Source organism: Pleurodeles waltl, chromosome 7 (genome assembly GCF_031143425.1).
Source record: "Pleurodeles waltl isolate 20211129_DDA chromosome 7, aPleWal1.hap1.20221129, whole genome shotgun sequence".
In the NCBI taxonomy this organism is placed as follows: domain Eukaryota; kingdom Metazoa; phylum Chordata; class Amphibia; order Caudata; family Salamandridae; genus Pleurodeles; species Pleurodeles waltl.
This window is the reverse complement of record NC_090446.1, coordinates 530,616,193-530,760,371: the sequence shown is the minus strand read 5'-3', so window position 1 is coordinate 530,760,371 and position 144,179 is coordinate 530,616,193. Positions and strand designations below refer to the sequence as shown.

General features: G+C 43.3%; 1 protein-coding gene across 2 annotated transcripts; it reads right to left on the bottom strand.

Moving 5' to 3' along the window:
• Positions 1-24,326: 24,326 nt before the first annotated feature.
• On the bottom strand, positions 24,327-139,723 carry LOC138304295 (zinc-binding protein A33-like). 2 transcript variants are annotated; one of them, XM_069244241.1, is made up of 7 exons: positions 139,517-139,723; positions 121,387-121,821; positions 74,779-74,874; positions 64,783-65,013; positions 40,456-40,478; positions 40,255-40,376; positions 24,327-25,242 (listed from the first exon to the last, which is right to left on the bottom strand). In XM_069244241.1, the coding sequence occupies exons 2-7, from the start codon at positions 121,810-121,812 to the stop codon at positions 24,725-24,727; spliced, it is 1,416 nt and encodes a 471-aa protein (XP_069100342.1). In that variant the 5' UTR covers positions 121,813-121,821; positions 139,517-139,723; the 3' UTR covers positions 24,327-24,724. The 2 variants fall into 2 exon arrangements, with proteins under 2 accessions (XP_069100342.1, XP_069100341.1); XM_069244240.1 differs by having other exon boundaries at positions 64,783-65,016; positions 139,517-139,722.
• Between the last annotated feature and the right edge of the window lie 4,456 nt (positions 139,724-144,179).

Below are 144,179 nucleotides of genomic sequence, written 5' to 3'. Positions count from 1 at the left end.
GGGCCATCCTTTTTTCATATCTTAAAGAACTGGAGAAGGGCTTTCTAGAAAAAAAACCTCATTGAGCAATTCAAAACACGCTGGATAGTTCAGGTCTGCTTTGAAAATAACACACTGGGATTTGGCCACAGTCCTAAGATGCTACATCAAAACAAAGCTGTTCCCTGCTGTCTGAGTACATCCTTATCAACCAAAGCCCTTGGTGAGAAAGAACACAAAATCAAGAACAGTTTACAATGTGCAAAAATATGGGCACGTTTAACATGACAGTGTAACGCTACAATGAAGTCAATGGGCAGCTAAACTGAATACAAAATGTAGTCTGCAATTGGTGAACACTAGATAGCTAATACAGGTGAAAAGTGGTGCAACCAAAAGTCAGTGGTCACAAACACATATTTTACTACAGTAGCCAAGTTGATTTACCATTTTTAGTCTGCACAAACCCCGAATTCTGAACTTAATATTCATTTGTTCCCCTATTGGGATTCAGACGACACTCACACTTCCAATGCCCCAACTTGTTACAATGGTGACAAGGATTAGATCTCAAAAGTTGCAATATCAATCCCAGTCTTTGCGTCAATCGGATCACGATAACCTCTACCCCGTAGAACACTATTTCCACCTTGCATCATAAGTCTTCCCTGTGGGTGCACAAGCCCTTGCATTCCACCCATATTGCCTACATACAGCTGATGCTCACCTCCCCTATGTGTTACCTTCATCTGGACCAGCATAAACGTTTCCTTCAGTTGCTTCTGCTTGATGTCCAATTCTTCAATGCAATATCTAGCCTACCTCAATATTTCAACAATAGACGTTTTCTGCCAACAAATCAAAAGTTGCTGGAGCATCATTCAAATCTCAGGCCGTAGTCCCATCACAAACCTAGACACATACCCTTCCATGCCTTTCCCTTCTGGGTTGTACATCGTGCAGTGTTGTGTAAACTCTTGCAACAAACTCTTATAGTAAGCATGCACGGTCTTCTTTTGGTTCCTGTGTGGCTCTGTTGATCTTTACCCAATAAATATCCTTCGCAGACACTTCCTCTTTCAGATATGTAATCACCTGTTTCAAATGGACATAGGAATTTTTAAGGTATCAGGGCAGGCTACTCTATAGGCATGAGTCCCGATGACCTTAATGTTGAAGAAGCACGGAAATGATAGGGCACAGCTATCTTAGTCGGGCCTAAGGAAGTACTTCCAGTCACTTCCCAGGTCAGGGACACTAGCAATTTGTTTGGAGTATTCACTCCAGTAGGTACTGTCAAAGAATGTGTCATTCCTCTGGGTGACTCTGGATTATACACAGGAACCACTGGGCCAATAGTAACAGGAACAGTTATGCATCGGGAACATTTGGAACCAGGGCATGAATCTCTGAAAGTTCTCCTGCTGGGATCTGATTTAGATCCATAGGTGTTGTGGCACCTTCAGGGCTTCCACCCATAACAGCACCTTTCAAACTGTCAGAAGGAGCAACATTATAATGTGGTGGATGAGACAATAACAAGAATCATCACAAGAATGACTATCATCTCCAGAATCCTCTGTTGCATCTATATTTTTCCTTCATTTCATCCTTTTCTTCTTCTGAGGTTCCTTGTCTGTCAATACAGGGTACAGGCTAATTCCGTCAATTATTTCTGTTCACCACTTTTGCATCCAACTTAGCGCCAGCATAACTGAACTGCTCTCTTAGCTCTATCCTGATATTTCTCACTGTCCTTAGCATGGGGATCATGCTCCCAAACATTAATTCCTTCATATTGGTGGGTCTAGGACGTGACTACTTCTCCTACAAAATCTTCTCAAATTCTTACAAATTCTCCAATTAAATGCGCCATATCGAAGCAATCTCAATGCTCCATGATCTCTGACCTTATGTTACTGGCTCAAATTAATGCACATGTAAAGCGCCACATTTAAGGTCATGTAAAGACCTATTGTGCCTTCAGGAAGGCACCTCTTCACCTTCACAAACAGGAACCTTCACATGCCCTCAGATCATATCTTTATTTGCTTTGAAACACTTCATGTTTACAATAATTTGAACAGTCAAAGAACAAGAAACATATTTCAACAAGCTGCAATCCTTAACCAACCACAGTGAACTATTATCTGGTGCTAGTAACCAAACTCAGCACAACACCTTCTGCTCTGTCCTATCACAGTGTGACTGACATAATAACCAGTAACAGCACGTCACCTATACCAACACTCAATCTCAGCATGGCACACTATGACAATTCTTGCACTTTGCAGTGGTCCACCCTCGTTTACAATTTTCTCACAAATGCAACCTCTCATGAAACTAAGCAAGCACAATAAATTACACTTTTGTCTGCTCCTCTAAGGAATTCAAAGTATACAGTCACCCAAGAAATAGTCAGGAATAACACTTTCCAACTCACTCGCATGCATAGATGAAGACTCGGCCAGCGGGAAATCTTTTTGACTAATACAGTTTCTCCTCTGCGCAACTCAGTCCACAACCACCAATCGCTGTTAGTACTCTCACAACAAAGCTATAATTCCCTATCTCAATTGTGCAGGCAATGGTACGTCACAACCAACATCACAAAACATAGCAGATAAATTACATTATAATATTCTTATCTATCTTAGACAATCCCGATAACCGCTGAGCTTTAAGAGCATCTACGCAGCAACTCAAGCATTATCACATCATAACCCACCTCATACACAGTTGCAACACATTACATTATTAATACTGACTCTCCCCCAGATGCTACCAATCCTTCTGAACCACTGGAACACCCATCACTCTTCAAAACTGGGTCATGAACTTTTAATGACTTGGACTGGTCTTGGGCAGCGCTGTATTTTATTCAAAGGTATTCTAGCTCCCTCCCCTTCAGTGACTAACCATCCGTCTGCTACCATCTGATTGAGCATGGATATATGAACCTCAGTCTCTTAGTGAAATCATCAAACAAATTTCCCCATTGTCTTATGGACTTTCAATACTAGACTTGAAGTATCGTAAGGGAGCTAACTTCTGAAATACATTTCTATTTCTGTGAAGCCAAAATGACTCCACAGTGAAGACCATGAATCAATTAATTCAACCATAAAGGTTTATTTTAGATCATGAATCCAGCCAGTATATATGCAAAGCAAGATCAGATTTACAAGATATAACATGGGCTGGGGACTAAAATGTGGCAGTAAATTAAGTCCTAATCAAATTATATACAAGATAGTTACAACCACGATACAGATTGACACAATCAGGTGTTCCAGAAAGAAACCTCCCTTTTCTAATCTAATTATAAGCTAAGGCAGAAAACTCTAAAGGAGAAGCATAGAAAGTGTCACCATGAGCTTCCGTAGAAGGCAAAATGAAATGGGAAGTGTGCTCAGCATAAAGCTTTACACTCCGAAGCCCAGCAGCTATAGATCTGTTCCCTCTCAAAGTCAGGATGAAGTCTGCCTACCTAGCTATGAAACACCAATTAAAAGTACAACTAACAGTTGCCAGAACATCCATATCTTATTCCCACCACTGAGAGCCAATCCCATAACTGCATTTGATGGAAGTCTACATACTCCCTAAATTCCCATTACCGCAGAGCCAGGTACACATCTTGGATGTTGCATCCTCCTGGTACAGCATGAACAGGAGGCTTTCACTCACTATCATTGCTCCACATTTGTTACCAACTTTATTCTCCACTGCATCACTGTCGGCAGTCTAATACATAACTATGAGCCTTTCTCTAGGTAATGAGAAACAGTATCACACCTGCAGAGGAGAGAAAACAGAATACTGGCAGTCTTAAAACATACATTTTTAAGGCAAAGGCCTTACGTCAATCTAAGTTAACTCGAGAATCAAAATGGATGCATGTTACAGTATCATATCAGTAGGAAGCAAACAATCATTATTAAATGAGTTTATATGATAAATATATTACATCAATCTATTGATCACCCTTGTACACATATGTAAATTCTTAGTGACTGCAAGGGTTACATACTATTAATTTATTTAAACGTACCACGCGTTAATGATATGTGTGTGTGTGTGTAAATATACATAGATGATGTATGAAGGGCCGTGCCTAAATTATGCTGCTCGATTGTCTATAGGGGGAAAAGGGTGGAGGCCTCAGTCTTATTATGAACATTGTCTCAGTGCAAACAGTTCACCAGCATCGCGCATTTTTGTGAGGAATAGCAAGCATGCGCTTGCTAGCTCGACACAAGCAGCAAAACCATCCGAATAAAAAAGTGCATGTTGTACATGTACAGGAGCACTATATTAACATTAAAGTTAAAAAAAAATACAGGAGGTTCACTCCAAACCTATTTACTTAAAAAGAGTACAATCTAAATTTGAAGACACCAAAATGACAGAAATGGGGCAGTCAATAAGTAATTGCATCCACAGAAAACAATGAGAGTCTGAGAGGTCACTGTAATTCTTTGAGACGCAAGGTGGGGAACTGTGGAACTACAGGAGTGTTCGACTGCACAAGTGTGAATACCTTGATTCCGTGGTACCACAAAGCTCAGAGTAGGACAAACCCAGAACTTTTTGTCACCAATACTACATAGTTGTACTTTTCTTTTTTTATTGCTTTTGAGTTGAAACCCGTCTGTGGGCCAGTGCCGGAGGCTGTGACAGGGCATGGCTCCAAGAGGCCAGATAACATCTATGTGAGATACTCCTGAAGCCTTCTTTCTTGTGGCCAAAAAAGTCCTCCTTCAGAATAAATCTAAAGTCTAGCAGAGGTCGGCCCTTTCTCGTGGCGCTTTAGTTCCTTGTCCTGGCCCAAGTCACAATTTATAAAACTTTCAGAAAACGTTTATGGTCTGTAATTCTGATGCTCCAAGTGTTTACAGACCTTAAGGGACTGTGTTTGAACATTAGGTCACAAGTCAAGTGGGGAAAAACACTCCCAATCACAGCCATATGTCCAGTTCGAGCTGGTGCTACTGGTTCTTTTTGAAAAAATGCCCTGTGCACTTTGGGTCTTCAGAAAGCCAGCTTTTCTGAAGCTGAGAATAATCTTCATATTCAGATATTCAAGGAGAAGCAGTACTTTGAGTGATTGGTTCTGTTCCCTACATACATTTTAGTAAAATACCCTCAGACTCTCTACTTGACTTTCCCAGCAATGTGGTTGTATTTCTTTGGTTTACAGTAAAACTATTCAACAAGGCCATTCTATGGGCTTGTCACAGGGGAACCTGGACTAAAAATGGTTCTCCCTGTTTCCTAGGTTCACCCCATTATGATCAAAGTGAAACACAGCCTTACTAGGCATGGTTGTTCTATCTCTCCCATGGACCGAGACTCCTGGATGTCTGTGCGATTCTACAGCTTCCAATGAATCTCAGTGGATGTTCAGGTTGTAAACAGAAGGCAGAATGCTGTGTGCCGGGCCATGCCTTTGGAAGGTTGCACACGTTCCCTGTTGGTTTGCCGAAAGAGAAAGCAGTAACAACTTGTTTGTCTGTACAGACCTTTCATCAGTGACCGTCTGCTTTCCACACTTGGCTGTCAAAGAGGAGTGGGCTATAGCTCAGGAAGTCTACAGTACTGAGAGACCCTGAGATCTACGCCTCATTCAGACCTTCTCCGGAAGTGGAGGGAGAAGCAAATGAAACTAATTACTTGCGCCCTGTGGAAAAAAACAAAGAATGAAGCAGATACAGGTGTCATGGTGAAACTTGCTTACTTAAAAGCTGGAAAGTAGCAACTATATCAAAATTATTTTTGCAACATATTTAATAAAAATCCGTGCTGACTAGTGAGTTTTTTCTTGCTAATTTGGTCTCAACTGCCTTGATTATTTTAACCAGCACATTTAGAAGAATTGGAGCTTTGAGACTGCACAATTTTGTAAAAGTGTGAATTACTCCAGCCTCATTAGGAAGAGGGCCCTGTAATCCATGTTACCACTCTAAAAATGCAAATGTATTCAGATGGCATTGTAATTTTGAAAGATATGCAGAGTTGCCCTATTTTTAAAAGACACATTGACATCTGCATTACTTAATACCAGATGTAATACCTGAATCCAAAAACATTTTTCAGACTAACTTAACTTTCAGGCCTGGTTTGTGTCACAAGACTGCTTTTTAGTGCACGTGTTAGGTGGTTAACACACAAACAGGTGTCAAAAGCCTCACTCTGGCCCTTTTTGGCCATAAACACATTTCTTCACTTTATTGAATTTCAATGCAAGTGTCAGTCTTCTTGCTATTGAGTAGCTGGACTTCCTTTTGCCATAAAATGCCAGCCCCTCTTGAACAATGACTCATCATCATACAGTGTGGAGTGGGGCTGGCACTCTACATGCAAATATTTTTGTTGATCTGCTTTCAGGTTTTGAGGTGTGTTTCAGCCTGTGGAATTGTTTAATGGCCATAAAATGTTCAGATGACTCACGGTCTACCAGAGCAGTGATATTGAAGCCCTTTATCAGGACTTTGCAGTTTGGATAACTGTTCCCTATTTTTTAGTGTCCATTAGCTTAAAAATTAACTATAAAAGTAGTTATTTGTACTTCATAAATCACAGATAATCCTCATGCAATGCAGGTCTTACAGGTCTTACCACATACATTTGATTTTCTGCAGTGAAGCCATGTTTTCTTTTTCAGTCCAGTTGGTCAAGTATGTGGTCTTCCCCACAATATTTTATGCATATTTGTAGAGCGCACCCGGGAGGTTATCTTGGCACTGTGCAGTTGTGAGTAAAGGAAAACCAAGGGCTTAGTTGGACTACTCAAAAAGCCAGATCTTCATCTTCTTGAATAATACAAGGAGGCGGCTCTTGTGTAACATTATGTCATCCCACACATTAGGAGCAACGTAAGAGAAGGCTCCACCACCAAATCTAGTTTTCTGTATGCATGGGATTTGTGCAAGTAGGGATTCCTGAGGAGCAGAGATGTCTCAAAGGTTTGCAAAAGTGGATGCAAAAGTGGATGCACTTGTTGAGCAATGCTGGGTCAGCGTTATACAATGCCATGAAAGTGTGGTTTAGGAGCTTAAATTGTGCTGGTTTGTGAATGAGGAGGCAGTGGAGCTCCTTCGGTGTGTTGAGAGTGCAGCTTGAGAGACTGCTAGTGATTCTGGCTACTGAGTTTTGAATGGTTTGCCTTCTGTGAGTTTTTTTGATCAGGATCAGCATAGAGGGTGATCCTGTAGTCCACCTTGCTTGTGTCCAGGGGCCACGCAGCAGTTTTCCAGGTGTGACTACAAGCCATTTGAAAATCATCCTCAGCATCTTCAGGGTATGGAAGCATGAAGCATGGACGAAATTGACTTGGGTGGTCATGTCAAAATCGCAAATGTTGAAGATCCTGTGATTCTTGGCATGGGAGGGGTTTCTGTCTATAATCTGTTGACCACTAGGGGAATCCCACAGTGATGTGCTCCTTCCAAAGCAGATGATTTTGGTATTGTTGGTGCTCAGCTTTAGATAGTTTGTCTTCATCCAGTGGGCAATTTCAGTCATGTGCACATTGAACTTGATCTAGATGGTGAGCATTTCCTCAAGTGTTGTTGGCATAGAAGTGGACATTGCTATTGTGAGCAGGTGATGCTGGCTAGAAGGATCATGAATGCGTTGAAGAGGGTCAGGCTCAGGGAGGACCCTTGCAGAACACCACAGATGAGGTCCGGGTATCCAATGTGTACTGTGCCAGGCTGACTGACTGGGTCCAGGAAGACCCAAAAGACTCTAGACAAACCTCACTGATAAGGCCTACAATTCAGAAACCAATTCGGCATTGCTAGTGTTCTAGGTAAACCACAACCCCCTTACAGAGCAGTGTTACAGCTGAGCAGGACATACCACCCTATGGTCTGATTCTTGTCTTTTGTTTAATTTTTTTTTTTATTGCCACCCAAGTCTATTTTATTCTTAGCCTGTCTTTCTGTTTTGAGCCTCTTCGATTTTACATGTTCTACATCACCTGGGAAGGGCTTTATGATTTGCAAAATATATGCCCACAGGTATGGGAGTTTGTGCATGAACGATTGAAGTCTGGTGTAGGATCCTTGATTGCTGAACATCAAGCAACCCACATGCTTTGAGGGATGGGAAGTGATTAAAAGTATCTCTTCAATTGAAGAAGGATGATTAAAGAGCTAATGAGATAATGGGTTGCTGTACACTCTAAAGCTGGCCTGCTTACCAAGCAAGGGCATGATTGAGTAGAATGAGTGCTAGCTAAGTACATGAGCGGATTGTCAGGGGCAGAATACGAATGGCTTCGAGAACCCTATCTTAACTGTCACACAAAATAATTGGCATTGATTCAATAATGCTTTAGTTATTACTGTATGTAACTGCTGACATTCATCCACTGCTATATATATACACACACACATATATATATATATATACAGACACGTACATACATAAGGATTCCTACTGCAGCTATCACATTTCTCATCATGAACCTCAATCTTCAGGTTCAAAACAAATGGCCTATATAGAATGTGTTTAGGAGGTACAGATTGTGTTGTTGGTGCCATGATAGGCTTTGACCCACAAGCTTATTCATGTTAGTATACTGTACATCATGAAAGCAAATTTTGACTTAAATACAACCAGTAATATTCTATGTGGTGTATTGTTGAAAAAGAATATTTAAAAAAAAGTATGAGGTGGTCTCTTGGTTTTACTCCAGACTAAATGTAACTTTCCATGCCAGCTGTAGCTATATGTTGGTGATATGTAATCCAGATAAAACACCACTGAAGACAGAGCTAATGTGGTTGCAAAGGTGTAGGCCAGATACTGAAGATGTGAGGAGCACCTCTTCAGAGGTAGTACCAAAGCGAGAATGAATCACATGAAGGGCAATGACTGAGGCTGAAGCACAGATTAAGGAGCCAGATGTCACACAGCCGTCCGCCACAGACACTGGGTGCAAAGGAGCCACTTTTAGGGCCAAGGTCCTAGAGAGTGACCTGAACTTGAAGGCTCCAACCTTAAGGCGGACCACAGAAAGGAAAGATCATGTGAAGGAGCGACCTTTGAGTACTAGAAAATCAAATACCCATTTGCTTCAAGTCACATACCCTGAGCCAATCCAGATACTCACAGTTAATGCATGGCCTTTAAACAACTGACATCAACCAACACTCAAGATGTTGAGTCAATCAGAATATTAGAGACCAAGCGATTAGGGGTCTCCAGCAGGAAATCTATTCATTGAAGCACGAACAAATGGAATGTCAGCAGGTTTGTCGCAAGACAGTTTGGTCAAAGGGTAATTTAAAATTATGGGACTTAAAGCTGAATATGCACTAGCAAAGGTGAACCAAAAATAATAATGGGGGAACTAAGCAAACTGCCTTTTAGAAGCTTAACTTAGAAAGAGGAACGTCCAAACTTCAGTTGCGGTGGTAAGAGAACGTTGGAGAGATATTCAGCCATGCGCATGAGGATACTAGGTGTTTTTGGAATTGTGTATCTCCAACTACAAACAGAAGCAGTTCAAGCAGGTAGATCTCTTGGAGTATATTAGGGCTGCAAGTTTAGAGAAATCTCAAAAACAAGATAGCTAGGCAGACCAGTAACATGTGAAATTATTAAAACAATAAGTTTTAAATCTTTTAACCTTAGATGCAAAACTGTTTATGCAGACATTTTAGCCATGTACCAGGAGGACTTGATGCCCACTCCTGATGCTCCGTTACAAGGCTTGTTGTAATCCTATGTTGCAAAGTGGGGCCAAAACCAACAAAGTTATTAACCTCAGACATTGCAAGCAAACAAGGGATAAGTACCATATTCCTGTCTTCAAGCATTTGACAGTGTGCGTTGGCGAGTCCTCAGCCAGCAAGGGTTCCGACTCAAATTTCGGATCACAGCACTGGCAGGCTGTGCCTCGCCACATGCCAGGAACTGAGATACTGTTATGGATTCACTGAAAATTATCACAAAATGACACCAGGTAAAGATGCCTGCTGTCTTCCCAGCAGTATGCCATATACATGGGGCCACTTGCTGCCAATATTACAAATGCAATGGACATAATGGGGTTCAGCTCTAGGCAGAATATAAATTCTATTTTTAGACCGTGACCTGGTCATCGTCCAAGACCTGGAGGCTCTTAATTGAACTACGAGCTTATAGACTGGTATAGTGCCTAAAAATACCTATGCAGAAATTTGAGGGTCTGTGTAATGACGTGAACTGGAATGCCGGTTTGTCATGCGGAATACTTTGACATAACAAGGTGATGTCTGAGGATTCCATGCGACTAACGGACGGCTGCTCACATCGGAACTCTGTGTCCCATTTTCGGATTGTATTTTACTTCCAACTGCTTCTCATTTACTGAATAAACTATCATTCATGAAAAGAGGAACAATTGACTACGCATCTTTACAAATGAATTGGCAATGCGTATTTACAAGTGGCAATGAGGATGAACTAATCTGCCCTGCCGCACTTCGCTCTTGGTTCTGCTTTGACCCAGCTCAGACGATTTCTGGTCAGTGAAATTCCTGACAGCCTTGGCTCTTGGCTGTACACTTTGTGGAGCACAGAGTAAGTTTACAACGTTGCAGTTATTTATCCACAACGATGTACATAGCGCAAGCCTTCATTAGCAGTGCGCGCTGTGGTTACACATGCGTGCTGTACTGGCCATCGCTCACGCGAGTCATTTTTATGGCAGCGCTTTTTTAGTATTTTTTTTTTTTTAACTGCTGTGTTCTGGTGGAAATAAGGAAAATAAAGTATAAAAGAAGACTTTACTGAGTACTCATCGGAGAATCTTCTCACTTTGGAATCGTGCTCTCCTCTGCTAGCAGGAAAGCTCAGCAGTCAGCAAAAGGACTTTTTTGTGGTCTCTCTGAGGTAGATAAAGGGCTTCTACAAGGAAGAGTGGCAACTCAGTTCAGCCATCTTTCTTTTGGGACAGTGTGAAGACCCGAAAAAAAGAAAAAATACTTACATTTTTTTTCCTTTGTTGGCTAATATTGAATATTTTTCTTTTCTTCTTTTCTCACTTTCTAAAAGATAAAAAATAGATCTTACAAAAAGGAAAATGCAGAATGTGATGCCACCCACTCCTTTCTTACAGGACCCTGGTGGTCCTCCCTTGGAATGGAAATTATGGCTCAGTTCTTTCAAGGCCTATCTGGGAGCTATGGATGGGCACAAATTTTGGCCTGAAATGAGTTTAATGTATTATCTGGGTGTGGAAGGACAGGACATCTTTGATAATTTACCAGCCTATGAGTTACGTGAGGATGAAGAATTGGATGAATTCTAAATGGCGGTCGCACAACTGGACAAGCACTTTACTAAAACTAAGAATATTGTAGTACATAGGTAAAAAAAAATTACAAGTTCACAAAAACCTTATGAAAGTGTAGATTTGTTCATTACAGCATTTAAAGTTTTAGCTGCGAAGTTGAAAATTTTACTTCAACTCATACGTGATCAGTTGGTAGCGAGGTGTTATTCCAAAAGGATCCAAGAAACATTACTAGCATGTAAAGACCCGTCCTTAGATAAAGCTATTGACATAGCAAAGAGTATTGAATGTTCCTTGGAGGATGCAAAACGATTGGAGTTGTCGTCGTCTAACATTTCCATTTCATGTGCTGTGATGAGTACACAGAACAATGATAAGAAACCAGCTCGTGCTGAAAGAAAACAAGAGAACACTTAATTTCCCAGGAATACTTTGTCACCGAAGTACAACCACAAGACTATGTATTTCAGATGTTGTTCTTCGAATCATATTTCCTCTTTTAAGAACTGTCAAGCTGTTAACCAACAGTGTAGGAATTGCAACAAACTTGGCATTTCTCACGAGTGTGTAGAAGTATTAAAAAGAGTAATGTTCGGTGTGTACTAGATGGAGACAAGGAAACAATACAACATGAAGATAATGAATTTTTATTAGTAGGCAGAGACAATTCTGCCGTTAACAAGCTAGTAGTAGATACTGATATTGATGTGTTAATTGGAGGAATTGTGGTTAAACTATTGGTTGATACAGTAGCTCGCATTACAATTGTTTCACTAGAAAAATTCAAAGAGTTTTGGGCAGGAAAAACTCGCTCTCCTCCTGATGCTGCTACACTAGCTTTTGAAGGTAGCAAAATTTACTTGATTGGGTACTTTTGGACATCATTGTCCATTTTTGTTGAAACTATTCAGGGCAAAGTCTATGTAGCCAAAAAAAGTATTAATGTCTTTGGGCTAATTCATCAAGATGAGTTTGATTTTATCATCAAACCGGGAAGGAGAAAACCTGTGACCATTGAGAGAAGTGATGCCAATTGTGTTAAAACTATTTCAGAAACTGCAAATTTCTGGCAAAAAAAAATTAAGAAATTATTTCAGGACAACTTAGGGAAAATAACAGATTTCACACTCACAATTAAGTTGAAACAAGGGGCGGCACCTGTTAAACAAATTGAGAAATGTTCCCTTTAGTGTGAGAACAGACTTATCCCATTTGCTAAGAGACATGTGAACAGGGTATAATAGAGAAGGTGGAAGCAACCCTGTGGTTGTCTCCCATAGTTTTAGCAAAGAAGATTTCTGGAGATTTGAGAATGTGTGTGGATTTAAGAAGCTTGAGTGAGGTGATTTGGGTTGATAGTTTCCCGTTACCAAGAATTAATGACCTTATTACGAAGGGAGGTTCTGCTAGTTGGTTTACGAATCTAGATTTAAGATCGGACTATCACCAAGTGGAATTAGATGTTAATTCAAGATATCTTACCACCTTTGTGACTCCGGATGGGACATTCCAATTTTGCAGATTGCCATTTGGTTTAGCGTCGGCAGCTGCCGTTTTTCAGAGATTGATGACAGATATGTTTCCCAACAATCCCAATGTGGTGATATTTCAAGATGACATTTTGATATTTGCTGACACGGATATTGCACATGATAAAATCTTGGAAGGTCTGAGGACTTTGGAGGATAGAGGGGTTACTCTAAGGAAGGACAAATGCATTTAAGACTAGAGAAATTGAGTATCTGGCCATGTTATCTGAACAGGGTGTCAAACCTAAGCCAGGATTAGTAAAAAAACATTCTTGAAGCTCCTGCCCCAAGGACCAAGGAGCAATTTGTTTCTAGGATTATGTGAATTTTATGCAAAGTTTTTGAAGGATTTTGCCAAAACCACAGAATGTCTCTGATCAATTCTTAAGAAAAAACAAGCATTTTATTGGTCTGAAGAACGCAATGAGGCATTTGAACAGATGAAACAAAGCCTTGTTAAATCTCCAGTGTTACAACCCTTTTCAGAAAGTAGTAAGACCATAGTTACAGTAGATGCGTGTGAGTATGGTTTGGGCGCAGTCTTAATGCAAGTTTCAAGTGAAGGCAAGTAGAGTACCATCGGTTTTGCATCTAGGACTCTGCGAGTGGTGGAACGGAAATACTCTAATTGAAAAATAACTCTTGGCCTGTGTATGGAGTGTAGACACTGTCTTAAAAACTGATCATCGTCCCTTGGTAGAGATTTTATCAGGAACAAAAATTAAACGCTCTACTGCTCGTATAGCCAGATTATCAGCTAATGTTAGAATTCAATTTCGCGGTTGAGTATATCCCTGGTGGGAAAAACAGAGCAGACTGTTTATCTCGTCTACCTATCAGACGATATGACGAACTAGAGTGGGTGACTGAAATTGAGGAGTGTTTTATAGCATGCACTGCGGAGTTTGATAAAATCTTTGATGAAGAGACTTGGATCAAGTCATTACAAAAGGATAATTTGTTATGTGAGGTGATGTATTTTGCTAAGACTGGTAGGCCGAAAGAGAAGTTTGCCATCTGAGTTACAACCTTTCTTGAAGGTGTCAGATGAGTTATCCATCGAAGGTGACAAACTCATTCCTCCAGAGTGCTTTAGAAGAGATTTGATAAAGCACATTCTGGCCATCTGGGTTCCACCATTACCAAAAGAAAATTGAGATCAGACTTTTGATGGCCTATGATGGACAAAGAAATTGAGGAATTTGAGAAACTGCTCTAGGTGCTGCATGAGTGACAAAGTACTAATTACTCAAGAAGTGGGGGATTCTTTTGTTCCAACCCCAGCTAGAGCTTGGCAGACACTTGGTCTGGATTTTCTAGATCCCTATCATGTGCTACCACTGGACATGAAGTATTTCATTGTAATGGTGGATCATCTTTCAAGATGGGTAGAGGTCCTACCTGTAAGGTTTCCAACTAAACAAAGTGTCATTAGATGCTTGAAGGATGTTTTCAGTCATGAGGGTTTCCCTGAACAGATCTTGACGGATAATGGGGTTCAATTTGTGGAAATGTGTCAATTTTTAAGCAAATGTGGAATTAAACACATAAGAACTCCATTATATCACCCCCAAAGCAATGGTGTTGTAGAACGTTTTAATGGTGTACTTGTAGAGTGTATTAAAGCTGCTCTTAGGAGCAACATCTCGGTAGATCAAGGTATTAAGAAACTAGTCTGGTCTCATCGTACTACACCTCACATTGCCACTGGTAAGAGTCCTTTTTAACTAATGAGGGGCAGAGTTGCGACAACAGAATTATGTCCTTTTTGGATGATTGAGTTGTTTCATGAAGGAAGTAACTTGAAGGAGGCTTGGAATGTGGCAAGAGAATTCTGATGTTGTGGGGAGGAAAAGGCTGAGTGGGATACAAGGAAAAAATAGTCTGCAGGTTGGCGATTGGGTGAGAGTAAAGGATCCCTTAGTAGTCCAGAAAGGTATGTTGAAGTTCAGAGAACCTCAACAAATTCAAGAGGTATGCAGAAATGTTACAAGACTGACAGATGGTAGTTGGTGGTATATCACAAGGTTAGCCTTAGATCCCAGCATTGGAAGGAGAAGTGCAGGGAGTGAGGAGTATGGTTACAAATTCTCTGATCAAGCTGGTGGCAATGGTTTTAGTAGTCACAAATCACCTAAACAAGTGGGGGAAAGAGCTCCTGTCAGGTCAATTAAAAGTTGGCAGAAGAAAGAGTATGAGAAAATGTCATAGGCCCATAAAATTTCAGGACTTTGTTTTGCCTTAAAGGAAAAATACAATAATATTTTTTTTTATTATTGGTTTTGTTAGTTATGTTGAATGCAAACTTTGTATTTCTTGTTGGTTCTAGTAACTTCCGTCATAAGCATGTTTCTTTTTATTACTCTATTACACTCTAATTGTGTTTTTTGTAAAAAAAGGTGGAGAAGTGTAATGATGTGAATTGGAATGCCGGTGTGTCATACGGAATCCTTTGACATAACGTGTGATATCGGAGGATTCCATGCAACACTAACAGACAGCTGCTCACGTCGGGACTGTGTCCCATTTTCGGATTGTATTTTACTTCCGACTGGTTCTCATTTACTGAATAAACTGTCATTCATGAAAAGAACGGCATTGACTACGCGTCTTTACAAATGAATTGACTACGCGTATTTATAGTCTGAGATTCGGATTCCTTTGACATGGCCTTGCTGAAATCTCATTCACCATTCAAGTGGATCTCCATCTCTAAATTATTTAGGGGATATAATTATAAGCAATGCTAGAGTCAATACACTCCATTAATTTCCCACATCTGATGGACAAATAACTGCAGCAATTAGCCCCTGCCAAGAGTGCTGGTCCCTTTAAGTCCACACTCCCACTTATCTTATTCCTCTTTCAGGCGATCTCATTGTAGGTTGACTGTCCCCCATCTACAACTCCAGGAGATCTACATCCATTTGAGGAAGGAGGTAAAAGATCAAAATTTAGAAACAAAAACTGGTGTTTTGTAGAGGACATGTTGGCAGATTGGTCTCTGTGGGAAGTGACCTCGTTAGATGTGCTAGATAGGCCAAAGAGTATGAAGAATGCTCTACTTCGAAACGCCACACTTGAAATGTGTGACAAGGTGGGCGTGATTTAGGATTGGCCTGCACTTTTCTTACATGCAGCTATTTCAGATTGATTCCTGGAAAAGAATTGTTCTGGGCTTGGCATGAGCTCCACTGCACAAAGGTAAGGGACTTTCACAGAGTGTGTGCTCAGCTCTTTCTAAAATGGGGCAGCCCTTATGGATAAGGGGATGTTTCAGATACTGGGTGCACAGCTGGAAGAGACCTACTGCCTTTGTTTTATACACAAAGCAACCAGAGATGGTCAACTTATGACCAAGACAACCAGTGTTGCTGGTAATGATTGCTTTGTAAAGGATGCAGCTAATTTTGTAGATGGCGTGCACCAAGCAGCGCAGCAATGAAGTTCCATCTAGACAGGTGATGGATCATATTTCTTCAGGCCCTGGATGAGACTTTCTGCATCATTTAGGGTGCCAGTGTCAACTCTTGGAGGCCCTGGAACCGGGCATTACCTGTGCAAGTGTAGGAGTATATAAACTGCTACTGGAAAAGGACACATCACCGAGGCGACCCTTCCAAAGTGAGTAGACATAAGAGCTAGGCCAACAGTTTACAGAAACAGTGGGATATTCATACCAAACCATAAGGGGAAAGTGGTTGAAAAGAGGCACCTAAATAATCATCTGAACCTGGGGGTAATCCAAACTCATGAAAATGTGGTTCTTTTGGGGCCATTGCTCAATCAGCTTTTGTATTTAAGGGAAAGTATGAATTGTAAACCAGTCACATTCTTCACAAGAATAACAGGCATCACAATCCATGGCTGTAGGAGGATGGCCTGGCTTATAGTGGGTACCCTGTGGTACTTACACCCTGTGCCAGGTCCAGTTATCCCTTATTAGTAGAATAGAGGTGTTTCTAGCAGCTTAGGCTGATAGAAGGTAGCTAGGGCAAAGCAGCTTAGTCTGAACTAGGAGACATGCAAAGCTCCTACTATACCACTTAAATCATATAGCACAATATCATAAGAAAACAATACACAGAGTTACTAAAAATAAAGGTACTTTATTTTTTTGACAATATGCCACAAGTATCTCAGTGAGTACCCTCAGTAAGAAGGTAAGTAATACACAAGTTATATGTACACAAACCCAAAACAGGTAAGTAAGAGTCAGGACAGTAATGCAAACGGTGTAGAATTACACTAGGTTGCAATAGGAGCACATAGGTCTAGGGTCAACACAAACCATATACTCCAAAACTGGAATGCGAATCACGAATGGACCCCAGACCTATGGGCGCTTGTAGAGGGTCGCTGGGACTGTAAGAAAACAGTCAGGGTGTCCAAGATACCCCACCCCAAGACCCTGAAAAGTAAGCGTAAAGTACACCTACTACCCCAAAAGAGCGCAATAGTCGTGATAGGGGGATTCTGCAAGAACAACAAACACCAGCAAGGCACTGAAGGTGAATTCCTGGACCCGAGGACCTGCAAGGCAAGGGGAACAAGTCCAAGAGTCGTGAGTGTCTAGGGGGGGCAGGAGCCCAGAAAACCCCGGATGAAGGTGCAAGGAAGCTGCCTCCAGGTGGAAGAAGCTTGGAGTTCTGCAACAACGAAGAGGACTAGGAACTTCTCCTTTGGATGGAAGATGTCCCACGTCGAGATGAAGGTTGCAGAAGTGTTCCCACGCACAAATATCGCAAACAAGCCTTGCTAGCTGCAAGGGTCACGGTAGAGGTTTTTGGGTGCTGCTGGGGACCAGGATGTCGCCCCTTGGAGGAGGCGACAGGGGGCGCTAAGCAACTCAGAGCCCCCACAGAAGCAGGCAGCACCTACAGAAGTACCTGAGAAGGCACTTGGAAGATTTGTGAACCGGAGTCCACGCAGAATTACAAAGGAGGGTCCCACGATGTCGGAGGCCAATTCAGAGGATTGAGTGCTGCAGGACGGAGTGCTGGGGACCCAGGCTAGGCTGTGCACAAAGGAAATCCTGGAAGAATGCACAGGAGCCAGAGCAGCTGCAAATCACGCAGTACACAGGTTTGCAGTCTAGCGTGGGGAGGCAAGGACTTACCTCCACCAAACTTGGACTGAAGGATCACTGGAATGTGGGAGTCACTTGGATAGAGGTCCTGTGTTCCAGGGACCACGCTCGCCAGGATGAGAGGGGACCCAGAGGACCGGTGATGCAATCTTTTGGTGCTTGCATTAGCAGGGGGCAGATTGTCGACCCACATGAGATTTCTTCTTGGCTTCTGGTGCAAGGTGAAGGCAGGCGACCCCCAGAGCATGCACCACCAGGAAACAGTCGAGAAAGCCGGCAGGAGGAGGCGCTACAATGTTGCTGGTAGTCGTCTTCCTACTTTGTTGCAGTTTTGCAGGCGTCCTGGAGCAGTCAGCCGTCAATCCTTGGTAGAAGTCGAAGTGGGAGGTGCAGAGGAACTCTGGTGAACTCTTGCATTTGTTATCTGAAGAATTCCCCAAAGCAGAGACCCTAAATAGCCAGAAAAGGAGGTTTGGCTACCAGGAAAGGAGGATTGGCTACCAAGAAAGGTAAGAGCCTATCAGAGGGGGTCTCTGACATCACCTGCTGGCACTGGCCACTCCGAGCAGTCCAGTGTACCCCCAACACCTCTGTTTCCAAGATGGCAGAGGTCTGGGGCACACTGGAGGAGCTCTGGGAACCTCCCCTGGGAGGTACTGGTCAGGGGAGTGGTCACTCCCCTTTCCTTTGTCCAGTTTCGTGCCAGAGCAGGGCTGGGGGGATCCCTGGACCAGTGTAGACTGGTTTATGCAGAGATGGGCACCATCTGTGCCCATCAAAGCATTTCCAGAGGCTGGGGGAGGCCACTCCTCCCCAGCCCTTCACACCTATTTCCAAAGGGAAAGGGTGTAACACCCTCTCTCTCAGAGGAAATCCTTTGTTCTGCCTTCCTGGGCCAGGGCTGCCTGGACCCCAGGAGGGCAGAAACCTGTCTGAGGGGTTGGCAGCAGCTGCAGTGGAAACCCCGGAAAGGCAGTTTGGCAATACCTGGGTTCTGTGCTAGAGACCTGGGGGATCATGGCATTGTCCCCCCAATACCAGAATGGTATTGGGGTGACAATTCCATGATCTTAGACATGTTACATGGCCATGTTCAGAGTTGTGACACTATACATAGGTAGTGACGTATGTATAGTGCCCACTTGTAATGGTGTCCCCGCACTCTCAAAGTCTGGGGAATTTGCCCTGAACGATGTGGGGGCACCTTGGCTAGTGCCAGGGTGCCCACACACTAAGTAACTTTGCATCCAGCCTTCACCAGGTGAAGGTTAGACATATAGGTGACTTATAAGTTACTTAAGTGCAGTGGTAAATGGCTGTGAAAATAACGTGGACGTCATTTCACTCAGGCTGCACTGGCAGGCCTGTGTAAGAATTGTCAGAGCTCCCTATGGGTGGCAAAAGAAATGCTGCAGCCCATAGGGACCTCCTGGAACCCCAATACCCTGGGTACCTAAGAACCATATACAAGGGAATTATATGGGTGTACCAGTGTGCCAATGGGAATTGGTAAATTTAGTCACTAGCCTGCAGACAATTTTAAAAAGCAGAGAGTATAAACACTGAGATTCTGGTTAGTAGAGCCTCAGCGATACAGTTAAGCACCACACAGGTAACGCATACAGGGCACATACTATGAGCACTGGGGTCCTGCCTGGCAGGATCCCAGTGACAAGGGCTAAAACATACACAGTGAAAAATGGGGTTTAACATGCCAGGCAATATGGTACTTTCCTACAATGGCTAGTTAATCAAATTTTAATTCAGAATGCAAAATGTACACTGACAGCAGAGTGCTTCAGTGATAAATATGTGCAAAAGATGTAAGAAAGCAAATAATTCGGTGTGTGCGGAGACTTCTGGATAAAGAGCAGGTGGGTGGGAAATGCACACTTCCCTACTATTGTCCTTTACTCAGGAGTCGTCACCTACTCACTCCTGTAGAACCAGTCCAGATTGGCAATTAAAATCTATATATTTTGCATCCTGAAGTATTTGATTAACTTGCCATGGTGTTTGTGTGATCCATGTTTTGAGAATATTATTACTGGGTTACAATTCATGTGCACCCTTGAGCACAAAAGTTGATAGACAAGTGGCTATTTCAAAGACATTTTTCAAATTCCATAGTGGTAGGAGGCTGCAGCATAAATCCAGAGATTGCATCAGTCCACCCATCCCAACGGTTTCACATGCTAGACAAGATCATACCGTTGTTGCAGAGGTTGTGGGTATAAAGGGGCTCACATTTTCTGAGTATGTTCTTCAATAGAGATCAAACCAGGAATCTTGCAAACAAGATTGGTTTCATCAACTTGCATCTTCCTGGGGGATCAAAAAAAAAAAGCAGATCACCCCCAAAGTGCTTGCACTCACTCACCTAAACATGGTTTGATTGGCATGTACCCAATTGCCATATTTAGTTCACTTATAAGTCCCTAGTAAAGTGCACTAAATGCGCCCAGGACCTGTAAATTAAATGCTACCGGTGGGCCTGCAACATTTAGTGTTACCCACTTAATTAACCCTCTAATGCGTTTCACAGGCCTGCCATTGCAGCATGAATGCTGGGTTACACTGCCATGTAGACTTCACATTTAAACTCCCCTTGCCAAGCTATTAACTCCCCATTTATTACATATGTCACCCTTAAGGTAGGCAATAGGTAGCCCATAGGGTAAGGCACTGCGTATGTAAAGGGCAGGACTTTTAAGTTTTACACGTCCTGGTAGTGAAAAACAAATTTGGGAGTTTCACTACTGTGATGCCCACCCGTCCTATAGGAGACCATTTGGGACACCCTTAGTACATTTAATAAGCTGTAATTCCTAGTGGGGGTGGGGGGTTACATTTTTCATTACAATTTTGAAAATGTAGCTTTTAGAAATTTGGCATTTGCTTGCCCTTAGTGCCTGCAGCCGGTCTTAAGTCACATGACTTGGTGTAGCTGACACTCAATTCTTTCCAGAAAGTAACATAATATGGGATTAGCTGAGCCTCAATAGGCCATCAAATGGCAGAATGCAGGGGGCTGAGCACAGCCCCACTTGCACTGGAATAGGTTGTGTCCGGTCTCCTCGCACTAGGCCTAAAAACCCTGTATTGTCCCTGCAGCCAGCTTGGAGCCAAGAAAGGGGAGCCAGGAAATTCCAAATACTTCTAAGAATCTTTCCAGCTTGCTGCTTTGACCAGCTTTGCACTCTGCAGACTGCTGATGTACCTGAAAGGACTATTCTGCTGCGTGAAGCCTACCTTAAACATCCAGAGGCTAGACCTGCATCTACATTTGGACAAAGGACTTCCAGAAGTCACTCCAAAGGGTAGTTAGACAGCCTACTGTTCAGAGCCACAGGTGCACATTACAAGCACCCCCCCCATCTTGAACCCACATCGGTCCCCAGCCTGAGTCCAGAACCCCCAAGCAGTTTCCATCCTCTCCTGGACCCTTAGTTGTGGTGCTTAAGGTGTCAAGATGGCCATTTTCCAAAACTGAAGACAGAATTGGTCTAAAAAGTGCTCTGAGAACCAGGAGACTGGGACCAACCTGCTTGCCTATCTGACAGAGGTGCACTGCCATTCAGACAGACACTGCCGCTTCTTCTGCTATGCTTCTCTGCAGTAGCAAATTTGTTTCAGCGGTCCTTTGCCAAAGGGGTATCCAACCTCATGGAACGGTCTTCAGCTACAGCCTTCTGCTTTGCCCCAGTGATTTTCAACTTCCATTTTGATGACTAAACCCCATGATTAAAAAAATCTTCACTGCAGTTTTGCTCCACAGCAGACAACGCTCCCGCCTGACATTCCTGCAGCCTTGCCCTCCAAAGGGGAGCACTGATTGGGCCCAATTCGATTATTGTATCCAAACCACACTCCATCATGCTCAGCCTCAACTTTCAGCTGTGCACGAGCAGATGTGTCCATGGTTGGTGCTTTTTCTCTTCTAGGCACTGTTTTGAACCGTAAACTTTGAAAATCCATAACTCTGGTTCTACTGATTTGACAGACAATTTCATTAACATTTACCCTATTTTTCTAAATTGGTTTGGGACTTTTCTAGTGTTGTGTTTATTTTGTTACTGGTTGTGTGGTGCATAAATACTTCATTCATTGCCTCCAAGTTAAGCCCAACTGTTTTTTGTGCCACGCTACCCAGGTTTAAGTGCAGGTTCATATAGGGACTGTGCTTCACCCTGCACAGGATTGTGGCTCTTGCATGACCAGAGCTCACCCCCTAGTCAACCAATTAACTAATTTCTCAAATCGAATAACTGATGCACGTGTTAATACTACAATGTTGTTTAGAAGATTCTTTTATAGGGCCACTAACATATTGAGGTGCTGATGTACACTTACTAGAAAATACAGTGGCAATTTAATCCCACCCACCACTCAAATAATAAGAGGCAGTAATCTACAAAGGGATTTTCTATACCCTCTTAATTCATTACCTGTGGAAGCAGGATTTGTTAGGTCTCGCCTGAGACAATGCATGCGTTCTCACTCATGAGTTATTGTATACAAGGGGCTTGTAGCCAGTCCATTGCTTAACATTTGTTGGCTTCATTGTTTATTTGCCACCTTTTAATTGGCCAGCGAGTGCTAGCTTCACTTCCTCTTACGACTGAAGCACTGATCAAGTACAGATTGCTTCAGCTTGAATGTTCTGCTTCTGTTGTGATTGAGGTACTAATTTTCTTTTTTCTTCGGTTGCTTGTTGAACCTCTTGCCATTTGTAGCTAGGTTTCCTTATGCCACATGCCCTTTTATAGAAGTCCTTTTTACTTTGAAAAAGATGTTTATTATGACAGATTGTTTTTTACGTGAAATGTCTGCTTCCAAATGTATTTCAACCAAGACATTGGCATGAGTAAAATTATTTTCTTTATGTCCTAGAATTTTTGCCAAATATCCTTTACATGCAAGGTGAGATTATGCTCAAAATCACAAGGCTACTGTACTGAGACCCAACAAGCACTGCCAAAGCCAGTAGGTCTCACCTTAGAGACTAGTGGTTCTGCCATTGCCTTTTGTTCATGCTGTACAGCACAGGCATTGCTGACTTTGGCAGCGATTTGTAGCAGTGTGGCTGCAGTGCACCATGACTAGAAATAATTAAGGACTATAATACAACCGGTGATAATATGCTTTAAAAAAGTGCATTAGGCCTGGTTGGGTCTTAGCACTTTTTAGGTCAAAGCCTACCAGACAGCACTGCTGCCTAGTTGTGAAGAGAATCCTTGTGGAATTTCTGAAAGCTTCTCTGGTAATCCATTCCACCTATTGCTTACCACTGACTTTGTAGTTTGTAACTCACATTTTCTGGCTTTTAGGGTGTGCAGCATGTCTTTTTTCCTTCCTTTGAGCAAAGCTTGTTTACCAGCATGCCCAGTGTTCGTCCACAAATCCTCGTTTTCTCTAAACAGGCCTTTGAATTTTGTTCCTATTGTGTCACATTTGCTGCATGTTTTAAAACACGTCAAATGTCAGGCTCCGTCTTGAATAAGCTTGGCGTTTACTTTTCTTTCTCAGACTTTAAAGTGAGAGGATTTATGTGAAAATCTTGTTGGTACTAGGAAAGAAAAGTTTTTTCCAATTACACAATGTAAATGTCTAAGGGGACTGTGGAAATATTTCAGAATTTAAATGCACGAATGAAGCACATCCTTCTGTAATTCGGAAGTGTGGTGGAAACACATTTTAGTACGATCAAATCAAATCAACAAACTTGATGCCATTTGTAGGCATGGTGTGCTGTGTAGTTTCATCAGTAAAACTATGAGCAAATGTAATGGTCATTCCATTTGTCTAATGGCAGTGCACCAACACCATGCATACTCTACTCTGACACGCCCACCCCGCCACTTACAGCTGTGCTGAACAGAAGCCACACTGGTGCACAACATGGTTAAAAAACACTGGCAAAGCCAATAGCTCTGGTCTAAGCGAGATCGATTGGCTTTGCCAGTGCTTATTTAAATTTGTAGCCACACTGTAAAGCATCCACACTGCTGTACAGCATGGCTGCAAATCATCTCCAAAGCCAATAGCTCTCATAGGAGAGACCTATTGACTTTGCCAATGCTAGGTACATCTTTAAGGTAAACGGTACAAACTTAATTGTCGCTTGATGACATGACAATGTTAATCGATCGCTAAATGAAGCCAGTACTACTTGTGAATTAGACTCATCTATTGATGGACAAAATAAGATAAAAGCAAACATTCTTCCTGTCCAGGAGACATTCTAAATGACCAATCACCACAAGTTCAAAAGATTTATGACTGATGATTGGAACCCCAGATCATATCCCACTTTAGTGCTCAGCAACTTGAGTTTGGCAGCATTTGGTTTACCGCCTCTGAAGGGACTACCTACCCCCCCCCACCACCACCTCCGGAAATAAAAGGAATAAGGGAGGGTAGCCTGGTTCTCGCATAAAAAAAAAACACTTTATTTTGAGGCTCAGTAGAATAAAATAAATAACACAAATTAGACAATACAACATTTACAATAACGGCTCACTCACTGCCTTCGTTTAGCTGCACACCCATGAACTTTGTACAAATGTACTCTCAATATTCTTATTTATAGGAGAAGCCTTCAGTACACAATAAAACACCTTACGACATTTACAAACAAGTCAAACTCATGACGGGCTCTTCCCACATGAAACTGCAAAAGCAGAAATTCAGAAATAATCTTCGAACTCACATGCACAACTGCCATGTGCCATCACAAGGAACGAGCAAACGAGTTAATTACAGGAAACACGCAAAACGCTGCGACCCAGGTCGCCCTGGGGAGTTACACCAATGAGGCAGTCCTAGACCCCATCAGAGCAGACTAAGAGGCTGAGTGGAATTTGTAGATGGGTTTAAATAAGGGTAGAGTACTGCAGAGCTCTGGAATTTAAGGGTGTGTATAAGGGACAAGTCTTCGGCATTGTAGAAGGACACAAGTCCCTCCTCATACTCCAGGCATACCCCAATCTGGCAGGCTTTCGCTGCCATGGGTAGAGTCTTAGGCTGACTTTCCAGTGCTACAAAAGTGTCACCATTACGCTGCAATGCAAAAATCCCACTGCAAGAGGGCAACTGGGTATTGCCAGTCCATCTTCTAGAGTCTTCGGACACACCTAAAGTCCACATAGATGCCCCCTTTGCATCCACTACCCAGTAGTGTAACCCCGAATTGAAGCCTTCAACTCCAAGGACTCCAGGCGCCTTGTTGAACCTTGCGGGGTGGCCAGATGGGCACATGCCTCTGCCTCTGTGTCGCACACTGGTTCGGTCTTCAGATACCACCAGACTGTGGTGAGCAGTGCGAGGGTCCAGAGTCACATGGGACGGTGCTAACGGAGGAAAAAAAATAACTTAAGCAAAGCAATTCAACAAGTTATTCTTTCAATGTACAGTCTTTAAATTGAAATTCAAGTTAAAACTAGTTTCTATTGCACGGTTATCTTAATGTTACATTCTTTTTCATTCAATTCATTTATTTGTGAAAAGTAGCTTGCTTTTAACACTTTCTTTATATATGTTGATTTGTATTTTAATTGTACTGTCGCAAAAGTAAGCACATTTTTATCAGTTTCACAAGCTTCTAGGTTCTGGTACTAACCTTTGTTTACAATCTTAGGGCGAGGTGGCTGCATACAGAAACTGAACTAAGACTAGCAGAAATCTGTAGTTCCCTGGAAGGTGAACAGTTTTTTTGTTACTGTTTAAAAAGTAACATCTCCTTCCTGCACTCTCCAATGATCCACAATAGGCACAACTAAATAGTTATTGAAGGGAGCCGTTAAATGTTTGACTAGCCTCTGTAGATGAACTATTTAGAAGAATAGCACAATGTATAATTGTTCAGTACAGCGCCAAAGAAAAGTACCCCTCTTCAGATCGGTACAAGCAAGACAGGCCAGAGATGTAAAAAGGAAGTGAATCATGGCTGCATTGATGGGGGGCAGGATGGCTCTAACCACATTGCTATTCCAAGTAGCACTCCTCACTGGCTCACTTCAGAGATGTGCTGTTATCCAAAGCACTGGTGTCACCCATTGTAGCTGCTCAAATGTTTACACTTCGTGTCCTGGTTCGTTCCACGTGTAGCCCGATCGAAAAATGTTCAGATCGCTGCATATTCAAGTTTTAGTATCCTCCTGCACATTCCTTAAGTAAATGGGGACACAACAGGAGCAGATACACATGCTGCTTACTGCTCATACCTCTCATCAAATGTCCCTGCACTGAATTCTGAACAGTCCCACCCACACCAGCTTCTCCTCCCTCTGGTATGATTGTTGCATGCCAGCCACCATCCTTACAAGCTTTTCCCTCCCACACCCTTCCAAGCTGTACACACGTTAAGTCTTGCCTACTAGAAAGCATATGTACTCTTAGAACATACAAGGTCTTGGAGCCCTGCCTGTTGCTTACCATTGGTTGGCTCTCCTGTCACTCATTTGACATTCTTAACCGTGCCCTAGCTTGACAATCTTGTTTTTCCTCCCATGGCATATCCACATTACTCCCAATGAATTAGTTTATGTACTAATAAAACTGGGTATATTTCCCAGAGCTAGCCTTAACGGAATCCATGCTTTGGGCAGGTTATATTCAGGCTTGCAAGCAAAGTAATTACCCATCATAGGACATTGGCTTTCTCTTGCCACAGAATAGGGACGGGGAAAAATCTCAATAGGTTAACTGACTGCATCTCCCTAACACTTGCAAAATGCTCCTTCATGTGACAAAGGGAGGGCAGATAGACTTAACACCACTCACCACACTGGAGGATCGTCAAGGTGTTCTTTGAAGATTGGAGGAAAAACAATCAAGGTGTGTGGAGCTTGCTTCAGATTAATTTCTTCCAGTTTTTCCCCATGCTTCAATGTGGAGTCTTCATAGAATGCTGTGCATTGGGTTTGGATAGCCAGGGTCCGGCTTATGACAGGGTAGAGAGCTGTGTCAAAGTAGGACTCCAACCTTCTTGAACTCTCCACTTCTATTTAAACCCTTGCACAGGGAAGAACCTTTGAGATGCGGTACAACTGACTGAAGAGGGGCAGTAGGTTGACCGACGGACCGACAGTGCATGAACTCAACTTTAATTCAAGGCTTTTGAATTTGCTTGCTCTACAGGTGAGTAGGATACTTGCTTGAGACCCTCAAGGAGGGGTCCTCTTGGAATTCTGTGGGCTGGTCCCAGATGCTCTCAGTGGGTACCATAACCTCGGGCTGGACACAGGTACCCTGTAGAATGCTTTAGGTGCAGCAGGAGTACAGGCAGACTGTTTTCCCTTGACTAGTGCAGGCCATTGCCACATAAGGCCCTAGGACAGGAGTCTACTAAGCTGGACAGGAGAGCATGTGCAGACTGTTACAGTCCCCTGCTGCTAAAAAGCAAACAGTGACAGAGCTGTGACAAAGTTAAGGAATCAAGAACCACTACCTAAAATTTGAGGCACGAGACCCCAAAGGAGCACTCATGGTGGCTGAAGCACCCTTCATATTTTTCCATCTTGGTTAAGGATATCTTTTGTAACAGCCACTCATGTGCAGCAGTGGGAATTCACCTGCCTGAGCCATGCCACTGGAGCCAAAGCAAGATCAGGAAATCTCTTTAGGAGCCAATATGCATGGAGTCCCTGGGAGACCACAAGCAACACTACACTATTTTTCGAATTGTCCCTTTAAATCAGAGGTGGTGGAGGGGGTTGCCGAAAACTGAGATTTACTTTCTGTGAAATTAGCAGAGTGCCAGAATTAATCCTGTCCTGTGTACTTATGTAAGAGGCCACCATTTTGTGCAAAATGTCTACTCAATTGGAGTACTTTCTACCAGCTAATTAGGAAGTCCTACCTCATTGGGTACATGTATAGTGCATCTACTACACAACAGCTACGTAAAGGACACGGAGAGAAGTTCTCCAGTGAGCCTGTGTCTAATGTTCCCAATTTAATTGTTAAAGTGATTTCATCAGATGAGGAGGGAAGCGGGGTGGGGAGATGTCTCGTGGAGACTAGAATCAAGGCCCCTGCGGTCCGGGTACAGATATACACACACACGGTCTGGAGAGCATGCAGATCACTAGACACTCAACTGTTGATTCCAGGGTTCTTGACAAAAGGCCACCCGTCTTACCGGTTTAGTTCATTGCAGTGTCTAAAGTTAATTATGTAGTTGTCTGTTTGCACCAGGAAGTGGGTATTTCTTTATATTGGGAGCCCTATCTGCAACTAAAATCTGCCCTGACATCAGCAACTAGAAGCACTTGCATTTTAGCAGGATAGAGTCCCTGGATGTCAGTTGTTGGATGATTTTTATAGTGTTTCAACAGTGGTTTGTCCTTTGACTTGCTAGATGACACTTCACCAGGTTGCGGTTAACGCACTTAGATCATAAATATGAGCACTTTTCTTGCTGTCTGCACAGTCATATCCGAGCACTTTATTACTGGCTCTCTTCTGGCAGTGAGACTTCAAACAAATTTCTTATTTTTTTAAATTTTTATTTGTTGTCAAATCCTTAATGTTTGCTTGATTTTGTACTGCACATTGTATGGCCCGTTTTGTCAGGCTGACTCAAACTTACATTTAGGAATTTAGGGCCAGACAGTCATAGCTTTATGCATACAGCAGAAAGCTTTGAACTGGATTCACTTCTCTATTGTAAACCAGTGAAGGTTTCGGAGATGTGTGCAAAGAAACCAAGGCAAAGCAAACAAGCTGTTGTATTTTGACAGCTGAGTATTTTTACAGCAGACTTGGTAGCTCTTAGATCTAAAACACTGCCAAAAATCAATGCAAGAGATGACAAAAGCCTGAGCAACAGTCCTCAGAGAACCATTTGAAAAGATGGATTCTGCAAAAATGATTTAAACCACTAAACAGTGAATACTGCTGTCTGCCAGTCTCCTCAGGAGTAGAGAATGCAACAGTATTGAAAGCTGGGCTCAGTTCCAAAAGAATCAGGCTTGCTGTTCACCCATTGTCCAACACAGATCTCAAATTCTCTGTTACCCTTAAAAGTGCAGATTCAGTACCATGAGGTGGTTAAAAGGCCATTTGCAGTGGATGAAGGTGGTGGAGTTCTAGATATTTAGGCAGTTGACAGATGTTTTTCCAAGTATCTTCGTACAAATAGGTGCAAGATGGGATGGAACTTGGCAGGCAACGATCCATCCCGATCTGGTTTCTTTAGTAGAGGAAGGGACATCCTCTCATAGTTGGAGATGTAAAATAGTTTCATCAGTAGACAAAGGGAAGTAAAAGGTTGAGGAGAGCAAGATTCAATAGTATCCAAAATGGCCAAAATCTGTTTCATCAGCAAGATTGCGGAGATGAAAAATATGGTTTAGAATTGAGACTCCTCCCAGTGATCAGAGCATTCTCTGTAAAACTAGTGAAAGGTGTGAATATTGGCTACTTTTTTTATTTTAATTTATTTGAAAGAAAAGGTCAGTTTGTTGTATTTAGCCTGTGAGAGTGAAGATGGAGTGGTAACGATAGGATCCATTAGTGAGTTCATCTTAAAAAGATCTCTTAAACAATTAAGACTTCTTGATCTTTTCACCAGGCCTTTTGATAATCCCTAGCAGCAGCTTTAATCTTAACTTTTTCATCTCAATTAAAATACTTTTACCAACATCACTCCAGGTGTTTGCAGTTAGTCTTCAAATAAAAAAAAAAGAAGCCACTGAACTAAGGGGCTGGGAAGAGGACCATCTGCCTGGTGACAGAGGTTATTGGTAGTAAAGAGCCAACAGCAGAGCAAATCCTTTTGTCGACTACACAAACGTTGTCCTCTAATGGGCCATTTAAAATCAGGAATATTAGGTGGGTGCAAAAAGCAGAGTGGTTAAGTTTCCCCCATAGTCTAGGGAGTGTAAGAGCCTTCCAGCCTCAGAAACAGAGGATATTCGGAATATCCAGATGAAACTATATCCAAGAAATAAGGGTTTTGGGGGGGGGGGTTGAAGGGGGCAGGGCTACCACAAGGGAAGGCAAATTAGTGAACATAGGATCTAGTATATGTCCAGCCACATAAGTATGGTCAAGGACTAACTGTTGCAAATCCACGGTGTTGACAACACCTATAAGGGAAGAAACGCTGCCACAGTCAAAGAATATTAAAACCTCTAATTATAATATAATTGCCACATTTTAATATTAAAGGGAATAAGACCACATCAGCCCCTATGGACTCAAATGTGCCCAAGATAAGAAAATAGCTGGGTATGTGGTTTACCCATAACCTTAAAAACACCATTGATCTCAACGAGAAAAAATACACTAGATAACAAAGATAGCTTAGACAAATGGTCAACAAGGTTTATATACTTGATGGGGTAGAATAGAACCTATCCCTATCAAGATTTAGCCCCTCCCATTTTTTATTTTTTTTTAAAGCATGTCCCCATATACATTTCAGACTTTTTTTTGTTTTTTTTTTACTAAAATAGACGTGTACTTACCGAATACCACTGGAAGTCCAACAAAACCCAGAATCGCCCTAAAGCAACTGAGGCATCCTAAAAACCTGGGAGGCCTAAGCTTAATTGACTACCGGAGATACCAACATGCCTTCCTAGCGAAGCAGGAGACACTGGCTCCTAACCAGTACCAACTCTTTGCTGCCATTGCTCGCTATCGAAACTGCCCTCACTAAAAACTCCTATTCCCTCACTTCATTTTTAACAGTCATAAAAATTTAAACACCACTCTATAAACATTCTATCCAGCACAGAACAGGTATTCTGAAAAATTGACAAAAGACTATCCAACAAAATGAAACACTTATGTCTAGCCTTGTTATGGCACAATGAAAGCTTAAAACTAGAAGGGAGAATGATGTATATAGAGAAATGGGCAGAAAAATAAATTCTCCTGGTGAGAGATATCGGCAGCCCCTCAGAGCCCATAATGATCTCTCAAATTAAAGACAAACTTGACCTAAATGACCTAGGCTTGTACAGTTTCCTTAAAATAAAATCACTTATAGCCCAAAAAAAAAATCCAACCCCCCACCACCTACTCAACATTAGAAAAATGTGCAAAGAGTTGCCTAGCTTCTGAACTGTACTCCCTCCTATCCCCCCCCCCCCAAAACAACTCACTAAATTAACACAAGACAAGTGGGAAACTATGAGACTTCAACAGCACTCCAAAATGTCTCAGACTGGCCCTCTGCCTGGAGTAACCTCACTTCCAGCAAAATAGCCCCATCACAAGCACAAAACAGACATTGGATTGCCAATATGGCCCACTGGACTCCAGCTAAAGTTTGTAAACTAGGCCTCCGATACATGCTGGAGCTGCAAGAAAGAAAGAGAGGACTTAAAAACACATGCTAAGGGAGTGCACCTCCACCAAAAAGTTCTGGCAGGACATTAGTAATACAATATCTCAAATACTTCATACAAAATGGACCCCTACTTTAGTCTGTATTTCACTTGAATCAGGACAGCATTACAGATCTTTGGAAGAGTTGATTGCTTCTCAAAAAATAAAAACAAAACATTAACATTCCACTCCAACAACAGACGGTCTCTGTAAATGAAGTAACTTTCTCCTCGCTCACTCAGCTGAAGCAATGGGATCTAACAAGTCTTATTTGTGAAACCATACCACACTCTAAGCACTACAGGAATACTGGTGTGACCATGAGCTGGAAGACTGCTACTTTGTCTTCACACACAGCAAGCTTCCAGGCCAACATCCACTGACCACCCTTCGACCTCAGCACAGCCATCAGAACTCAGCACAAAATGTGTGCTCATGCCCCTCCTGGCCACCAGGAGCCACTGATGGAGGTGACGCAGGACACCCCCATCAGATCTCGGCAGACCTCAGCACAAGTTGCATGCTCGTGCCCCTCCTGAACACTGGGGGACATCAGGGGGAGGAGAGGCAGCACAGCCCCAGCAAGAAGACATGCTTATTCAAGAGGTGCTTGAGTCCACAAACCAGCCCTCAGCCGGTCCTCAACATGTCAACACTTCTAAGGACTTCCACACCTTTAGCCTGCCAGACTTTCGGATGTCCAGAATTGCAACACCACCACTACCACCCATGCTCCAGGCCACGCCAGGCAGTGTGCTCATGCGCCTCCACCATTCTAGCAGCACAAGCTGTAGACCAGCTGGCCTAGAGGTGTGTTGGCCCTTTGAATAGGCTGGTGACAGTGCCTGGAACCAGACTCCCAGAGCACAAACTACAGACCAGATGAGAACAAGAACTGGTGCAACAGGCACAGCGGTCCCAACTGGTGATGCCAGAAAGGATATATAGTATGCTCTGGCAAGGGATGGGAGCAATCTAAACGCATGGGGGATGAGCACCTCACCCCCACTGGCTGCTAGGGCTCTTGACGGAAGTAGCAGAGACCCCCCCCACCTCCCACCCCCCCCCCCCTTACACCACACACTAATACAGGCCCAACCTGAAGGAAAGGACTCCATAATCCAGTTAATCTGCAAGCCATCAGCAGAGGGTCCAGAGTGGGGGAAAGCTCTTGCAGAAACACACGCAATGTAAGCATCAGTTTCCCAACCCAACAACTTGGGGCTAGGTCCTGCACACGGCACTGCCTCAGCAGAGACACTTACAGGGGGGCTCAGTGTGCAAAGATCACTCATGCCCCACGTTAACAGTTGGTCATCACGAGCCCCACACCTTCTGCCTCTCCTATTCTCAAGCAGGTACTGCAACGTTGCCAACACTGAACATAGATTTCACTACAACAGAAAACAAAGCCACTCGGCGATTAAACCCACCTGTGGCCTGCTTCCCCCCCGCCCCCCCCAATTTGGGGGCTGGATATCAAATGCACAAGATGACTACCATTGCTCAATTAGTCCGCAAACGTGAGTGGTATCTGGTACAAGGGCAGTCAGTGGCAGCATCTAACTTCTTAGGGACTTCACATACTGGAGGAAAAAATAAAATCCTTGCCCACCAACCAGGGCAGGACAAGTCTCACAGACCATGAGCTCAGGGCACTGTCCGAACAGTTCCTCCAACATCGAGGAGCAGATTGACAGATTACTTAGCTGCACTACATCAGCAAAGATGCACTCGGGAGAGGATGGGGCAGATCAACTCCTGGGCACACCACAGACTCACAAGAGCTGGCAGCAATCAGAGCCTTGCAGGACACTATGGCAAGGGTGCTTCTCAGGCAGTCAAACAAGATGGAGCTGCAACTTGACTTGATTCAGTCCCTGGCTACACACCTTCTTTAAATTAAAGCAAAGGTAACGCACATGGAGAGCCACTTTACCACAACAAAGAAGGGAGCTCAATGTTCCTTCTTCTCAATCATCGAGCTAAGCTCCCTACCTAATACGGAGTGATCTAGTCTGAGTAGTCAAGGCAACATCAAGAAGAGACAAAACTACAGTGGCAACACCTCCCACCCCAAATGTGCCAACCAGCCCAAGGTAAAGGTCCAAATACAGCAGAAAGCAACCCCAGGAAGCCCTTCCCAAACATCTCCTGGGGTAAATAGCCTATCCTCAGATACCCTCCCTAAGTAGTGATACAAAGCCCTGCAAGTATGAAAAACAGGAACCACACAAAGCTGTCACCACCAATCAGGGTGACAACACTATCAAGCAACTTTCCATCAAAACCCATAGTTTTAACTACTGACCTCACAAGGAGAGTGAAGAAACTAAAAAGGCAAGCCTGGAAACAAAAGCCAAATGAGATCAGACAAAAAGGCACAAAACAAATAGCGCCCCCGAAGTTCTGGAAGTCAGTGGCACAGCAAAGCTGTTCCCAATTTTTCAGGCATGTACAACACAAAGGCCCGCAATATGAACAAGCGGCAGAATTGATGCCAGACCCCTTATGGGGGGAAGGGAAAGCCACAAATCACAAACATTTGGCACACCCCGGTCATCACAACCGCCTCAACTACAAGAACACATAGCAGTGACAAAGCTGGCTTCTGCTAGGGATCATGACAGCAGAAGCTAGTGGGCCTAGTCCACCACAAGAAAATGGCAAAATAGGTCCAGCAGATATACCAGTGAGCCCAGGGGCTCAGAAAGCCTCTTGATCACAGAATCCAAGATCTGAGGACAACAACTCATCACGCCCCTTCTGGCACAGATACCTCTCATTGGGCTAGAGTGACAAGTATTAGGCAGGGGGCCAGACTGGGCCTGCTGCCAGGTGGACATGACACCAGAACCAGAAGAACAGGCCCCCTGGAACTCATTTTCATCCCTCACTACACCTCAAAAGGACTTAGACATTTGAAACAGAAGGAATTTACTGCGGTTATTCTCTCAGGTGACAGCTCTCAGGCACATCACCTCAGAAGAAATGGTCTGGGTCAGGTTTGAGCCACCCTTCCTAAATGCTAGCAGAGAGGTTACAAAAACCTCCTGGAAAAGCACAGCACAGAGGGCTGCAGATTGGGACGCAAGAGACCTTTGCAGACTGGGGCACTGAACTTTACATCCCCACTTGACAAATACACGTTTATCCTTTTGAACACCGTCCATAGAGATAGGTTGAAATCGGTCTGAAGAGGCTAAAGTGGGGGGAGTAACCACTGGATACCTGTAACAAAGGCCCCGCAGACTAACCATAGTCTGCGCGCAAAACAGAAGAGGTCCACACGGTCACACAATCATTCCCAAAAGCAAGCTGAGGGACCGGGTAGAACCAAGGTACAGGTCGTAGCACTATGTGGAGCATAGAGCACAACCCTTTGTGCTCATCTAAATGCCTGTCAGTTGTCATGGAACATTGCAGGCCTCAAGTGCATCAGCAGATCCAGTGAGGCAATGTCCTATTTAAACTCCAACTACATCTGTATGCAAGAAACTTGGGAATGCACTCAATCTCGCTGCCAGGCTATTACAAGATCTGCCAGGCTATTACAAGATCTTCCAGCCAACCACTCGCCCAAGTATTTTTTAACGTCCCTCTGCTGGTTTATCCACCTTTATCAAGCACGCAGTCTGTTTTGCATCCTCTGAGCTGACCATAAACAGCAAAATGGCCCAAGTAATCACCATTAGCAGCGTGAACAACGATCAAGGAAAAAGTAGACTTGATACTAATTAACTACTACATAAACACTCCTAGGAAAATCAAAGGTAGTCACAAGCCTCAAACTCCTGCAGAACCTGGAAACAGTCATCTTTAGTAATGCTGGGAGATTTTAACGTAAGCGAGCTAGATGCACATTTAGATGACTGCCCCAGGGCAGAGGCCGCCAACTACTACAACACTTTTACAACTTTCAGATTATCTTTAACCTGCCAGGAGTATATGAACAATCGGAAAGGTTTCCCCTTTCCCTCCAGCCTTTAAGGGAGGCTCAAATATTGATTACGTGTCCCTCTCAGAAAAGCTCACGCAGAGACTTAGCCACTTTGAAGTCACTGAGGGTAGAGAGCGATCATAATCCTCTGTAATGCATGGACGTACAAGCTCAGGCAGCAGAGCAGTACACCGTGGTAGGGGCCTCAACGGGCACAGAGCATGTACAGTTGGTGAGAAGAATGAACTGGAAACCAGAGCATTAATCTAAAATAGCCTTATGGTTAAAAACCCAGCCTCAGGAGCCTAACCAGAACCTCGAATGGTGGGCGAAGTCAGTGGATGACCTAATCATTCTGCTGCATGGTAAGCCAACAGGTGCTTACTCACCTTGCCCGGGGAAGTACATTACAACTGGACAAAAATATTCAAGGCAGACACTTCGTAGAGTCCTACGTATGCACAAACAGCTGCTCAAGTAACAAAAATCAGAAAAGCCTTCAAGAAGCAAATATGGGAACTCAAGGTAGCAAAAGACTAAAGAACAGGAAATCATATTCCAGCTCCTAAAAGAACCCTAGTCATACCGGTTTCTGGGAACTTGTAAACAAGCTAAGGAACAGCCACAGGTGAAGGGAGAATGGTGTAGCAGAGACTGCATGGGTCTCATGTCATTGTACACTACCCCTGAACCCGAGCCAGGCTAGTCCAGCAACAGGCTCAACAAGAATCACCATCAATTCCCCCCCCCCACCCCCTTCAAAAGCTGAACACGTAGTGAGCAAAGAAGCCAGTTGCACCTGACGAGGCAAAAGGAACGGAGCTGAATCATTTCTCCCTCAGCATGATAGAAAATGCTATAAAGAATACTTGGAAGGACGGTGCCCCAGGGCCAAATGGCCTACCTGCTTCTCTGTTCAAATGTGCTCCTTCGGACTTGGCAGAGGCTGCTCAGCTCTTTAAAAGCACATATCCGCTGACCACCGTCTTGGACTCCTAGAGAGTCTATACTCTGTTGAATCTACAAAAAAAAAGGGGACCACTCAGCTTCAAATTATCGTATAATAGCTCTCCTGGATGTGGGGCACAAATGTATGCTTGTTGGCTTTGTTTGGGCCGACCTGAAGCCTGGGTTCAGGAGTGTCAAATCCAGCTGTTCTTCCAATCATTCTTCAGACCCTGGGCCTCAACAGTGGACAATATCATGGCGCTTTCATACCTGCAGCATCAAGCTGCAAACACCAATCACTGGCTGCTATTCTGCTGCTTCATTGATTACAGTGCGGCCTTTGTCAGGCTAGACCATGAAACACTATAGAGGAAGCGGTCTGCATGGTACATTCCCACACAACTCCTAAGCGCCATCATCTCACTGTACACCCAGACTTGGGTCCATGTTTTAACAGGTCCAGGAACCTTATCATGGAAAGCAAACCAACAGAGGCCTAAAGTAGGGCTGCGTTTTGGCCCCACTACCGTTTAATTTGTACTCTGCAGGCAAACATCTGAAGGACAGCAGCCCGGTTCTACCAACGATTGGCCCTGCAAAACTCCAAACCATCCAATATGCTGATGACATTGTGATAATTGACTGCACAAAAACTGCACTACAACAATCTCTAAACAACCTCACTTTCAACATGGCTAATAAACTTCAAGTTAACCAGGAAATAACAAGAGTCCTCATATTTGTAAATACAAGAATAAAAAGATCATGCGGCAGCTGGGAAGCCAGACCATTAGCACAGCCAGGAAATATAATTACCTGGGGGTGTGGTTCTCAGAAAATAGTGAGGCAGGGATACAGAAAAGCACGATCAGACAAAAAGCTGCTGACATCTCATATGGAATCACCCAACTGAGTAACCAACTAAGAAGTGCTTCAGCAGCCCCAATACTAAGGGTAATAAATGCGACCGTACTTCCTGCTCTGGAAAATGGTTACCTGGCATTTCCTGGGTCTTCAGAACCCACCATTGAACAAGCTCACTGTAGAGCATATTTAGAAATCTTCCAACCGAAGTACACCTGTCGCTCCAGGCTCAGATTGGAAATGGGCCTAGTTTAGCAGCAGACAGATTGTCAAGCTGCCATCCAGAAATATCACAGGCTCAGGAAGTCCAATTCATTCACATTAAAACTGCACTTGAGAACTATTTTTTAAACTCCTGGTAACCCATGGTTCACACAGCTAAGAAAAAGCACTGGAGACCTTTGAAACGGGTGACTCCATTCAGCTGGCAGACACCGACATTCAGTGCTTGGGAGGAAAATAAAAAACAGAGGAGCAAAGCAACTCAAGGGAGCACCATCTACGGTCAGCCAAATCACTATCAACAGTGCCAGCATTAAACTATGCTTATTTGATTGGAGCCCCTCAACCATTCTTCCTAGAAACACGCAGGAACTCAGCACCAGATTTTGTATATGTGAACATTAGTCCTGCCGATCAAGGACTTTAATCCTTCCTGACCTGTACATAGGTACAAAAGAGCCTGCAGGCCCAGCTCCTACCATCATAAAAGTTGGCTACACCCTCTGTCCTGCTGTCTCATATTAGCAGCCATTAGGAGACAGGTAATTCCAGTAGCTTTGGCTCTGGAGGCATCTAATCTTTTTCCACATACGGCTGCTTGGGACTTGGCTAAATGCGAAAAATGTGACAATTCTCAGGTGGGTGCAACGGTGCATGTGGGGCCAGAGAAAACCTAAGCACCTCTTGCTGAAAAGAGAAACACTAACTTCTTAACAGGTTTTTAGTTTTCTTCCTCCATTTCTTCCTTTCTAAATGTTACCAAATTTTAATGCAAATGTTATCTACTGCTTTTTTGTAATGGTTTTAATTAACTTGATACTGATACACTGGGCATCCTCCCCCACTGACTTTAAATAGATATTAAACAGAGGACTGTCTCCTATGATACATTCTAGTCACAACTGGCCTTAGTTATCCTCAATGAATGGAAAGACTCATCTAAACTATCCCCCCCACACACACACACACACAGTGGAAATCGGTACAGTTCACCAGAACCGCCTGTAATTCACTAAACATACTTGAAGACAACACCAATGAAGAATGGTAAACTCTGGTGCAAACTAGACAACTTCTGTAAACGATCAGACCTTCTTTCAGAAACTGCGAGGTTTTCTATCACCCAGTCAAACCTGGCCTTAACAAAAATAGCAATACCACCCACATGCCCCTGCCTCCCCAAGGATCATTTGGGAGAGCTATTGCAATAAGGAGGGGGTGGTCTGGGGGGATGTGGTCACTCAACCAAGTCTCAGTTCAAAAGAGATCTAAAAGTCCACTCCACAGAAGTAACATACTTTTGATCCATACATCTACCTACAGACTTTGCACCTTTTGAATCCAATTCAATCCCTTGCAAAGGTGGGTCTGAGGAGTGGACCGACACCATGACTCCCACAGGAGTGAACTGGCAAAATGGCCCTCTGTAGAAGGGATAGTAAATACAGTAATCCCTGGAGAAAGTATGGACGGAATCCCATACAGTATATTGGCAGCGAACCAAGGTAGGAACACCCTGAGCTAGAGCAATGGAATCAGCCATAAGGCAGCTCCTGATTGCCAAGGCAGACACCATTTTATTAGCATATGTTCACTTCTGGCCAGTCTCTTCATACTAGTGAAACCAATGAGTAGCTGATCAGAGCAGTATTCCTTAGTCCCATCAATACAGAAAATCAGGGAACATTGTGGTTCCAAGTGGAGTAATGTTTCCTCATATGAATGAAGGAACAAAGAATATGGGAAGCACATGAGAGGTTGACACCACTTTTGGTAGAAAAAGTGAACATAATTGAAGTGTGCATGAAGGTTAAACCAGCAAAGCTTGAAGCTCACAGGAGGCACGGAAGTGATTGCAATGAGAAACACTGAGCTACATAGATGCACCCTGTGTCTGCCTTTTCTCAAAACAAAGGGTGTGCACATCAAAGTGAAACGTCAGATTGCAGCCCACCTGTTTCAGAATGAAGGGAGCAAGGTAAAACATTAAAAAGCTCTTTAAAAGTAAACCAGTGATTTGAATCAGGAGGAACGATCTTTTAGACAAAGGGCAGCTGGGCCAAAACCCACCTTTAATTGTTCAGTCTTTGACCTGACAAGACTTTGCTGTGGGGACAAACAGTGAAACAGACAACTGACTGTAAAGGGTCAGCGTGTGTGTGTGTGTGTGTGTGTATATATATATATATACATATACATACATATACACACACACTTTTCGTGAAATGTTAGCAAGCTACCAGAATGGCATCCATCAACCCAGCCCAAGGTCCAAGCCACTAGGCCAAAGTGGAGGGCAAACGCTCAGTGTCAGAGGTTCAAAGTGCCAGACCCTCCCCAGGGACACTAGAAAGATTTCCCTCTTGCCCAGCTTTCCCCGGAACGAGTTGCATCAGAGGTAGATGTGGAAATTTACACAGTCAAGTCCCACTGTAGGCAAGACACTGCCAGGGTCACTTGAGGTGTACACTAAAGCATTCGAGGTGCCAAATAAGTTTAACCAGGGCATACATCATTAGGCAAATCTTTCCTGAGCCACCTTTGGGTGCAGACATCACTTGTGGCTGGCACGGTGACACTTGCCAAGCTAATCTGGCCTGATTTGGAGAGACCTCAATACACCACCACACCTCAAATAATCCAGCATTTATATTTAATTGAGCTTCGCTAGTGCCACCCCATCAACGTTTCAAGAGCGCATGAGCCCATGCCACACTGCTTGTTGCAGTCTCACATGGCATGGTCTTGTCAGTGAGCACCTGGATCAACCTGCCCCTGGTCGACAGTAGGTATGACTTGATTAACAGTACACAGCTCCAGCAGGTTTATGTGGCAACTCTGCTCTGACAGGGAAGAGTCTCTTGTGATCTCATTCACGTAGGTGACCTTATCTAAGGGACGATGCATCTATCATTGTACAGACTTGCAAGGGTGGGGTTGGAGTGAAGACAGAATGGCCTGCCATATGTTACATGAGCATCGGTTATCCAGCACTGCAGGTCCTAAAATACCTCCCCGGAAATTCAAAATGTGCCCCTTTGCTTACCTGGGAAGATGGCGTGCATCACTTGCTTCCATAATGTATACTCAAGAGGACCCTGGGGCAAATGCTGGGCCTGACTTCCAGACACCAGGGGAGCTGGGACTCGCTTCTGCTCCTCAGCACACCTGGGGAGGGAGAAATGGTTTAGTGGCAAGATCTCACCGATGTGGTGAAAAGTTAGAGAAATTATCAACTTTTACTTACGTTTCTAAACAGGATTTTACGCCCTGTTTGGGGAGAAAAAAAACATGTCTAAGCAAGGTATTGTGTACGCGTCAGAAAGACATTTTACTCAAATGACGGACTCCCCAACCCCACCCCAAAGTAAGCTTGCTTATTACCACACCAGGACCAATCCACTGCATTCCCAAAATAAACTTAACTCCACCGCATCAGGGGAAAACGGACTCTTGTGCAAGTATTTTCCACAGGAGGGCGTCTACCATTTGTTTCCCCTGCGTTTAGGCGATCACTTTATACATTTGTTTTTCGAAAGTAGAGTGCATTTTATAGTAAGGTATACCATTAGTTGTTTCACTTTAGCTGACAGACTAGTGAAAGCTGAACATGATTAATATCAGCATTTTTGTTTAAAAAAAAGAAAAAAACACTTACTCGATTCTGGCATTTACCTTAAACATGTTAGACGGCACAAAACCAGAAAGCACACTGGGAGTACTTTGTGATATACGATTCATTACATTTGTGTCTCTGCTTATAGAAAGCAGCTGACAGATTGAGTAATTAAATAAAGACTACTTCCAAATGTATCTTTGTGAATAGGTGCCCTACATACATTTAGTGCCAAAGTTATCCTACTCAAGTCTGCCAGGAATTCACAAAAGTTTCCCATGAGGCATACCCCACGTACAAGAGCAGAGCACAACGCCACGAGCGCAGAGTTCTCAAATCCCACTCAAGGTGTGTGAAAGCGAGTTTAAAGGCATGATTAGCCTTGTAAGTTTAACACCTACAAAATACAGATGTTTGTCGAACTCCTTACCATTTACACCCCAGAAGGGGTTTCCCCTCCAACCATGGGCCTGTGTTGGTGGGGGTTAGGGTAAAGGATTTTCACTATATAGAAAATATTCTCCCTGAAAAGGAAAAGTGCTTTTTCAAAAAAGCTGTAATTCCCCTTGTATTGAGTAATCTATGGAGTCCAGTATGACAGGAATATGATCCAGATTGGAATACCGCAAAAATTCATGCAAACCTCCATCTGGTGTAGCTTTACATGGATATATTTGGGAATGTTTGTGCATTCCGGGAAGTAGTAAGTTACACATAGGTGTAAATCCAGTTCCGAATCGAGCCCTTACTTCAAGCGCATGTGCCTCAGGGATGTTCTAGAGGCCGAGAAAAACATTAATCTCTACAGCTGTCCTCAGGAAGCGATCCTGCCCTGGCACAAATATGGTTTCTGCATATCATTCCCAGTTAGTGCATGGCAACAGTGCATTAGGCCAAGGAAATGTACTGTAGGTGTGGAAGTGCCTAGAAATTCAGCAGTTATGGTTCTACTTATGTTAAACTAGAACTCGTACTTTCCAGCACATTAATGGCTTCAGATAAATATAACTAACGTTTGAATTTCTATGGCTTTTTGGGGGTAAAACGTGACCGTAACATCCCTATAATCTTTGTTTCCTGTGAATTTCTGCTTTTTTACGTTAAGTATATATAAATACTGTACGTCAATACAACAACCGACGCTCAAGGTCTTTGGCTATGCGTGGGAGGAGTTGTCCGCAGGGCCTGGCCCTATGGGCAGCACCTGTGGCCAATCCCCTCCCCCCCCCCATGTGCCCAACTCCACTCTGCTGCGCACTGAGTTTTTTTTTCCCAACTGGCCTTTGGGTTCATGGATACCTATGGATCCGCAAAGGATCCACATCCTTAGATATCTAATTTGTTTTCCTTAAACAACTCCAAAACTACTGAACCGATATGCACCAAATTAAAAAATGTAGATTCCTGCCAAGTTGTGTAAATCCTTTCAGTGGGTCGGGCTGTAGGCATGCTCAAAAATTGCAGTCTCCCTAGACATTGCATGGGAAAAAAGGTTTTTTGGATCTCCTTTTTTTCACCCCAGCTTGACAAATCACCTGAAAGTTTCCAGACCGCAGCTAAACTAATTAGCGTACGAGTTTTTAAAATTATGAGGATTCGTCAAATGGTGGCAAAGTTATTAGTAAAACAAAAAACTATTTGTCTATAGGAAAATTGATTCTAATTGCAATAGCCATAAAGTAACACATAAGCGCACACACACAAATCAATATTCACAATACCCATGAAAAGGGATCCAAGCACTTTCAAGTCAAGTCGCATGCTACTCTAGTTTGTGCATGGCTGGAAGGACAGGCCTTTTTATTGTGGCCTGTTTAGGGAAGAAAAGTGTCAAGATCACCATTGGGCATATCTCAGTATGTCACTGTACTTAAGCATGTGGTGGAACGAAGAGTGAGATCATTCTTAAGCTTTACATTATGTGATGTTTGACTAGCGTGGCTGTGTGGGAAGGGCTTTGACGTGGAGATTCTAATTCTTTGGTCTGTTTATTCAGGACAGTACTCTATATGCTCCCTTTGTGGGTTTGAATCCGAGGTCTGTTCAATCTTGCAAATATTAAGCGTCCGGTCTTTGCCATCTTCCCAAACTCCAAGTGGTCTTGAATATTTTTCTTTGCTGGAGAGATTTTTTTTGGATAGGTCTGAGAAGGTTTCAGTGATGAATGCCATTTTATTACATAGGACAGTAATCGTGATGCTGGTAAGGAGAGAAAGGTTCTATAGTGGGGGTTCCTTTATATACACACACACATATATATACATGATTTTTTGAAGGTTTGGTCTTTGCGGTAGCTGGCCATGTGTGAGCAGTGCTTTTAAGGAAGGTCAGGCCGTGAAGCACAGAGATGGTGTGCTGGGGTCCAAATGTCTAAGTTGCCTCATTACTGCCTCTTGGATTTCGAGGTCTTCATAGTAGTAAGCAGTGCCCTCAGATAGCGTAATCTAGGGTAGACCGGACAAGGTCATTGTTGCCTGTATTCTATGGAAAACCAAGATGTGAAAATAGGTGTTGCATTCAGACTGCGTAGAAAAAAAAATGGATAGCTAGATTCATTCGGGGCAAACTGGAGACCGTCCATGTTAATCCCCGATACTAGTCAACTCATCGACCTATGATGTGTATATACAATCCTATATAATTGGATGTATATTTTTCTATGCACTTCTCACTACTACAAAAGAAATTGCATTTTACACCGATTTTATGTACAAACGATGCACCTATGCTACGTACATTGTGGTCTAGAAGTGTCAGATATAAAAAAAGTCAGTTTGTATGCGATATAAACAAACAAATATACTTTTAAATTGTGAGCACTTGAGAAGAAATAATGTTTCCAAAGTTATGCTCTCCTGCGCAAGATTTTCTTCATGCGGACACTACCATGGCAATTTTCTGCAGGCCTAATTCCTGGAAGCTGTTGTCTTTAGCGTTGATCGTACTGCATAGTGCCACAGTGATGCTGTTGCTTCACAATCCAGTGCAAAAGGGGTACCTGCCAACAGTTGGGGTGGCAATGTCCCCTGAACGATATTCAGGCATAGTCCCTTCCCCAGAGTGCCAACTGCATGTGATTGTTTCCCAATTTCTTTTGGTCCTAGCATCACACTAATCTAATGAATGAACAGAGGCCTAGGCCCATCCCTAGCAATGGGCGTGCCATGACCTCCAGTCTAGATTGATACACCAAGCATGTCTTCAAAGGGAACATAGGACCCAATGGGGACTGCGATCAAACAACTAATACAAATTGCACCTTTGACTATTCGATTAAGGCACTGCAGCTAGCAGTAGTCCACAGTAAGTTGCAGATGTGTTGGCTGCTTTGTAGCTCAGCACCAAGAGATCTGCTGGATGTCAGTCTGAAAGGAGACTGATATCACTACTTCTAGTAGTTCGTGTTTCAGCAAGCCGCTGCTGGACTCTTGTTCTGGGAGGGGGGAGAGGGGGGTGGACAGTAAATGCTCAGCAGACCGTTATCTTGACTCAGTAAGGATTTATAGCTCATGTGTTTTTCGCCAGTGCGCCTTCTGTTGCAAGGTACTCAGTGGCATCTCCAGACTGGATTTTTAAGGATGGGGCACACGAGGTGCCACAAAGCTGGCAGGGTCACCTACAAAATACGATCATGAAGACTGTGCACGAGAGTGTGTATATTAGACATGCGCACATACACGAGTTTAACAAACTTCTTAAGCAGACTGAATTAAACATTACTGTGGCCCTGTGGAAAAGGCAAGGTCTTCGGAGTGTCCCAATCACTCCTCCTCTCTTTACCACTCTCCTGCAGTCTTTTACACATTTATGCTCTTGCTCCTCATACTTCTGAAACAATATACATGCATCACACCATCTTTCCTGTTCAGCATCCTCTTTTCACAGTTGCATGTACTTCCTTCGCACACCCTAGCTACACCAATCATCCCCGACAACGCACCCACTCGCCTGTTCACACAGCATTTTTTTTTTAATTTCACCCTGTTAATTTTGACAGTAGTGTACCTCCTTCTCACACAGTTTTACACAGACTCACAATTTGAACACTAGACCAATTCTCCGCTTGCCTTGTAGAGAGGCCAATGATTGCATGAGCATGTATTCAAAACCTCTATAACCCACTGACTGCAGTGAGAAATTCAGACACCCACAATCTGAAATCGAAGCAACACAGGACAGACTAAATCATTCAAGGAATACTGCAGAAAAGGGCATACTTATGTTAGATATATGAACATTTCATGTGCATGAGAAAAGAATGTGTTTTTGTTACAAGTTAAATGTCACAACATGCAGCAAAGCTCTTCTGTAGTTTAACAAGCCACTGCATTCCTGTACTTCATTGATTTAGGAAGTCATCTCTTAAACATGTACAGTTTAATTTCAATTTTAATTCATGAATTGAACTCCGAAGAGATCCACATGCATAGATAATACATAAAATAAGACAGTAACGTTATCCAGTTTTACATATGAATTTTATCTGTAAAATGTGATATTCACAATACTTCCCACCAAACTTAAATTCCATAATCCATCTCAAACAGTACTATAGATTTATAAAGAGCAACAAACTAGAAGAATTCGCTTCTAAATGGAGACATTAAACTCAACCCCACTAACTTTACAATATACTACCTATAAAGCGCATCACAGTGCAAGAAATGAGTGCCCAAGGGACGGCCACTGTTATTTCATTCCCAAACACAGTAGTATGCTTCCATAAGGACAAAAATAAAACATTCTTAAAATCCAAAATAAGTGATCTGTAAGCTACAAAACAACCAGCCCTCTGCTGTCAGACAATTACAAACATTGTCATGCTCTGCTGCTCAATAGAGAGCCCCTCTTACTGCACGTTAAAATTCGTACAAAATAAATGCTAAATTGCCGAGGTAGTTCACATACATTCATCTTGTAACCACCAATTCAAGAAACTCAATATAGATTTAAAAATGACTTGAAAAAATTGAAGATCCTAAAAAAATTCATTAGGTGGGTTATACAAAATTTCCAAGGCCTCTCTGGCAGAAAGAATATTACAATTCAAATAGAGGGTTTCAACCATTTTTTCCTGAATGTAGCTAAAACAGGAAAAATACATGCTTAAGATTCTACACCCCCAATTGGCAAAGATCACACAGAACTAACCTCCAAATGGGATAGATCCTCTAACATGTAAGTGGCACTATCTAATCTCAACAGAATGAAAAAGTGCCTCACTCAGTGTGGGAGATTTCAGGCAAGGTATGGCTGAGATTTATTTTTTTTATTAAACAATCGATGATTTAGTTAATATAACGAGCCTCCTCTTTACAAGACAGGATTTAAAATCTAGGAAAAAACCTTTGGACCAAGTCACCTCTTTCAAGGTTTTTAAAAAAAACAATGGGCAGTATTGATAGAATAAGGTTAGGTTCCAGCTCAAACAGTTGCACAGCAAGATTATAGTTTCTAAAAAAAAAAAGATTTCTATGAAAGCTAAGTGTCTTAGGGTGGATTCCATACTATGGACTAAGCAGTAAGCCCTCCCTATCACCACCTAAAGGCCCTGTACAAAGGTATTCTTGATACCTAATTCAAGCCTTAGAGCTGCCACTGAGGCAGAGTGGTTACAAAAACCCAGACATCTTAGAATCTGGCCTTCTATCTTGTCAACAAAATCCCATTTAGAGATGTATGTACATTCTGTAGCATACAAAAGGGTGGCCAGAATCTTTGCTTGGTAAGCAGTAAGTAGATCTTAAAGAGATGGCACCGGCCAATTGCATTAAAGAAGGCCACTTAACCTTTTGCTTGAGAAAGAGCCTCACTAACGTTATTACGAATGTGATCTTTTTCGCTAAGTGACCATGATAAAATCAAGCCCCCTCTAAAAAAAAAATAGGTTTTTACCCGCTCTAACTTATGTTGACCCAGGGACCAAGAAATATTTTTACCAGAATTTCCCTTAAAAAAAATGCATACTCCTTGAGACTTGGATACATTAATTTTCAAATGATGCTGCATAGAATAGTAGTTTAAAGCAGCCAGACACTGATTTAGACCTTTCGGTCTAAGGTCAATCAACTATATTGTCAGCATATTAAAAGACAGGAGATTGAATGCCCTCCAATTTTGGGTGCAAAGCCATCAGCATTCCATAAGGAACCAGGCAGGTAAGATATATAAAGAAAAGAGCAACGGTGCTAATAAACAACCTTGCTTCAATCTTTTTTTTTTTTTTAGGGGGGGGGGGGAATTTTAGAAGACAGGCCCGCTCCCCTCCTAAAAGAACTTTGCACCAGGTTGAAGAGTGCAAAGCTAGGACCAAACTTAAGTTCGGCGGGACACCCAATTCATATACTTTCTTCCATAAGATCTTCCTATCTACCCTGTCAGAAGCCACTGAGAAATCTATAAATGCAGCATATACTACTCTGCCCCTGATCTGAACATATTTTTCATTTGTAATTTGCATTAATAAGATCCAAAGTATTATGTTCCTTTCTGAAACCAGCGTGTTCCAAAGGGAGTATCACGTTTTCCTCAACCCAAGAAGTTAAATGTGGTAGTATGCTTTTTGCAAATATCTTGCCAGTTGCGTCCAGCAGTGAAATTTGATGATAATTTATGGGTGGCGATTTCTTTCTTTTTGTATGAGGGGAGACATAGAAGACAAGGTGGAGAATCCTTGCTCAGACCAGAGGTTCCATTGCACCTCATCAGGGCCCATTGCTCCAGATGCCTGCATTGACCTTATGAACCCCTCGATCTCAATCGCAGAGGGGAGACTAAAGCTATCCAATTCAGTTCTATTACTTTTACTCTGGTCTACTTCCTGTGGCTCCATATCCCAATGTTTCGCATACAGGGAGAGCATATACTCCCTCCAATCAGCCTTGGCTATCGGAGGGGCAGTAGAAGATTGCCACACCCATCAGAAATAATAGCCCAAACTTTAAAGGAGTTTTAAGTCCGTGGCTTCCCTCAATGCTACCCACTTCTGTTCGGCCTCCTCCTTCCTTATTATACCCAACTTCATTCAAGCTCTTTTTAATAGGGATATTTTCCTACTCCGATCCATAGACTCCCATTCATACTGTCACCTTACCAATTTATTGCTTTCTCTATTCAACAATAAGACAGATAAACGTTATTTTCTCTTGAGGAGGCTTAATATGCTTAGGCTGATCACTTTGAATTATGTGTCCCATAAGTCCTGCGAAGTAATATAATGGATCCCCACTCCATTAACTGATGTATCTCACTGAACATTCAAGTACTTCAGATATTTTAGCAGGTGTCCAATAAATACTACCCGTTTTCCCATTAAAACTAATGTTGTTGCACTTAAAATTCCAGGTCTCTGTCTAGAGTAACTGAGTTTTTAGCCATAGGTTAAGGATCTGATGGTCACTAAACAGTGCATCAAAGATTGTCATATCCTCCACCAATTGGGTGATAACGTAGGAGGCCAGAAAGTAGTCAATGATAGAACTACTCTGTAGAGATTTAGGAGCATGGCTGCAAGAAAGTCTGAACGGAAACACCAGTTTAAAATGATACAGCCAAGGTTCCTCAAACCTTTCAGTAAAATATCTGTCCTAATTCTAGGGGGAATAAGATGGAAGGGATATTAAAAGCTGTTTCCCTCTCTAAATATCAAAAAGTGGAAAAAGATGGATTAGAAATTTTACAATTTAAATCCCCCATTATCAATGCCTAATAAGCAGTTATGTGAATTTGAACAGACAGCAGAAATATGATTGAACATATGTGATAAAATTATATCACTCCTTATCTGGGGGAAGTAGAAATGTACTATTAGCAAGGGAATTTTGCTGCCATTCTCCAAAATTGGGTACTCCTGATCTAAAAAGATTTGAGGAAATTAGAAAACTAACATTCCCATTTATGATTGTTTCTCAACATAGCAATAGCCCCTTTTGCGCACCCTCTTAGATGCCTGTGCCTTTAGACACAGGACCGAATACCCAGGACAGTTGAAATCAGATACACTCCAGGTCTCTTGAATGCAAATTAAGTCAGCCTGTAGAGAATAAATAAGGTCTAATTTTTCAGGATGGTTCCCTATTCCTGCGGCATTCCAATAGACCCCAGAGAGATTAAGGTTAATGACCAGGTTGTAAGAGCTTTCTCTTCGCCCGAGTGCTATTTAGAGCCCCCACCAACCAACTCCAGGTTTCACGTTTGAAGCCTGAGTGATGTGAAGGAGCATTTTCCATAAGCTTCAACACTCTTTCTCCATGGAAAAGGGAAACTTTCACTTTTGAAAAGAGGAAGTACGGTCAAGCACTTGGTGGGGATAGGTATCATTTGAACATGAAAAGGGTGTGGGGGGGGGGGGGGGGAATACTACTGCCAATTAAAAGGAATTTATTTTCCCCGTTCTGTAACCACATCTATGCCTCTACGCTGTAACTGCTCACAATTAAGCTCAAATTTATAATCAAGAAGTGTCACTGCTTTCAATTAATTTTAGCTCCTCTATATCTGTAAAACAAGAGATTAAAAGAACGATTTAAAATTCAAATCAAATAGAGCAAAAAAAACTCTAGGCATTCAGGGGTCTCCATTTGCCCTTTAATAACGTCCTCCCTACTATTTACTTCCCACCTTTATAAAGATCAGTTGTAGGGTTCAACAACACTATTTGCGTTCACGTTACAAAACGAGACGTCGCGTGGATTTAAATCAGATACGATGCCCAATGTGGCTGGAGGATTCTTCTGTTGCACACCCCAATATGGGGTCAAGTCTTGTTCTCCCCTAGGGAGAGGAGATCCAATGGTTCCCATGTCCTTGGGCCTCTCCTTCATCCAGGCCAGTTCATGTTCTTCCCAGTGAGAGGAAGTTCCAGCAGGGCCCATATCCTCAAACTTAACCTTTGTGTTCTTTTTTGAGATATGCCGTTACCCCTCCCCCTTTTTTTACATTTTTGTAATACCTTTTTTCTTACCTAATTTCCTATTTAACCTCCTATGGCCAAGATCCCATTATGATCTGCCATCAACAAGTCGGGGTATACTTAGGAGTATAAAGGGAGGATGGAATTTATGCTTTTTATGATCAAATGGGGAATACCCTTAATTTTTAGGGGATTAGACTTGGTCTTTTTGTATGCCCGACTAAGGAAAGTCCTGCTCCTTTGCAAGCGTTTGACAGTCATCCTTACAAAAAGAGGTTCCCTTGCCCTCAACCAATACAAGTGCCTTAGTAAGTAGAGCATCTGAGGAATAACCCACAAATGTTAGAATAATGTAGTAAGCTGATACAACCTATTTTCCAAGAAGACAAGCACATTCAATCTCCAATCACAGAAACTCCAGCAGGGCTCTTCGGATAGCAACTGAAGAGCTGGGGAGAGCTGGCCGCACTGACCTAATGTCAATCGCTTCCACTCCACCAACAGGGGGCCACAACTCCAACTTTACCCACTCCCCTAAATTAGGTTCATACAGCTCCTTCACTGTACTTATTCACCCCTTAATTGCCGTTATTTGCACTTTTGCACACTTCGCCAATTTTTGCCACTCTACTTTAGTGTCACTGGACTTTGAAGAGCTCATTCAAGACTCCGCATTCTGAACTGCTCTTACCACTGTCTCTGCTTCGTTTCCTTATTCAAAGACCACGTCCACCAAGCAGCATCCAGGATCAGGCACCAATATTTTTTTTTTTTTTTAATTGTCAAAAGTTCCCCCCTGCCCCCAACAGTACTGGAACCAGGAGGGTTGGAGAGCCTGAGGAGCCTAAGTGTTGGGGCGTACTTGGGGGGTGCTCCTTGCACCACCCTTCTACCACTCCAAGCTGGGGCCTTACCTTTCACGGCTCCTGTCTTCCTGCAGCTAAACCCCCCACCCACACCTGTAAGCTCAGCAGGGGGGGCGGGTTGGTTGGGGTGAGGAGGGGAAGCACGATCTGCATGTCAGAGCACCATACCTTCCTCTGCTTGCCTTCCTGCTACTGCTTCCCTCCTGTCGTGGGACTGCAGAGCAGGGGTGTACTGCACCGCACTCCTTTCTTCTGCATCTCACGGTTCCTGCCATGTCCTCCTTCCAGCCATGTTTCCTCTCGGCTGCTGGACTGCGGACCTGGAGTTTGAGAGGACCTCAGGCCGTAGAGCACCTGGGTTAACCCTGCATCAGGAAAGGGTGCACCGCGCACCAAACACCAGACGAAGGTCCGCAGCAAAGCTACGCCATGCCAGCCTGCATCACATCACCACACTCGCCAAAGTATGTACAGTTTAACCAATAGGATAGTTTAGAAAGTAATTAGTAAGGGTGCTGTACCAGCTGCTTGGTTGTCAATGAATAAAACATTTAATCCAACCAGTCTACGTAACATCAGGCTATGAAAAGGTGTGCAACTTTGGTCCCTAAAACAGAGAAGTGTTATTCTGGAGGAGAGCCCATTTTGCAGTGTTTTTTTTACTTTCATGAGACCAACTTACTTATGGTATTTTGCAGATTTAGATTATAGTTCTGCAGCTTCTTTGAGTTAATTCATCTTTTTGCTCTCAGTTATACTATTTTGACCAAATTGACAAGCTTAACTTTATAATCTCGTCATTTACAGGTGTTAATAGCCTTAGACCAAGTCTGAGAGATTCTGGTAGTCCCATTCCCACCTATTGACACCCATTTCTTAAGCATTAACAGGGGGCTAGAACATTTACAGGTGGGATACTGGCCCCACTATCCCCCTTTCACACTTCTAGCAATGCCACTAGGCATACTGTGTACTCTTGGTCTACTAGTCTCTGCGAAACAGCTAAAGGATTGAAGTTGTGGGAGATTGCTATGGACACTTAACTGTTTTTTGCAACAAAATCCCATTACAAAGACCTTGCCGGGGGACCCCTGAGTAGTCTCACCAGCATCAAGGACCATAAAAATATATTTTTTAAATTGCAGAGCGAGGAGTTTTGGGTTGGCCATCTTTATCTCGGTCTTTTTAGCGGTCATCCACATTTTACTTTCATCCACCACAGATTACAGCATAGGGCAGAAGACTAACCACCTTCAACAACTGGCTTTCTTGCTATGTAAGTGATGCAGTGTTTCCTGACATGTGCCTTCCCACTCAACATTTGTCAAAGTTTTTCTTTGCATTCTGTATCCTTAGTCGTTGTTGCAAAGTTTCCTGTACCTAAAAGCCTATAGCACCTATTTGCAGAATAAATCATAAGTTCCTGTGACGTGCATTAAACTTAAAAAAGGGTTTCTGGAGACTTCACTGAACTCCGTCCCCTCTAACAAGTACAACTGCCGGTAAGGAAGCACCTGTACTGCTCTATTATACTTATAAGGAATGGCTCATTTATTTTTAAATTTGAAAGGGTTATTGTAGCTGTTCAGGATGGGGCTCATTGAGTGTAGCATGCAATGCACTGATGCCATGGAGACCTACTGCACACCTTCTGGAGCTGCCCAGCACTATCACTTCTGGGATGGGAGAGGGGGGGGGGGCTCTAGTCTCTGCCATGGGTTGGAGGATTCCCAGGGAGTCAGAATTGATTTTACTGCACATAGTGGATGATGTGGGGGTAGCAGGTGCAAAAGGGCACTGCTCTCCTTGGGTCTGCTAATAGCTAAACGAGACATAGCAAAAACTTGGAAGGGCACGGATGCCCCCCTCCCTGGATTGATGGGCAAAAGGTAAGGACTACTGGATGGGCCTAGAGCCCCCTTTATACCAAGCCAGGCGATTCTCAATAAAACAAAAAAAAAAAAAAAAAAAAACAAAGTTAATTTGGGCATATAGCCACAGTTAGGTGACTTGTTTGTATTGCAAATGTTTGCACCAAAAAAAAAGTAACCACTAGATGAGTTTGCCACAGCAAGATGTATTAACTTCATAATCACTTCATGTCACCTGGTTAAATAACTTTACCAGCTACACTGCAGTGAATATTGAGCTCCAAGTATTGTGATGTGCTGGTCTGTGCAGGGCTGGTGTGGAGTCTCTGGCAAGCAACTAAGCTTTAACAGCATTGCAAGTTCAGTGACTAGTTTCTTGCCTACCATACAACTGATTCAACTAGCAGTGTATGCTCCAAGAGCCTGTTTGTGGCAGGTACTCAAAAACAAGGCTGGCTTTATGGTGGTGCAACTGATGCAGCTGCCCTGGTCCCTGACCTGGGGAGGGGGGCTGCCCTAGGGTGTTAAGCAATAACTTGATTTTAAAACACCTGCTGCAGAGTTACTTATGCATCTAGCTTTCAGGAAGCAACATCAGAGCCTGCCGCAAATGTCAAGGGAGCGACAGGGAAAACAATGGAAAAAAAACCACTTACCTTTACCGCCTCGCTTGTCGCTCTTATGGTGTCCCAGCATTCACAGGGATACCAGCACCCCCTCCCCAGAAACCCTGGCACTGCTTTCATGCTAAACCTAGCATGAAAGCAACACTAGGATTGGTCTGAGCAGGTTGCACTGCCACTCAGACAGTTCTGGGGTCCGCAGTTTCCCCAGCCTGGCTGAGACGGATAATCCTCCTGAACCAATACCGAACCTCCTCCTCTGATCTCCCACCACCCACCCTCATGTAGTGAATCCTATCTTGTTTTAATGGGAAACGGGAGTTCGCTTAGCCTTCTGGCTTGCGGACCTGTGCCCCCAGTCGCCTAGTGACTTACCCTTCTTAACTGTTTTAGCACAATTATTTAAATATAGGTTTCCACCAAGATGGCTGCATTGTTTCTAGTTAGGCCAATGTTTTAGTTTCACGTTATCAGTGCCACCACAATAAGGTTTCAATACGAAGCGACAAAGAAAAACTGTAGGTATTCACATTATGTACTTTCCCTCTTCATGCCTTCAAGGGAATTGTTTACATAAATTGCCATCCCAAGCAGGTCTTGTTATCTATTGTTTGGGAACAGAGGGGTCCGAGCAGATCTGTATAAATGCACCTCACTTAGAGGGATAACGACCAGATGCCATCACTGCTGCACATTGCCTCGACGTCGACCCAGTCTTAGTGTCCCTACAGAGTCTGAGCTAGAGACCTCATTTTAAAGGTAACAAGGGTTGGGGTTGGAGGGGTTCTTCTCATGGACATGGCATTGGCAGATTAGGTTTAACACCTAGCTCTATTTTAGGTTAGCAATTAGATGCATCATGTTAGGGTAGTAGGACATATTTCATGTCATTTTATGTCATTGCAAGATGGTTGGGGGGGGGGGGGGGGGGGGGAGATGGGGTCTCTGTATTATTAACTCTTGTGTTCCTGATTCAGTTTCTTGCATTATCCTAATCTTTGCAACCCATGCACCTTATCGCAGTTTGCAGTTCTGCTAAATAAAACCTATTGAAACTTCACAGCATCTCCTTCATTGCCTGCTTTTAACTGAGACATGTTCATGTGAGAAAGGGGTAATCTCAGTTTAACCACAACACTTCCGGAGATGTTGCACACTTGAGTCCATGCGTAAAGGCTGCCACAAGTCACCTTTTACTGTTTGGGTTTTTGGTGAGCTGCTGCTTGTGAGCCGGGAGGTTTGGGATGACAGTTGTGACTGGTTATAGGACTGACATAGTCGCCTACAAACATAAGTAATGTCATCCTTAAACCAGCAGTCTTGCCTAGAGCAAGAGTCAAACTACGACACTTCACATGACCCAGCCCCACACCTCTGCACTGCTGGCTGAGCCAGCAGATGAAAAATAAAATGATATCTGGCTCTAGGCTGGGGGGCAGGGGCGAGGGCACTTCTCTGCCATTGTGGAGCAACCACCCCTGGGAAGCAAAACAAATGTCAAGAGAACTCTTGAAATTATTGTTTTAGTGGCAGTTTTTAATTGCCATAAAATAGCCCAGAGGGTTAATACATCTGCTGAAAAGAACTGATCTGTATTTTATGTGGCTAGCTGAGCTGATTAGTCAAATAAATATGGTGCACAGGCCCTTGCATGATTTGATTAGTGAAGCCAGCCTTTACCTGCAATTTAAAACAAATGAAATGTATGTTAGAGGGGTTACGGAGATCTGAAAAGCCCTTTTACCTAGTGGTAGTAAGGGAATCCCAGAACGTGATTGGTGGGTGGGGGGGGGGGGGTAAAAAAAAAAAAAAAAAAAACGACATTGTCACACCGGTCACCAGCAGTACTAAAGATGGCCCACATTGAAAGCACAGACAGAGAAGGGTGTCGGTCACAGTGCCTTATTGTGATTGAGTTCTTTGGAGTGCCTCAAGCCAACAGATGTTAGTTGAAAGTGTGGTCTCCAACATGGTAATCCGGGGTTTCATTATGAATATCTAACAGGGCCTGGTAGATCTGCATGACTGAGCAATAGTACCCCTCAATAATACCACTCTGGAAGATTATACAAGGGTCTGTGCACTGGATTTCTTTATGTTGACTGTCACAGAAGCACAACTAGTTTTGACAACTGCTGGGGGAAATCTGTTTTTGAGCCAAAATGCAATATGAACAAGTTACTTACCTTTGGTAATGCCTTTTCTGGTGGATACGCTAGCTACCTGTAGATTCCTAACCTTATGAATTCTCACAATGCGCCAGCATTCGGCTGAAATTTTCTTCCCAGCTCTGCACGTCAACATGGACGTCACAATTGCCCGACACCACGCGACTTCGTCTGACATCGTGGCAATAAAAGGTCCTCGCCGGCGTGCAGATGTCAGTTTTCACCATTTTTACGTGCCTTTGCATCAAACAGGTGATCACGGACTTCACAAACTCAATATATACAAAATCTAATACATAATATTTATTCAAATAAGAGCAAAAACGAATATACATATACACCCAAAGAAATCTTGGTATGACCAGACCAGCAACTTTGAGGCGGGTGGGACTGTGAGGAATCCACAGGTAGGTATTATATCCACCAGAAAAGGCGTTATCAAAGGTAAGTAACTTGTTCTGGTGGATACAACTACCTGTGGATACCTCACCTTATGAATAGGTGGGTACCTGAATGGTCACACCAAGAAATCCTGCAGCACAGAATGTGCAAAATGGCCATCCCTCCTAACTTCTGCATCCAAGCAATAATGCTTTGCGAAAGTGTGGAGGGAAGCCCAAGTTGCAGCCTTACAGATCTCAGCAACCGGGACACCTCTTGCCAAGGCTGAAGTGGCAGACTTAACCCTGGTGAAATGGGCCCTTATACCAACAGGAGGAACCTTTGTTGCCAAAGAATAACAGTTTAATGCAAAGAATGACCCACCTGGACAGTGTTCTCTTGTGGATCCTCTTCTCCACATAGCCAACGAAGAGTTGATCGTCCACTCGAAACTCTGGTCCTTTCAATATCAAAGCTTAAAGCCCTCCTTGGGTCAAGTCGATGCAGTCTCTCCTCTCGATGGATGGGGAGGAGGGTAAAAGGACAAGAGTGTTATGGATTGCCCCATATGAAATGGAGTAACTACCTTTGGTAGGAAACCACCCTGGTTCTCAGCATCACCTCGTCTGCATGAAAGGATGTGAAAAGGGGTTTTACACAAAGCCTGTAGCTCACTCACACGCCTAGCAGACGTGATGGCTGTGAGGAAAACTGTCTTCAAAACCAATTGCCTGAACAGGCAAGAATGCAAAGGTTCAAACGGTGAACCCATCAGAAAAGTGAGAACTAAATTCAAATCCCACTGAGGCATAACAAACGGAGTGGGAGGAAACTTGTTAGTAAACGCTTTAAGGAACCCAAGAACTACAGGGGACTTAAATAAGGAAGGTTGATCAGGAAGGCAAAGAAAAGCCGACAGTGCTGATAAATAGCCTTTCACCGTTGAAACTGTGCAACCCTTCTGTGCCAATGACAGTGCAAAAAGCAAAATATCAGATAAATGGGCCTTTAAGGGATCAATTTGTCTCTCCACAACAAGTAACAAATTTCACCCATCTACCGGCAGAGACAGTCTTGGTGGAGTGTCGCCTGGCTGAAAAAATAACGTCCACCACTTCTGGTGGGAGAGAAAATGAATTCAGATTGCTCCGTTCAGTCTCCAGGCATGTAAGTGCAGGCTCTGGAGGTGGGGGTATAGAACCTGCCCCTGCAAGAGGAGATCTACTCTGTAAGGGAGACAGAGAGGAGGGGACAGTGAGCTGGAGAAGGTCTGTGTACCACACCCTTTTTGGCCAATCCGGAGCTAATACAATAACTTGGGCCCGGTTCCAGGACATCTGAAACGCATCACCCAACGCTCCTTGCACCGGATACTGGAGGCTGCAGAACGAGCAGTGCACATTCCCTAGTGGCAAACAGGTCTACCTGAGGAAACCCCTGACATCTGGAAGATGTCATGGATCAGGTCTGGATGAAGACGCCACTCGTGAGCGGCAGAGAAATGCAGACTGAGACTGTCCGCACACACGTTTAGAACTCCAGCCAGATGGTTTGCTACTAAGCAATCAGATGATCCTGAGCCCAGGACCAGAGCCTCTCTGCAGAGAAGGTAAGACTCTACTCCTCCCTGCTTGTTGATGTACCACATCGCACTAGTGTTGTCCGTCAGGACTTGGACCCACTGACTGAAGGGAGTGGAGGAAGGCCTTGAGAGCCAGACTTATCGCCTGTAATTCCAACAGATTGATATGAAACATCTGTTCCACTGGAGCCCTTTGACCTCCAGGTCCCCCCAGGTCAGGTCCCCACCCTAGAGTGGAAGCATCCGCTGAGGCCACTGGAGGTGGTAGTGAAAACAGCCTTCCTTGTAAAAGATTGCCGTCCACAGCCCACCATCGTAGATCCGCTACAGCATTTCTGGAGATTGTTCGACTTAGAGATCCCCTTTGTGTTGAAACCACTGCCTGCGGAGGCACCATTGAAAACCCTTCATATGCTAGCATGCATGAGTGACCAACAGAATGCAAGAAGCGAGCAGACCGAGCAGACGTAGGACCTTGAGGACTGGAACAACTGCTCCATTTCGAAACATTGGCATCAATGCCTGAATGTCCCGAATCCGCTGAGGGGGAGGAAAGGCCCGATCCAAAGTTGTGTCCAGTACTGCCCCTATGAACAGGAGAAGCTGCGAGGGCTCCAGGTGAGATTTGGGCACGTTTACTGAAAAACCCAGACCGGGTTGTCATCTGCAGGTGATGCAGCACAAGCTCTGAAGAATTTGCTTTGATCAACCAGTCGTCCAGGTAAGGGAATACAAATATTCCCTTCCTCCTGAGATTTGCTGCAAACACTGCCATCACCTTCGTGAAGACTCGAGGTGCTGAAGTAAGACCAAAAGGAAGGACTGCAAATTGGTAGTGTTGCGACCCTACCACAAACCAGAGATACTTACTGTGCGACTTCAGAATAGGGATTTGAAAGTAAGCATCCTGTAAGTCGGCAGATACCAGCCAATCCTTTTTGTTCAACGCCAGAAGCACCTGCGCTAGGGTCAGCATTTTGAATTTCTCCTCTTTGAGGAACCAATTCAAAACCCTCAGGTCCAGGATAGGCCTCAAACGACCATTCTTCTTGGGGGATCAGGAAATATTTTGAACAACCCTGACCCCCTTCCTGCTCTGGAACCAACTCCACTGCCCCTTTCGATAAAAGGACTAGAACCTCCTGCTGCAACAGGAGATGGTCTTCTGTGCAAAAGGATGGACGGGGACAGAAACGAGGAGGAAACTCCCGAAAAGGAAGGGCATAACTTTTCCCCACAATGTTGAGAACCGAGGAGTCTGATGTGACTAACTCCCACTCGTAGAGAAAGTGAAATAACCTTCCCCCTACAGGAGAAGCATGAGACAATGGGCGAAGAACTAAGGCTGCTTTCCTTGCTGCATCCCCCCTGAGGAAGGAGGAGGCAGTGTGCTGCTGGGTGGACCCTCTTGTTCTAACCCTGCCCTGCCCTCTAAAGGACCTATAGGGCAGACTTGAAGGCTACTGGGCTACCGACTGAAGTCTCCCACGAAAGGAAGTTCCTCTCCCAAACCCCATTAACCTTCTGAAGGACCTGAATGGGGTGGTAGTGGAAGCCTGCAGGTCCAAGGACTTGGCAGTAGCCCTGCTTTCCTTAAAAACACTCTGAAGCAGAGTGAGCTTTAGCTCCAAATAATGTGTCCCCATCAAAAGGTAGGTCCAAAAGGGTCACCTGGACATCCGCAGAGAATCCTGAAGATCAACCACGCATGCCTCCTGGTGATAATGGAAGTGCCCATAGCCCTGGCCACAGAGTGTAGTATTCAGGCCGGACTGGATGACATGCCTAGCTGCAGCCTGCACATCAGACAAGTCCTTGCAATTCTAGAGGCAGATCAGGTACCACGGTTGTAGCTGCGTCCATCAGGGAATGAATGTACCTGCCCACTAAACAAGTCGCATAGGAGAAAACTATTATGCTTCAAAGGCATGGTAAAAAGGGGACTGACGTCAGCACGCCGGCGAGGACCTCTTATTGACACAATGACATCAGACAGTCGCGTGGAGTCGGGCAATTGTGACGTCCTCGTCGACGTGCAGAGCTGGGAAGAAAATTTCCATTGAATGCTGGCGCATTGGGAGAATTCATAAGGTGAGGAATCCACAGGTAGTTGTATCGATCAGAATTTATGGACACATTCCTACCCAAGGAGGAGTTCAAGGAAACATTAACTCCTATAAACATAAGCTTTGGCAAAGCTAGTAGATCTTGCCTTCAATAGCTATTGGCTTTGCCGATATTTTGTAGCTCAGCTGTCCAGCAAAACAGATGCTTTGCAGTGTGTCTAGAACTAACCTAAAAATGCACTATGATGTAATCAGGGCTAAGGCGCCTTTTCTAAAATGTTCGTTAGTGCGGGATGCATCTTACTTTTATTAAAATTATTTTTCGCCATGTTGCACAGTAGCCACATTATTATAGAACATGGCTACAAACGAAAGCCAAAGTTGTAAAGCCCATGCTGTACAGCATGAACAAAAGGCAATTGCAGAGCCAATAATATCAAAGGTGAGGCCTATTGACTGCCAGTGCTTAATAGGCCTTGGCACAACAACTTTCATTCTGAGCAAATCAAATGTGTGAAAAAAAAGAAAAAAAAAAAAAAAGACATTTAGCAAAAGATTCTATCACATAAGGAAAGCAATGGCACCGGTGTCGTTTCGAAGCAGAACATCTGTTGTCTCAATAAAATCTGTTAAAATCTGCTATCACAATACACATCCATTTGAAAGGAGAACAGAGCTTCTTTGAAGTGTGTGTGACCTAGCAAAACAGCTACAAATGGCAAGGGGTTCAACAAAGACAAGACAAAAATAAAAGTAGTACCTCAAACAGTGCTATCAGTGTAAGGACAGCAATCACATTGAATCAATCAGTGCTTGGTCCAATCCCCAGCCGGAAGAAGTGAAGCCAGCATGCACTGGCTTCTTAGATGGCCGCAAGTAGGCGTGACACTGAAGCCAAGGACTGTTATGCTATGGGTGGCCTACACATCCTTTTTTGTATACAATCTCGTGCAAGTGAGCACATGCAGCACAGCTGTCGCAGACGAGACAAAAGCATTTGTGAAGATCATTTGGTTGTTTTTAACATAACGTGGGCTGGCGTGAGATGACATTACAAAATTTCCTTTGGGACTTCACTGCAAGTGCTCAATTGCAGCCATTTAGAGGTTTGCCACAACAATGGATAGTTACCGCAGGGGCATCGGACTGTATTATCACTTCTGAAATGTACTGTCAGAGATGCCAAGTTGCTCTTTGTGTAACAACCTCAGCTAGACCGGGCTTTTTAGCCAAGAGCCCTTTGTGCACCAGAAATGTGGAGAGAAAATACAAATTCCAGGATGTAAAGTGCTGCAGGCAAAACACCTGGACTGGTCAATGGAGTCTCATGGCAGGAAGCCCATGTCCTTAAGGACGCCATTAGCCAGATCGGTTTTTATTTTTATTTTTTGCTGTGGCTTCTGGGCTCATGCTTATGAGAAGCAAACACCAGGTTCCATGCCAAGTGCTGACAGCGGAATCAACAGACTGAATGGCCATTCCATTGCTATAGACTGGGATGTACTTTACCATCGTGACCCGACTCAATAGATCCAAAAAGTCAGCATCAGCTGTGAAAAGCCTTTCGCTGAGTGTCAAACATCTGCATATCAGGGCACACTTAGCTAACTTGTCTTGGCTTGTTTAACCGAAGAGCTTAGGCACCTGACAATCCCTAGAGAATCATTTACAGACTGTCACTATATGAATCTGTGCCAAGAAAAGCTTGAACAAGTGCAGGCGAGCCTTTTGGATGCTGCTGTGAAGCTGGTAACTAGAGGTTGGCACACCGATATACAATGTTACTGTGCACAACTGTAGTATATGCAAACCGAAGTATGTGCCCGCAGTTGACTATGTTGCTAAGCTGTGTTTCTCTTGTGCTTTAAGGCAAGGCTCAGAAATACATTACAAACAATGGCATTGCCACCAAATAGCCACGTGTCATCTGTGAGTAGGGTGACACTTTCAAACTTTCCTGGATTTTTTTTCTAACAAAATGGAGCATGGATTTTCATTCCATAATAGTGTGTCAAAAAGGAACAAAACTTCAAAATGTTTTTCAACAAATAAGCCTAGTTGAATGTGTCACTTATGACATGGGGGTTACTTGGCAGCTCTGGAGACCTCAAGGGGATTCCCAATGGCTACCTTCTAAAAAAAAGAAAAAAAAACCTTTCAAAAGAAAGGGTCCTATTCAGAAAGATTTTGCTAGGAGCAAGTGTGACATGCTCATGTAGTAATCATAGCTTACTCCTCCATTCCTGGGGCATTGCTGGTTTATTCCTGGAATTTAGGACTAAGGAGCTCGTTAAGTTTGGGAGAAGGTACCCTCCAAAAAGAGGTGGATGTCCCATCTGCAATATTTACAGTTCCTATGCTCCTAAGTTATAAAAAGCACCATGTTTGCAGTGGTAAAGCAGCAGATGTCTCTGCTGCCAGAAGCCCTTGAGCAATGGCCTGCTGGCCATTGGTTCATTGGTCAATTTACATCCAACTGGATCTCCAATTTAGGTTTTATATATATTCAGACATAGTTTCCCTGTGAGACTGTTGAGAAGCCTCAACAAGAAGCCAGAGAAATGACCAACTTCCCCACAGGCTCAAAACCCCTGTGGTGGCTCTGCTGAAGGCACAGGAGGATAAAAACAAGCAAGGCTAGCATGGGTTGGGGAATGAAACCTTAAGAAGGCAGGTGAAAAAATGAAGAATGATCCACGTTTGGGGGGAGGAAGAATTGTGTGGTACAGTAAGGTTATTGAAGAATTAGTACGGAGGAGGTGAGTAGACCGTCAGTTTAGAGACTGTAAACTGACAACCTGGGGCTGGGATGAAGCAAGGGAGGAGTAGATTGGACGGAAAAGAGGTTGCCTATTAGGAGAGCAAGGTCAGAGAAGTTCTGATCAGGAAGTGGGTAAGTAAAGATGAGAAGAGAAAAAACAGCATAGCAGTTAGAGGAAAGTGTAAGGTTACAAGTAATGGCATTTCTATTTTTTTTTTACAAGAATCTGGTCAACAGTAAGTGTAAAGCATTAAAAAGGGTAACAAATGCACTCTTTTCCTGAGCAATAAGATAACTGCGGTGGTATACTTGAAAAGCAGAACCACCACTGAGGGCCAGTGAGACAAAGTTTAACCCTTCTACAGGTCTAGTATTGGATGTCCAGAATCCTTTCCACAGTATTATTGGAGATCTGAAATGCTAGACTGAAAAATTGTTTAATGGGACTCATGTAAATACTGAGCAAGACAATGTGAGAGCTGTTTGAAGATAGCGACTGCAAAGTCCTCTACTTCCCTGTCTTCCAAACACCACTCCTACCAATTCACCATTAACACTCTGCATAGATCCAGATCCAAATGGCAAAACAAGATGCCCACTAACCAACACAAGGACTAAAGAGGGGCATGTAAAAACCCAACCCAAATCCCTCTCAAAATTAATCAAACACACAATGGCCAGAGAAGGGTCTGATCAAAAGCAACTACTGGTTCATGCTAATAATGTGTAAGTCAGTGGTGTGATGAAACTTGAGGGGGGGCCTGAAAAGTACCTGGAGGCTCCCCCCCCCCCCACCCCCCACCCAACCTGGACCCAGTCAGAGGCCTACTGGTACAGGAGCCCCCAGGGACAGTTTTTTTTTGGGGGGGAGGGGGGTTCTTGTTACACCACTGAGTCAGAAAATAAAAAAACATCTTAGTTTTGTGGTAAGAAAACCCTCACCCACCCTTGGGTGGCATGCTTTATCGGGTTCCTTCTCACACCACTAGCAAATGTGTTAGTGCTGTGTTTGCCAGATTAAAGTTATCATAGATACAGCTCAGCACACGATTTCCCAAAGAATGATGGGAAATGTTGAAACTGTAGGCTCAAAGTGACTACATGACCCGGGGATGAAGGAAAAAAACTACCGTGCTTAGACGATTAAATTATTTTTTGATTATTATTTTTTTTGTAACTTATCCAAATGAAGATCACCTGGAATACACCTCTGTGAAACCAATGAATGTCTGGAAAAAAAACGAAGCAGGTCTAGTACATCAGAAGAATATATCTGTAGGATGAAAACGATATATGTCAGCTACGTTAAGCTCCCCCTGCTTTTTGGGGGTTTCAGTACAGGTTCCCCTGTACAGTATGGGGTAATCTGCCAATGACCAGTACATATGTAAGTCATACTATTACATACTGACTAGATGCACACATTGACTCTCCAGCATTGTAAACCTGTACATGCACCATTTCCAGTGTTCCCATATCAACACAATAGATAATACTTATGTATAGCTAAAATGTTGGAAGCATCATATTGACACTATACTTCTCATCTGACTGGGGCAATGAAGGAGATTTCAAACTTCCTACAGTGGCTCAGTGACCGAAACCTATTCCTTTAGCTTGCATGTAAATATAGCAGATTACGGTTACTTTTTTGGACCTCCTGTTATATACCAAGGATGGATGTGTGTAGTCTGAACCACACAGGAAACATACATCACAACATACCCGACAACTGTGGGTGCACATACTTTTATTTGGACATCACATTTAGGTGTCTAACCATATAATTTCACTGGTTTAGACTTTGTGACATACCAACACAATAACAATATTCTACAGCATATGTGGTGGCAGTAGTCTTGATTTTCTTCATTGGCACTCAACTATTCCTCTCATTTAAATGTTTTGCAGATGCTGGAAACAATCAAACCACATAGAGTGCACACCACTCGTTTTACTATGTTTTGCAACTTCAAAACATACTTTAACTTTCAGAGTGATCTGGTTAGGAACCTACGTCCTGAAGAATGCCATACACCTCATTGTATGGTCACTAGGTGACACATTGACCCTGCTGCCCCATATAGGGTGAAGTCACATCCCATTTCTCTTTTTTAGTGTGCTCCTCAGAGGACATCATTAAAGTTAAAGAACTTTTAAAAGGTAATAAAATGCCTTTGTGGACAGAAGTCCTATTACATTTTACAATTCCTCACCAACATGAAACAGCCCACATTGGAATAACCTCAGACATTCAAGAGCTCTTCTCTAGCTTTGGGAGAGAAGTAGCCCACACCACTAACATTTGCTGGTAGTGTTGGGAGGAATTGGCTGATGAAGCATACCACCCAAAGGTGCATGATGGACTTCGATCGTTAAAACCAAGATTTTTTTTTCCTAAGACTTATACATTATTAGCATGATCCAGTAATTATTTGCTTTTCATCGGAGCCCCTATCTTCCTCGTGTTTGAAGACAGGATGCTGACCAGAGAACCAACGGTTACTGGATAAAGAGATTACTAAAAATTCCAGACTTTTGCTTACCCCTTGCCCACATGGCCTACTGAAGAAAAACAAATGGTTCAAACCATACACTTACGTTTTCTAGTACACTAATTATGTAGAGGAATCAAAATCCTCCAGTACACAAATTGTGAATATTGCTTACCCCAGTTTTTACTTGCCCCAGGTTAAAAATGTAATTTGTGCAAGGTAGGTGGTCCATACCGTAAGGAACAGCTGAGGGTCCTGCTCACACAGCTTGTTCTGAGCAGCATCCATGGCCTTCTGGATCTTCAACCACTCTTCCTTCACCTTAGACAGCTGTTCCTCAGTCTCCTTCAGGCAAGCATTTTTCTCGGTTGTCATCCTGGTCAGTGTGTGCTTCTCCTCCGCCTTCAGGGCCTGATAGAGCTTCTCAAATGTGGAGGAGATGTTGCTTTTTATTTCAGAGGCTGCCTTCTGAAAAGGAAGAATAGTTCAATAACCCTGACCACAAAACATTTGAAAGAGGCACTATTAATAAGTTCCTTCAACTACTTACGAAGACCAGACGTGTGTAATCAGGTTCTTTTAAAAGACTACAACACCCTGCAGGGTTTATACTTTTCTACGTTGGTAGCTGGGACTAAATTAGAAGGTGCTTTGCTAATCTTGCAGTTAAACTGGATGAAGGCCTCCAGTCCCTCATTACACGGTCCTAGAGTAATACCTGGCAACCTAAGTCCTGGCTGCATCCAATTATTCGCCAAATGACCCAGAAACTTATACGATTTCCTGTGAAAAAAATCCTCACCCATGAGGGTTACTCCTTGGTGGCATGCTTCAACATCGGGTCCATCCCGTTCAGTTGTAGAACGAGGCATGCTGTGACCAATGGATACATGGGAGCACTTAATCTAATTCCCTATAATGGTGTAGAAATAGGAGTCTGGTCATAAGTAAAAATACCTGCATACTAGAACCACCAATGTTTTTAATTAGGACCTTGCATTGGAAAAATATACATAGCATACCACCCCACCCACCCCACTTTTAACCATACCGCCACCAGAATAAGATGAACATTGGTTCTTCTAGCAGGCGGGTATTTTTTACTTTAGGACACCCCCACCCCCACTTCTACACCATCAAAGGGAAAAGTGCTCCCACGTACCCATTGGTTGCAGCACACCTCATTCTACAATTGATCAGGATGCACCTGATTAAGCATGCCACCAAGGGGTAACCCTGATGGGTAGGGGTTTTCATAGAAAACCATATACGATGCTGGGTCATGAGGTGGAGAGGGGGAGAAAGGAGAGGAGAGGTGTTTGAGGACATTATCTGCTTTTCTTGAAGGCAAATAAACCAAGCAGATTGGAAGCGCATTCTGTAATACATTATAAGTTTAGGTCCCAATAGTTCCAACGCAACAGAATAAAGTATGATTGACATGTTGGCGCAAAGAACGCAATGGCCAGAGATTACTGCAGACTGTACAACCCCAAACACAGCAGCACACAAATAAAACACAGTCATCAAGGGACATGAAGGTATTCTACTGATTCAATAGAACACTGTTGATCAACTAGAATACGCAATTGTTTGGTGTGCAATTCCAGTTTCAACCCAGCACCTAAAATTACATAAATTAAGGCAGTCATAGTTAGGGACACCCTAAAGTATAGAAATTGTGTAAACAGTTGAGCCCAGTGCTGTGGAGTATGCAGTTTACCTGAAAGTAACAGAAGATTATACCTAACAATACTGGCATGGTTAATGGCTTATTGTACCATCATGGAGTACTATATTCTATAGTTTTCATGCCTTTGTTATTCCATCTACCTGATGAGCAAAGTGATGAAGGATATAATTTGAGGGTTGGCCAAGGCAAGGCACTAGATTTATAGGAGAGCATAAATAAATATTTGGAAATTTTGAGGTATCACCCTTCATGTATTAAGCACAGCACTGGGAGCTTCCAATGAATCCAGATCGAGACTCGTCAACGTTTCTGCAGAAAATGTCTCACCCCATCTCCTATTTAACCATTACATTGTAAATAGGAAATAAAGAACCAAAGTGCCAACGTTGCAGTTACTATGGTACGGACTGGTCAAGAGCCAAGAAAAGCATCCGTAGGGGGAGGAACATAACAAACATACAAACCACTGCCTGCGGTCCATTTTCCATGAACGAGGTCTACAAAAGATGCAGTGAGAGGAGAGCAAAGCATAGAGTGCAATGGGGAGGAAGGTCACACTGGATGAAGGGGGAAGGAGTTAAGAATTGAAGGCGAGAGCTTATCACCACTTAGCTGTGGAGAGTGCTGGGTAAGGTGTCTCCTGCACCCCCTTTCAAATCCTCTCAGCTAGGTATCCAATACTTGAAGCACTAAATGTCTGGTTGGAGGAAAGGGAGGGAATCACAAACTGTCGAGAATGCACTTCAAGTAATATTTACTTGGGGACTACCTCGTGGTCTGTATGCTCGACTTCAGTTTAACCAGCATCAATAGAAATACCTCTAACACTAATGATATGGGTGCTAGACATGGAAGGGAGGTTCCTTCAGAAGGTGTTTGTACTGAGGTGGTTGCATGGGAACGAGGATAATATAAGGAACAGGGTCTACTGGCAGACTTGGCAATGTATCGGGGAAGGGTTGAGCGTCTTCAAGATGGTGACAGTTTTCAATGGAACTAGGAGCTGCATAAAAACAAGGGCCTCTCCAGGAGGTAGAATAGGGATAAAGCCTCAGCACTAGGATGGGAAAGCATTCTGGATTGCTGATTGAAGCAATCTGGGATTATTAGGACGCCAGCTTGCCAATGCTACTTGTCATGAAAAATCCATTTAGAGGGCTTTCCTTGGGTGTCAAATGGAGTTTGGGGAGAGTAATTACATCACATTTTCAAAGACGCTTGTTAATACTACAAGTAGAACACGTCATGGATGTCAAACAGGTCTTCAGTTGTGGACAGGAAGGATGACTATCAGGAGATTAAGCCAGCGCTAGGATAGCAGTTTTGAAGTCAGTTTCGGCAAGAAGGACTTTTCTGGGAACATTCGTGCTGGTGCCAGGCAGGCTTTGCCATGTGTGCAAAAGCAACACATGACGCCAAAGCTGGTGTCCATGTGGAAAGCCTGGGACCAGGAGAGTTGGTGGGAGCATGTCCGGTTTCGTAAAAGCCATCCTAGAATCAGTGGTCTGTTGGAGTTAACAATGAACATTAATTCATTAATACCCTCACTTGGTTGTTGAGAAAGCAGTTTAGTTTTTGCTGCAGTAAAAGAACCCCTTCAGGTGAAGTTAAGTGATGTGTCCAATGGTGAACAAGGATGTCACTGTCTCCCAGAAAGACTCGGTGGCTCAGGGTACAAAAGATTAAGATAACTGATGACAGGGAGGCGCTTTTGGGGGTGGGGAGAAACCAATGGTTATGTAGTCAGTTTCGTCCTGGGAGCAACGTGTTTAGACCAGTAGAGCTGTTCATGCAGGACTTCAGCCTGAGCAGTACGACACCAATGGAGCCCTCAATAAATGTGCATCATGCATGCATGTACAGTGTTAAATGGTAGAGATTAAGAGCAGTATGACAAGGCAAATTTCTTGGTAGTTTGCGTTCATGCAAGCATTGAACATGACTTCGCTAGAACAGAAACTGGAGGTATATAGAGGGTCCAAGAACAGACATTGGCTTCATAGAGAAGCATGATCTGTTTGGTCTTCAGGGCATCCTTAACTGATGAACAAAAGGTTTTGAAAATATTCAAGAAGGTTATTATGGCATCACCACCCATCCCATAGTTTGTGGCGATAGGCTAACATCTTCCTGCAGTATGGCCTTTGGGGATCGAAGTAGGTCAGAGGCTTTGTAGGATCATATGTGAAGGATTCAGATAGGTCTGCTGATAAGGTCAATCTTGCCCATGAAGTAGGTTTGGGCTGCAAGCTTCTCCATGGAGTGGGCAAGTAGTCTGTCTGGTGTGGCATTAATGCAGTGTATGCATGCTTTGAAGAGTGATCTGCTTCCGTTGGAGGCTTTGCTGATGACATTGTGTTGGATGGCTTAGGCACGTTGAAAGGCTGCTTACTTCATGTGGCAAGCTTTAGGGTTTGACAGGCCATCTGCAGTCAATTCAACTACATTTCTTTTCATCTGACATGTAATTGATGCTCCTGAGATTCGAGCTGTTCCTTAGGGCTGAGGATTTGGCACTACAAAGCAGGGTTTGATTATAGTGTTAACATTGATCATTCAAAGCAGCGATTTGACACCTGTCTAGCGTCTGGTGTAGAAGCCAGAAAAAATTAGCTGTTGGAGTCTACCCTCTTAAGAGGTTCCATAGACATGTCTGTGGTGGCTTTGTTGGACCTGCATGGTTAGAACCATGGGTAAAAGGAGACTGTAGCAGGATTAGTCCCATCAGTTTAGTCTGATGGGTGATAGTTAAGCTTCCATGGTAAAGTGCTCCGCTACTTTTTGAATAGGTTCATGCTTTATAAATCGCACATTCAAAAAAAACGGGGGTGGGTATTCCCTTTGGTACAGTCTGGCAGCTTAACTAGCTACTATGTGCCTCACTGAGTTGTGGCTATTTGCAGGTTTACGTGTAGCTATATGGAGAGGTTCTCCATCAGGGTACTGTGCACTGCTTATACACATTGCCATTAACAGACATTTAGCTCAAACCAGGCCACTGCTGACAAGGTAGATAACTAAATCCTAAAAGAACAGTGGTTTCATAATGCAGATATAGAATGGTGAAATGTGGACCAACATGACAAGCGTTCAAAACTAGTATAGGAAGAATGCAGAGAAGCAAATGTCAGTAGGTGTCTCCTCTCTGGGGTACACAATGCCCAAATATATCAGAAACTCCAATACATGATATTCAGTAAAGGTGACGAAGGCACTAAACGGTCTAATCAAGAATATATCTTATTTCTGGGGTGCTACAAGATTGTGTAGTTTTTTTTAAAAGGATTAGATGTTTTCAAGTACAGAATACTGTTCATGTGGTCTGAAGAACTGAAAGTGGCTGTGGTTGGGATGAAGGAATTAAGCCATCATTATACTTATTTGCTGTTAATGTGCATACTAACTTCAAAAGGACAGATACATACACCATAGGGTTGAGGCAGATAGTAATGAGCACCTTAAGAGGAACTGAAGGAAGCTAGTCAGTGGTGGGAAGGGAGATGCTGGGGTGTTTTAGCCGCATACCAATGCAAATTCTATCGGTGGGGAATGCTCTTTGTAGTGCCCATGGGTGAAGCCCTTAATCAAGGAGTGAACATCTCACTAGGGATCACATCTGGATGCTGTAATTAGAACAATATTTTAGAACTGAGTTGTTTCGGGGATTGAGACTTATAAATCACCAACAGGCATCTTGTCAGTAAGGAACAATTAATAAGGGACTAGGAAATGGCATCTAACAAGAGAAAGGTCTTAAGATTCTTCCTAACAGAAATACAAGAGCTACTATTAGTGAAATGGTTGATTATTCCAGCGTTGGCCAAGAAATTAAAAAGCTTTCAGTACACAGTTTGACACAGAAAAGAAAGCTAGATGAGCTTGAATGCAGTGATTTCGTAGGAAGGTAATATGAGCAGTGTGAGCACAAAGGGGATTCCTCGGTGTGAAAAACCCAATGCATAAGGCAGGTTAGAAAAACACATTGTTTAATAGGTTAATTTAAGAGTGACATGGTTGAACTGACAAAATGTGTGCACAAAACATACTACCAAGTTTTGCATTTTTAGGTTTGGACATAACCACATCTGATAGATCTAAACAAAGGATTACAGTAGTCCAAGTGTAAACATTTGAAAACCAACAGAGCATGCAACTCGCATAGCAAGAATTGTAGATTTTAAGCAATGTTAAAAGTGGAAACCTTTGGAAACTCAATTTGAGCAGTGGGACCAGTTCCGATCAGCTAGGACCCCTAAGGATTTATCTTTAGAGCTCTTGGGGCCTAAGTGAAGGATGACACGGCTCAATGAGATGCCCATACATCAGCTCAGAATTTGTGACACTTTAGGTAGTTGCAACCACTTCTGCACATTTCATAAACAATCAATAAGAAAAGCTGTGGAAGACTATGCAAGAGATCAATGTAATCAATCGAGCATCCAATGTAAGATGGCCATATAGCTAAGTGATCCGATCAAAGATTAGAGTGAGAATTGACACAGAATAGCATAGGAGAGATTTAGCAACCTTGCAGGACTCTGCATGAGATGACCTGATGCTAGGACGACACAGGATGGAGAGCAACAGTTTGAATGAGATTAGAGAAAGGGAGAAAACCATTCCATCACTGAGCATTTGATACAGAGCAAGACAATTTAAGAGGATGGAGTCTTCAATAATATCAAAGGCTGAGGAGAGATCCAACAAAATGAAAGGAGCAGAATCTCCTTGATCACAAATAGTTCTGAAATGAACCAGACTTTTGTTGCAGCACTCAGGGTAGAAGCCAAAATTGTCAATTTTAGTCTTCCAAATAGAGCAGTGTTTGGCTGCATATTTTCAGTGAGTTTATCCAAACAGATCAGAGTATATCTAATTCTATGCAACAGTTGTGTCGCGATTGGGAGAAACATGTAGCTTTTTCTTGATGGTGAACACAATGAGGAAAACATTAAGGAAATGGGAGTCTGTTTTGGTGGATAGTCCACACAATCAACTGATGTGTGATGCATATAGTAAAGAGAAGTTGAAGAATTTAGTGAGGTTATACCATGTCAAGCTCTGGCAAGACGGTTTCACCACTGAGACTTTTGCTAATATATCTTTCATCCAATGACACCAAATAGTGTAGCGGGAAGGTTGAAAAGGTGGATCCCAAAAACGTGAAAGGGTGGAAGTAAACCAAATAAAGCCTAAGAATATTTATGATCTGATGAGTGTAGAGCAAGATTGTGGAGAGTGTGGATGCAGTGTGGATCAAACCATCTGGTAAGAAAAGTGAACAGACTTTGAAGGCCCCTTCCATATTACTAGGCCAGAAGGAATGTGCCATTGCCACGTACCATGCAATAATGGAAACCTCTCCCACTGGAAAAGAAATTCCAAGGCTTCTTTAAGCAAAAGACCTGTCTACTGCCACAGAGTCCACACCCTTGTCTAGTCATTACCATAGGGAGTTACAGAAAGAACATGAAATTCACAAGTAAAACCACAAAATTGTAGCAGATTATCTGTGTCTCACACTACAATCTCCAAAACGAGCCAAGCTAAAAAGGTGTCAAACAGCAATACCCTTTATATGCGGGCCCTATGAGGAAGTGTATAGCGACGTATGGGTGAGGGCCCAGCATCATATACACAGACACACACGTGTCCAATACAAGGTTTAAACAGCAGGCAGTTGTTTGCTAAGGCCAATTAGTCTGTCCCTGCCTTGTTAGTCAGGTTGGTTTTTCTGTATGATGTGCTTTTTACTGAGCAGGGAAGGTTAACAACTGACCACAATTACCTTCTGCTTCACTACTTTATGGTAGCAAATAAATCTTGACCCTCTAACTATAGGGGAAAGCAGTGCACCAGCAGTCTTATACGACTGACACAGCCAGCGTGAAGTACCTTGCAACTAATTCCATTGTGGGGGGCACTGGCTATGCCTAGGCAGTCTTCATGACTACCAGTGCCTACAGCAGAGTGATGGTGAGATGCAAACATGCTCTTAAATGTTCGTTTTGAGTCCAGAGGAGTGCAGGCACAGTAGCCTTGCTAGGGGCCTGCCCTGCTGAATTCACATTGGGGTAGGGGATTTTTATATGGTCCAGACCATGGATAGACAGGACCTTCCCCTAAAAAAAAAGAGGCTTCACGGCTGTGCACTAGGCCTATGTTGAGCTACAAGCAGTTTGAGTGTACAGGGTCTTTCTAGTATTAGGACCACGTAGCTCTGCGAAAGTGAGTGAAGAGTGCAGGAAAGGAGTGGTTGGGGAGCAGGGTGGGGCTGAAAGAGCCCAGACCAGACTACTTACAGCATCACAAGAGCAACGCGCTGCAGGTCATATCAGGACTACCACCTCCAGTGGATGGAAGATACAAAGTGAATTCAGCTCTTTTGTTAATGGTGTGGGCCTCATTCCTAATGGGTCAGCCATATGCAAGCAGTGTTTCGCAGCCAGGATAGAAAGGAATATGTTACTCTATCTCTAGGAAACAGAAGGGTCCAAATGCTTTCACAGGCTCACCTATACCCATTTTACCTCACTTTGTTGGCCTACCTTGGGAAAAAGTGTTTGTACAGTCCTGAAACAAGGTACTGCAAAATCAGTAAGATTAAGCAGTTGACACAACTGCCAAGACTAAAGATTTGATTAGTTTCCTGTATGACCGAGTTAGAATATGTGTAACGGCTACCAAGACTGGCCACGTGTCATTTATATACAAAAGATCAACTTTTCTTTGTATCCGTTTAGACGGTTTGCAAATCATTACTAGATCAGAACACTTTTTCCAATTTTAATATAAACACCAGAGGATGGTACCCAGTCAGCCAAGTGAGACTTATCACGCTCAAGTTGGGTAGCTGGGTACAGATAACCTAAAGGAAGACCAGGTACATACACTGCATCATTACAGGGGCTAGGGGTGGGGAACGGGGAAGGGCAACAAATTATTATAAAAGGATCACAATCTCATTAACAAAGTAGTGAAATACAGTGACTTACTCAACATACCGCTATGCTTAGAACTTTCTGGAGTTTACTCCAGCGACAGACTTATAATAAGCAAGGGGTCCATGATTTACTTCTTGAGATCAATATATTAACCAAAGTCAAATCAACATTTACAGATTCGGACAAGACCGCACGACCAAGTTAGAGAACCTCTGCCCCCATGCTCCAATCATCTGTCACCCAGATGACGCTACAATCTGAAAGCACAAATCACAGCAGTGTAGCACACTTCAGGCTGAGTGGTATGATCAGTAAAAAGAAAATGTATAGGTTTGCAAAAAGTGATTGAAGAATACATTCCTTTTAACTTTGCACATAGCCACTCAACTCAAGCTTAGACCTCCTTTAAGCTCACTGCTTGACACAAGCAAATGACCAAGAATCACAACCTGATAACCTCCAGACCATAGCGCGGTAGAGCTGCCTTATATTTCACCTGTTTCAGCATTTCTTCTTTCTACCGCAGATTCCTTGAAATTCATAACCTAAACAGGACTGCAACAATGCCCACAGTACACTGTAGTTTCCTGTATTAACCTTAACCATTGTCCTAAGCAGCAGGGACTGAAGCATTCCATCTGCACCATCACTATTTGCCCTCAGCTACAAAACAACTTGTTGACCACAACAATCAAAATACACCAGGGAAATCTTGAGGTAGTGATCTGGACACAGCTTGTGTTATGGTCTGAAAGAGGATCAACAGCTTGCAAGATTAACATCTGGTACAGTCTTTCTATTCATGAACAGGGCTATTTGCATCTGCTCAATGCATTTCAGGACTGTATGCCCCTTCTTAAAGGAACCATCACATCAAACAGTAGAAGCTCCATTGATTTGGCATCCAATATCTCGTTTGTAAAACCCCATCGTCTTGAACCTCAGACCCTGCTATATACCATTCAATCTCTAGGTGATGCTGCAGTACCAGTTAAAGTAGAGGGACCAAAAGTCTGGAGAAGGCTACAGGAGCTACCACCCAACTCCGTGCCAAACCCACAGCTAACTAGGGACACTGCCACTGTAGTGTCCACTCTTGAGAAATTCTATGATTTGCCTTCGTATTACTAAGCATCTTGCCTGCTCATGCTATCCCAATCGTACCCAATTAGCTTTCTCAGCACCAGAAAAGTTTACTTATATCAATTCGAAGATTGATTGCATTCTCACAGGATTCTCCGGTACTTGCTCCATTGTCAATGTTCTGGTGTCAGTCGTATGTAAAAACGTGTAAATCTGTTGTATTAGCATCTGTGTGCTGGGGGCAAAGTTTTGTTGCCCAATTCTGTGACTATTTTTTTGGTTTTAAATTGGTTTAGATTGAGTAGGCTTGAGAACAGATTTGCTATGACTTAGAATGATGCACTTTATTGGTGTTTTCTATAGCACCAGTCAACAGAGCACTTTGGCTAAGTTGAAGCAACTACGTACCAAACAGTCATTTGGTTGCAAAGTGTTTAACTTTTTTTTTTTTTTATTAAGTCTCCCAAACAACCGAACTAGACCAGAAAATCAGGTGCTCAAATCCCTCACCTTGTTGGTTTCAATGGCATTTTCTTGTTTCTTCTCCAGATCCTGAAGCTTCTTCAGCACGGACGTCAAGGGATCCAAAGATTCAGCCAACTGCTTCTGAAATGCAAAGTACAGTATGTCCAAAGAAAGACCTTGTACGTTGGAGAACAGCGGTTGAAGAGCGCTGGCAAAACAGGCTCTCTTTTGTAAACTGGCCTATAATCCGATTAGAAGTTACGGTGTCACCATTTCATACTGCACAGGAGGAGATGCTGCTTAATTTAAAATACACCCAAGTAGAAGAGCTAAAGTTGTGGCAATAAAGAACTGAACAGCTATATTGAGGTGAGAAATTGTAGAACAGTTGATTCTTAGCAACAGAAGAGACAATGGGGACAGCACAGGAGAATAGTAGTGGAGGGCAAGGAAGCAGAATTATAACCGTAGACGGGCGTCATTGAAGGAGGTGAGAGTAGAAGCCACATCTCATAGAAACACAGAACGAGGATACCAGGATGAAATCTTGTTAAGCAATTAAGGCGGAATGAACCGCTGCTAAAGAAATAAGCTTGCCAGCTGTACCCAGTCAGGCATAAGCAGGTACCAGGAAAAAGAACCGCTAATTACTACATCACATCCACAAACTGAACAAAGAAGCTACATTTATACTGCACTCAGGTGACTGTTCCAGTATTGAGTACATTCTTATGCATATCTGCAGTAGCCTCACCAGTGAGGTATTTAGCCTCAGGCTGGACCACCACAACGCAATATCTCCCCACATTCAAGGACTTAAAAGGTCAGTATACTGCTCCCTTAAGTTAGGCATACTCCAATTTCAGAACAATGGGATGCCTGGACCTGTGCCCACAAAACCATGGGGTCTAATCTCCTGCTCTGAAGGAACACACCCCTCCCCTTCCTACTGGAGCCTATACTATACCCAGGCCTTAATTCCTTTCTCTCTCCCACTGCCGACCACCCCCCAACCACCAAAAAGAAAATTGTACTGCCAAAAACAGCACACTACTGCAATCACCCCACCCCATAATCGACATGACAGCCAATCCTCATCAAGTCACGCCACTTACTATTTTCGTGCACTTAAGGACCTCCTTCCCGTCCCCCCCTCCTCCCCAAACTACATAATGTATGTTTGTTTACTTGTGTGGTAAAGGATCTGAATGAGCCCTCTCCTTCTGCAAGATATAGATGTACTAATCAATTGACAAATTTAATGATTGCTGTTTTTACCATGCACCCTCTGAAATTAAAGACTGTTTTGAAAACAAATTAAAGGCATGCTGCCAGCTGCCATGCTGGAGATAATGGAAGGATCCTGGCACCAACATGTACAGGAGAAAATCAAATCTAACTTAATGAGAGGCCTGTTAGACAGGATGTGCCAGGAGATGCTAGCGGGATTCTGTGGGAGAATGAATATACCCGTTCTGGAGTAACAATTGGCTGTGTGTGTGCATGGTGTGTGGACCTGGACAACATTTGGTGACCCCCCCCCCCCCACCCCCCCACCAACTCAGTGTATGAATCATTTTACAATGTTAGCGACTTTTAGAAATCAACATTTCGGGACTGTGAGACATGATTGTTGTCTGATAGGAGGATATAAATGAACCCATAATTATCAATAACTTATTTGCATGATTAATTTAATCATTACAGGTCCATAAGTTAAACAATTAAATAATCATTGGCTCTAAAATCCTCACGTGGATGACTGCCTTTGTTAAAGAAGCTAAAACTTTAGTCAAATCTCTCAGAAACCTTACCAAATCAAACTGATTACCATGAACTTTAGAAGTAATTTTGCCTGTTTACCAACTGCTCCAACCAAAGGATGAGAGACTTGCAGCTCATACATCAGGACCGTTATCCATCATGCTTTATTTTCGTATATGCAGCATCCAAAAACTTACGCAGGTCCATGGGCGTAGGAAGTGTGGGGACGCGGGGGATATATCCCCCCAGATTTTGGAGGGTGGGGGACACGGGGGACGAAGGTGGGGGGGACAAGGGGACAAGACAATTTCCCCTTTTACATCTATTATTCAGAGGGCCATTAGCGCACAAAAGCGCTACTTATAACAGCCCTGTACCGACCATCCTCCAATCTCATGGGAACAGAATGAAGGTGAGTCAGGAGGCACCCTGTGCCCTCTGTCCTTTTGTTTGTCCTGTTTACAGCTGTGGGCATTAAGGGTGCTCATAAGAACAAAGGGCACGAGGAGGAGAAAAGAGTTTTGGATGATTACTGTCTGCATCACCTGCCGCCTTGAAGAGGAGCACTGCAGGAGGCCTTTAAGAGGAGCTGCAGGACAATGAGGAAGATCTAAAGTGGAAACAGAGTCACTCAGCCTGGTGCCTGCAGGCTAGAAAGGAGACTCTGAAACACAATATTTGTATTTGACTAAGATCACACCAGTTGGTGAAACCGTGAAGTCGAGATTGGGCCCAGATTTTACCTTTTCACACAATTTAGCTATTAGAAGGGTACATTTTTCTAAGATTTTATCTAGGTAATGAAGGGCTTGATTATAGCATGGCTAACAGGGAGAAGCGATATTTCATTTTGGGCCGTTATGCCTAGCATTATTTATGTTGTTGTTATTACACACTTCAGCATATTGAAGTATATTATCTTTTCTCTATCTTTTCTTCACTGTACTCTGAAACAATCTACCCTATGCCACTGCAACCTACACCACTTTTCTCCACTCTGTGCTCCGTGCTACTCTACGCCACTGCAATCTATGCTGTACCACTCCACTCTACATCACTCTACTCTGCAGCACTCTACACTACGCCACTGCAATCTATGCTATTCTTCTTTAACCATTGTACACTACACCCCTGCACTCTGCCAGTGCACTCTTCACCACTTTACTCAAAACCAATGCACTCTATGCCAATCTACTCTTCACCACAGCACTCTCTTCCACTGCTTTCAATGCCACTGTACTCTGCGCCACAGCACTCTAGGCGACTGCACTCTATGCCACTCTACAATACACCACTGTACTCTGCGGCCCTCTAATCTGCAACACTGCACTCTGCCACTGAACTCCACGCCACTCTACTCTGCACCACTGCATTCAATGCCACTGTACTCTGTCCCACTGCACTCTTCTGCACCACGACACTCTAATCTACTCTACACCACTCCACTGTAGGAACTTCACTCTACTTTGAAATCATCTCCTCTATGACACTGCAATCTACACAACTCCACTCTATTCTATGCCAGTCTAATCTACCCTGCACCACTCCAATGTACCCTGCGCCACTCCAATCTTCTCTGCACCGCTCTATGCTACTGCACTCTACATCACTATGCTCCACTCTGCAACAATCTACTCTTCACCACTATACTGTACTCTGCAGCAATCTACTCTATGCCACGGCACTCTATGCAGCTCTATTCTACTCTGCACCACTGTACTCTACGCCACTCTTCTCTACTCTGCATCACTCTACATCACTGCACTCCACACCAATGCATTCTATGCCACTCTACTTTACACCACTGCCCTTTATGACACTCTACTCTGCACTCTGCCACTGAACTATACTCCTCTCTACTCTGCACCACAGCACTCTACTCTGCACCGCTCAACTATATGCCACTCTACTGCACTCTACACCAATGTACTATATGCCACTACACTCTATGCCACTCTACTCTGCATAACTGCACTCCACCACTGCACTCTACACCAGTCTACTCTACCTTGCACCACTCCACTCTACCATGCACCGCATCACTCTATGACATCACTCTGAACCACTGCAATCTATGCTGTGCCACTCCAATCTGCGCCCCTCGACTCTTCACCACTCTACGCTACTACAATGTATGCTAAACCAGTGCAGTCTTAGTCCATGCACTCTACACCACTTTACTCAAAGCCAACACTCTATACCAATCTACTTTGCACCACTGTACTCTATGCCACCTCACTCTAGACCACCCAACTCCACTCTACGACACTTCACTCTGACATTATACTCCATGATACTAGACTCTGACACTCTATTCCATTAAACTCTAACACTTTCTCCACTCTAACTCCCTATACGCCACTCCATTCCACTTTACTCCACTCTGCCACTCCACACCACTCTATGCCACTTTAATCCACGATAATCTACTCAATGCCACTGCACAACCCTCTATGCCACTCCACTATACAACAATGTACTACGCTCAACAACACTCTACCCAACTTTCTCTACGCTAGTTCACGTTACTTCACTCTACTCCAGTTCACTCTTATTTATGCCTTTGCACTCTACGACACTCTACCACTCCACTTTCTGACACTATTACACTGTGACACTACTCCACTCTACTACTACTTTATGGCATTGGCGCTTGATTAGAGATTCAGATCTCCATTGATTGCCTTGTCACTCATATGACCCGTGAGTCAGATTTATCTTCGCCGTTTTGGTTACAAGCACTCTGTAACCCTTTTAACTCAAGCTTAACGAAGGCTTAGGATGATCCTGATACTTTTCTAGGGGATCGAAATATCATCGGCCAAAGTACCTTGACTTGAATTTGTGATATTGTACATAAGTTGGCATAAGCACTGGTACTATGAGCTAATGACTTCTTGATTCACTATTTGAGTCATTCATGTAAAAGTGGGTGTATAAACGCCTGTAACTCATTATTGTGGATGCTAACCTTGTAGGAAAGTAGCCTCTTTCTAGCTTGGTTACCCCCACATTTGGCCTGTTTGCCAGTGTGTTTGAGTGTGTCTACTGGGATCCTGCTAATCAGGACCCCAGTAGTTATGCTCGCTCCCTTAAATTATGGTTGTTGCATACTGGTAACCCAGTATTTCACCCACGATTGGCATACTGGTGCCCCCTTATAAGTCCCTGTTGTATTGTACTTGGGTACCCAGCACATTGGGGTTCCAGGAGATCCTCATGGGCTGCAGCATTTCTTTTGCCACCCATAGGGACTCCATGCAAAGGTTTCTGCAGGACTGCCATTGCAGCCTGCGTGAAATGGTGCATGCACCCTTTCACTGCCAATTACACTGCACCAGGTCACTTATAGGTCACCTCTAGAGCAGGCGCTCCAGCCCTGAGGGCAGGGTGCAGAGTACCTGTGTGTGAGGGCACCCCTGCACTAGCAGAGGTGCCCCCACGACTTCCAGGACCATTTTCCCAGACTTCAGGAGTGCGGGGATGACATTTTACACTTTTACTGGAAATAGGTCACTCCCTATTCCCAGCTACATAATGGTAACTCCGAACATAGGTATGTTTGATATCAAACATGTTGGAATCATACCCCAAGGCTTTTGCAAGCATTGGTTGTATGATTTCATGCACTCTGGGGGCTCCTTAGAGGACCCTCAGTATTGCCATTCCAGCCTTCAGAGGTTTTCCAGGCATCCCCAGCTGCTGCCACCTCTCAGACAGGTTTCTGCCCTCCTGTTGCTTGAGAAGCTCAAGCCCAGGAAAGCAGAACAAAGGATTTCCTTTGGGGGAGGGGAGTTACACCCTCTCCCTTTGGAAATAGGTTTGAAAGGGGTAGCTTCCTTCCCCGGGCCTCTGGAAATGCTTAGAAGGGCACATTTGGTGCCCTCCTTACATAATCCAGTCTAAACCGGATCAGGTACCCCCAGTCCATGCTCTGGCACGAAACTGGACAAAGGAAAGGGGAGTGACCACTCCCCTGTCCATCACCACCCCAGGTGTGGTGCTCAGAGCTCCTCCAGAGGGTCCCTGAGTTTTGCCATCTTGGATTCCAAGTTGGCAAGGACCTACGGGAGCATCGGAGTGTCCAGTGCCAGCAGGTGGTGTCAGAGCCGTCCTCTGATAGGTGCTTACCTGTTTAGCTGACCAATCCTCCTTTCAGGGCTATTTAGGGTCTCTCCTTTGGGAGGTGATTCAGATTGCAAGACTCCAGCAGGGATCCTCTGCATCCTTTACCTCACCTTCTCACTGAAGAAACTGCATCTGGACCCTCCAGGAACTCCACAAACTGCAACAACGAAGCAAAGATGACTTCTGCAACATTGTAACTTCAGCTCCTGCCAGCAACTGAAGCTGTTTCCGGGTTGTGCATCCTCAGAGAACAGCCTGTCTTCAGTCTGTACCAGAAGAATGAATCTCCCTTGGAGTGAAAGAGTCACTCCCCTGCTTCAGCAGGCACCTCTCTGCAACGATGACCATCTGCATGGGTCCCCTCTCCTGACTAGTTGCATGGATCCTGCATCACGGGTGGTAGACTGAAGTGTCCCGATGGTCCTGACGTCCTACTGTCCAACTTTGGTGGAGGTAAGAGCTTGCCTTCTCACGCAAGACAGTACCCCGTGCACCACGTGTTTTTCAGTTGCCAAGGCGTGTGGCATCCTTCTATGAAATTATTTGTGCACAATGTAGCTCCGGCCCCCAGCACTCCTTCCTGAGATGCACAGCTTTGAGTGGTTCTCTGGCGGTGTGGGATCCTTTGTTTTTGTGCTGCGCGGGCCTCCTTTTGCAACTCCATTTTCTCCGTGCTGGGGGACTCCTGTGTGCGCTGGCTGGTATTCTGTGGGCTCTGAGTTGCAGAGAGCCCCCCTCTGACTCCTCCTCCTGGGTAGAGTCCACCAGGTCCCTCCTGGTCCCAGGCAGTGCCATTTTCCGCTAACCATGAGCTTTTCCTGTGCCAAGGCCTGTTGGTGGAATCCAGCGATGCAAACCAGACTGCAATCATCCATCCGGTGTGGGATATCATCTGCACCAACCACAAACTTGCATCCATCTTCTTGGGTGCAGTACTGACTTCACCAGTGGTTCTTCTTTTGCACCTCGATTCGGGTTAGCAGGGGCCCCTGTCCTCCCTGGACTCTTCTGTGCTTCTTGGACTTAGTCCCATTCTTCCACAGGTCTTTAGGTCCAGGAATCCACCCTTTGTGTCTTGAAATATCTTCCGGTTCTTGCATTATCTTCTGTCTTGTGTTCTTGTGTGTTCTAGGAAAGTTACTGTGATTTACTCCTGCTTTCCTGGGCTCTGAGGTGGGTTTTATTACTTACCTTTGGTGTTTTCTAATACACCCAGCGCCCCTCTACACACCACACTTGCCTAGGTGGGAAACCGACATTCGCATTCCACTTTTAGTACATAGTTCGTGTTTCCCCTAGGCCCATTTCTAACCATTGTGATTTTCACTAATTGCACTGTTTTCTAACTGTTTTTATTGCTATTGCTGCATACTAGTGTATATAATTGGTGTATTACTTACCTCCTAAGGGAGTATAGTCTCTATGGTACTTTTGGCATTTGTGTCACTAAAATAAAGTACCTTTATTTTTGTAACACTGAGTATTTTCTTTCATGTGTGTGAGTACTGTGTGACTACGGTGGTATTGCATGAGTTTTGCATGTCTCCTAGATAAGACTTGACTACAGCCACCCCTAGAGAGCCTGGCATCTAGACACTGCCTACGTTTCACTAGTAAAGGATAACTGGACGTTGTATAAGGTGTAAGTACCATAGGTGCCCACTACAAACCAGGCCAGCCTCCTCCAAGCCACTGTACTGTACAGGTTACTTTTTACATTTTTCATGTAATTGGCGACATTGGGTCATCCAGATAACTTGTGTAATGCCCGAATACCAGTCTCTCGATTTCCCCTGTTGATGTTTTCCCACTACATTTGATCTTTTATATTTTGATTGAATAAATGCATAAAACATTCCATTTGCATACTACTTTAATATCATTGTTTATGGGAGTGGTGTTGCATTTGTTTCAAGCGACCCCTGTTCCTTTAAAGTTAAGTTTACTGCTCCATTCTAGGGCACTCTACTTACTCCATGATACTACGCCACACCAGTCGATGACACATCATTCTCCTTTATGCCATTAACTTTGAGCCATGCTGAATAGTAGTCTCACTAGTGTACAGCATGGCTAAAACACATTGGCAAAGGCAATAGAACTTGCATAGGTGAGACCTATTGACTTTGCCAATGCTTGTTTATAAAGTATGAACTTTAAAGTGACTTGCAATATCCTTATGTACACAGGGGGTATTTTACACCACCAACTTTCCCACAAACCACTTAAAACCATAGTGCATAGCTTCTGTCATTCCAAGCTATTAAAGTAGAGCAGAAGAAAGAAAAGCAACAGTCCATTTTCTGGTTTAAACAGCTGCATTAATTATGCTCTGTGACCTGATCTGCCTTTTACCTTGGCTGCTAGCTCTGGCAGAAGGCATTGTAATGTCAGAACTCGACTGTAATAACCCTATCATAGTCATTTTCTGAAGTCTTTTCTTCACAATCAGTGAATGTCTTCTTTACACGCTGTGAATTGGTGCATTACAAACAGCCGTTTCTAAAGAAATTAGTGACTGCAGTTTATACAGAGATTAGAGAATCCATGTTATATAGCTTGTAACTCCAAGAGCTTCTAAAGTTGAAATGCTCCTAGTTATGACTGATGTGGAGCTGAGCTTCCCAAGATCACACACAGGAGTAGAAGTGTTATTAGAACTCTGGTTTCCGAGCACAGTTTACAACTATTGTACCTAATCGCTTTTGATCTCTCCAGTGCGGTTCCAATTGGCATGAGGCGAAGGGCATGATGGGTGTGGGGCGCAAAGGGTATGTTCTTCCTTTTTACCCTCCTACCTTGATTTGCTTGGTGCATGAAGATGCAAGGTTAATCAACATGTTATTTTCATATTTGAGCTAATTACTTTGTGAATGTAAACAACAATAAAAGATACTTTCAGACTGTAAACATGCCTTCCTTTCTCCCTATTTCACTATATATATATATATATATATATATATATATATATATATATATATATATATGATTGTGTATATTTATCGGAGCCTGCAGTTCGTAAACAACGAGCGATATTTGTATAGGGTTGATTGAAAGTCCCCAAGGCTGTCCCTGTCCCCCCCAGAAATGTATTGTCTCCTACGCCCCTGCGCAGGTCCCCAAACAAAATGTAAATGCAGGTCTGTACAACGAGACAGAACAGCAGGTCTCCGTTCTAACATATATCCTCAAAATCAAAATCATTCCAACCATCAATGTCTAATCAATTCATAACACAACAAGTCTCCTCAAATTTGCGTAACAGACCACAGAAATGACATTTCATAATTCGTAATAATTCTATATTTATTCCCAAAAATAAAGAAACCTAATCCAGCTAAATTGATCTCTGGGATTTCCATAACCGGGCCTTGTAAATAAAAAGAAAACCAATTTACTAATTTATTTTTTTAAAGGACAACTTTAAGGCAGTATGATAGGTTTTAATTTCACAGGTACGTTGCTTGTAGCAAGAGCAAAGTATCGAGAAAAAAAAAAAAAAACAGACAAGGCGTTTGCTTATTATAAAGGACTATAAAACGTCAATGTACTTGTTTAAGAGTCCCATTGAAGCCTCTCTCAGGCTAATATATAATATGCTCATAGACGTTAGTTCAGACTAATGTAACACTTCAATATTTCTAAAAGTAAATATCCCAAATAGTAAAGCCGAACTCAGTTTTGCAGTAAGTACCTGGAGAACAGATAAACGGAGAGGGCATGATCTATTACATAAAACAGTAATGTGACGAAGGCTCATTTGGTGGTGAGCAGGGACCTCCCCTCGGTCTTTGTTTTTTTCTCAAGAGCAGGTCAAAGGTTACCCCCCCCAAGAATTGATAAACACTTTTTGAAAAGTCTGAGATAACCTGAGATTGTCAAATAATGTGCAAACATTTTGGACAGCCTATTTCAGTTGGATCTAGGAAGAGTTCCTCCATTACTAGGGAAAGCATACTGGCCACCACCTGTGCTAGTATTTTGCTATCTATTTCAAAATAACGGCCTATATTGCTGGCATTTCAAAGAACCCTTACCAGACACCTGTAATTAATGCAAGAGTGTGGAAATTAACCCCACTCCATTGCTTCGTTGTACATGGCCAGTACATGTAGTGACGAGATTTGTATATGCCTTACAACAACAAAAAAAAAGGCAGTCTGAACCAGGCAATTTACATGTGGCTAGTCCAACTATGGTATTTTTAATTTCTCCTATTCTATACCAATTGGGGCTATTAAGGTCTTATTGCCTACTCAAGGCATAATTAGCAATACGTGATTCTGTACCTGCACAATTTAGTTACATCTCATATAGCTAGTCACAGTATTTGGGGAACATTTCAGCTAGAGTTTTAAACGGTCATGTGACTACCAAAGTCATTCTGGACGGCGGTTTGTGGGAATCTGGACACCCAAGCTGAAATGTTGCCTCACCTATCAGTCAGATTTGCTAGCTTGGGTATTCTGCTTAAAGAAAACCACCTATTTATTTCACTAAATTCATCAACTTCCACCTTAAACCTGCTAGCAGTGCAGCACCTATATGTTTAGTCCATATCGCCTGTTCAATTGCCATTTTCATTTTGTTTCTTTAGTTGGTCTTTTATTTAAGACCCTCTGCTCGTTAAGAAGTACCAGGCCATTTAATTACTAATTTAAAAGCCTTCTATAATGTGGGGTATGAAAAGCAAGGTATTTACACGGGATTGCAAACTCTGGTTATTAAGCCATAGGAGGCAAAATAGCTAGCAATGCCCCTTCTGCTAGCAAACTGGGTAGTGTGCCTGGAGGAAGAGGTTTCCTGCAATAGTGCTATGTCTATACATTGTCTAGCTAGGCCAAGCCACACCTTTGATGTTGAATGTGTGCGGCCTGGATGACACCCAAAAACAAATGTAATTTTACTTTACTAATTTTATTCCATACATACAATACTGAGGAGCGTTGAGTTCAATAAAGTGACAAAAAAACACAAGCATATTTATTGCCATATATGCGTCAGTCATTCCTCGCATGTTGATGCAGTACAGCAATAAACGTTCTGTCCCACTCAAGATGTATAGCAGAGGCAGTATTCATTTAGCAATTCATGTAACTCGCCCAACTGATGCAAGCCCCACTTTGTCAATCTCCATGGCACCAACATAACAAAACTGGCTAACGATGCTACACACCAAGGGCGATGGACACGGCCCCTCGTGTTTAGTGTACCGATTTGGAACTCTGCTTGTCCAGGGGTGTAGAAGAGATTATCTTCTTGGAAGCCGTGGACACAGAATATGCAGTGATGTTTCCCACATCTCTGGCTTACTTTCCTGTGTTGCAGACTTCTGTACCTGCAGGCCTTTAGTCCCAGTGTTCTCCTTATCAGCTTTCATCGGTCCACGCAGAATTGCAGGCAAGAATACAGGATGATCCATGTGTCTAGTGTCCTTTTGATTCCTATAGGATAGTCAGACTTAGTGGTTACAACAGCCCATATTTTATTTCATAGATGACCAATTTCCTCATGTCACTGAGCTCTCCTTGCACCATTGGTGTGAAGTCTGGAAAGAAGGTTAATGTCACCACTACCTCTCTCCACAGACCTCGTTTGTGCCGTAATGACGAAATGATTCATCATTTGTACCAAGTAACTTATGTGCAAAAAAAATCCAATTCATGTAGCCATGAGTTATGGTGAACTTCCGTCTTCGCAAGTGAAATGCATCGCTTCAAGACGAGTCCTGCGGTTGAAACGGAGTGTCTTTGGGTTACTCAGATGAGAAAAAGTTGCAGTGCACAGGTTCTCACTTCCTGTATGCAGGGCATATTTGTTAATCAGAGGTCAGGTCCCAGATACCCAGAAACACGTTATGCTCCATTTCAGCGGCCGTCCCTGCAGGCCTCCGTCTGCAAGGCCAGAGCCGTTTATCAGAAGTGAGGACCTGGGTGACCGAGCCCCCATTCCAACCAGCGTGAAAGGAAGGGGGGCTAGATCCCGGTCTGAGATGAGCGGGAGGCAGATTGTTCGAGTTCTGTTCATTTTCGAGGAAAGTAAACCTATCTTAAATGTTGGCTTCCTCAGCATGCAAGTAGTTTTATAGAGCAAGTGCCACCAACAAAGTGACGCCCCGCTAACAGTGCTTTAAACTCAAACTTAAGATTTTGGGTACTCGCTGTATAGAGCGCTTGTTTGTTCCTGAGAATTGCCGGTACTTTCACTTTAGAAGCATCGCACCTCTGCTGAGAAGTGCAGGTACTTTCCCTTCAAATTAAAGTACAGGTACCCAGTACCCGCGCGCGCACTTGAACTTCAATTCACCGAACGGCTAGCGGAAGTGACATCACACCCCATTTGACCTATACATTCACTCACCCACCGATGCTTACACACCACACATACCCACATTCTTTACTACCTAAACGCTCACCTGCATGCACAAAACAAACCGTTCAAAGCATTTTTATTTTTTACCTCCGCTGTCGGGAGGGCTATATTCGAGCTAATTGTACTCCATTTTTTTGTCACACTAAAAGTGAATAATATCGTGTTATTCACTATTGAGGGAAAAAATAAGGGATATTGTAGATCCAATCGACGTCCATAAGGACGAAGTACCCCTGTGTTTCTGGAAACGATTTTGCCAACTCCGAGTCCAGGGGTGGAAAGTGCAGTGCCAGGGGTCGCAAGAGCCAAGCTAGGGGTTGCAGTTGTGACCCTTGGCAACTGCCAAATGACGTCCATGACAGTACCTGCCCATTTAAAGAACTACTTGTCAAATAATTTGTTAGCATATCAGTTTTCATTTTTTATTGTCTCGCAGGAGTGTCTTAACACACTTTTCACTTATGTGGACTAAGTCTTGTAAGAAGACTTTTGCTTAGTCCTAACAAAATGAGAATACATGTGGAAAATGTAACTAAAGAGTCCAACAGTAAATTGCTCTAGAAATGTTCTGCCTTCTAGCAATCATCTTGCCATTCACAGGGCAAACGGGCTGGGATTGTTAAAGCTATTAACACCAGGCTTGACTCCTCCGCTAGGGCAGTGGAGGGAGTCACCCCCAAAGCCTCTGCTGCTTTGAGCAGCGCAAGGATTGCCTGCAGGGCAGGATGGGAGCCTGTTCCTGGAGTCAACTCTAGGGCAGAGGATTGGAGCAGCGCTGCGCGTAATTAAGGTAATATATATATTTAGCAACTGAACTGCAAACTTTTAGTAAGGAGACTGGGCAGAGTTTATGGATTGACCACTTCTGCGGGTCATCTGCAAACTTGTAAGAGAGTCGCCCTTTGATACTGTTGGGCCCAATGTGTTTAGCCATCCTAGGGGAAAAGAGGCATTCCTCCAGAAATTAGTGCGTGTGCGCTTGGGGTTAGGAGGGGGGGTGGCAGGGTCTTTCGGCCCTGAAGACATGAGTCAACAGCATTGGGACAAAAAAAAAAAAAAAAAAAGACACTGTAAATAGGTGTATTTTAATAAGAGGAAACTGGGAGATTTAATTAGAAAAATAATCTCAAATATACCAAAAGTTTATAAAGATGTGGCAACATGTTTGAGTGCAGTGGAAGGACATGCCGAAATGTTGACTGGTCATCTTTCAGTTGCTTAATTCTGTGTTTGGTTGCTATAGTGATGAGGTGAAATCATTGCACAAGCAGTATTAGATTTTCAAATCATAAAATAATGTAATACTATCACAAATGTGCCGCATAATGCAGCATAATTTGCCTTTTCTTGCCACATAATTTAGTCAATCCTGTCCTATGATTGGGTGCTATCCAGCCACATGTTTTCAATGACCCTGGTGGATAGCACTGTTTTCACAAGGAGCACGCCCAAAGTTGCAGGGGCTACTATGTGAATGTATGCTTGAGATCAAAGGTTTATTTGTGGCTTCTGGAAATTAGTTTTATACTTTAAAAGGCCCAGCAGCTCCCCCAGCAATAAAGTTTTGCAAACGTCATGACAAAAGTATGGTGTGATATTGTGTATGTGGCAAGTTGAAGTAATGGTGTGTGTTTGTCTTTGGAGAACCTGCACATTCAGGAAACCAGATTAGAAATTTTGGGTTTATTTACTGTGGCACACGCCTACCAACTGGTTTAGCACAATACTTTTGCCTTCTACGTAGGACAGTGTTTTAACAGGACAGTTTAACCAGTCAGCAGAGATGGTTTATTGGTGGATGATTGCAGTACAAGTCGTAACTCAGGCTATGGAGGACAGCTCTGAGGCGGGACCAGAGAGAGACAGATACAGAGCTAAAGCCAGCAATGCAAAATGGGCCTCTATTCCCTAGATGGTCCCATAGAGGTTACTGGATTAAGGATTACTCAGAAAAAGCATGCCTTTGCATTATATTATGCCACCAACATGACACTAGATTATGCAGAGGCATGACACATTGCTAAGGTGTGCTTTTCGTGAGTAATCCGTTTAGCTCTACAAGACTGTGCAAGGAACTGAGCAGCCTGTTTTGCAGTGTTGGCTTGTCTAGGAGTACTCCTTGTGAGAAACTAGCCTTTCTAGCATGGTTACCCCCACTTTTGGCCTGTGAGTCAGTGTGTTTTTACTGTCTCACTGGGATCCTGCTAGCCAGGACCCCAGTGCTCAGTTTGTGGCCTAATGTGAGTGTTAGTAGTGCTTAACTGTGTCACTGAAGTTCTGCTAACCAGAAATCCAGTACTTATTCTTTCTCTGCTTCCAAATTAGTCACTATAGGTTAGTGACTTCATATTCTAGTTCCAATTGGCAGACTGGCCCACCTCTTATAAGTCCCTAGTATATGGTACCTAGGTACCCACGGAATTGGGATTCCAAGACATCCTTATGGGCTGCAGCATTTCTTCTGGCACCCATAAGGAGCTGAGACAAACTTTTTCACTGCCACTGCAGTCTGAGTGGAGTAGCGCGCACACTATTTCAAAGCCATTTTCACTGAACTTAAGTCACCTATATGTCTAACCTTAGTAACCTTGCACCTACCTTTCAGTAAATTAAGTCAGAGGGCGCCCTTGCACTAGCAAAGGCGCCCCCACTCTGTCCAGGGCCAATTCCCTGGACTTTGAGTGTGGGGACACCATTACATGCGTGCATTACATATAGGTCAATACCTATATGTAGCTTCACAATGATAACTCTAAATATGGCCATGTGAGGTGCCTAAGATCAAGCAATTGTCCCCCACATTCCAAATCTGGTATTGGGGGGCCAATCCCATGCATCGTGGGGCTCCACCATGGACCCCCAGAACTGCCAAACCAGCTCAGAGGCTTGCACTGCAGCTTCAGCTGCTGCCACCTCACAGACAGGGTTCTTCCCTCCTGGGGGCTGAGCGACTCAGTCCCAGCAAGGGAGAACAATGCATTTCCTTTGTGCGGAGAGTGTTACACCCTCTCCCTTTGGAAATGGGTGTTACAGGCTTGGGAGAGGTAGCCTCCCAGAGCCTCTGTAAATGCTTTGAAGGGCACAGATGGTGCCCTCCTTGCCTAAGCCAGTCTACACCGATTCAGGGACCCCCCAGTCCCTGCTCTGGCACAAAACTGGACAAAGGAAAGGGGAGTGACCACTCCCCTGTTCCTCACCACCCCAGGGGTGGTACTCAGAGCTCCTCCAGTGTGTCCCTGGCGTTAGCCATCTTGTTTTCCAAGGTGTGGGGACACTCTGGAGATCTGAGTGGCTAGTGCCAGCAGGTGATGTCAGAGACCCCTCCTGATAGGTGCATACCTGTGTAGGTAGCCAATCCCCCTTTCAGGGCTATTTAGGGCCTCTCCTGTGGGTGACTTCAGATTCAGCTTGCAAGACTACTCCAGGAATTCTCTGCATCAGCTGTCTGGTCAACCACAGACTGCTCCAGTAATCGCTGTAACTGCAACAAAGTATCCAGGATTACTCATGGGACCTGCAACTTCAGCTCCAGCCAACAACTGCAACAGTTTCCAAGGTGTGCAGGCTCGGAGGACTGCTTGTCTTCACCCTGCACCAAAAGAACAGAAGGAATCTCCTGTGGAGTGACTGAGTCACTTCCCTGCTCCTGCAGGCACCTTTTGCGACAAAACGGTTCTCTGGTACTCTTCTCCTGATGAGCATGCTCCCTGGAACACAGGTGGTGGACCAACACAACCCAGACTGGGAAAGCAGGCTCTTACCTCCTCCAAATTTGGACAGCTGGACCTTAGGACAGTTTGCAACAGTACCCCTGTGCACAGTGTCATCTCCAGCTCCTTGGGCTTCTGTGCACTTCGTTTTAAAATCCTTTGTGCACAGTGCCATCCAGGTCCCCAGCACTCCATACTGTGACGCACAACTCGCAGAGCTGTTCTCCGGCAGCGTCAGACCTTTTGTTGTGTTGCACCAACTTCAATTTGCATCTTTTTTTCCCAGTGTCCTGGGACTCCCATGGGTGCTGCCTGGTCATCCGTGGGCTCTCGTCAGTGTTGGGAGCCCCCTCTACCTCCTTAGTCCAAGTTGAGACCCCTGGGTCCAGGCAGAGCCATTTTGAAGCAAACCTCAACCTTGCTTGAACCAAGGCTTGTTGGACGAATCCAGCGACAAACAGCCTGCATCCAACATCGACATGGGACATCTCCTGCACCATGCAGGAACCCGCAGCCATCTTTTTTGGTGCTCTTCTGCAGACTTCTAACTGGAGAATCCTCTTTTGCACCATCTTCTAGGTTGGCGGGTTCCTGTCCTTCCTGGAATCGTCTGTGACTTCTGGACTTAGTCTCCTCTCTTCACAGGTCTTCAGGTCCAGGAATCCACCATTTGTTGCTTGTGGTCTTGCAATAACTTATCGCGACTTGTAGTGTGTCCTGAGGAAACTTGCAGTACTTTACTCCTACTTTCCTGGGCTCTGGGATGGGGTATTTTGCTTACCTTTGGTGTTTTTACACTCCCAGCACCCCTCTACAATCTACGCTTGTCTGGGGCGGTGGGGGAGATTGGATTCCCATTCCACCTTTAGTATATGGTTTGTGTTGCCCCTAAGCCTACTGCATTTCATTTTGTATTTTCTACTGTTTGCACTACTCTATTTACTTACTGGATTTTGGTTACTACTGTATAGAATACTTACCTCCAGAAGGAGTATTGCCTCCAAGATATTTTCGGTACTGTGTCCCCCAAATAAATACCTTTATTTTTGGTAACAAAGAGTAGTATAAGTACTGTGTAACTATAGTGGTATTGCAGGAGCTGTGCATGTCTCCTAGTTCAGCCCAAGCTGCTATACTACAGCTACCTCTAGACAGCCTAAGCTGCTAGAACACTACATTTCACTAATAAGGGATAACTGGACCTGGTGTAAGGTGTAAGTACCTTAGGTACCCACTGCAAACCAGGCCAGCCTCCTACACTCCTTTATTTGTAAGTAGGACTACTTTTTCCACACAATACAGAAGTGTACTTCTGCCGAATCGTTTGTTTACCCCACCAAACTGACTAACCGAGCAGCCCAGTATACACTGTAGATTGTCTTCAAGTATTCTTACATTCTAGGGAACTTTAGTCAGCAGACGTTTGTTTCGCTGAGACCCAAAGACTAACTACAGGTTGAATCATCAACATCCCCTCCCCAACTTGCGTTCAAAACATGTCACGAAACACCAGAAGTTACCGTATATGAACAGACAGGATCTCCTCTTACATTTGCTTGATATAAAATCCTATGCAACCTTACAATCTTGTTCGTGCCTTGTTCTAGATTGCGGTTTATATTTCTTTGTTCACTGTTTGAGCACTGCATCATCTGTACTAATTTGGATGCATAATGAAATGTATATTCTACTTATACTAAAATGTGAAAATCCTCATACAATATATTGTGCCCTGTACCCTTTCAATACTATGGTACAAGTTACTAATTGATTTAACACTTTCAGAGCAAAAGCAGACGTGTCATGAAGGAGTCCCACAGGACATTTGTTTGGCCTGTTTAGGCAACTTGAGCAGTATTCCAGCATGATTGTCTTAACTTTAAAGGCCGATATACTTGCATAGTATAAGAAACGGAGGCCTCCGAGGCTCTCTCAGCCTCCCTCAACTTACATCCACAAACTTCAAGGAGTTTGTTTTTGCACAGTGAGTGCACTGAAAGCACACGAAAGGCATGTTTTGCTGAGCTTCAACTAGCTAGCAGTAAAAGGAGTTAATAGTTTCACTTGGCAAGTATACGGGACTAGTCAGGACTTTGATGAAGACCAACATGAACTGCTAGGAAAAGTTTAGGCAAGGTGAGCTTTCACAAGGTTCTTGCATAGGTAGAAGGGAGACAGTACAGTTACAGAACCGTCACTTCATCTTTGCCTACCGATTCAAACCCATTGGTTTGAACCTCTCCCAGATACTGAGTAACTCCCTCACTCAAGTAAGCAGACAACACTTAACCATATAAAATGCAGCAGGCAGCCTCCTCCCTCAACAAACACGTACACAACCTACACCTCAAACAGCTTCAAAAACTCCCTGTGCACAGCTCTTTTCAAACTTCTACCCCGGGCAGGCTTTCAGCACTGGTGGCACCCAGTGCAATAATCTGTGGTCACCCATTCTAAAAAAAATTACCAATCCACACATCTCCACAAATTTCCTCACTGCCACTCTCCTCCAGTGCCCCTCATCTCAAGTCTCACAAACATTACATGTGTTTTATAGCACTAGCAGATCAGTGTAGGGTATCAGCTCTTTACATCACACACATACGGAGTCAGTGAATCAGAAGTGTAAAGCAGTCCACAGAAAATGTTACATAAGAAAATGAGGATTACAAGGTGTAGGATTCACATGTCACCAATACTAGTAGGCAGTATATTTTAAAGAATGTTTCATCTGGGGAAGCACAAACTCAGGATTTAAAATGTACCAAAGTGGTTAGCCTTAATAAAAAATGAAAATGAACACGTTGGAAACATTAGGATAATGATAGACTGGAGGAAAAACAAGTATTTGGCAGGGTATGCACCTCTGATGAGTTCATAGCTCACTGTGCTAGATCAGGGTTGTGATTTATGAACCGCAAGTAAAGATCTGTGACTAAAGCAGCACCGTGCTGAGCTAGACTCAAAATTACAGTTCAGTCATGTGTGGTACACGTTCTATGCAGCAGGTATTTTAACCGTCTGCATCACTTTAACCTGAGGCGAACTGCCAGAGGCAATCTTCGATCACTCTCCAACACAGTCATTACAAGATTTATCCTGACATTTTTATTATTGCCTGAAAGCAACAGGAAGCACCAGGAATTACCAAGAATTCTGTGGCAGGTGCTTTTAAACCCATGTTATTTCTAAACCTGGCAACCCCTGGCTCCCCCAGAAGACAGGACCAAGTGTAGCTGTACCGGGCACACCGCCCTAGAGCCAGCCCTGCTCCTGACACTTTCAAAGCCTTACACAGCACTGAGCCAGCATAGCTCAATACTGCATCAGATTTCAGAACCCTTTAAAACCTTTGCTCAGCCAAACTCTTAAATGTGCACATTCAATGCATACACAGCAATAGAACAAAGTGGCGACTTCTCCTAATTGGCTCGAAACGGGTGAAATGACCTGCCTCTACATAAATGTGGAGTCTCTAAAAATTAGTGCATTCCATACAAAGCAGAACACTTGGGTCTTCTAGGTCAGTGGTTCCCAACCTTTTGACTTCTGTGGACCCTCACTTTATCAATACTGGAGCCCAGGGACCCCCACTGAATCTTTATCACAATCCGTGGACCCCCTACTGAGTCATTACTGAAAGCTGGAAACCTAATCTGTTAATATTCTTTAATTTTCTAAGCGGTTGCAGACCCCTTGAGGAGGCTTCACGGACCCCCAGGGGTCCCCGGACCAGAACCACTGTTCTAGGTTAATCCATGGATCAGCCAGAACTGTCTTGCATCAGCAACAATGCCCTTTACAAAGGGATCATAACACTACAGAAAACACTACACATATGGGTAAAACGTTTGTCCTGTTTGCCATGCCCATCCTCTTTCAGAACATATTATATTTTCAGTTTACGGTATGACAAGTGCATTACAGTCACAGCACATAACAGTGGTCTCGCCATATGCTACGTTCTCACCGGCAACGCGGCATGTCAAAAACTAATGTTCTTCATAGATTAGGACGTGCTCTTTAAGGAACAGGCAGTATCCCCCAGCAAGTTTGCCTTGGTTTCAAAAGTAGACATGCTTAAACAGTTCGAGCAATGTAGGCCTCAAAAGGCACACTGCCCCCCCCCCCCCACCTTGCATCCATAAAATGTAAGGATTTGGATTTACCACAGTATGTGCGCAAGATACGCATGTAAAACAGGTCTTCCTGAGCCTCATGTGGCTGTCTTACGAGCCATTAGTAAAGGCTCAATAGGCATACATTTTGTAATGTTCAGAAGAGAGGCAGTTTTTTACAGTAAAAGAATGTAGTCAAACTTAATTCATTTGAAAAGGTGTGGTTCCACCAACTGTAAACATGTACAACATGTTTATAGAGGTTTGTTTGTGGTGTGTTCAATTTGGTTAATGACTTGTTGAGGGGTCATCTTGAATGGGGATTCCAAAATATGAGTGATGGTCCTCTGAATGGCAGCAGTATGTTGATGTCAGTGCACTGATCTGTTGGATTGGGCCCATGTATGAAAGTGTGTGGTGCCTGAATGAACCATAAAGCGGTTGGTGCCTTGATGTCACTTTCTGATCAACCCTCAGCAATCTTGGTTTCAATATTCAGATACTTTGGTGAGTATTTGTGTTTTGAAGCTAGCATTTCTGGAATGCTATAACCAACCAGAGTAAGTAGTGGATTAACTTGAAAATATGGTACTTTTTTTTTTTTAAATCTGTGGCAGTAAGGATTCTCCATCGCACTGGCAGTAGAGTATCCTTACTGTGAAGATAATTGGTCTGTTCATGTGATAAATATGCAGACGCACCGTTGTGGGGAAGACTAATCCATCTCTGGCATTGTTGCTGCCCTCCCATGTTCAGAGTGGGAAAGGGCCATCTGTGGCTGTCCTGCATGCCCATCCACCCATTTTGGATGTGCAGACAGAGGTCAGTTTTTACTGCTCCTCCCCCACCTGGAAAACAATGGTGGTAAGGCAGTGAAAACTGTTGAATGCCCCACCTTGCCATGGGAGATAACTCCAAAAGGTGAGGCGGGCATTTTGTTTGTTTCTACCCCCCCCCCCCCCTTTAAAAGAAAATCCAGTTTTAAGATTTTGTTTTTGAATATAATTTTAAAAAGTAACCGCTCAGTCATGTGTATGCAGCAGTGTGTCAAATGTGCAATGCATTGACAGGAACCACCGTGACTTGCTGCACCAGTCGGTGTTTGACTGCCAGTTTGTCGGTCATTTCTAAATTTGACAGATGGGATACTCTCAGCATGGCAGATCGTAACACTTCCGCCAGGGAGACCATCTTTGTCAGCAAAAATGTAAACAATATCCCTTAATAAAAACGTAATTTTTTTTTAAATGTAAACACCTGGAGATGTCCAATGTGGTGTAACCTGCATTGATTCTGTTCACTTTCCCATAATGCTGTACAAAACATGAAAGTACGTACATGGCTAACATTACTCATTTACATTTTGCAACAGAAACTTCTGTAATCTGTTGAGATCTACAAATTGTTAACTGACCAGAGTACCTAGGTCTTTAAAAGAAAAAAAAAAAAAAAAAAAAAAATTAACAATCTTTGTGGGTCCCCTTAAGCCCACAACTAGAAAATGCTAAAAACCCATCACATTTATGCTGTGAAACCACTCCTTTTTTGGACTGTGGGTAGCTATGGGTTTTGAGCCCTAGCACAGCTGGCACCTAGGCAAACTTGCACATTTTTAAAAATGTGACAAACAGGAGAGTCTAGGGGTGCTTCACTTGCATGGCTCTCACCAGGTAATTTTACACAGAAGACTTTACAAATGATTCGCAAACTTTGTAAGAAACATTTTCTTCACATTTCTAGGATTGAAAGATCCGAAATCTGCAGTGAACCATAGGTTTCCTACCACCCAGAGTTCCTACATGTCTTTTGATAAGGATGGTACCCTACTTGTGTGGGTGGGCTAAGAGACACCGAAAAAAGGCTTTAAATTGCTACACTGAGATATGAGCAATGGAGGTAGCTGCTGTATATGGGACTATGCTGTGGCAGCACATATGCACAACTATGAACCTCAGGCATTTTTTTAAACTAGACAAACAGGTGAGACCAGAGGTGCGTCTTGTGTTGCTCCAACAAGGCCTTACCCACAATGCTCTGCAAATCCCCAACTCTGCCTGAAATCATGCATTTTCTTTCCATTTCTGTGACCGAAACTTCTGGAATCAACAGGAATCCACAAAATGCCTGCCTCCCTGCATTACCCCCCACTTGTGCAGATGAAAATACAGCCCCATGTGTGGCTGGGCCTAGAGCACTCTACAAGAACTGCTCAAACCAATGTCAATGTGCTTCCTCACCAGGGGACCCAATCGACCTTAGTTTGATCAGTTTCTGTCACAGGCACCAGGCACAACCACCCAAGTGGGACGGCGTTTATGAGCACAACAGAGTCTTCAACCCCTGAACTCACCCGCTTCTCTAGTTCCCAAAAGATGTTCAGAATTTCTAAGTCCACAGCTACCAACATTGTAAAAACAGCGTCCAGTTTTCAGTGTAAAAATGTGATTATGCCTATGTTGTGTTTTGGGCAGTTTCTTGTTGGGGCAGTACACAAGCAAGGTTCCATTTTTTCAAGGAGACTTGGGGGAATGCTGGGTGGAAGGAAGTTTGTGGATCCCCACAGATTACAGAGCTTGCCATCCATTTTCCTTAGAGGAAAATGTTTTTAGTCAAAGTTTGAGGTTTGAAAGGCATTCTGGTTATAAAAACCCTAGCGAGAGCCAACACAAGCCACCCCTGCAGTGATTCCCACAGATATCTATTTTTCAAACATGTTAGTTTGCTAGGTTTCCTTAGTTGCTGGTTGAGCTAGGGCCCAAAATCTACAGCTACCCACATTGAAAAAAATGGTCCATTTTGCATGGAAAAATGTGAGTTAACCATGTGTTTTGGCCTGTTTCCTGAAGCGGGCACTTGGCCTAGCCACACAAGTGAGGTACCATTTTTATTGGAAGACATGTTGAAGCATAGAATAGTACACTATTAGTTATTACCAATTGGATTTCACTGCAGTCGTGCCTTTAACATGTATAAGACAGCATTTTGGAAAAAGCCCTCTAAATCATATGCTAGTGCTAGTACAGATACCCATAAATTCAGAGATGTAGAAATAGCCAGTGCTTCCAACTCTCTAGTGTGCCCATTTCAGAAATACATAGGTTCCCCTGAAACCTATTTTTCACTCTACATCTCACCATATGAATTGGTCTATACTTAGTACACAATGAAAAACCATTGTATGGTGCAGCTCATTTGTTGGCTCTGGGTACCTTGGGTTCATGGAGAACCTACTAAACCCATATATCCCCACAACCAGAAGATTCTAGCAGACGTAATGGCATACTGCTTTTGTAAATTGCCCATTGTGACAGTTATATGAAAACATTGCCACAAACTGCTGTTTTTTCCTACTCCTTTTCAATATTTATTTCATTTCAACAGTTTTCTTTGGGGAGCATTTGAGGGAGTTACACTCAACCTTTGCTGAATTCAGAGTTTTGTCTAACTTGCAGAAATCTATAGCTTTTCTGGACCACTCATGGGTTTCACATTAGCTTCAACCATAAAAAAAAAAGCACACAACCCCCCCCCAAAAAAAAAAAACCACACACAGAACAGGCCACCTCTTTGAAACATGCCAAATCTGTGGGAGTTTTTTTCCCAGCTGTGCATGTTCCTGAAAGTTGAGATGATAGTGCCTTTATCAGAGCAAAGTGATTGATTATCCCAATTAATAGGACAGGGTGTTTTTTTACAACATGGACAAAGTCAGCTTAAATCGATTATGCAGTTGAGCTGGAGGCTACAGATTTTAAATTGAAACTGCTATTGTGATTGTCTGCGGAAGTGGGTTCAGTCCTGGATCCCATTGAAACTAAACTTGGACAGCATCTTGGAAGCCTCCTCTGATTTTTAATTTGGCCCTTGTTTTTATTACATTTTTAATATCCTTTTAATTGGCCTGATTTTAAATTGCTTTCTTAATGTAAAGATATTAAAGGTTTATTATTTTTTGTTTAGTTTATCATGAAACGTTTACCTTCAAAGACAAAGGAGAGGGTGTTGAGGGGCCTCCTTGAGCCCACTTTGGTTTACCATTTTAGCTTAAAATTGTATTTTACACACTTTTAGGCTGACATCGCTTTTTAGCGATGACATTTTATACACATTTGCTTGCACAATATTATTCTGAGAATATAGTATACATGCTGCTTGTTTTCATAAATCTTTCTCCCTAGGTAATTGGTACACTCAGTACAAGGCTAGGAACATAGAACAAGATATCCCAATGCTTGTGTTGTCCACTGGAGACAGCTCCCAACACCTAGCGATATCATTGCATAACAGCTGCACAACACTAAGAGTGTGGTTTTGATTATATAAATGGTGCACTGCCATGCAAGAGGCAGAGGAGCACTCCAGCCACAACTGTCTTGGAACAAATCCTGTGTTCGATATGCAACCCTGCTGGAGCAAATATTCCATCTTGCAAAGTAGGATTGCCAACTTCACTCTAGACCAGCTGCCTGGTGAAACTATCCACATTACCTAGGAATTGGGCAGACATTTCTTGAAGGTGTAGATACTCGGTCCCTACATCCTGAGGTTCTATCATCCTAATACACAGTCCTACTTGACTTGTGGGAACCGTATAATACCACCCAAAGAGATGCTACTTTATGTGGATTTAAAGTGTCCATGCAGAGACTACGACACCAACTTTTAGGGAGGGAGAGAGTAAGAAGAGGAGTGAGATATATACACACACAGACATACACACATTCATATTGTTGGAAAATCGATTATTAATAAGGGCAGGTAAGTACCTCCACTTAGGTCGAGTTAGGTCTCAAAGTAAACCTAGCTCAACCCTTGGTAGCTTGGCAATGAGCGACAAGGCTTAATTTAGGAGGCAAAGCTTAAAGCATTCATATATCACAAAACAGTAATTAAATAAAACACGAACCAGTTTCAACTCCAAAACCAATTTATAAAAATATGAAATATTTTTAGCTTTAAAATGACACCAAAACGAGCAAAATCGGATAAGGAGAACCGGAGATATGAATGTTTAAATAATTAATGCTTTTTAGCGCGTAGAAACGAATAGTGGCAATCTGGTCGCACCTCGACCAAGGCAAAGTCAAACTTTAAAGCCAACCGTGATGGAGCCCTGCTCAGCTACAGCACCCGGGAGACCTCAATCAAATGTTTACCTTCGAACGTAGTCGTTTTCTTGAAGATTTTCTTCAGCGGGACCAAGTCGCCAATCCAATCCGACCTCCTGGAACTTTCTCAGGTACACGTCGCAGGAGCCCTCAGTAGAGATTACCACCTTCGGATTTAGGTTTTTTTTTTAGATGAAAATCCTTCAACAGGGCAAACCTGAATCTTGATCGGACATCCCTAGAGCCCTCTTTGGAGACCTGGAGGTCCAGGTCAACTTTTTACGTTCGGACTTAGTCACTTTTTTGGAGATTTTCTTCACCGGGACGAACCTGCAGGTCAGGCTGGGTCTCAGTTGAGGCAAGCCAGCTACAGTTACCACAACGGGTCAGTCCCTTCGTACAGCTTTTTTCAAAAAGTTCTCCAAACTCCTGGATCTTCTCCCAGGTGTTCTTTTAAGGTTCCTTTGAGGTCCACAGCTCATCCCAAGGTTTCAGAAGCTCTGAGATGCTCCTTGAGGGAGGAGACTAGAACTCCCAGAATGCACCTGGTGCAAACTCCAAAACAGCCAGTGGTAAGCTGGTCAATTTCTTCAGGAGTTGGTGCAGGGTACTCTGGTTAGAAATTTATCACGTGTAGCAAACGGAGTCCCTCCTTGAACCAGTTGAAGCCAGGCAAAGTCCTTCTTGTGGTGGAGCCCAAGTGTGCGGCCGGTCCGGTCCTCCAGAGTGCAGTGTCCAGGTGCAGGTCAGGGGTCCAGCAGGGCAGTCCTCCTGTAGTTCATTGTTGGAATCAGGTAGGGATCTGAGGTGTGGGTGCAACCCTGCCATATTTATCCTTGCCCTGGGTGAGCAACAGGGGGGTCTTGGTTCTCCAATCAGGGGCAGGGTCCTTCCCACTGTGATGACCACTTCTTGGGAAGTGTGGCTAAAATCAACCCCTCTGAGCAACATTCCTTAAAACTCCATCATGGCTGAAACAGATTTTTGGAGGTTACATCTGGCTGAGCCCACCCACTAGTGTGGCTAAAAATCTTAAATACACCCTTCTCCTGCCCTCTCCTAATCTAATTGGGGGGGCACCTAATTGTCTGGGTTGGCAGGATGTGAGGGAGGTACTGAGCAGCTCCAAATGTCCTTCCCTGCCTTTGAAGACTAGTCTGACAGCCCTCCCCCATCTGCTGAGGAGATTTCTCCCCCAGGCACATCTTTGTGTTCAACCCAGGTCACTTCATACCTCATCAAGGCAGCCTGGCCAGGCTGCCAGAGGCTGGCCAAAGAAGGGCAGTGCAGAGCTGAAGTTGGCAACGTTTCAGGCAGAGTTTAAAACTTTACCTGAACAAGTTATAGTAAATCCAACAATTGTAAGTTGTGGGATTTATTATAACAATTAATTTGATAAACTTGATGTATCTGACACTTAAGGGGACTTTTATAAATTAAAATAAAGTCTCCTCATTCTATCCTATGTAGGCCATTCACTACAAGGAGTGTAAAACGAATTAGGCTGTTTTACCTCACCATGGCTTATAAAACGATTTTTATAAGGTCCCTGCTTATATTTACATTGCACCCAGCCCTAGGGGCACATCTTAGGGGTGACTTGCATGTAAAAATAAGGTAGCTTAAGACTTTGGAACTACTTTTAATTATCGTTGAATTTGCATATAACTTTAGTCTAAAAGCAGCCAGCAAGGCAGGCCTGCCTTTAAAATGACACTGGGTACCTAAGCAGTGCACCTATGGGTGCGCTATCTATGCTGGGGTCCCTAAGCCTACATGCCCTACCATATACTAGGGACTTATAGGTAGGTTGACATAGCCAATTATAATTAGCCTAATTTGCATACTTATTTTATATAAAGCACAGGCCCTGGTTAGCAGTACCCATGCCACTAGCAGTCAGGAAAACACCAGCAAAAAGTGAACAATGGGGGCACAAAGTTAGGGGGCCTTTGCAATCAGCCCTGTTTTCACACAATATATATATATATATATATATATATATATATATATATATATATATATACACACACACACACACATATACATACACACACGATATATATATACATATATATACAAAGATACACATGTATACACGTATATGTGTATATATATAAATATATACACACACATCTATATCTATATATTATGATATATTGGGGAGGGGGGCAGCGGATTAGAATGAGCCCTTGACCTGAACACCTCAAGGTGGAGGGCAAACAGTTTACCAAATGGTCGCTACAAATAAATCTGTAGGCTAGTGTCAATTGCACCCACTCAACAGAATCTCCATGAGTATAGGTTGCATGTGCATACGTGTCTGGTAAGGTGGGAACCTCAAGTTGGGTATCGCCTTTATTTATGAAGCGCCTAATGTTGATTGCCCCATAAGTTTAGTTGTAGGCAGGAGTTACTGTCTACCAATGTGCATCATGTTCCACTGCACTATTTTAGCTACCACCACCGCACCCTCCCCACCAAGCCCTACCCACCTCCCCCAGCCACCTTCCCACTCCCTTTACAATACTGTTTAAGTGCACTGTGTACCTTTCATTATGCATTCTTAGGAAGTAGCTTGTGTGTTCTGAATGAACCACGAAACCACTTCCCGCATGTCTTTGCTACTTGTCTGATAAGATCGCATATGTTGCACAATAGCGATGCTCCAGTGACTCCCAACCACAAGTAGCGTAACCAACATAATTGTCCACCTGAGTAAGTCATGCCAGTCCGAATTTCACACTCAGATCAGCGCTTCATATAACCCTTGGTCAAATCGTGTTGGGTGAAAGTAACAATAGTCTTCCTTTCAGGTACCCAGAACCGGTGGAGAATTTCTGCTCCTCAATCAGGACTGCAGACTACAGCAAAGAATCCACAGCATCCGCAAAATTGCTAACTGTATCCAACAGGTCACCATCAACCTTGGAAGTATGGGAAAAAAAAAAGGCAGCAGGCCACTGACATCTACACTTTCAGGATCGGGAACAATCTTCCAGTTTCCATTAGAAACACCTAATGCTGCTTCAAATTTAGGAAAGTGATTCTTTAAAGGATATTACATCACAATGAAGTAACTTTCCCATCACCAGCGACATCTGCTGTTACTCAATGACTATATGCTGGTCTTTCACCATGTACAGTGCCCTGCTACCTTGTGGCTACGCTGGTCCTATAAAATAGAGCATATATACACAAGCAGCAAATAACTGATGCAAAAGAAGGCCGCTGGTCAAGGCACCAGATTGACACCTGAAAGACAGAACAAAGTGTGTGGAAAAAGGAACGTCTGATATGCTGTACAGTTATGATCTCAAAATACAACGCACCCAAGTTGCTGCAGAGGCACCGCATTACACTAATGCATGTGAATCCTATGCATGAAGGGTGGCAAAGGCAATGAGTGGACGGTAGCTCTGGTAATTAGCGTTTGGTAGCTTCTGGGAACATCACCATGTTTCCATCAGATTGCTCAACTCTGTTAATGACGCCTCACAAGTACTTCAATGGTCACAATATGGGAACTCATGGGGGAAATTAAGACACTTCTATGTCCCTGTGTAGTGCGCCGCATGCCAGGATACAGGTAACCGATCTGGTACAATGAACATGCAAGGTGCACACTGCAAGAGTTCCACTTGACACTACTCTGAATAAAACGATGTCACAACTACATCTCAGGAAGTGGTTGCAGGGCGAAGCGGATGTTGTCTCCGTCTCCCAAAGTTACCACTGATCTTGCTCCTTATTAGGGTGTCCCAGAGTTTAACGATAGACAGAGCCTGCATGCACATAAATCTTGGATAAAACAATTTAAAGATGGGTATGTGCCTGTCCCTTGCAACGAAAAGAAGACTAATATCCCACATGGTAGCATGGTGAGAAGTTTGCAATATCCATTCGATGTCGTAGCCAGTAGATGAAACACAGGGAACGGAGCTACGTGGTCAATGGAATCGTCCAGTTAGAGTACCAGCTTGAATAATCTTAGGAGTTTGGGGCCAGGGGGGGAATGGGCAGTCGGGTGGAGGTAAAGAGGGAGCGGTGTCAGTGAGAAGCATATTTTCTGGTGTACTGTCAAGGTCAGATCATCAACAGACTGAGTGGAGGGAGAAAAATCAGATTAGGGTTTCATCTGGCACTGGGCTCACAAGTCATCCTACACCTCCGACAGCTCCCTAAAGAAGGTTTAGAGACGTGACAGGCTGTACCACAGCATTGACGTTTTTAGGAGTGCGTGGCTCTGTGCTGTGACGTGCACTGAAAACGTAGGTCGAATAGGGACAGAGGAATGGGAATGTGCGCCAGGCCATAATAGTGGCCAGAACTGCCATTTCAGGCCGCTTGACACCCTGGGCACACGGACGGCAAAGTAACACCTGGTTTGGTTTAAGCTCCACTACTCTATAGGGACTTTGAAGACCTAGAACTGTGGTTACCAGTGGAAGGTGGTTGCCAGGATTCTACAGTGGGCAGAACAATTAAAAATAGACAATTTAAAGGAATTAAAAAAACTTTAACATGACTACAAGGGTGCCCATCATCACAAAAAAAAAACAAGCATTTGCAATGCAATCAATCACGCACTTGCTTGAGTGTATTGGTGTTGTAAATGCATAACGTCTTTTCTTGCCACAAATTGGCTCGACCTAAAGATCACACTTTACCAAGCACACGTGGAAATAGGATGTGCAGACCCCTGCTGCCCTTACCAGCACTCCACTACCCTGTGGTGCACGACTTGTAGGCCCAGCCCACAGGCGTATGGCACCAGTCCACAAAAGAATCTAAAACAAAACAAAAAAAATACACCTTTGACTACTCAGTTATGGAAATATGCCATACAAGCCATTTAAAGTAGTGCATGACTTAGAGTGACCATCACCTACCTGGCACCCTCCTACAAAAAGAGCAAAGAACACTCCGCTTCTGTGAGGATTGTGGAACCAATCAAAAAGCACAGCTTGAGGCCAGGATCAGAAAAATGCAGCACCCATAAAAAGGGCAAAACAGAAAAAAAATAACTGAATGAGCGACAGACCGAACATAGCAAACAAAGCCAGTTCAGCATATAACACAACAAACATTCACCAGGATGATTACATACCGATATAATCGGCAAACATCGCAAAACCCCAATAGATGGTAACTGCCCACCACGTCGGGCCCAGGAGCTCCTGCTCTCCGATCACACAATGCAATAAATTCCCCCTAGGTCACAATAATTTGGACTGCCCTCACCTGAACATTGGGAGTGACATCTGTGCTTGTACTAGGGGTCATACAGTAATCACCTAAACACACGGGGATTAGAGAAATATATGGGTGTCTGAGCACCGTCGCACCTACTACAGAGGTACGGTGATTAGTTGTGTGCCGGGTACGAGCACTCAAGATCAGGGGCTTTGCTGCGGTTTTTACCCAAACCAGAATGAAACAGCAGCCCTTAATTCATTTTAAAAATGAATCTGAGGCGATAAATCTTCACTGGTGTTTCATGGCATGTTAGGTGGAAATTACCCTTTCAAACAGCAGTAGAGAAAACTGCTTGTTAAAATACTGCTCATTGCTAAGACATTTCACACATTTATTTGGAATGTCAATCATCTGCAAACGGTTTGGTCATTACCCATTAGACTAATATGATGTGAATGTCTCGCAAAAATGACGTCTCGTTTGCTGAATGAGGCGGCGAGGCATTACTGATAAAGCCTAAGCTTTTGTTCTGTCCGCTGCCTTCTTGCCAGTGCAGTGAGAAAAAAACAAGCATTTGTAATGCAATGGGTTTCACATTTTCTTGAGTTACAGCTATTGGTATTGTAAATTCTTAACTGGACTTTTGTCACATAAATTGGTCTACCCTGCATGAGAATTTCATCTTTTCTTGCCATATATTTGCAATGGTCCTGCATATAGCTAAAGCACTTCCATTTACCTTCTTCCTTTATCAGCAGCAGAAAATTAAAATGTTGATATTTAGCACCCTAATTTAAAAACCACTTACAACACACCACCATCAGAGTTGCTGGCTAACAATTCCCCCAAAAAACACACAAGACAGCCAGAGGAGAATACACTAGAAGGGTCACCTAAACATATCAAGAATGTTAACAGTCAGTGTAATAAGGATGTTAAGTTGGTTTGAACTATGGTCATAATTGTAATAAGGAGAAACTATTAAAATACAATTATCATATAAACCTTTATCAGATATAAACTTTTGGCATTAGATTGTAATGCTCAACATAGTCCCTAGAGGGCACCCTAATAAAAATATTTGTAAGAAACTTGGTTATGTAACCATGTTAGTCCATAGAGGAGATAACCCCATGAAAAAACAGGAGAAAGTAATGCAGTGTAACCTGATACTTAGCCTTTAGAGGCCATAATTGCTCCTACTATAGCGCCTGGCTACCCTCCCAGGTGATAGAGTGCTTTATAATCTATCTTCGCAAATTCTTTGCCGAACACTACCAGTTGTCACAAGATATATGACAGCAGGTAGTTTACTCAATATTGTTCCTGGTATAAAACGTATCCACATCAGGGAATAAGTGCAGTGTCCAGGGCATCATGTACCTCCTGACTTGACTGCCCATGAGTAGTACCTCTAGCGTGCCTTGCACAAAGCAGGAACTCCATTTACAAGAGCATTTAGAAGTATGTGAGGAAATACTACAGAAGTACCCTTACGTACTCACAGGGGGCTTTGTGAATTTCCACCCAAACGTCCAACTCAGTATTACTAAAATTGCAGAGGACATGATACTTTCTATGTGTACTAAGTGAATATAACCATCACTGAATAGTCCCATTTTATTCCAATTTTACGTGCTTTCCAAGCCATTGAAAATAAGGCAGCATAAATATTAAATCTGTAATGCAAAACGAAATATTGATTTTTGGGGTGGACTACATTTTCAAGATTACACCATTGCAATTACATAAAGCAGCTCCTAAACAATGGGGGCAGTTTTTGCTACAAGGAGCCAGTCCTGTAAAGGTAGTTTATTTTTAAAACAATAGCAGAATACAGCATATTTATTAGTTTTGCCACTGAACATAAATACACGCACTAAAAAAAGTAATGGCAAACATGCAAACACGCAAACAAATACAAGTAAATAAACAGGCGCTCTCACACCAAGAGAAACACTAACAAAATAAAAGGAAAGGCACGTAGAAAGCCACCTAAAACACACACGAATTCACAAAAAAAAAAAGTCCAATACAAAATTCAATACATTGGTTTTATGAAATCAGCAAAAACCTTCGGGGTAGACTGCATTTTTAAGGTCACAGCATTTCACCTACATGTATACAATATCTTGCCGTTAGCAACCATTATTGGAGGATGTTTGTTGCTATAAGGTGATGTAGGAAGAATAGGAATACATCACATACACACAAACATAAGTTCCCAAATCCCAATACAAACATTTTAAGCTAGAGACAGTTGTAAACCAATGTAAGTAGTCAAAGGCTTAATACATGAAATGTTAAAAAAGACAGACTGTGGGTTCAATAGAAAAGTCAGGTCATATTTAGGACAAACACTTATTACTTAAGAAACTTCTACACATGCTGCATTGTTAAGTTAGCTGTGCTGAAACACAAGAGGCCCAAGCCACATTAGAATGAGAGTTTCTTTAAAGCTGCACCAACTGTTGATTTCAAAATGTTCACTTAGCACGAACAGGGTGAAACAAAAGGGTGTATCCTGCCTTAGCACAGGGGTCCTAAAAACCACAAATCCTTCATATCTTGGTTAGGGGAACTGTGTAAGGGTCAGATAAGTATTTGCAAGGCAGGGCTACCATGAGCAGCACGCAACATATAATCTCTTGTTGTGCAGATAGATATGGTGAATGTCGTCAGTGTAACTTACCCACCCATGAGGCCAACAAGTGCAAGTGCCTCTTTCCAGAGGCACCTCATTATCGTATCTGTACTGCTTGTAGTTGGTTACATCAATGGTGATCTCTTGACCCCAGTATTTTGTTTAAATGCTACTGGTGTTTGAACCAGAACTTTGAACTTCAGTCATGGCCTCTATGTGAGACTGCCTGTTCCCAGCTGAAAATCGATTAAACTTACATTGTGTCAAAATGATTTGTTTTATTTTATTAACAGATTTCCCTCCAACATATTGGCGAGCTAAAAGCCCAGTAGCTCTAATTTGAGCTCACCAACTGCTGGACTGGGGGCCCTGCCTGTCTCCACGAGGTGATTTGTGCACATTTGAAAGAGGTAAGGGAGATGCCTACATTTAAGTAAAAATCTGATTTTGTGGGGGACAGATGGGACTCGGGTGATGGTAGTGAGGTGGACAAAGTACAAGGTCTGTTCCTTTTATTTTATAAAAGACATTTACAATTTTGACACTAATGTATGTAATTTTTGTGTTTGCATGCAAGATTGTGTATGAATTGAGATGATATTAAGGGATCCCGGTGGTAAGTCCAGAAGATACAGGGAGCTTGACTAAGTAAGTCAAAAGTGGTCAGGAGTAGTGTTGGACTTGAGGGCTGAGCAATCAGTGTATGTTTTAAAGAACACTCATGCCAACTTAACCCAGATCTTAAGCCTGGAAGGCACACATTTTTAGTTGAAAATAGTGAAAAGTTGTCCCCTCTATGAATCCGGAGGGAAGTGATCAGTAGTATTTTGTTTGCACTAGTATGAAATTAAGAATTACTGGGTATGCATATTAAAATTTATTGTGTATGTATATGCATGTATAGACAGAAATGTGGCCACATAATGTCAATATATAAGTTTGTTATTTAGTGTATAATTTAGGAATAAGTATCAGACCTCCTATTCTTATGAAGGTTAAGCTATAACAGTATAATCCAAAAGTAAAGTAATTGACTGGATTGGGCAGGTCCCAAAAAAGTCAACTAATTAATTCCACATCCCTGAAGTAATTATTCATTTTTATAACGATCAGGCTGTTGCCCTTTGCAACAGAACTGACCTTAGTAGATTAGCAATATAAATACCATAGAATCATTTTTTATGACAGAAGTTTATGAATGCCTAGGTATTTATAGTATATCACCTCTAGGCCTAAAACAACCTACATTGACATAAGAGAAATGCCTGTTAGACAATTATAAATAATTATTCAAAGAACTAACACAAGGACATTATCCTCCAAGTTAAAAGTAGTATAGTAGCCTCATGAACCCCATAACAAATATTGACACTACTAATTATAATCCCCATTATGAAACTATAGAGCCTCAAGATTGGAGGCTAGATGAATTATCAAATAGTATAGTCTGGGACATACACACATATTGAAGGTATACAAATAGGAGAATTATCCGCTACTATACATAGAAATATATTTAACTACCTTTCAGATAGATGTGAACAGGATCTTCGCATAATTAGAACAAAAGTTTATTTTGAAATCTACAAAACCTGTTGCAGTGGTCTTTCCAAGAGTAAAGTTTAATAAAAAAATCCATGTGTGACACTGGTGCCACCTTGTGGCCAGAAAGTGAATATACTGAAGTTACTGCAATTTTTCAGTGGAACCATGGGCAACAGTCACGTGAATTCCCTGCAATAATAACACTCATTTAGTATTAGACCTCCTACTGTACGCATTTATTAGGGGCCTCCCAGTGTGGAATTTAGGATACGAGTAATTTATAAATATATATATATATATATATATATATATATATATATATAACAATAACATTGTTGTGTCAGGCAAACAAACCACTTAGGCCACACAAATACACACACATATACATATAATGTTCACCTTCACAGCCTAATAACAGTTTATGTGAAGTCTGGAAATACCCTAGGAAGTAAATAGAAGTCCATTTAGCGTGTAAACCATTTAGTATAAAGGATTAAGTTCACTAAACAGACATGGGGTCTCCTTTAGAACACATGGTTAAAGTGTTCTCAGGAGACAGGGACAGGATAGGAAAATACTGTAAGGAATGGCACAAAGCAACATTAAAACTTGCACATGCGTGACCTCACAGAGGGCACATTTGATAATAAAACAATAAAACACATGGCCACCTCCCTACAGAGTAAATCCAAGGGAAATAAACTAGAGAAAAGGAAGATCACACTAGACCTATGGAGGGTCTTTTGTGAAACAAATAGGAGTCAAATACAAAGCCTCAAACCCTCCCTTTGGCTCCTCCACCCCCCTATCAAGATGTGCAATTAAGGTTAGGCAGTGCAAAGGTACAGGGCATGTATACATTGCAACCTGGTGCCCCACACTCACTACCCACCTCTTCACATCCCCCTGCTGTGGGATATACAGACCCAGAGTATAGCCCACCATTAGAATCTTTTTCTAAACAGAGAATATGTTCACCCATCTCCATGTCCTCAAATGGCCAGAACACCACAGGAAATGTCAGGTGGGGACAGTACTAAATGCATAGGGACAGTAGATGCCACATTTACACTTCATTTAGAGGAAGAGATGTCCCCCACTAGGAAAAAAGAAGATATATCTAATGAGGGATCAAGAGGGTTACAGAGAATGGAGGGGGCTAGAAAAAAGGAAGGTGTTTTGAAAAAACTGAGTACCAATATTAAAAAGGAGACAAGGTTAGCTTTCACACCAGAAAGTCCTCCCACAGAGTGCTGGAGGTTCACGCACTCCGGGGCAGAAGAGAATAGTGTAGGCAAGTGGGTCACAGAGCAGGAAGATGGACGGGTAGACCAAAGAGCGACTTGGGAAAAGAGGAAGGGCCCCGGAGGCAGTCAAGGGCCCTCACTAGGCCACAAATGATTGAACAAGGACTAGAGGACACAGTCTCCACACAGCAGCTTAGGTGAAGAACTGGATTTAGAAAAATCCTACAAAGGATCAGAGGGGGGGGGATTAGATGACATCACTGAACACGTTAAAAGAATGTCCCTTCTTGAGGACCTTAACAAGGAACAGTCAATATGCCTGTGAGGGAGGAGAAAACGATAAGACAGGACAGACTTTACAAAAGAAGCCAAGAGAATTACAGAGATTAGTATTTGATGGGGGCACATGCACACCCATATGAGAGAAAGGGAACATTTGATAAGGCAGGAAAAATGACAGAGGAAAGACATGGCACATGCATTCCCTGTAGGTCCTGGCAATTTGACGCCCAATGAAATAGTAGCTAAGTATGAAAATAGTTGGTATAATGTTGTCCCTTTTACTGACAACCTAGCAGGTTGGACAGAGGGATTGGCATCACAGATGACACCATGGCCACAAGAGGGTTCCTTTGAACCCCGAGACATGACAAATGCAGAAATGTGCATTTTCTTTTAGGGCACAGGGAGATCCTTACTGGAATTATCCCTATATGCAGAAAGGTCTAAGTGTGGCAGAGATATGTTTGTAAGTATGACTCACGTCACCCTACTGGCATTAGGACTCCAGTCCGGTCACAACTGCCCTTGATATTCAAGGGCCCAGGGGCACCTCAATATATACCATGGCCCCAGATGGACAAAGAAAATCTTTAAAAAAACAATTGCCACAACTTGCTGAGGGTGCTGGGAAATGGATAGCAGCTCTGGAAAAACATACTGCAGGGATTACTCTTGCAATAGGAGACATTAAGAGTTTACTAAGTTCCCTTATAGGAGATGAGACAGACACACTGTTCACAAAGGCAGGATTAAAGGATGCGACATTGACTAACCCAAAATGTGATGGGGCACCCTTTAATAGAATAAGGGGGATTGTTTGGAAACAACTGAGGAAAATGTATCCAGACAGGCCAGACATTGGGTCCCTTATGGCACAAGCAATGCAGCCAAATTAGGACCCAGCCCAATTCCTTAGCAGAATGAAGGGAAAATGGACACAGGAAGTGGGGGAGAGTTGGGATGTAACTGGACAGAATGCAATACTATTTTTCAATATAGTGAAAAAGGATCTGCCAGTTGAAGTGCAGGATAAATTAAATATAGTGGCCTTAGAGGCCAAACCATGGACAGAGATACAAGCACACAATGCATTTTTGTAAGACAAGAAAAGGAAAAGAGCGAGAAAGATAAAATAGAGAAAGCAGCAGCTAAATTGGTCCAGCAGAAATTAGCCAAGAAAACAGAGGAAGGAATTGCCACTGCCACCACCCAGTTAGCTGCAGTGTCCCTGGGAATGCCTCCTTCAGGCACCCCAATGCAACCCTACCGGTATGCCCAGAGAAGCAATTACAGGAATAATGGAAGAAGAGGGCGAGGAAGGTTTGGGGAAATAGAGTATCAATGGACATAAGGGGGTAAGACATACAAGTGCTGCAGTGGTCAGAGCGATGCAGCACAACTCTTCAAACACACTGCAGATAACCGAACAGATAACTTTGCTATCTCAATATTCAGCCCAGGCTGCTGAATTAGTAGCTTTAGGGGCAGCCCTCAAACAAGGGGAAGGAGAAACAACAACAGTATACCCTGATTCAGCCTAGGTCACTACAACAGTGCATTCCAGCATTATGCGGTGGAATAGACTGGGATTTGTCAAGTCTGATGGAAGCCCTGTCATGCACCGCCCCCTTTTAGAGGACTTGATACAAGCTTTAACACTGCCACATGCAGTTGCAGTAGTGAAATGCGCAGCCCACACTAATGCTCAGGATTGTGAGCTGTGGAAATGTCCTGGCTGATTGGGCAGCCAAAGAGGCAGCAACACGCCCTCTTAGTGACACATACCACAGTTTTGTTGGCTAGTGAAACATTAGCACATTCAGGCCCTTTGAATGCATCCAGACACTACACAGAGACAGCTCATCTGCATATAAGAGATACAAGAAAATGCACCAGAGCATGAGAAACAGTTGTGGGAAGCCAGAAGATGCACAGACAGGAACAGATTTAATATGCAGACAAATAACAGGGAAGCCTGTCATGCCCCAAGCATTGCTACTGATAGCTTTAAACCAGCTACACCTTCCTTCACATATTGCTAGAGACAATATGTCCCTCCAAATACATCAGGATTGGTTTGTCCCTTACTTACATGAGATGATTACAATGTACAAACACCTGCACAGTGTGCCAGCAGTATTCACCAAGTCCCACCTTTAAGGTAATAGCTTCCACAATACCCCGCCCACAAGGTCCCTTTAAGGAACTGCACATTGACTACATTGATATGATTGACAGATGCAATCATTATCGCTATCTTGTAGTAGGCCCATTCTCAAGGTGGATTGAAGCAGGACCTTGTGTTCACCGTAATGCCAAGTCTGTTAGCCCTCTTTGCTTTGAGAAATACCCCAGGATCAGAGCACCATTTGACTCCTCATCAAATAGTGACAGGTAGAACAATGAGCACATTTGTGCCACCAACCAGACATAAGTTGGAGACTGAGAGCGCACCTGAAGTTGTACAAACTGAAATGAATGAATACATGTCTGAGCTAACCAAAGTTGCAAAGTTATTTTCTAAACAGGTTACACGTGCAGCCAAGAAGCGCGCCAACGCATCTCCTATAAAAGATCAACAAACACCATTACCTTTGGGAACTTTAGCAATTTTGCAAGACAATGGAAGAACTGCAAATTTAATGGACCTTTCCCAGTGCCATTATCCCTTTGGACACCGAGCAGGAAAAAGAGGGGGAGAACAGGAGCAGCAACCGGAGTAAAGCCTCCCTCTAAAGCTTCAATCTTAGACAATTCTTCTTTTAAGTTATGTATTTTATGTTTGTTTTTCCTCCTCAGTGCACTGATATTGATGATTGTAGCCCTTGGATATTTAAATTTTTTTGATCCTATATCAATTATTGCACACATGTGTAGAACTGTTGATGATACGGACCATCACCCTCTCCATATTGCTTTGTTTGACAATGTGTGGTATTCACACATGCACAGTATAGGCACATCCACATCCAACACCAGTTATGTATGCTCTCTCATCCCCCATGCTGCTGGAGTAGATAAATTGCTTCTCCCTAAAGAGGTATCCCCAAACATTACACATTGTCTCCTGCACCTATTTTTATGCAGAATGAGAGCACAGCTACAGACAACTCGTGCAGTAGCAGGACTAACGTGAGCGAACACAACTAGATTTGACACCACCCCAGAAGTCCTACAAGTCCTAACAGAAAAACAAGCGATAATGGAAGAGATAAAGAATGAAGGAAACTGGGCAAACAATGTTTCACCCAGATTGGGAAAAATGGGTATTACTTCGAGGTATTTTTGGAAGGTCTTACCCATCATCTGAATGTAGTAACTATTTAGCTAAACCCCTGCCCCCTGATTGCGCAGGCAGGCCAGTTCTTAGTATCACAGGATCAGCATTTGCCCATGATAAATGGCATACTGAGGCCAAGTTCTCATGTAGAGCAATATCATTATGGAATGGTACCGAGACACAAGGTCCACTAAACTTTAAGATAATAGACCAATGTCAAGAAATATGGGATGCGAACATACAGAGATATACATGGACAGGGACTACCATACACCCTAGAATAGCAATGAAATTAACAGTTTTCTCTTTATTTCAGAGGGAATGGGACAGTGAAGGTGGGGAGTAACCTCAACTGCAACATCATCTACAACGCTGATATGCAGGGCGGCACCTCCAGCCTGATGGATCACTACTGGATGTGTGGGGCCTGGCTCCACATGCAACTACCCCCGAACTGGAATGGCCTCTGCTCCCTGGTGACTTTGCACACCCCGTCCCTGGTGATACCAGGTGTGGACATCTCTCAGTTACATGACCATCCCATGAGCCGTCCAACAACCTTGCTTCACCATTACCAGACAAAACGAGCTGCTGAGTTTCTTGGTACTGAAGTGTGGAAAGATGTTCCACAGGAACATAGACTATTTAATGATGCCCAGATCTTTTTTGGTAGCATCCTGCCATTCACTCAGGCGAAGGCAACTGCACGCTGGCTGCATATCACGCGTTTTGAATGGCTGAAGACCATAAATGCAACCGAAGATGGGTTCAACGCTATCAAGGAAGAACTCCGAGCCCTTAAGTTGATGTTAATGCAACACAGATATGTATTTGATTTAATGACGGCCATGGAAGGAGGGGTGTGTAAGAAGATTGGATCTTTATGTGCCGGCCAATGAAGCGGACAATGGGACATTAACTCAGGCCATTCAGACACTGCAGGATCTACTAAAAAAAAAAAAAGATGAGGGGGGTGGCCCTGATGGGTTGTCTGAGGGCTGGATCGAATGGATGCCATCCTGGATGTCAGGGTTGTTCAAGGCCATGTTGCCTTTGATTGTGCTGTTGCTTTTGATGTGTCTTATTTTTCAGGTAATAGCATGTTGCAAAAGGATGACAGCTAAATTGGGAGGGACAGAGTAGTGGGTATGTGGTGATACCCCTAGTTTAATTAGTTGATGGGAAGGTAGAAAAAGTAGTTGAATAATCAACTAGAGGGGGGAATGATGTAGGAAGAATAGGGATACATAACATACAAACATAAGTTCCCAAATCCCAATACAAACATTTTAAGCTAGAGATAGTTGTAAACCAATGTAAGTAGTCAAAGGCTTAATACATGACATGTTAAAAAAAGACACTGTGCGTTCAATAGAAAAGTCAGGTCATATTTATGACAAACACTTATTACTTAGGAAACTTATACACATGCTTCATTGTTAAGTTAGCTGGGCTGAAACACACAAGAGGCCCAAGCCACATTAGAATGAGAGTTTCTTTAAAGCTGCACCAACTGTTGCTTTCAAAATGTTTCACCGTGTTCATGCTAAGTGAACAAAAGGGTGAATCCTTCCTTAGCACAGGGGTCCTAAAAACCACAAGTCCTTCATATCATGGTAAGGGGAACTGTGCAAGGGTCAGATAAGTATTTGCAAGACAGGGCTACCATGAGCAGCACGCAACATATAATCTCTTGTTGTGCAGAAAGATAGATATGGTGAATGACGTAAGTGTAACTTACCCACCCATGAGGCCAACAAGTGCAAGTGCTTCTTTCCAGAGGCACCTCATTATCGTATCTGTACTGCTTGTAGTTGCTTACATCAATCGTGAACTCTTGACCAGTTTTTTGTGGTTTTTACAGTATAAATGCTACTGGTGTTTGAACCAGAACTTTGAACTTCAGTCATGGCCTCTATGTGAGACTGCCTGTTCCCAGCTGAAAATCGATTAAACTTACATTGTGTCAAAATGATTTGTTTTATTTTATTAACAGATTTCCTCTAACAAAGGAGTCGATTTTGTAAAAGTACTTTCTTTTTAAAAACAATTGCTAAGTGCCTCATCTTTCGTTTAGTTTTGAGGTAATTAAAGTTGACATGATGCTTTTAATAATGTGTTTTAAGAGGTTTTGTAATTTTGTAATATTCGCTCATCTACCACTAACTGCACTGTGTATTTTCCAGGATGCTTGAAGGGTAGAGACTGCTTTTCTCACAATACGTGAGCCATATTATAAAAGGCTAAGTTAAGCAGACAAATGATTAAAATGAGCTCTCACCTCGCAAAATGCCTGCACAAAAGAGTGAAGGAAACCAGCAAAAGGAACAATAAAGATAGCTATCTTTACTGTGACCAGATGTGTATGCAATTCACAGGCAGGCATTAACTTGTCCAACAACAGAGCAGAAGAATCCTCCACCCCACACCAGAGAATAGTTGCCAAGGTTGCCAAATGTTTGATACAGCTACAAAGCAACAGCTGGTGGTGTTTATTTAAACCAAAAAGACAAAAACAGAAAATAAATGCTACAATAACCACACTGAGCATTGAGCGTTTACTCCAGAAATTAGAAGAATGTAGCCCAGTTATGCAGTAAGGGGTCGGTTATGCTGACAGCAACATTCCAATATGTTTCATTATTTTATAACAACTCCCATTAGCAAATTGAAGATGTGTTATTTTGTAAACAAGCAGCTTTTAAAAAGGTAGGAGCTGTTTTGGGGTACAAGGAGCCAGTTTTGTAGAAGTAGATTATTTAAAAAAAAAAAAAAAAAAAAAAGTCTCATTTTTATATGTTTTGCCACTAAACTGAAAGGGACGCATTAAGCAAAACAGTTTAAAACAAACACACAAATAAGCAAATAAATGCGTGTTTACACATCAATAAACACTAACAAAAGGAAAGGCAGATAGGAAAAAAGCTGCAACTCAGATAATGGCCCATCACCCCGTTACCAATTGCTCGTCTCACCAATCAGACCCTGGCCTCAGAGGGCACTTTGGTATTTGTTTTTTTAGGAAATTTACACCTTCTTCAGAACTATTCTGCTGTCAACTGAACTTGCTCTCACTCTAGTTCAGTTTTTTTGAACCGGAAAGCTTCAGTTCAAATCTCCGCTTTTAGACTGGACCAACACTGTGATCCTCTGCAAATCAGTTGTCTACTCAGGAACAATTTGAAGAGAAAACAGAATATGCTACTGAAAACAAAGACACGCATAAAACATTTGAATAAACAATCGCCGCATAAAGCACATGCAAACAAAAATAAACGGATGCTTTCACTTACAAAACGATTAACACTAACGAAATTAATACAACGGCACGTAAAAAGGCACTGATAAGAAACATGCATAAACCATTTGAAAACACGATCGCACATCTGCAAACAGTTCCAGGTGTACAAAACTGTTCAACTGTATCAAAAAAGTCCCTGAACTGTATGTAATAAAGATAAGCATTTGCAATGCAACAGGTCTTACATTTGCTCGCGTTAGAGCTATTAGCATTGTAAACTGCTAACAGGACTTTTCTTGCCACATAAATTACAAGAAAGAAAACAGAGCGATCGCACTATGTAAAATGCAGCGCCATTGTGCTGAAATTGACAACTGAAAAAAACGAGCGTGATTGCGCTATGTAAACCCCAGTGCGATCGCTCTGCCTGGAAACTAAAAAGATAAAGTGGTCTTGAAACCATGCTGAAAACATTGAGCCTCAAATGTTTTCAGTAGTTTACCAGTGCTGTGTACGTGGGCAAAACACCAGAAAAGACATGACGTATGCATGCTTTAAATAAATTAAAACAAGCGGATTTTAAAAGGCAAGCCCATGAACCAATGAAAGTGACTGAGTTGACATGGGCGTGGTTAGCAGCCCAAAGAGGTTACAGCATGGGAAGGAGCGCTTTGCACTTGCCCCTAAAAAGGTAAAAAAATAAATTTAAAAAAACAGCGAGTGTCTGGAGTGGACCCGCCTCGTGCGGTGAGGGAGTGATTCAAAGGTGCCTTTGGAATGAGAGCAAAGCAATCATATAATGTAATATTACCTTGTACCTCACTGAGGAAAGAGACTAAGCGAAGATTGTAAGAGGGTGTGACAAAGTAAGGTCCATGGTGTAAGGAGTTTATAAACAAGAGGAAGAGTTGATAAACGAGAGGAGGAAGTAGTGAATACAAAAGATGACCTTGCAAACACAAAAGTTACAACACAGATTCGTTGTATGGGGACGGAGTGGGTAAAGAAAATAAACAGAACTATTTAATAAAAAGTGACACTATCTGAAGGTATGCAAGAGGGAGTGCGCAATGTCAGCTCCTCTAGTTCAGCACCTCTAGTTCACTTGCACTTGTGTGTTTTGTGAGCTAGACAAAAACAAATGACCCAAAGATGTACCTGATCTTGTGTCCATCATCCCTACTTCTCATCCCTCTTCCCTACTTCTCATCCCTCTTCCCTACTTCTCATCCCTCTTCCCTACTTCTCATCCCTCTTCCCTACTTCTCATCCCTCTTCCCTACTTCTCATCCCTACGGAAGAGAAGCAGGGGTGACGGAAGAGAAGCAGGGGTGAGGAGTGAGGAATTGGGATGTCCTAAAATGGATGCTGTACTTGTGACTGTACCCTTTGGACCAGCGCGCGCACTGGAGCATGTCCGGTTGGGAAAGCCACTCCTCTGTGTGCAAACACCCTCAATGAATGTTAATGGCCACCTCAAAGCAAAGACGATAAACAAAAAGGAAATGTGCCCGCACGAAAGTATGTGGCCAACTGTGCATTAATCCATGTAACATGGTCAGTCTGCAAGGGCGGCGTGGGTTGGAGGGGAGAGAAACTTGATTTAACATTTGTCTGATGCTGCAAAAAAATAAATAAATAAGCCATTTTGGGCGAGCAACTTGGAATTTCCACAAAAGCCTCTGGATCTGGCCTGACATTTGAAGGGTGTCTTCCGAAAATTGTGTTGGATGAAGTATCCATTCAAAATACATTGATAAACGGCTGCAAATGTTGCTTGAGGGGTGCTGTGTTGTGCACGTTCTTACATCTGTTCTGCCATACACTGCTGTGGATGATTTTCCATTGTGTTATTTGAAGGTGCTCGCTTACAGTGCTCTGGCGACTGAACTGGCTTGCATTGTGTCAACAATAGATACTCTTGTGCAATGAAAGAACGGACTACGTAGATGTTGTATGTTTGTCTGTACACTGTTGATGTGTGCGTGATGGTATGTGTCCGTTTGAATCTACTCTTAACCTGTTTGTGTGCATGTACATGAAAGTTCACTTTGTGCGCATTTGTCTTTCAGCCTGCTTGGATTTATTTTATTTTCTGTGCATGTTCCCTTCTATCAGTGTTAATGATTCTGTGTATGCTTGTGTCAGTGTTTATCCCTACATGGGAGTTTGCGACTATTTTTTCCTGTATTTGTATATTGCTTCAGTTTGTGTCTTTGCGTTTTTTTGTCTGCAGACCCTGCAAGTGTTTTGCGTACGTTTAATGTTATCATGTTTCCCACTGTATGGTGATATTATGTATGTGCGGTTCACTGTATACAGTTTGTGTGTACTAGAGAGCAGTGTGCTTCAGTTCAAAGTTTTGCTTCTCTCTGTGTTTGCACTTCAAAGGGGTCAGACAAAATAGTGCTTGGGGGAGAACTTGTAAAGACAATGTGTATGAAGCTGTAATATGTGCAAGTTTGTTGCAGGTGCATGAACCCCCCCAATAGTCTGTGCCCGCTCTCAATTCCCGGGTGTGCGTACGCAAGTCACAGTGGGCACTACTTGATTTCTGAGTGTTAGTGTATCCCACTCTTTAGCTGACACAGCCGGGGCATTCTCACAAGCGGAATGCTTCCCCCGCCTGGCCCAAGGTCAGAGTGATTCCTTAATTAATACAGAGGCCTGGGAGCTCATTGTATTCAAATGAAGCCTCCAAGCCCTCCAATCACTGCCAGACCCATCTAATCTGCCATCTTTGCAGCCTTTGTCCTTCTGGAAGTGGAGTGCTCTCTGCTCATCATCAAAAGAGCGCAGGCCGGGGTTTCGTATTAAGGGCTGGAAGTGGGAACAATAGCTTGTGGCAAACACCGAAAGCTAAGGAGGAGGGGTGCCAGAGTCAGCAAGGTCAAAATATGCCCACTCTGTTCCATGTTGTTCATGCTTAAGTTAGCGAGATCAGAATTCACACACAAAACATAGCAATGAATAAACCCATTTCCCCACAAACATCCAAGCACAGCCCCTTAACTTATAACAGATAAGCTGAGCAAGCTCTGCATAAAACAGGACAGATGCTGCAGGCCCAGTGACATTGGACAGACAAAACGTGAGAAGCAAGGCTGGCAGGTGTAGACAGATGCCACGGAGGGCAAGATAGACTGCCTGCAGTAGTTTAACATAGAATCGGTCAATGCACACACTGCAAGGACCATCAGACACGTTCATCCAGACAATCGTGCATCCAGGCAAGGAACTGTCATGTCAGAGCAGCATGGGTGATGTCAGCGTGAAAGGGTAGCGAGAAACGAGGAGATTGGTGGGAACCAAGTCACATGATTCTATGTGACTTTACCATATAGGGCCCCACACTATCCAAGGCAAAACAGGTGGCATCCTCGCTAATAAAATATAAAACATTCTTGCCTCGCATTTCAACGAGCAGAGCAGCGTGAGAAAAGGGATGGCCTCAATAAAGGAGATTAGCAATGCTCTGTGTGAGATGTCATGAGTGCTGGCAGGAAGGGCCCTCGAGAGAGGCTCTGCAATGCGAGAGCATATGGTGTTTGTTTATTAAAACAAGCTTATTTTAGGAGCCAGGTCTGAGGACAGCACTGGAATAAAGCCAAAACAAATGTCAACAGCATGGGAGGAGTAGGAGGAATGGAATTCTGCAATAAAACGCAGGCAGCTACCAGCTTAAAACATGCACAGTGAAAGGGGACCACCAAAGAAATGTAAAAAAAAATTGTCCATCACAGCAACAGATGAAGCCAAAGTGAAACAATACAGTAGTAGGCCACTGCTCTGAAACAGAGGGAGAAAGGCAGAATTGACCACTAGCGAGCAAGAATTTTTAAAAGGACACTGCAACCAACAAACGAAATTGCATTAACCCACAGTACAAGTATACACAAGGTCGAACACCTACGCTCGAAGGAAAAAAAAAAAAGAAAAGGACATGAATGAGGCAAAGTACAACTGTTTTAGAAACAGTACAATCACTGGTCAAAACAGCAAAGACATGACTTACCTTATACATGCCAACGGCATCCTGGATAGGCAGGAACCGATGCTTGGAATGCTTAACTGTGTCCCGGCAGACAACACAAATTGCAATGCCATCGTCAACACAGAAAAGCTTCAGCTTCTCCAGATGTGCTCTGCAGTGTTCCTTGCCACCCTTCCCTGGGCTGTCACCCTTCACTCTCTCTACCAAGTTGGCCAGAGTCTTGATGGGTGTGAATTTCCCCCTGGAGAACTCAGACATGCAGATGGGGCAGGTACCTCGTAACTGGCCTTCACCAGTACCACTGACGCAAACCCGGCAAAAGCTGTGTCCACACCTGAGCAGCACTGGCTCTTGGAAGAGATAGTTGCAGACTGAGCAAATCAGGTCATCGGTGAAGGATGCAGGAGCGGCAGAGGTCAGAGGAGAGGTGAACCACATGGAAGCCATTACTGCAAGCTGAAAGAAATAACAGCAACTGTGAATAGATAACACTATGGAAAGTTTATCACTATTTGAAGTAATGTTAAGTATATATAAAAGCTAATTTAGCTCCTCAAAAGGCTTCTAAATACACAAGTTACTGTCCATTCCAAGTGTATGAATGCCCAGGCAATAAGCATACTTTGTATTTTTTTCCTATTAATAGGGTACGCGATACTCAATTGATAGTGATAAACACCAGTTGCCAGATATCTGCAATGTCTCAGATCATTCGAAAGGCTTAGTCAAATGTGTTCTCCATTGTATCTAATGTGCATACGAGTTAGTTCAGGACTGCAAAATAAACTTGAGTACTAAACAGCAGTGCAGCACAAACATCTCACATCTCCACAGTGAATGCGGCTTTTAATAATGCACCTCAACCCTGAAGCCACTGTGCACCAGCAAGAAGAAACACTTGTAAACAGTTTAAACCAGAGGCTAATAAAGGGGCTGTCTAGCTATACCAGTCAGACAATACAGCAGTGTAGCGTGTACGGTTTCAAAATGCAGCCTTCACGGGCAACATTTAGAGGCTACTGCTGATGCATGCAAAGCAACACTAATAAAGTAACAATCCTATTGGCAACATACATATGTGCAAGACTGGAGATTATATGAGGCGTGCCTAGTTACATGAGCAAGCACTACCTATCTTTCCTATTTCAACTCACCCCTTGGACATCCCATTCAAGTCATGGTGGGTATTTGATTCAGGGGAGAGTGAACGGTATTGCCTCCATCAAACTCACTGGCCCATTTCCTTAATCCCTCACATTCTCACAAAGTGAGGCCTAAAAGCAGCGCATGACCACCCAATGTCCTTTGTCCAGCACCCACTTGTTGCGAGAATGAGCAGTACTGAAACTGAGCCTTTTAGCGTTTCTAACTAGTGTCAATCTTTTACTTGGAAGCGGTGACAGCCTTTGTGCATCAGAATTTGCTTTCTCTGATCAGTACAGCCCTGTCAATCCTCTACTGCTTACAAGATCTCGATTTTGTTGAAGAACTTTGGGAAAAAGCCATCCCATCCAGATTCTGATTAAATGCAAAATCTTTCTCTGTCTTATGCTGCAATCCAAGAACAGGTTTCATGACGTAAGGGCAGTGATGAAACACTATCCTAGAAATGAAGACGACTTAACCCCAGATCTAAGAAGCATCAAAGTAATGCAGAATGTTCCAGGCAAACATTAAAGCAGCAATACACTGCATCCCCCTAGGCAAGGATGCTCATCTCAAGGAAGCATATCAAAGTGAACAAGTCCATGTCAGATAGGGTCCTGGTGGTCTACAGGCAAGCCTTAAGCCCGGTGATATGCGCCCCAGCTACAGGAAGCACCTTGCTCAACATAGCCTTGAGAAAGGTGTCAGGAAGGGAGTGTGGGCAGGTGTAGCAGCAAGGCAGACAAGCTTAACCAATTACTTCACCACTGTACACCTCCATCTCCATCAACCCACTTCCATCACAGGATAGAAAGCCATATGGTCTCAAGGTATCACATAAAACCCCATAGTAACAATGTTGGGACTCCTGCAGCAATCAAACCCCCTCCCCATCTATCCGATTACAGACACCCTAAACAAAGCAATAACCCTGCCAAGTCACCCCAGTTTGGACCCAGTCGTACACAAATCAGCCTTGACCCTGGTCTCCATGGTAACAGTCCAGCCCAAACTGCCAGGCCAGTTCCCCACTGGACAGGAGAGAAGATTCCTGGGACTAGTTTCAGGGTACCACCCTTCATCAGGCAGGCTAGCTTTAAGCCAGTGGCACAGCGAGTAAAGGACCCACGTCTGGGCATGCCCTAGCCACTTAGGGCAACTTTAGCAACACAAAAGGATGATTGAAGCAGTGCTGAAACTTTTCAAACACTCACCCCCGTCACAGATCTGGGTTTAATCCATAGTTCTTTTGCTCACCATGCCACCCCAGATACATTCATGAAAATGGTTCATTATAGAATCGTAACCTGGATTTACATAGAGGGTTATGTTGTATCACTACATCATTTTAGTTTTACCACCACTGTCTTTTTGGCCCAAGTAATAGAATTCTTATATTGTTTTTCGTAGACTATCAAAAGAATAGCCATTATAACACTAGACTTTCTTTATTTAATAGAGGAACAATCTATTTTTTGGCCACTAGATGGCAGCAGAGGCTATCCTCGTGCACGTTATGCAAGTCTGGCTTGCTCATCTATAAATAGAATGAGATAGGCAGCAGGCTCTAATGGATTCATGGTGCTTCTGAACTACCAGCCAAGTAAGTAGATTAAATCAACAGGATTGCTGCAATTTTTTGCTGGCAAAGACTCATTTACCTGACTTCATTATATTTTGTTTACTTTCTTCCTAAAACTAGAGCATTTAACCTGATTAAATAAGGGCTGCAGATCCTTAACTTTAACATAGGACTACGCCAACAAGTTTTGAAAAAGGACTTTAAACACTTGGCTCATTTTTATGGAACAATTTAAGACCTTCCTGAAGCCATTAAGTAACTATAAAGCAATTTTTAGGTTTATTTTCAAACCCTATACAGTATCCACGAGTATGGAAACAATAGTGTGTATATATATATATACATATAAAAAATTAAAATTCTCTAGCTGGCAAAGTAAAAAAGTTAACACACCAGTGCTACGTGAGACGGAAGGCGAGTTGGTATAGTTTTATTGTTAATACAACTCGGATGTGTCTAAGTACAATCAAATAGGGGCATATAAGTCTTCAAAGTGGTTTATTTTCTAAATTAGGTACATTTTGTTTCTATCTCTTAAGAGGGCGAGTAACTATCTCATAAAGTAGTGACCTCATGTTAAATATGGATTTAATAATTTAACCATACAATAGGTTGTACTGTTGAATTAATAGATGCTGACCTTAGGAAAGTACCATCTTGCCTGGCATGTTACCCCCATTATTACTGTATGTATGTTTTTGCCTATGTGTCACTGGGATCCTGCTCGCCAGGACCCCAGTGATCAAAGTATGCCCTGTATGTGCTCCCTGTGTGGTGCCCAACTATCACCGAGGCTCTGCTAACCAGAACCTCAGTGTTTATGCTCAGATTTTAAAATTATCACTGCGGGCTAGTGACTAATTTTACCAATTCTGATTGGCACACTGGAACACCCTTATAATTCCCTAGTACAGTGGTTCCCAACCTTTTGATTTCTGTGGACGCCACTTTAACATTAATGGAACCCAGGGACCCCCACTGAATCATCATGGGAATCCAGGGACCCCCGCCTGAGTCATTACTGGAAGGGGGGGCCTAATTTGTCAATATTTTTTAATTTTCTAGGCTCTCGCGGACCCCCTGAGAAGGCTTCGGACCCCAGGGGTCCCCGGACCACAGGTTGGGAACCACTGCCCTAGTATATGGTACCTACGTACCCAGGGTGTTGGGGTTCCGGGAGATCCTATGGGCTGCAGCATTTCTTTTGCCATCCATAGGGAGCTCAGACAATTCTTACACAGGACTGCCACTGCAGCCTGCGTGAAATAACATCCACGTTATTTCACAGCCATTTTACACTGCACTTAAGTAACTTATAAGTCACCTATATGTCTAACCCTCACTTGGTGAAGGTTGGGTGCAAAGTTAGTGTGTGGGCACCCTGGTACTAGCCAAGGTGCCCCCACATTGTTCAGGGCAAATTCCCCAGACTTTGTGAGTTTGGGGACACCATTACACGCATGCACTACATATAGGTCAATACCTATATGTAGCATCACAATGGTAACTCCAAACATGGCCATGTAACATGTCTGAGATCATGGAATTGTCCCCCAATACCATTCTGGTATTGGGGGACAATTCCATGCATCCCCGGGTCTCCAGCATAGAGCCTGGGTACTGCCAAACTAGCTTTCCGGGTCTACTCTGCAGCTACCACTGCTGCCAACCCCTCAGACCGGTTTCTGCCCCCCCCCCCCCCGGGGCCTGGGCAGCCTGGTCCCAGGAAGGCAGAACAAAGGATTTCCTCTGAGAGAGGATGTTACACCCTCTTCCTTTGGAAATAGGTGTGAAGGGCCTGGGAGGAGTAGCCTCTCCTGACCTCTGGAAATGCTCTGAAGGGCACAGATGGTGCCCTCCTTGCATAAGCCAGTCTACACCGGTTCAGGGATCCCCAGCCCTGCTCTGGTGTGAATTTGGACAAAGGAAAGGGGAGTGACCACTCCCCTGACCAGCACCTCCCAGGGGAGGTGCCCAGAGCTCCTACAGTGTGTCCCAGACCTCAGCCATCTTGGATGAAGAGGTGTGAGGGCACAATGGACAGCTCTGAGTGGCCAGTGCCAGTATGTGACATCAGAGAACCCTCCTGATAGGTGCTTACCTTTCTCTGTAGCCAATCCTCCTCTGTGGGCTATTTAGGGTCTCTCCTGTGGGTATCTCACCAGATAACGAATACAAGAGCTCAGAGTTCCTCTGCACTGCCCTCTTCGACTTCAGCCAAGGATCGACCGCTGATTGCTCCAGGACGCCTGCATAGCCGCAACAAAGTAGCAAGAAGACTACCAGCAACATTGTAGCACCTCATCCTGCCGGCTTTCGACTGTTTCCTGGTGGTGCATGCTCTGAGGGCTGTCTTCTTCTTGGTTTCCAGTGCAGGGTGAAGGCAATCTCCTGTGGGTCGACGGAATCTTCCCCCTGCTAACGCAGGCACCAAACTTCACAATCACCGGTCTTCTGGGTCCCCTCATCCTGACGAGCTTGGTCCCTGGAACACAGGAGCTGGATCCAAGGTCCCTGACAGTCCAGTGGCCCTTCTGTCCAAATTTGGCAGATGTAGATTCTTGCCTCCCCACGCCAGACAGTAATCCTGTGTACTGCATGAACCATAGCTGCTAGGACTTCTGTGCACTATTGCAAGACTTCCTTCGTGTACAGCCTGACCCAGGTCCCCAGCACTCAGTCCTGCATTGCCCAACTTGTTGAATTGGACTCAGACGTTGTGGGACCCTCTTGTTCTGAGTCGACAGCCATCCTCATATCTTCTGAACGCCTGTTCAGGTGCTTCTGTGGGTGCTGCCTGCTTCTGCATGGGCTCTGTGTTGCTGAGCGCCTCCTCTGTCTCCTCCTCCAAGGGGCAATCTCCTGGTCCTTCCTGGGCCCTGGCAGCACCCAAAACCTTCAACTGCGTCTCTTGCAGCTAGCAAGGCTTTTTTGCGGTCTTTCTGGGTGGAAACATAGCTGTGTCCTCCAGCACGCCTTGGGACATCTTCTGACCAAAGGAGAAGTTCCTGGCACCTTCCGCTGTTGCAGAATCTTCAGCTTCTTCCACCCAGAGGCAGCCCCTTTTGCACCTTCATCCAGGGTTTAGTGGGCTCCTACCCCACAGACACTTGTGACTCTTGGTCCCCTTCCTTTACAGGTCCTTAGGTCCAGGAATCCATATTCAGTGCTTTACAGTCAGTTGTCCTTGCAGAATAACCCTATCTCGACTTTACTGTCTTTCTGGGGTAGTAGGGTAACTTTACTCTTACTTTTCAGGGTCTTGGGGTGGGGTATCTTGGACACCCTTAGTGTTTTCTTACACTCCCAGCGACCCTATACACACTACACTAGGCCTGGGGTCCATTCGTCGTTCGCATTCCACTTTTGGAGTATATAGTTTGTGTTGCCCCCAGGCGTATTGTCTCCTATTGTCTTCTACTCTGTTTACACTACTTTTCTAACTGTTTACTTACCTGATTTGGTTTGTGTGTATATTTTGTGTATATTACTTAACTCCTAAGGGAGTAAGTCCTCTGTGATACTTTTGGCATATTGTCACTAAAATGAAGTACCTTTATTTTTAGTAACTGAGTATTGTGTTTTCTTGTGATATAGTGCTATATGATATAAGTGGTATAGTAGGAGCTTTGCATGTCTCCTACTTCAGCCTAAGCTGCTCTGCTAAAGCTACCTCTATCAGCCTAAGCTGCTAGAACACCTAATCTACTAATAAAGGATAACTGGACTGGCACAAGGTGTAAGTACCACAAGGTACCCACCATAAGCCAGGCCAGCCTCCTACACTGACCAGATGGAGGGCAAAGTATTGATACATGCTTTCTGTATTGTATTCTAGGTGCTTCTTATTTCAATGTTCTGTCCTGATGATGACCCGCCTGAATTAATTTCTTTGATTGGGGTTGAAACGTCGACATTGTATTAGAAATTGTGGATTGACTTGAGAAATTCAGCAGACTCAAAGTACCTTTGGGTATAGGTGCTTATTTGAGACCTCATGCTTTTAACCACAGTTTGGTTTTATTTTTCATGTAAATAGCACTGCAACACTTTAACACGTAATTCAATCATACTGCGCAGTTATACAGGAGCACCTCGATTACTTTAAATTGTTGAATTTAAATTTTGAATAAATTTAAAAATGTTACTCACAAACCTCATCGGTACAGAAAGTTCTTTATGGTACAACCATTGTTGTAGAGGTTAATTCATATCCTTCCCCCAGAGGGACCAAAACATTTGTTGTATTATTCACTTACCCAGGTCCCAGGGTTGCCCCATTTTTTCAAAATAATGGTGAGAAAACGTAGAAATATTTCGCTATAGAAGAGGGCATGCTTTGTGGTGCACGTCTCTCCCACTAACAAATTAAAAAATCCTATAACTACAGAGCAATTGGCCCTGCTTGAAAACCCATACTTAAATTACACTAGAGAACAAGGAACAGCTCTAAATAGTATATGTACCGCTGGAAAATAATAATGTACTGATGGAGCAACTGAGCACGCACACTATTTAAAATGTACCAGACATACATAAGATCTGTACATTATCGATGATTAAAATTAGGTCATTGACTATTTGCAGTTCAAGTTACACTTGATTGGTTTGGGCTTCATGAGGGGAGTGAATGCATAAGTGCCTAAATAAGAGTGCTTGGAGTAACGCTTTACTTCTGTGGTCTTCCTACCATCAATTTCCACTACCATCATTATCTCAAAGTGGGGTCTAGACCACAACGCTTGGTGGCTTTGTGACAGATTCCTCAATACTGAGAAAACCACCATTATTGGATCCGGAGCATCCTCCAATTCTGGAGAAATAGTCAACTCAACGTTTAGCACCCTTAAAAGTGACTAATTTAAACTTTGCCACCCTTCATCAGCTTTCTTAATGAGGAACATTTCTCCATTTGCCTTCTTTTGATCATACTGCACTTACTTTCATGTTTATTCTTTACTATTTTTGTGCAACTTCATATGTCATTCTTTGCCTTTCTCCTAATTGCTTTTTATCCATGTGCATATAACCGGGGTAATTATTTTCTTTAACATCTGAATAGACAAACTTATGGCACCATGAGGTGTTACACCCAACGTTTCTCGTCCCAGTACTCGCAAACATCCCTATATCTAGGTAAGCATATCTTCACAAAAGATCCTATTGTCCATTTCCACCAAACCAAGGTTTTTGGAGAACAGAGGTTTTCATTCCATGAAAATAGCATGTTTCAGTAAGAAATTCAACATCTTAAATACACAAAATTGCACAGCATTATTCGCAGTAAAAGCAAGTGGCAATTACCCTTACAAAAAGCGCAAATATGACAACACACCTTTAGTATTTAGTACATTCACCAACTTATTTTCAACCACCTTAGAAATAGTCAACCAATACGTTCACAAAAAGTCATCCTGCAGTTTATGGAAGGACCAAGAAAAACCACAGGAAAATTCAGGATAAGAAGCTTTCCAATTTTAGCAGTCTTAAAGCATTGCACACTTCTACAACAAAGTTCTACAATGCAGAATCTATATAGGTCCAATCAGTGTGCTTTTTGCTGGAATTCCACACAGAAGCCTCACATAAGAATCTTTATTATTTTCTTTTATTTGTAAGTATTGCAGGATGAAGAAAACTGGTCTACTTGGCTGAAAGCATCAACTTCATGACCGTTCTCCTTATGGTCTCCAAAGAACTTGGAACTCCAAACTCAAATCTATCACTCTTTGCTGGCTTTCTATCACAAATGTTTTTTTTGGGGGGAAAAAAATAAATAATCCAACCAAATCCCCTTGACCAACTTGCCCTTCAAAAATTTGTTAGCATCACTGAGGTTGCATTCGCATATTCCTCAACATGTTCTATAGTCCCTGCTGGCATTGGTTAATTAAATGCAGTCTGCTTTTGATTTCTCGTAATAAGAAATGTACAGAGCTTCATCATTTTATTAAATTTAATTTTGACACTAACTTGGCCAAAGCCTTCCTATTTTCACTGTTATGCAAAAAAATGAATGCCTTACGATCACTTATTTATATGTGACCTTACTCACAAAAAAAGCTCTAAAATCTGAAGTCAAAACAAGCCAATGCCAATTTCAATGGTAGATTACCTCGCCACCAACATCTTTTCAGCTAAACCACTCAAAGCAAAAGCCTCTATCTGTGGTCCTTTGGATCAAGATGGCAACCACAACATTCATCCACCACAAAAACTAAAACTTGCACAATTGTCTGACATTTTTAATTACTACACTTACTTTCTCATTACATAATGCAACTCCTTTTTATTCATCACTACTGCCAATGGATCAATTTGTAAAGAAAAAAATTGTCAGAGCTAAGATAATACTAAAGATGAAGCAAGTTGTTTTTATGTATGTGGAGAATGAGTATCTAAATTGCTTTGAGTAATAACTTGTTTATTTATTTGGTAATGTCATTGCCTAAATATGAATTACTTTTTCCCATCCGCAAGGTCATACCTTTTCATTAATTCAAACTACCACTTCCAAACTTTCATAAATTTCCTCCCATGAATCTGCAAAAATCATCCTGTAGAGAACTACCATTTTTAATTCCAAACAACGTATACAACTTTTGTTTTAAATATAAATCTATGTAGTTTACATCAAACCAATTGCTATTCACAAATACCCTAGTGCTTCATCAGGGGTGATGACAGTAGTTAGATGGCAGTTACTGTGCATTAACTATACTTGATGGCACGACAAATAAAAAATGGGGGTAGGGGGCGGACTTATCACTCTTCATGCTAACAATGGATCGATTCCTAGACTGACAATCTACATTTATTTCCTAGAGGCCAGAGTGAAGATCACACGTTTTCTATTGCACTATGATTCTGAGTAACTACTTGCTTCGGTTATTCATTATACACTTTATTAAGCATCTTTCTTAAATAACTTCTTACACACTCTGGTGGATTATTTCTAGGTTTATTTCATCAGTATTGCAACGTTCATGAATTTTATTTCATGACTGAATCGTTTCACACTACCAAACATGTCACGAAATACTTGCTTGAAACTTTCCAATGACTACAAATCCCTAGATGTTCACTGAAAAAGTAGTAATTTATTATCCTGGCCAAATTTCACACCCACTATCCCATTGACGCATCCACTCAAAAAAAATATATATATATATTTTTGGTGCCAAAGACTTTTCTCAAACTCAGACTTTTAACTGAACACTGGGCACAGAATACCAGATTATAATAGTGATTCCCCCAATGGCAAGTCTTGACACTCAGTCCAAACCTTTAAATTAACATTGAAATTGAAGTCATGCTATCAGATTAATATTTAAATGAGAAGCAGTATCTTCTGGTCCCCTAACTTTTCCATCAATGACAGTGTCACACTATGGAGGAACATGTTTTTTTCACCAGTACTTTGAATCACGTAATCATCTAGCTGATCCACACATTCTTAAACACATTAAAAAACAGTGGTATTTTGATCGAAGTTTTCACTTTTGCTATGGTCAACATTTATGCAATGAATGTCAGAATAGCAATAAGGTCCATGAAGTTAACGTTAAAAACCTCAACCCCAGTTGATTATTCATTAAAGCCATGGGTATAACTTGAGATTGATATAATCGGTCCCCCTGATAGGCGAAGCACATGAAACATATCTGCTTTGTTTATAGGGTGTGGAAAGAGGGGGTGCAGGTGCTCAAGGGGAATTCTTACTATGAAACATGATGTAACTCACGGTAAGGAAAAATACCTATTACTACAGCTAATTAATTGGGAGGTTTTCTACTACAGGTTACTTATGTTGAAAGATGTCCAGGGGGAGGGAAACAATTTAGAGCCAGAAACGTACTATCTAAATAAAATTTTAAAAAACTCCACCATGCTCATCTACTTTGTTGAAGAACAACGTTAGAATTGAGAGCCAAGTAGACAGAAATCTAAAGTGTGGTCTCTGGCATCCAAGTTGAGGCAGAAACCTGCTTTGAAACCTCCGTCTATTAGAAAGATTGATCTCCACTTCTAGCTCTGACTGTGTAAGCTCCGAGACCCCAGTGTTCTGAAGGTGGAACTCTTCATTCAGTTAATCGTCTGAACTTCTTTACCTCTCACATGCCTTGGACGAGGTGACCTCGTCCAAGGAACGGGAACTGGGGGGAGCGTTAGCGCTCCCCTCCCTGTGCACCCCACACCCCCCCCCCAAGGCGGGGATGGAAGGGGAAGCCCTTCCCCTGCCACCCTGAACCCCCCCCCCCCAGCAATCTGATGATGTCAGCGCGGGCACAGCGCGCCGACGTCATCAAGTGTTGCCGGGACGCGCTGGAAGCCATTTGCTTCCAGCGCGTCGAGGGAAGAGGACTTGTATCGGTAAGTCCTTCCCTTTTTAGGGATTTTGGGGGGGAAAACAGACACCGGGGAAAGGAAAGGGCTTTTCCTTTCCCCCTGTGCCTGTTTTCACTAGATTGCTGCTCCACAATCGCGGGCAGGGCCCGCGATCGTGGAGCAGGAATCTCCATTAGACACCAGGGATATTTTGGGGTATGTTTATTTTGGGGGCGACCCCTTAGGCAATGGTCACCCCCCTGGGGGGCTATTTTTATTTATTATTTCACCCCCCCCCCCCCCCCCCCGGGGCAGATCGCAGATTTTTCGGCCGATCTTCCCCCATGAGGGGGCAAAATCCACTAGACACCAGGGATTTTGTTTTTATTGTGTATTTTGGGGGCGACCCCTTCGGCAAGGGCCCCCCCCCCCCCGGGGGGTCTATTTTATTTAGTGTTTTGCCCCCCCCCCCCCCCCGGGGGCAGATCGCCGATTTTCCAGCCGATCTGCCCCCGGGAGTTTATTTTTAGGGCGACCCCTTGGGCAAGGGTCGCACCCCTGGAGGGCTATTTTTTTTCTGTTTCGGCCCCCCGAGGGCAGATCAGCCATGTTTTTGGCTGATCAGTCCCCTGGGGGGGGGGGGGAGGGTCGAAACACACTAGGCACCAGGGATTGTGTGGTGTGTGTTTGGGGGCACCCCCCAAAGTGGGGAAAGTTCGTATTGGCCATCTCTGCCCCCTTTGGGGGCAGATGGGCCTATTTTATAGACCCATATGCCCCCAAGGAGGGCAGAAACCACCAATATGCCAGGGATTCTTTTTTTGTTTTGTGCTGGGGGTGCCCCCTTTGGGAAGGGTCACCCCCTAAAGGGGGCACAGAGCTGTTGCCCATTTCTGCCCAATTTTTTTTTACGCCCATCTGCCCCCAAGGGGGGCAGAATCCACTTAGGTACCAGGGACAATTTCTAAGTTCTTGGTGGTGGGGTGTTTGTCAACTGGCGAAGTATTTGTATTTGTGATTATAACAATTTATTTTTTCTAGTTAAACTCTTTTGCTTCCTTTGCTGTGGATCCTTGCGGTTTTGGCAGTAGTTGTCCTGCGGTTTGCATAGTTACATGTTTTAGTTAAGTGAAAGCAATTTACTCCAAAGGAGTATTGTTAACATGCATGAATGACATGTTTGTAGGTGGTGTATTAAATGCAGTATTGTGTGTGAAATTGTCCTTCGATTTGAGCACAATGATATTTGTGTTGTCATATGTCTAATTTGCTTTTTTCTTTTTAGTGGTATATCATTGGTGATTGCTGTGTCTGTGCAGAGTAGTTGCTTGGTGAGTAGCTTTTTCAGGCAAGTGAGTGGTATAGTTTTTTAGTACATAACTCTTTGTGATAAAGCTACACTTTGTTTACTACTTATTTTAGTGCTAGTTGTTGGCAATCCATTTGTTGTTAGTGAGAATCATGGCTAGCCGCAGAGTGACCGCTCAGCAGGTTGTTGGCATGCTCTTTGAGTTGTCTTCAGACCATGATTACGAGACTGACTCTGCATCTGAGGCAGAGGAGGAAGTGGGAGATTCTGGAAGTGAGTTTTCTGTCCCAGAGTATTCTGATGAGGAAGCTACTCAGCAGATGAAGGGCCTGTTGTAGAGGAGGACATTAATGTGCCAAGAGTGCAGCAGCCTGGGGCTGAAGGGTTTCCCCATTAGAAGACCTGACACCTGGATTGCCCCAAACATGGAGCAGCCACACTTACCTGCATTTACTGGTCTCCCAGGGTGTAGAGTCAATAAGGAAAACTTTTTGCCTGTCCATTTCTTTCACTTGTTTATGGACGATGTATTTTTGGAAGAGATTGTGGAGCAGACTAATTTGTATGCAGAGCAATATGTGTGGGAAAACGCTGCCAGACTTCAGCCTCAGTCTAGAGCTACTCAGTGGGTTCCCACATATCTGGAAGGGATGAAAGTTTTTAGGTTTGACTTTGATGGGGTTGATCAGGAAGCCATCACTGGCTTCTTATTGGTCTACTAGTCCCTTGATGGCAACGGTTATATTTCCTGCAACTATGACATGTAATCAGTATTTGCTTCTTCGTATGCTGCATTTTTTAAGACAATGCTTTAGCCTTGCCACGAGATCACCCTGATTGTGACCGTCTTTAAGATTAGGCCTGTCCTTGATCATTTTGTAGATCGGTTTTCAGAGGTCTATGTTCCAGGCAAAGAAGTAAGTGTGGACGAGTCTTTGGTCCTTTTCAAGGGGCATTTAGTTTTTAAGCAGTACATTCCTAGTAAGAGGGCACGGTATGGGATTAAATTGTATATCTTGTCAGAAAGCAGTACAGGATGTGTGTATAATTTCTGGGTGTACACTGGTAGGGATTCCAGTATTGACCCTCCTGGTTGTCCGGCCACTTTTGGAGTTAGCGAAAAAATTGTGTGGGAACTTGGTAGACGGCTGTTTAACAAAGGTCACCATTTGTACGTAGATAATTTCTTCACTGGAGTGCAGTTGTTCAAGGAGTTGTTTAGAGCGGGCACTTGCTTGTGGCACAATCCGTTCTAACCGGAAAGGCTATCCAAGGGAGCTTGTCTGTAAAAAAAACTTGAGGGGACAGTGCAGTGCCTTGCGAAATCATGAGCTGCTAGCTCTGAAATTTTCAGACAGGAGGGATGTGTACATGCTGTCTACCATCCATGATAAGAGTACTTCCCCTGTGACTGTTTGGGGTCAGGTTGCGGAAGTGCACAAACTTGCTTGCATTTTGGACTACAATAGGCACATGGGTGGTGTTGATAGAGTAGATCAGAGGTTGGAACCTTACACTGCTCTTCGTAAGTCTTACATGTGGTATAAAAAGTTGGCCCTACATTCATTTCATTTGGCAACTTTTAATGCTTTTATTGTATTCAAGGATTGTTCACCTGGGTCAAGGATGACATTTGTTAAATTTCAGGAGTCAGTGATAGAAAGCCGTATTGTGGTGGAACAGGCAAGAGTTCCAAGAGTAGAAGTAGTGGAGGATGTGGCTAGATTGAAAGATTGGCACTCTCCAGATCACATTCCTCCCACTCCCAAAAAAGACTTGCCCACAAAGAAATGTAGAGTATGTGCCCGGAGATTAATCCGTAGGGAGAGCCGGATGTACTGCCCCAAATGCCCTTCAAAGCCTGGGCTGTGTGTGCCCAGCTGTTTTAGAAGTTACCACACAAGGAAAAACTTTTGGGAAATACCGGGAGCGTAAACTGTTTTATATTTTCATATGTTGAGTTTCACGGTTGGCATCACTGTCATGTATTTAGTTAGAGCTTTTGTGTTTGTAGTTTTGTGCTTATTTTATAATTAATTAGTTAGTGGTTTCTTGCTTTATAAACTAAAAAAAAAGTGATGGCGGTGTGCGTGGAGTGGCGCTTGGCTGGCAGTGCCAGCCAAACGCCAGTCCACACACTCATCAGCTGGTGTGATTGCTGTATCAGGCATGTGGGCGTATGAAAGTGATGGGCCCTTGACTGGCGCAGTCTGTCAATGCGAGTCATGTAATGTGCTGGGCCCGTGGCCGGCGGCGTGAATGGTCTTGTGCATGTCATGTATGAAAGGTGTGTGAATGGACTGTAAAGCGGTTGGTGCCTTGTCGTGGCTTTACAGTTCACGAGCTGTGAGTCATTGGCTCAGTTTTTTGGCCTTTCAGTTATTACCAGTGCATTTCACTTTTGTGAAATCTCTTGTTAATAAAATTTGATCTACTGAACCATCACTCACCCTCGTGCCAAATCCAACCAGTATGTGTGGTACAAATGACAAAACCTTCTCCGCTGTAATCCGGCGTCGCAGCACACGAGACACGCTAGGTGTCTCAGGTGGGACCCCGATGATGAAGCATGCCACCAACTTGGTTGGTGGGTGAGGGGTCTTTTTCACATAACCTAAGTGCGTTTCTTTTCACAATTTTATCGTTTGGCACATCACAGACGTATGTGGACACATCAAAATGATATATTACAAAACTACCTGTGTTTGGGGGGGGGGGGGGGCACCTATGTTTTTGGTCCTGGGTGCGGCCTTCATCTAGGGAAACCTACCAAACTCAGACATTTATTAAAACTAGACACCCCAAGGAGTGCAGGGAGATGTGGCTTGCGTGGATCCCGCAACATTTTCTTAACCAGACGCCTCTGCAAACTGCAAAATGTGCTTTAAAAAAATTTATTTTCCTGACTTGTTTGTACGATCACTGCTCCAGCACAAAATTCCTACTCCCCAGCGTTCCCCTCAGTCGCCCAAGTAAAATGACACCTCACTTGTGTGGGTCCCCAAAGCAGAGTCAGCCTAAAGATGTATAAAAGAAGAATATGTCCTTATCAACTTGCTGTGCTATCCCCTCTATCTCTACAAGTTTTTGGCCTTATTCTGTTGCAGACACCTGGCCCACCCACACAAGTGAGGTATCATTTTTATTGGGAGACTTGGGGGAACATAGATTAGCAAAACAAGTGTTACTGCCCCTTGTATTTCTCTACATTTTTTCCTTCCAAATATAAGAGTGTGTAAAAAAGACATCTATTTGAGAAATGCCCTGTAATTCACATGCTAGTATGGTCACCCCGGGATTCAGAGATGTGCAAATAACCACTGCTCCTCAACACCTTATCTTGTGCCCATTTTGTAAATACAAAGGTTTTCTTGATAGCTATTTTTCACACTATATTTCAGCAAATGAATTGCTGTATACCCGGTATAGAATGAAAACTCACTGCAGGGTGCAGCTCATTTATTGGCTCTGGGTACCTAGGGTTCTTGATGAACCTACAAGCCCTCTATATCCCTGCAACCAGAGGAGTCCAGCAGACATAACTGTATATTGCTTTCGAAAATCTGACATTGCAGGAAAAAGTTAAAGTAAAACGTAGAAACTGATGGTTTTTTTCACCTCAATTTCAATATTTTTCTGTAGGAAACCCTTGTAGGATCTACACAAATTACCCCTTGCTAAACTCAGAATTTTGTCTACTTTTCAGAAATGTTTAGGTTTCTGGGATCCAGCATTGGTTTCACGCCCATTTCTGTCACTGACTGGAAGGAGGCTGAAAGCGCAAAAAATAGTAAAAATGGGGTATGTCCAAGTAAAATGCCAAAATTGTGTTGAAAAATTGGGTTTTCTGATTCAAGTCTGACTGTTCCTGAAAGCTGGGAAGATGGTGGTTTTAGCACCGCAAACCCTTTGTTGGTGCCATTTTCAGGGGAAAAACCACAAGCCTTCTTCTGCAGCCCTTTTTTCGCATTTTTTTTTTTTTTTTAACGAATTTTTTGCTGTATTTTGGCTAATTTCTTGGTCTCCTTCAGGGGAACCCACAAAGTCTGGGTACCTCTAGAATCCCTAGGATGTTGGAAAAAAAGGACACAAATATGGCTTGGCTAGCTTATGTGGACAAAAAGTTATGAGGGCCTAAGCGCGAACTGCCCCAAATAGCCAAAAAAGGCCTGGCACAGGAGGGGAAAAGGCCTGGCAGCGAAAGGGTTAAAGATCAGCTCTGCTGCGCTTGAATCTGAATCCTCAAAGGGGGTTGGGGCATTAGAAAACAGCTACCAACTTTTCCAGCTCCATGCACGATAAACTGCTCTAGTAAATTATTTCGTTTTTCCTCACGGATATGTGGAACTGTAGGCTTTCTTTTATACTGAAATAAAAAAGGACCAAATAAGTCTGATAATACAAAGAAAACGCCTGTTACGAAGCAGCTGTTCACGCATGACCTGGTAATCTTGACAGGGCTGTAACTCCACTTTAATCCAGCATTGCCCACCTTTGCTCGCTAGCCGATTTTTGGTGGGCCGCGAAAGTCTGAACAGTAAAGACGTCTTTAAATTCGGTGTTTCTTATTTGTTGGTGCTGCACAGGTCAAACGTCAGGGTATGCTGGGAGACTGAGGCCTAATACGGGCCGCCTAGAAAACACTAGAGAAAATGAGTTGAAGCGAGTTAAAAAAGTTTCTCTTTGTGCTACAATTAGAGTTGTGACCAAAGCACTGCTAATCTCCGACTAAAAATACATTCGATAAACGAAGGGTGTATTTTTTGTCTTCCTTTTAACAAAAACAAATGGGTAAGTGAAACTTAGTTTCATACACGCTATAATGTGATCAGGGTTCGGAGTGCGGGCGGCACCGAAGGTAGACTGCGTAATACTAGGGGACAGCCCAACCTTGCCACTGACACTTCAAAGCCATATCTATTTGGGAGGACAAAGGTGCGCCCAGACCACGCTGCAAGCACCCTGGATTGTAGCTTTATAGGGCGGTAAACCATCGCTCCTGCCAAAAATTGATTTGGAGGCTGCACACATTTTCGTGACAGTCATTTAACTCCATGTTTTTTTCACCACGTAGGTAACATTTAAAACACAAAACTGACCCTTTTCCTTCAAATAAATTGTAAATAGCGCTTGCTTTCGAACAAGTGACAAAATAGCGTAGACTTGCTTGAAGCGCAGAGTAGCTTCAGCCCCACCCCCGAAAACAGATTTTAAGATTAACAACAAAAAAAAAAAAACTTTATTAAAACGCGCATGACAATCACGAAAAATTCCGAAACACGTCACGCTAGAGCCCCTTTTCCCGTTTTAAATACGCTCGTTCAGAGGTAGCGCTTTTATGCTTATTGTATGAGTTTTAGCCTTATGAGTTATAAATATTAAACACGTGGGCCTCGTGAGTAACCAATGTGTACACGTTCTATTAACGACATCACGGATGCCCCTCAAAGTCAGATGTTTTTTAAACAGTCACTTTTCAGAATGAGGTTTAATAGAATAAACAAGTAGGCGCTGATAAACACATAAGTACAATTATGTAAGCATCATTGATCTGGCCAAAATAAATCGAAGCAGCAACGATGTAGACAATAAAAATAAAAATTAAGGTGGTCCAAAATACAAAACTCTCCTGAGCATACAAACATTTTGCCAAACCGCCTGAAACGGCAGAACGGTCGTGCCGGTGCATCCGGACTAGCTACAAAGATTCGTTCAAGCTACAAAGGCTCCCCTGCACATTACAAAAGTGGAACCACGTCATCCATTTCTCACATTGCAATACTTACCACTTCGCGTCCTCGGATACAAAGAAAAATAAATTGTTTGGGGGAAGGGGGTGACTTCAAAAAGCAGATAGAAGTTCTCGGGGTGACCAAAGAGAGAGACGGTTCAGTAGGGAGAATTTTGGCTAGAGATACGACGTCCTTTGAACAGAACTTTAGCTTCGCGGGTTTTTCCTCCCAGATTTAAAGGTTCCGTTACCAGGGTAACCAGGTGCGGCCGTGAAAAAAGGCCAAAGGCCTATAGAAAAACAATCAAACAGAAAAAAAAGAAAGTAGCCACTGAGTGAACCTACAACATAACATTGTGATAACCCTCTTTCTCGCTATTAACCTTTCTCTCTCGTTTCCTGGCCATGAGGTTCTGAATATGCACCTATTCCTTTTTTTCTAATCTTTGTTTTTATTCCCCTCCTACCCCCACAGACGTGATTTCTTAGCTTATTCTCCCTGCGCTCACGTTTGTATTTTTGTGTCATATATCTGTTTTGCTCCGTATCCCACAGCTTGTCTTCTTGCCCGAGCTCTTTTTTTCTTGTCCCTATTCTGTCACCCCCTTATTTTTCAGTATGCTGCATTAAGTGCATTTCCTTCCTCCTTGCACATGACTTTTCATTTTGCCCCATGCAATTTCATTTCACCAGACACCATCTTTTCTCCCCCATTTCATATTCTCTTGATCAAAGCCCTAAACTTGTTGTTAAAGGCACTTTCGAACCATAGCATTTTCTTTTTGATCCACACCATTTCTTCTTTTTACATCGTGGTCCCCGTGCCCCATACCCCTTTCTTGCCCCCACTAAATGTGTTTTCTTGCCCCACCCACTTTTTATCCCACATACTTTTTATTGCCTCACGTCTAGTGTTTTTTTTACTCCATTTCATTTCTTCTCGGCCCGCATCCATTTTCGCCTTCCCTCTACCCCCTTTCCTAACCCCATGGCACACCTTCTTGTCTCATGTCTTCATTTTCTTGCCTGTGCTCCCACATCAGGTGTGGATTGTTTTTTGTTACTCCATGAAACTTTTCTTTCTCCTTTATCAAGCCTATACATTTTACTTCTCACATCTTGGCCTCTTGCCACGTCATCTGTTTATTTAACTAAGCCCTCCTTTAAGCCCTTTGCAGTAACCTCTTGTCGTATTAGTCTTGCTCTCATACATGTTTTATTTCACTAGGTTCTTTCTTCATGTACCATGTTCTGTTTTTAACCTTTGCATTTTTTCTTATTTTCATGTAGTTTTTCTTGTCATTTAATTTTTTTCTTGCTGTGTTCTTTTCCGGTCTAGCTTGACAGTGCAGCTGTGTATGTTACCTACTGTTGCTAGTTCTCAAATTAGTAACAGTTGGTACAAATACATCTCAAAAGTGCACGGAATTATCACCATACCTTCTTTATATCATATGTGCATTCTACACAGACAGTAATACTTTTTTATTTGTTATTTTCACTGTATCAGACTTAATCCATTTGTAGTCAGGAATCACATGCAAGTCACCAACATGCACCTATGTTTACCACACACACACACGCATGCGCGTGTGCAAACAATCTTGCTGCGTAAAACACACACATATAGGCCCTCATTACGACCTCGGCGGTCTTTTCGCGTACCGCCGTGCTGAAGACCGCCAGTGGTGGCGGTCTTCAGCACAGGTATTATGACCGCTGGCAGCTCTCCGTCCTTTTCTGTACGGAAAGCCATCAGCAGCCATACTGGCGGTCGGCGGGAAAGTGGAGGCTGCTCAACCTCCACCGCCACGTCAACAGAACACCGCCCACAGAATCACATCCCATGATTCGGTGTGGCAGTGTTCTGGTGACGGTGTGCTGGTGGCAGAGCTGCCCCCATGGATCCCGTCCCCTCCCGGAGTGCGAACGGACAAGGTAAGTTGATCGTCCATTAGGGGAGGGGGTGGGAGGGTGATGTGTGTTGTGTGCGTGCATGGGGTATGCATGTGAGTGTGTAGAGGGGGTGTGTGAGTGCGTGTATGCGTGCAGGGGTGCTGTGTGTATGGGAAATGTGTGCGGGTCGGTGGGTGTGCACGTCTGTTTGTATGTGTGTGGGTATGTGTTGTCATGATGTATGTGTGCGTGTAGGGGTGCATGTATGTGCATGTTGGGGGTGTGTGCGTGTAGGGGTGTGTATATGTGGACATGTGCATGTTGAGGTGAGGGTGGGGAGGGGGGTTGTGCCACCTTTGGGGAGTGGCGGGGGGCAGGGAGTGTGGGGGGAGGACTCGTGGGGAGTAGCGGGGGTGGGGGAGACCCCTATCAGTGCCAGGGAAGGAATTCCCTGTCACTGATAATGCCTACCGCCAGATCCATGGCAGTTCACAATCACCTGAAATCCATGGTGGTATGCAGGGTCCTGATACCTTGGCGGTCTAGTGACAGCCACCGGGCTGGAGCCTGAAATCTCCTGCCCAGCGGTCATCACCGCCATGGCAGTCGGAATGGTGAAGTGGCAGATGACCGCCGCAGTCATGATTCCATTTTTTTTTCTGCCGGCCTGTTTGCAGTCTTACCGCCGCTTTACCACCGACTGCCAGAGTCATAATGAGGGCCATAGTCTTTGTCCAAGTCATTTCTTTTTCACACAATTTTTTACATTTTTAATCCATACCATTTTAAAGTCCTTACCAGTTCTCTTTTTATCTTTTCTTGTCCTATGTCTATTTTTCGTCCAGCATTCGTTTTTTTGTAGCCATGGCCTTCTAGATATTGCCCTTATTACTTCCTTCATGTCTTTTTAGGTTATAGCCTACCAGACAGGGTAGCTGTCTGGTTTGCTAAAGACATATCGGGGTCTTTCAGAAGGTTGACTTAGAAATGCATTCAGTTTATTGAATACCATTGGCTTTGTGGTTTGTAACTCGCACTTTCTGGCTTTCTATTTGCTTGCTTTGTTTGCTTTAGGATCTCCAGGTTCAGTTCACCCCTCTCATTGCCTTAACCATATTTTCTGTATTCTTCCACAAACTTGCTTTCAGTTAACAGGCCTTCAACTCTTGCTCTTATCGTTTCACATATGCTGTGCATTCAAAGGCTGAGGTCAAATGTCAGGCACTGTTTTCCAAGGACGCTGTTTTACTTGTCTTTCTCTGACTGCAAAATGAGAGGATTTATGTGACAACCTTGCTGGACACTGGGGGTAGTAAAGATTTTTTTCCTAGCACATGACAACATTTAAATTAACTGTGTGTCATCAGTTATTGATGATTCAACTAATTGGCGGGGGAAGATGGCGGCACGGTGTTCCCACTGTGAGTGTGCTCTCCCTCTGCCCTCTACTCTGGTGCTGCCAGCAATCTTTCTGCCTCAGCAAGCTTACTCTGAAGGAAGGGGGCAAAGGACGGGGATGGAAAACAAAATAGACATATGCATATCTGCATGTCCCACGCTGTCTGTTGATGCAGCTACATTGTCTGTGTGACTCCCACGGCTGCTTCTTTATCTGCAGGAAGATATACATTCCCAATAGCAAAGCTGCTATGTCAGATACTTCAGGTTCTCTGCTGTCACCAGAGTGCTCGGGCCAAGAGACCTCCGCCACTGCAGTTTCTCCTATAGGCGTGTTGCCGCTGGAGTCAATCAATAAGGTGGTCCCAGGTGGGGATACACTGTCTCCAGCGCGGACTACATCACCATGTGTATCCAGCCAGCTTTCTCCTTCAACTGTGGAAGCCCAGCAGGGACAGATGATTTGGCACATTGTATCTACTGTGGATGTTACTCTCCTGGCGTTGTCCTCTTCAGTTAACTAAGTTACTTTTCAACTAGTGCTCTGTCTGCGACACCCACTGGCAACAGCGCAGATAAAAATGAATATGTTGATTCAGGGGCGTCAGGGTTGACCAGCAATGCGTTGTAATCTCTGCCTCTATACTTCAAGCTGATGTGTCACTCGTGGCTCTGGGCATCAGTGGTTACAATGGCAGTTGAAGAAATTATAATTTATCATCCCTGCTTCATCATAGCAACAAAAATCACAAGGTACACTGTTCCAAAAAAGAATAAACTGTAGTCCTAGGGGACCTCCGGTCTCAGGAGCAAGAGCCCTCAATCATCACAATGGATGGCTAGCATCATCATCGGGAATTGCTCCACACCAGGCTGGCACTGCAATGCCTGGCGGGCACCCCAAACGGGGGCTCTAGACCATATTAATCTAATCGTGACTGGTGAGACCTATTATACAGTCTGAGATGCTTACATTAAGGCACCCGTAAACAAAAAAAGAGGTCAACAAATGGTTAAAATTGGTTATTCATCTCATAATCAACATAATCATAATTTAATCAGTATAATGAGGATGAAGACCAAGATTAAAATCAAAAAAATGAAAGTCACACAAAGAGTATAATGCTCTAATACTTTCAAAAGTCAATACTATCTCAGAGGACTCCAAATATTATAGGATCTCTAAGTTCAGGTCGACATGTTTCACGTCTAGCGGTCCAGCCGGATCCATTGACGCTTCATCAGGACCAAACACTTACTTAAATAGATCACCTCTTCATAAGACAGAATGAAGAAACACCTCTAATTCGGGTGGATCAACCGGTCACTTCCATTAAAGTACACTGGTTAAGTCAGGTCACTCTAGAAAACAAACACATAGGCAAATAGAAAAAACATGCACCAAAAGTACCCAAAATGTGGTT

Bases quoted from the DNA above. Each gene is read 5' to 3' on its own strand.
- LOC138304295 (XM_069244240.1), bottom strand. From the start codon at position 121,812: ATGGCTTCCATGTGGTTCACCTCTCCTCTGACCTCTGCCGCTCCTGCA. The intron at 65,017-74,778 runs GTGAGGGATTTG...CTTCCTTTTCAG, and splicing joins ATGCCATTGAAACCAACAAG to AAGGCAGCCTCTGAAATAAA. The intron at 25,243-40,254 runs GTAAGCAAAGGG...TTCCTCCGTTAG, and splicing joins GATGCACGCCATCTTCCCAG to CACCGTCCCATGTGACTCTG.